Raw genomic sequence first — 142685 nt, 5'->3', positions numbered from 1 at the left:
CCCTCAACATATGCATTCTACTTTGTTTTGATTCTCTGAATTTCCTTTTAATGCATTGAAGTTTTTGAACTGAAATTTTTGGTTTTTAGAGGAAAAATCTGTCAATTTGTTCTTGAGTAGGATTCAACTAATCTCCGAATATCCCTTGAATAGATTCTGGAGATTACTCCATTAGGAGCCCCAACAGAGAGATAATGAGCCTCGAGGTACCAAATCCACTAAGAACAAATTATGTTTTAATTTTTGATTTCTTTTATGTTGATTCCATTTACATATCTATTAAATATTTCTCCCCCTTTTGTCATCGTATCAAAAAGGAAGTGAGTATAACACGCAATCATTTAGAGAGCAAATTGCACAAAATTGAAGAGAATATGTCTACTCATTGTATTGATGTGTATGTAAATACATTTGTGAATACAATAAGTAAAGCAAAAAGAATACATGTCAAAATACAAAAAGATATTTAAGGCTTCCTCGAGGAGGATGCGGCTCCCCGGGGCATGCGCTCTGCAAGTAGTGTGACTGCATTGGTGACGTGCTCGAGCTGTCGGATAATGGCCGAGGTGGCCCTGCTATGTGTCGTATCGAGCTCGGTCACCGACTGCTGAAGTGTGTCAAGCTTGGCGATGAGCACATTCGCCAAGCGCTCGGCCCCCTGGGTAGTGGTGCCCATGTCGTGTCGTATGTCATCGCGCATCTTCCGAGTGGTGCTCGTGATTTCGCTCATGCTGTGGAACTGGGCTTGGATCAGGAACCTTACATTGTAGATCTCTTCCCGCACATGGGCCGTCATCTCAGCCACGGCTGACAGGGAAGGGACCAACGCTGAAGAAGGTGCAGGAGAAGGAGCAGGCACTGAACCCCGGAGCTCCCTAAGTAGGTCATCCCGGAGATCTCTAACTATCTCCTGCCGCAACTCCCGGAGCTGCTCAGGAGCGATCCGGACCTCCATGGGCTGAGTAGGTGGAGCTGAGGAGGAGGGTCCGGCAGAGGTGGTGGGAGCAGAGGTGGAGGGAAAGGTAGGATAGTCTGAGTCTGGGTCAGGACTGGGGGAATGTCTGGTGGTATGTGTGGAGGTGGATGATTTTCTAACCCAGGTTTTCTCGACCTTCCGAAACCCCATCCTGTGTAGGATTTCCGGATGCATGCGATCTGTCCATCGCAATGCGCGAGAGGGTTCCCCCTCAGGAATGGGAATCTCAGCCTCCCTAAATAGAAGAGTGAACATCATGCCATAGGGGAGGGTGAGCCTAGGTCTATCTAGTGGCTCACATAGGTATCTATACATCATCTTGGGAAAGTTGATTGGGGTGTCCTGGAGGATGTAGAACATAAGAGCTAGGTCTCTCTCAGATACAAAATCGAAGCGGCCAGTCTTCGGAAAGAGGGACCTAGAGATGATACTCAAGAGGAGCCGCATCTCAACTGAAAGTGAGCTAGCGGACACCTCATCTAAGGGGGACTGAGGTGGATGACCTAGAATGGCCGTAAGGGCCTCAGTCCTATCCTCGGGGTGTGTGGGAGCCACCCCTACTTGTAGAAGATGGAGGACCTGAGCAATGATATCCTCCGAAATGAACAATGGGACACCGGCTACCGTGCCCTCGATACCCCCATCGCCCCTATGTACAGTACCGTAGAACTCCCTAACTAGGCCAGAATATGTGGGGAGATCTAGGGAACAAAAATACTCTAAGCCCTGGGCCCGCAGTCTCTCTCCTATAGTAAAGCCCTCCCGGGAGAGATAGTCGAAATCGACGTATCTCCCGGTGGAGACCGCCTTCCCGGCGCACGGCCTCGAGGGAACCTCCCTCGGCGGGGAACGAGCCGGAGGTTGTGGCCTCGCGGGATCATTTCGAGCCTTGGAACGCCGCTCGGCACCAGTCGCGGGTTGGGGTCTCTTCCGGACAACGGCTTTACGAGGCATTTTGACCTAGGGAAGAGGAAGGAACCTAAAGAAGCGAGGAAAATGGACGGGAAAAAAACCTTAAGGTCGGCCGGAGACGCTCTAGGAGTCGGCTCTAGGGCTTGTGAACAGTGGCGGCGGTGAATAGAAGTGTTGAGTAAACGATGAAGTTAGGGTTAAAAAATCGGATCCCGACTGCGAGTCGACTCCTCTGAGTCGCGAGTCGACTCGACCTCGAGTCGACTCCAAAGTATGCGCGAGTCGACTCTCCTCATGCGCCTATTGACCTCGAGTCGACTCCCGACTGAATGCGAGTCGACTCCCCCTCTGCTGCCATCGATCTCGAGTCGACTCCCGTAAATGTGCGAGTCGACTCTCCGTTACGAGCCGACTCTGAAACTTGCTCGAGTCATCTCGAACTCTGGCACGCACCTAAAAATCATGCTATGTTCGTGCCGAATGAGGAAAAATCACTAAGTTATGATCTGATTTGATGATCATTGTAAAGAAACTCTAAATTAGCCACAATCTAATCATCAAAATCAATGAACTAGTGGAAAATACCACTAGGATGGATCAATCACTCCCAATCCCCTCCTAAGCACACTAAATCTCTCTTCACTTAAGGGTTTTGTAAAAATGTCAGCTAATTGATCATCAGTGCAAACAAATTGAAGTGTCACATCACCATTCAGTACATGATCTCTTATGAAGTGATGTCTTATCTCAATATGTTTAGTTCTTGAATGCTGAATTGAATTTTTAGTTAGATTAATGGCACTTGTATTATCACAATTAATGGGAATTTTATCTTGTTTAATGCCATAATCTTCCAATTGTTGTTTGATCCACAAGATTTGAGCACAACAACTCCCGGCTGCAACATATTCAGCTTCAGCAGTAGATAATGCAACCGAGTTTTGTTTCTTGCTAAACCATGAGATTAAGTTTTCTCCTAGGAATTGACATGACCCGCTGGTGCTTTTTCTATCAAGTTTACATCCAGCAAAGTCTGAATCTGTGTATCCTATTAAGTTTAGGCTAGATTCTTTAGAATACCATAACCCTATATTCTTTGTTCCTATTAGGTATTTAAAGATTCTCTTGACTGCAATTAGATGAGATTCCTTAGGATTAGACTGATATCTAGCACACATGCAAACACTAATCATGATATCAGGTCTACTTGCAGTAAGATACAATAAAGATCCTATCATACCTCTATATAGTTTCTGATCTACAGATTTATCTGATTCATCTTGGTCTAATTTGCATGATGAGCTCATGGGGGTGCTGATTGACTTGTTCCCCTCCATATCAAACTTCTTAAGCATCTCCTTGATGTATTTAGCTTGATTGATGAAGATGCCTTCTTCAGATTGTTTGATTTGAAGCCCGAGGAAATAATTCAGCTCTCCCATCATGCTCATTTCAAATTCACTCTGCATCAAGTCAGCAAATTCTTCGCAGAGGCGATTGTTAGTAGCACCGAAAATAATATCATCAACATAAATCTGCACTAACAACATATCTTTGTTTTTCTTCTTTAGAAACAATGTTGTATCTACATTACCCCTAGAAAACTCATGTTCTAATAGGAATTTGCTAAGCCTCTCATACCATGCTCTAGGTGCTTGTTTCAAACCATAAAGTGCCTTGTTCAATTTATATACATGATTAGGGTATTGATGATTTTCAAAACCAGGAGGTTGTTCTACATATACCTCCTCATTAATATACCCATTTAAGAATGCACTTTTTACATCCATTTGAAATAATTTGAAGTCCTTAGAGCATGCAAATGCTAGTAAAAGTCTAATTGCCTCAAGTCTAGCTACAGGAGCAAAGGTTTCATCAAAATCTATACCTTCTTCTTGATTATAACCCTTTGCTACTAGTCTAGCCTTATTCCTTATTACAATTCCATTTTCATCAAGTTTATTTTTATAAATCCATTTGGTACCTATAATTGAATATTCAGTAGGTCTTTCAACTAGATTCCATACTTTGTTTCTAGTAAATTGGTTTAATTCTTCTTGCATTGCATTTATCCAATTTACATCTTTTTCAGCTTCTTCTATGTGTTTGGGCTCAAAATGTGAAACGAAAGCTAGATGATTGTTTAAGTTCCTAAGAGATGCTCTAGTCCTAACAGGTTGAGATGGATCATCTAGAATTAATTCCTTAGGATGCTCGTGAGCAAACCTCCAAGCCTTAGTCAGCCCATGATCCATAATAGCCTCTTGGCTTGATGATGCATTTCCAATTAATTTTTGATTATTATCTTGTAATGTCATCTCATCTATCTTCTCTTCAAGAATTTCACCATCATCATCAAAATTAACTCTCTTGCTAGAAGAGATATCACTAAAATCATCAAAAACAACATGTATGGATTCTTCTATAACTAGGGTTCTTTTATTAAAGATTCTATAGGCTTTACTAGTTGTGGAGTACCCCAAGAATATACCCTCATCAGATTTAGAGTCAAATTTTTCTAGATTATCTTTCCCATTATTATGAACAAAACACCTACATCCAAAAATATGAAAATAGTTCACTTTTGGTTTTCTGTTTTTCCAAAGTTCATAAGGTGTTTTCTTTATGATGGGTCTTAATAAAACTCTATTTAATATATGACAAGAAGTATTGACGGCTTCTCCCCAAAAGTACTTAGGGAGGTTACTTTCACACAACATAGTTCTAGCCATTTCCTCTAGAGTTCTATTTTTCCTCTCCACAACTCCATTTTGTTGTGGTGTCCTAGGTGCAGAGAAATTGTGTGTTATCTCCTTTTTACTACAAAACTCATCAAATAAATGATTTTCAAATTCGGTACCATGGTCACTTCTAATAGCTATTACTGAAGTATCTCTAGCATTTGTTACTTCTTTATGAAATTTCTTGAAAATTGAAAATGCTTGATCCTTATGGCCTAAGAACATGACCCAAGTATATCTAGAATAATCATCTATGATAACTAGACCATATTTATTTCCACCTAGACTTGTAGTTCTAGTTGGTCCGAATAGGTCCATGTGTAGTAGTTCTAGAGGTCTAGAGGTAGAGACATAATTTATAGATTTAAAGGAGTTCCTTGATTGTTTGCCAAATTGACATGCTTCACATATTTTATTCTTTTCAAACTTTAATTTTGGCAAACCTATCACAGAATCTCTTTTAACTAGTTTAGATATGGTGTCCATGCTTGCATGACCTAATTTACGGTGCCATAACCAACTAGCATCATTATCCTTAGTTTCATTAACAACTAAACATGGGTTGTGTTTGGCAAGATCCTCAAGGTCTACAACATACACATTTCCACGTCTTATTCCTTTAAAAACTAAACTATTGTCATTTGGGTTTGTTATGATGCATAGTGATGGTTTAAACATAACATTATAACCTCTATCACATAATTGACTAATGCTTAATAAATTATGCTTAAGACCATCAACATATCGAACATTATCAATAAAAGTTGAAGGGATAATTTGTACTTTACCTATACCAATGATGTGACCTTGGTTATTGTCTCCAAAAGTCACAACACCTCCCTTCTTAGCTTCAAGGGTGAAGAATTGATCCTTGTCACCCGTCATGTGTCTTGAGCAGCCACTATCCAAGTACCAACAATTTTTGTCGACCTTGGCTGCAAGACACTCCTACACAAGCAAATCATATAATCTTAGGTACCCAAGTTTTTTTGGGTCCTTCATGGTTAGTAATGTTGGTTCCTTTTGGAACCCAAACTCTCTTAATTTTTCTTTTAGTTTTTCCTTTCCTATAATTACACACATTTGCTTTATGTCCTAAAGTTCCACAACAAAAGCAGGTTATTTTCTTAGTTTTACTTTTCCCTGCTTTAACAAAGAAGTTACTAAGAAGTTTTTGCTTATGTTTAGGTTTATACCCTAAACCCGCTCTATTGAATACTGCTCGTTGACTATTAAGTATCATATTCAATTTTTCAGAACTATATGTAAATTTTTCAACCAAGGGTTTGTATTTTTCAAGTTCTTTAGTTAGTGTTTGTTTTTCTGCTTTTAGATCATTTAGTTCTTTTGTGAGACTCTCATTTATATGTTTATTGTTTTTGGGTTCTAATGTTTCTTTGTTCGGCCTTTCATTTTCTTTAGTTAAGGTATTATTCTTTTGTATCAAGATTTGGTTACTTGTTTTAAGTTCTGCATTTTCTTTGATAAGAACATCTTTATCCTTAACTAATGAATCATACTTACGGAGATGAGTTTGGTTAGTTACTTTTAGTTCTTTGTTTTTAACGTTTATTGTTTTGTATTCATCCATTAATTCATTGAAAGCATCATATAATTCATCGAAAGTAAAATCTAAATGTGATGCGGATGTTACCTCATTTTCATTGGCCATGAAGCAGAAATTGGCCTTTTCTCCTTGTTCCTCATCCGATGATGATGATGATGTGTCGGAGTCCGATAGGGTGGTGACAAGGGCTTTCTTCTTCTTGTACTTGCTCCCCTTCTTCAGTAAAGGACACTCAGCTCTGATGTGTCCCGGCTTCTTGCACTCATAACATCCAATCCCCTCATTTTCCCTTTCCTTACCTTTATCCTTTCGATAGAAATTTGAGGGGCCTCTCCTTTGATGAAAGGACTTCTTTTGGTTGATGAATCTTCTGAACTTACGTACGAGAAGAGCCTCATCATCCTCTCCCTTGTGATCTTCTTCTTCACTGCTGCTACTGCAAGACAAGTCTTTGTTAGATGATGTAGATTTGAGAGCTATTACCTTTTTCTTATGGGAGGACTCTTCTTCGCTGTGTTGCTTCATTGTTAGCTCGTGCGTCATTAGGAATCCAAGAAGCTCCTCAAGTGGTAGCTTGTTCAAGTCCTTGGCTTCTTGGATTGCCGTCACCTTGGCTTCCCATGACCTTGGTAGACAGCGAAGAATCTTCCTGACAAGATCACTGTTAGTATAGTTTTTGCCAAGGCTTTTTAGGCCATTGACAATGTCAGTAAATCTAGTGAACATGCAAGTGATTGTTTCATTAGAATCCATCTTAAATAGTTCATACTTATGAACCAATATGTTTATTTTGGATTCTTTGACTTGATTCGTGCCCTCATGGGTCACTTCAAGTCTATCCCAAATCTCTTTTGCAGAATTACAAGTAGAGACTCTATTGAATTCATTCCTATCTAATGCACGGTAAAGCACATTCATTGCTTTGGAATTGAGTTGTGCCTTTCTCATGTCATGGTCATCCCAATCCTTTTCGAGTTTGGGTACAGTGACACCCTCTACATAGATGGATGGGATGTATGGTCCATTTACTACAATGGTCCACATCTCATAGTCTTGGGCTTGGATAAATATTCTCATCCTAGCCTTCCAATATGAGTAGTCGGATCCATTAAAGAATGGGGGTCTTTGGGTGGACTGACCCTCAATGTGGGAAGATCCAAATGGGGTTGTCATTTTGATCTTTTACTCTTAGTGTAGAAGAGTTTAGGCTCTGATACCACTTGTTGCCCAGATAGACAACCCAAGAGGGGGGGTGAATTGGGTTTTAAAATAATTTTGCAATTAAAACGTTTGAGGATGACTAATTAATACTTTTGCAAGATGATTAATTAGTTGCTATGTGCTGTGAGTGAAATGAGAGTGAGAGAGAGAGACACAAGCAATCACAAACACAATGTTTATAGTGGTTCGGAGCTAACCCTTGCTCCTACGTCCACTCCCCAAGTCTCACTTGGGAATTCACTATAACCCCTTGGATTACAGCCGGTTGTTTTACAAGTTCACAACCCAACTTGTTGTTTTACGAGCTCACAACGAACTCGGTCGGTTTTCCCAGGCTCACCGACTAGAACCACCCCGATTGTTTTTTCGGGATCACAATCGAACCCTTACACGTTGGTTTTACCCTCGGCTCACCAACCAACCTCTACACACTCTTGATTCAATCCCCTGATTGAATCAAGCAAAGACAAGATGGAAAGAACAAGGACAAACAGAAAAACAGAGCTTCTAAAAAGCAGATATACAGCAATATAAACTAGAGAGAAGTTAAGAGTCCTCAAACACTTTTGAGTTGGAATAGAGAAGGGCTTCTTGAACTGTGAGTCTCCTCTTGAATGTCTGGTCGACGTGAAGGCAGGAGGAGACTTCTTTAAATGCTGGGAAGAGGTAGCTGGATGGAGTTAATGGCGCTCTTCCTTCTTTTCTGTTGAAAACCAGTTGGCAGAGATAGGATGCTTGATTTCTTTGAGTGGAATGGTGCTTCTCTGCCTTGCTACAGTCCTCTGTGGCTATTTAAGCCATCCCCCACGGAAACTAGCCGTTAGACACCTTTTTCTGCCCGTTCTGCACACTCTGCACATCCTGACAATATGTCCGTTGGGGTCGGAGTCGACTCGCGCGATCTGGAGTCGACTCGGCTGTAGCGGGAGTCGACTCATGCTTTTCTGGAGTCGGCTCGGCAACTGTTCCGGATTTGAATTAAAGTGACCTCCGCGACTGGGAGTCGACTCGACTTAACCCGGAGTCGACTCGCCAACTTCTGGAGCTGACTTGCCATTTTCGGAGTCGGCTCATCCCATGAAGTCCATGGAGCTAATTTTTCAACTTGGCCCACTCGAGTCGACTCGACAATCCTGGGAGTCGACTCGGCGCTCAGAGCCCGAACTCCCGATCTTCTGTCTTTTGGCTCGTCCAGTCTTGGAGTCGACTCGAACTGTTCCGGAGTCGACTCGGCTCTCAGTTTCCGAAACACAGCCTTCTGCTTTTTTGATGTAGCGCTGCCTTGGAGTCGACTCGAGCTGTCTGGGAGTCGACTCGGCTCCCAGAGACAATAATTCGGTCTTCTGTCTTTTTGGGGTCGCGCTGTCTCGGAGTCGACTCGTGCATTGCGGGAGTCGACTCGGATCTCAGAGTCTGAAAACTGCTCTCTGACTTTTGCCTTGTGTACCACTGAGAGTCGACCTGCTAACCATCGGAGTCGACTCGCGTTCCACAGGAGTCAACTCGAATCTCAGGGTCGAAAATCGCTCTCTGACTTTTCTGTCTGTAACTCCTTGGAGTCGACTCATACTACTCCGGAGTCGACTCGGTAATCATCGGAGTCGACTCGCGCACTTCAGAAGTCGACTCGCTGACAGGTTTTGAGTTGAGTCTTTCTGTTAGTCTGTCAGTTCTCAGTCGGAGTCGACTCGTAATGATCCGGAGTCGACTCGAGCCCGTGCCAGTGATTCTGATACGCTTGGAGTCGACTCGTAATATCCCGGAGTCGACTCGAGTCTCAGACTTTGGTTCAAACTGACTTCTTAACTTATCCAAAATATCTTGAACCAAGTCTAGAAACACTTAGACAAGATTTTCACTGAAACACTCAATTGAATTCATTAGTAAACAAAAGATATACTCAAATGCTTTGAGCTCATCAAAATCAAATAGGGTTTTAATCAATCACTCCACAGAAAATATTACTTGTCATTGCTGCAATAAATTAGGACATAAAGCATATGAATGTAACTATAGAAAGTCCAGTCAAAACAAATTGAGTAATAATCATAAGCTTAAATTCAAGAAAGTTTGGGTTCCAAAAGGAACATCAAGTAATAACCCTAAAGGACCCAACATAGTTTGGGTACCTAAAGCTCTTTCTTGATCTTTATTGCAGGGGTGTCTTGCAGCTAATAAAGTGGAAAAACGATGGTATCTAGATAGCGGCTGTTCAAGACACATGACCGGTGACGTAGATCAATTTGTCACCTTGAAATCTAAGAAGGGTGGAGTAGTAACCTATGGAGACAATGGAAAAGTGTATATCATTGGAAAGGGTAAAATTTTCATTACTCCATCTACTTTCATAGAAAATGTCTTATTAGTTAAGGGTTTAAAACATAACCTACTTAGCATAAGTCAATTTTGTGATAAAGGATTTAAAGTCACATTTGAAGCATCTGTATGCATAATCACAAATCCTAAAGATAATAGCATTGTACTTGTAGGATAAAGGCAAAGAAATATTTACATGCTAGATCTTCATGATTTAGGCAAGAAAAATGGATTATGCTTAATTACTAATGAAGAAAAGAAAAATGAAACAAGTTGGCTTTGGCATCGTAGACTAGGACATGCTAGTATGGAATTAATATTAAAACTAGTCAAGAAGGAATTAATAAAAGATGTGCCAAAATTGATTTTTGAAAAGGACAAAATCTGTGGACCATGCTCATTAGGAAAACAAACTAAATCATCCTTCAAATCGAAGAATATAGTATCAACAACTAGGCCTTTTGAACTCATACACATGGATCTATTTGGACCCACTAGAACTGCGAGTCTAGGAGGAAAGAAGTATGGACTAGTTATTGTAGATGATCTTTCAAGATATACATGGGTTTCATTTTTGGAACATAAGAATGAAGCATTTTCAGAATTCTTGAAACTTTATAATAATATCATAAATGAAAAGAAGCTCACTTTAGTAGCAATTCGAAGTGATCATGGTACTGAATTTGAAAATCAACACTTTGAAGAATTTTGTAATAAAAATGGTATCTCACATCAATTTTCAGCACCTAGAGCGCCTCAACAAAATGGGGTTGTTGAAAAGAAAAACAGGACATTGGCAGAAATGGCACGCACGATGTTGTGCGAGTCAAATCTTCCAAAGTACTTTTAGGCTGAAGCTATAAGCACTGCTTGCCATATTCAAAATCGGGTTTTAATACGACCAATAACCAAGAAAACTCCTTATGAACTTTAGAAGAATAAGAAACCAACTGCTAAATATCTTAGAGTATTTGGATGTAGATGTTTCATTTTAAACAATGGCAAGGAGGATCTAAGTAAATTTGATGCCAAGTCAGATGAAGGTATCTTCTTAAAATACTCCACATCTAGCAGGGCATACAGAGTATTCAATAAAAAAACTTTTGTAGTCGAAGAGTCAGTTAATATCATATTTGATGAGTCTGATAGTGAGTCTGCTAGGAAAGAAAATATCCTTGATGATGATACAGGAATTATTAACTTTGAAAAGTTGAATATTGATGACATGCCAATTCAAGATAAGGGAGATGATTGCGTGCCACCACAATCTCAAAACATGCCAATAGACTTGGGCACTAGGCCGGGCCGCCCACGGCTCGGCACGGCCCGGCACGAAGCGGGCCGTGCCTGGCACGGCCCGCTAGCTACAGTACCGGGCCGTGCCTGGCACGGCCCATTCAAGGGGGCCGTGCTGGGTCACGGATTTCTGGCCCGCGGGCCGAGCCCGGCACAGCCCGCTTCGGGCCTGGGCCGGCACGGCCCGCTCTTGGCCCGCGGGCCAAGCACGGAACGGCCCTCGGGCCAGCCCGGCACGGCCCATAAGGGCCTGGGCCGGGCTGGCCCGCGGGCTAGGCCCGGTCCGGGCCTGGGCCGGGCCAGGCACGGCCCGTCTCCATTAAAATAAATGCTTCATAAATTTTTTTTAATAAATTAATAAATATTGAAAACTAAGGATTTATTAATATAAAGCCACCTTAATGGTGGGGGGTTTGGCATAGACCCCTACCAGTTTATTAATTTAAATCAAAATGGTACATGAAGGGAGGTTTGGACCTTGGTCTGACCTCCAGAATACAATAAGAAAGGAGAAAAAATAGAGATGACTCACTTTAACAATTAAAAAAATAAAAATATACAATTATAAAAAATTAAGAAATCTTACTAATCATCAGTGATTTAGTGAATCAGTATTCACTCTTCAGTAGTGTTTGTATCATCATCATCAGAGGATGTTGTATTATGTCCACCTTTATCTTGAAGTCTTGCCTCAGCATCCAACCAATCTTTGAAGCAGAGAAGCATCTCAACTGTTTCGCCCGTCATGCTACTTCTCTTTTCGTCAAGAACACACCGACCGGCACTAAAAGCGGATTTCGATGCTACCGTGGACATCGGCACAGCTAAAATATTGCGTGCAATTGCAGACATAACAGGATATTGATTTTTAACACTCTTCTACCAAGATAATACATCTAGACTCTCTATTTAATTTTCATCATATGCAGACTGAAGATCATTTCGTAAATAAAATTCTAGTTCACTACTTAAAGATGAAGAAGATGAAGATAAACTTGAAGCATGTGTGTGTTTTCTCTGTGCAATGAATGAAAAAATAGATGACGAACGAGAACTACTAGAAGAAGAAATAGAGCTTTGTACGGAGAATCTAGATCTACGAATTTTTTCATCATATATAATATAAATATTATAAAGAAGTTGTTTTACCTCATTTTTAGCAGGTTCAGGATCTTGAATCATATTTTCATAGTATGCATCAAGTAAAATTAGCACGCCATTCAATTTAACTCTTGGATCAAATACAGCAGCTAAGTTATGCATAGGACATATCTTGTCCCAATACTCATTCCATTTAGATTCCATTTGGTCAATAATAGGCATTAAAACATCATCATATCTATGTTCTGCAAATTTTTGACTAATTATATATGCTTGTTGTAAAAATGAACATGAAGTTGGATAATAAATACCAGAAAGAACATTGGTAGCATTATAAAAACTAAGCAAAAAATCTTCCAAAATTTTTTCTTTATTCCAATCAGTTTCAGTCAATGTAAAGCCTAATCCACGATCATTAATATATGCACTTAATAAGTTTTTATATGGGTATGCATCATGTATCATGCTATATGTTGAGTTCCAACGAGTAATTACATCAAGTTTAAATTTTTTAAAACGTTTACTATGATTTATACATAGTTCCTTAAATTTTTGAAGTCTTGATCTTGAAGCATGAATAAAAGAAACTGCATTTCTAATTTTTGAAATCACATTTTGAATCATGCCCATGCCAGCTTGAACAGAAAGATTTAAGATATGACATGCACATCTAATATACAATAAATTTCCATCTAACATGGGATGCAATGAGTCTTTTAATAATGTAACAGCAGAATTATTATTAGATGCATTATCAAAAGTAATAGACATAATTTTATCATTAATATTATATGAACATGCAGTTTGATAAATAACATTTGAAATTTGTTGCCCAGAATGTGGAAAATCAAAAGCACGAAAAGCAAGAATACGTTTATTTAATTGCCAATCATTATCAATATAATGAGCAGTAATGGCAATAAAACAATTACTACCTACAGATGCTGACCAAAGATCAGAAGTTAATGAAATTTTTACATTTAAAGTAGAAAGTGTTTCAATTAAACTTTGTCTCATTGCTAAAAAGTTAGTCATAGCTACTCTTCTAAATGTACGCCTACTAGTTCTTTTGTAAGCAGGTTGTAGGTTTAATTGAACATATTCTTCAAAATTAAAAGATTCACATAAACTAAAAGGTAATTCATCCTTAACTATCCATTTTACAAGTGCTTTTCTTTGATTTTCTTGATTATATGCAAAATTATCTACAAGTAATCCCCCTTGTATATTAAGGGTACTTTGAGTTTGAGCATGAGAATCATGCATTCTATGACTCTCTTGATGTCTTTTTAAATGCCCTGTTCCCCCACTACTACTACAACTATAAAGTTTGGCACATTTTTTACATTTAGCTTTCCAGACTCCATCAACCATAACTCTATCAAATTCATTCCATACAGCACTAGTCCTCTTACGAGAAGAGGTTTGATCTTCACTCGGTTCACTAGTTCTAGAGGAACTAGGAACATGGGGTTGGGGATTAGTTTCTTCTCCCTCAGAAACAGGAGGAATGCCAAAATGACTTTCCTCAAAAGATGGCATATCTAAATTGATGAATTCAAAAAATAAAAACTAACCACAAGGAGAAATTGAGTAGAGGGTCGGAGGGCAGAGGCAGAGCCGAGATTCTGAGCTTCCTCTTGTACTCTCAACAGGAGTGACCTTCTCTTCTCAACAGAAACCTCCTCTTGTGTAGCACTTGAACACTTGCTAAATGCAAACTAAAAATTAAATTGCTAGAAGAGCACTTTAGAAGAGAGAAATAATAGTAGTAGAGAAGGAGAGAATAGTTGATTTGGTGTGGTGAGAATGAGGGAGGAAAGGGGTATTTATAGAAGCCCAAAAAATTTTTTTCCCAAAATACCCCTCAATTTAGCCGTTTTTGGACTGTTGGGAGGGGCATTTTTGGAAAAATCCCAAAATAGCCGTTGGAAACGGCTATTTTTCTCCCCCCTCTCCAGACGGGCCGTGCCTGGCACGGCCCGTCTCGTGCCGTGCCGGGCCCGGCCCGCCAATAGACGGGCCTGGGGCTGGGCCGGGCTTCGGTTCTCTGCTGAGCGGGCCGTGCCAGGCACGGCCCGTTTAGACCTCTGGCCCGGTGGGCCTGGGCCGGGCCGGGCCGGGCCGGCACGGCCCGATGCCCAAGTCTACTTGCCAAAGGAATGGAGGTATGCATATGGACACCCTAAAGACTTAATCATTGGTGATCCATCTCAAGGGGTAAGAACTCGATCCTCTCTTAAAAATTTAAATGATTATCTTGCTTTTGTTTCACAGTTAGAACCTAAGACTTATGAAGAAGCTGAAAAAGATACCAATTGGATAAATGCCATGCAAGAAGAATTAAATCAATTCAAAAGAAGTAATGTATGGACATTAACTGAAAGACCAAAGCATAACTCTGTAATTGGAACAAAATGGATCTTTAGAAATAAATTAGATGAAAATGGGTTAGTTATAAGAAATAAAGCTAGACTTGTAGCTAAGGGATACAATCAAGAAGAAGGGATAGATTTTGATGAAACATTTGCTCCTGTAGCTAGATTAGAGGCTATTAGATTATTTCTAGCTTTTGCATGTTTCATGGATTTCAAATTGTATCAAATGGATGTAAAAAGTGCATTCTTAAACGGTTTTATAGAGGAAGAAGTATATGTAGAGCAACCTCCTGGTTTTGAGAATCATGAATTGCCAAATCATGTGTTTAGATTACATAAGACATTATATGGATTGAAACAAGGACCTAGGGCTTGGTATGATCGATTAAGCAAATTTCTACTAAAAAATGACTTTAGTAGAGGAAATGTAGATAAAACACTGTTTCTCAAAAGAAAGGACGAAAATCTATTAGTGGTACAAATATATGTAGATGACATAATCTTTGGTGCCACAAATGATACTCTTTGCAAAGAATTTGCTGATTTAATGCACGGAGAAGTCGAAATGAGTTTGATGGGAGAACTAAGTTTCTTTCTAGGATTACAAATCAAACAAACTAAAGAAGGTATCTTCATTCATCAAACTAAGTATACAAAAGAAATACTAAAGAAGTTTGGAAATGAAAATCATAAGGGAGTAGGCACTCCAATGAATCCTACTAGTAAGCTAGACAAAGATGAGAAAGGAAAAAGTATTGATAGTAAGCTTTATAGAGGATTAATTGGATCCTTGCTCTACCTTACTGCTAGTAGACCAGACATCGTGTTTAGTGTAGGAATATGTGCTAGATACCAATCAGATCCTAAGGAGTTACATTTAAGTGCTATTAAAAGAATCCTTAGATATTTAAGAGTAACTACAAACATAGGATTATGGTACTCAAGAGACTCCTGTCTAGATTTGCTTGCATACTCAAATGCTGATTTTGCTGGATGCAAATTAGATAGAAAGAGCACTAGTGGAACATGTCAATTCTTAGAAAACAACTTAGTATCATGGTTTAGCAAAAAGCAGAATTCAGTGGCACTGTCAACAGCTGAAGCTGAATATATAGCTGCTGGCAGTTGTTGTGCTCAAGTACTATAGCTTAAGCAACAACTAGAGGACTATGGAGTTAAGCTAGATAATATTTCTATTAAGTGTGATAATACTAGTGCCATCAACCTTACTAAAAATCCGGTTCAGCATTCTAAAGCCAAACACATAGAAATAAGATATTATTTTATTAGGGATCATGTGCAAAATGGAAACATATGTATTGAGCATATATGTACTGCAAAACAATTAGCTGACATATTCACAAAATCCTTGAGTGAAGATAGATTCTGCACGCTAAGGAGGAAATTAGGCATATGTGATCCTTTTTATTGAAGAGATATAAAAGGGAGCAAGCAGTCTCATGATACATTCCTCCCATTTCTAAAAATCCATAAAACATGAGTCAAACTTGTCATCTATAGATTCCTTACTCATGTATCATTGTCCCAGAAAGAATTTGTAAGGATTGGAAGCAAGAAAAATTTTTAGAAGCGAAAAGAAAGAGAAAGGAAAAAATTTCTGAACTTGGGTCGACCCAACCCAGAATAGGGTCGACCCAACGTTGAGTCGACCCAAGAAAATTCTTGAGTCGACCCAACGTCGGGACCCCACTGTTAAAAGGGACCCGTGAGCTATCTAGGGCACTGTTCATACTTTGTCCTCTTCCGAAAACCCTATTCCCCACTCTCCAATCTCCTCCAATCATCTCCAAACAGTAGATTACTTCAGAATCTTGGAGAAATGGGACCCAAAAGAGCCGTAGCCAAGCGATCCGGGAGAGTCTCACGGATCCAACGTGCGGAAAGAGAAGCTACGGAGCCATCTACAGTGTCTCCACAAGGTGAGACACGTGTAGAGCCACCTCCTCCTCCCTCCCCTTCAGTACAACTTGCAAAGTTTGCGGAGAGACCGGTTACAACGGGGAGAAGGATCCATTTCAAGTTCTTGGATCAAGAAGGGTTCCATTTGGGGGAATGGATCCGAAGGCAAGGATGGGAGTATCTCTGCTCCCTAGATGTGGTGATATACCCGGGACTAGTCCGGGAGTTCTATGCCTTCCTCAAAACTGGGATGGAAGGGCTCATATCGGAAGTTCGAGGAGTTAGGGTTCGAGTTTCCGAAGAGAGTTTGAGTGAGTTGCTTCATCTTCCCTGCGAAGGAGCAACTCCAGAAAAGCCAGAAAACAAGTTGAGAGCCCTGCAGTTAATTCTTGAGAATGAAGACTTCGACTTCTCGGAGCAGGTTATAGCGAGCTCTCTTTCTGCAGAGATGAGGTTGTTGCACAACATCATTGATAGGATTCTATTTTCGAGAGCGGGAGATTTGATCTCATTACAGAGCGAGATCTAGTAGTGATGGAGCATATTATTCAGGGTATTCCCCTGAATCTCCCGACCATGATACTGAGACAGATGAGGAAGGTGATCTGCAACTCCAGAGTATCCATGCCTTATGGTATGATACTCACCTTGATCTTTCGACAGCACGACAGATCTGTCGAGGGAGAGATCTCCAGGCATCTGCTTCATACTGATACATACACTGCACGATCACTTATTCGCATGGGCTATGAGAAAGTGAACGGGCAGTGGGTTCGTACTGGAGCAGGGATTCAGGGTGATGCACCAGAGGGTGATGCACCAGATATTGGAGACCCTACCCCTGAGGATGAGGAGCATATGCTGGACCATCGTCATCTGTTCCTGCGGGAAACACAGATGAGTTCTGGAGTAGGATGACTGAGCTTATGTCAGCTCAGGCGAGGACTATCACTGATGGGCTGACGAGCCGACTAGATATCATGTCTGCTGAGATCAGTGATTTGAGAGAGCAGATAGGAGCTCTACGGAGAGAGAGAGAGACTCATGGACCATCTGTGCCACAGGCTGCTGAGTCAGAGATTTCGGCACAGAGTCATCCAGCTCACCGTGCTCCACGCCAGACTCAGTCTCATCAGGCTCGACTTCCCCTCGCCATTTATACTAGGAGGATGAGGACTAGATCACAGTCATTAGATACTCCCTAGGCTGATAATAGTATTTCTGTTTAGAGCCTAGGATATGTATCTAGTTCTCATATGTATTTTGTGTTGATCATGTATTTTAAACTTTGATTGAGGAACATTGTATTTGTTTTTATTTTTGGCATTAATTGTACTAAAATGTTTCTATTTTGATCAATGAAGTTTAAATGTTTGTTAATTATTGTGTATATTCCCATGCACCTATTTGATGATAACAAAAAGGGGAAGAAGTAAGGAAAGACAAATAAGTTGTGTAAGAAAGAGAAATAAGTTGTCAAACAAGTTGAAAATAATAATAGAAAAACATATACATTTAAGGAGGAGCAATTTGTAACAATGAAAATGATCAAATCTAAAATTTCTATTGAATTTCAGAATTTGGCACATACCTTTCACACCTCGATACATAATCTGAAACTCATGCTTTATCTCAAATTTTTGAAGTTTCATCTTTAATGAAATATAAATGAAAAGGGGAGCAATTCAAAAAGTCAAATTGAAAACATTTGGATGAAATAGGGGGAGACTTCACTCTCATATTTGAAAAGCTGAAATTCAGCAACTTGAGCCCTTTTAAAACTGAATTTAAGATAAGTATCAATAGGCTCATACTCTATATTTTGTAATCATCAAAAAGAGGGAGATTGAGGATGATAGTGTTATTTTGATGATTAACAAGCAATAATCAAGAGTATGTTACAAGTTAATTCGATACTTCATTTATAAGTCTGTTACTCTCAGTATATTCGTATAATTATATAAAGATGCATTTCATTGTTTATATGGATGAATCTAACCTTGAGTTGCAGCAAAGTGTGGTTTGAGTCGACCCCAAGGTTGATTGGGTCGGACCCGGCACATCAAGAAAGCATCTGGCACACTTCTGCAAAAATGGCACGGATGAACAGTCGTTGGGTCGACCTAAGGAAAGCATGAGTCGACCCAAACCTCAAGCCTCTCAAGCCTCAAGAAAACAGTTCTCTGGAAACCCTGAGAGGGTCGACCCAAGTGGAAGTTGAGTCGACCCAACTGAACCTTGAGTCGACCCAAAGAAATGTTGAGTCTACCCAAGTGAAGGAAGGCTGAATTGCAAGTTTCTGTGGTTCTGAGAGGGTCGAGCCAAGGAAAGGTTGAGTCGACCCAAGTGAAAGTTGGGTCGACCCAAGGACAGGTTGAGCCGACCCAAGCACGGGCAGAAGTATAACGGCTAGTTCTGCAGAAGTACTTTTTGTCCTTCCAACAGTGAGTAACGGCTAGTTTTTGAATTCTAACCATTGGGGCTTGTCCAATGGATGAAGAAACTATTTAAAGTGGCACTATTCATCAGAGAGAACATCCTTTTGCAAAATATCAAAGAGTATACAAGAAAGAGAAAGTGCCCTAATCTTCTTCATCCAAGTGCTTCATTCAAGAGTCAAAAAAAAGTGGTTGAGCATATTTCAAGAGTCATTAAGAGCTCCATCCATCCTTGAAGAGTGAAGCATCCTTGATAAAGAAGAGAGAAGTCACATCAAGCGATAATTATTCTCTAAACTCTTTTTTGTAGATTATATTGTTATATTTGCTCATCTAGGAGCTTAAATCTTCTTACTTCGTTTATTAAACTCCTTGTAAAGGTTAGTTGGTAAGCCCGCAAAACCAACGGTGTAGGTTGATTGGTGAACCCGTAAAACCAATTGTAAAGGTTCGTTGGTGAGCCCGGAAAACCAACATAGGTTCGTTGGTGAGCCCGTAAAACCAACATAGGTTTTTGGTGAACCCGGAAAACCAAAGTGTAAAGATTTTTGGATTGTGAGCCTGGAAAATAATCCAACTGTAATCCGCGGGATTATAGTGAATTCCCAAGGGGTCGCTTGGGGAGTGGACGTAGGTGCTTAGGAGAGCACCAAACCACTATACTTCTTGTTGTTTGTATTGTGATTTGTTTTAATTCTACTAACTCATCAATTAATATAAGTAAGATAGTTAAAATTAAGAGAAACCAATTCACCCCCCCCTCTTGGCTTGTCACCTTGGGCAACAACTGAGTTCGATAAATTTCTGGCTAGGTATTTTAAAAAAAGAGTTTTCCATATCTCGAACTGGAAGTCGAATAAATTAAACATATGACAGATGATGGGGTTTGACGAGATATCCATAACCTCCATCATGTCGGGATCCATAATAGAGTGACTGTATCATATGCTAACTGCACCTAGAGGTTCAGATATTCCATTCTACTGGGTTGCCACCATATACTGCTAGGTGTCACTATTGGATTGTGAGATTCAAAGACATTCACTTGGTAATCATTTAACCCTGAGATTAGAACTGAAATTGTTTCAGTCCACTGAAAAGAGTTTCAGTGATATTGAGATGGAGATCTCAATATGTCTCACTACTAGTCAGAATAGAACCTACGGGGTTACACACATAGAGAATTTAATTAGTCAGACTATCATAATTATGATTTCGAATCACAATTCATGTCAATTATCAATGTGATTGGTGATTGAATTAACCCACTAAGTGTTAGTGAGTTAATGGAAGAAGAATTAAGTGAAAATGGATTGCAATTGGGCTGATTTAATGAGACAAATCAAATTGGGTTCGATCCAATTTGATTTGGGTTCATGATTGGGTCAATTTGATTAAACCAGGGTTTGTGCGGATTTTTAAAGTCCACATGTCGTCGTAGGATGAATATGACTTAAGTCGTGTTCACACTATGCGGACTTTAAAGACCATATGGCATCGTAGGATATCAATGCCATAAGTTATATGCGGACTTTAAAGTCCATATATCATCGTAGGATGAATATGACTTAAGTCGTGTTCACACTATGCGGACTTTAAAGTCCACATGGCGACATAGGGTTCAAGCCTAATTAGATTAGGCTTAATTTAGATTCATGGACACTTGTCATGCATTGATTTGATGGCACCATGGGCACATGGATTGGACACTTGGCATTCATCCAAAGAATGCATGGTTATGTAGAGTTTATCTCTTAGTCTAGATAAACTCTTTTGAAAACCCTAGACCCATTTTTTTAAAGGGATGGTGTGTGCATAGGATTCATGCTTCATCCTCTCCACACCTCCTCTCTCCCTCTCTTCTCCCTTCCCATGGCAGCAAGAGAAGAGCTTTCTCCTCTCTCACGGCAGCAAGGTGAAGGTTTATCTTCTTCCTCCTCCAAGCATTGGAAGAAAAGAAGAAGAAGATCCAAAGGAAGAGCACTCCACACGGCAGCAAGGAAGAAGGAGTTCTTCCTCACGCCAAGCCCCCTTCTTCCTTCTTCTCCACGGCAGCAAGAGGGTCCTCTACATCCTCTTCTTCCACAGCATCAAGGCAAGAAAGATCCATGATTAAAGGTACCCCATCTCTTCCTTAATTGCGAGCAAGGTTGAAGAAAAAAGCGTTCTTCTTCAAAGAGGTATGCTGCAGATTTTTATCTTCTAATCGTTATGATAGTCATGAGAGGTCTTTGCAAGGAGCTAGCACTCCGGTAAGACCTTATCTCAGATGATTAGATCCTCGTGTGGATACTTGTAGAGGCCAGACACGTGTGCGGCTTAACCAGGAACCTGGAAAGATTATCAGGCTGCGGTGTTCTACACCTGCAGAATTTTTGAAGATGTGATCTTCAAATTTATAACTTCTGATTTTTGTTTTAGCTTTATAAATCTTAATCAACCGTCCTCAGATCCTATTCTCCCCTCCCTAATAAGTTCAAAGATCTTCTGGATTTGGATCCTAAAAAATTTTTGAATTCTACGATCCGAGGCGCGTTCATGCGATGAACGACATCCCGTTCGAATTCCGCTGCGGACGTCGCATCGAACGGGACGTATCTCAGCATCTTCAGGATACATCGTCTCTCCAAAAAGACTTTTCTCCCTCAACCACAAAGAGGTCTCACCAAAATTCTCTCTACTCTCGTCATATAGGTCTCTTACTCTCTTAATAATTCACACTCTCTTTTCTATTACATAGGCAAAAACATCACCATGTTTCACTAAAAAACAAAAACATCACTATCAGATTTCAAAAATAAAAACAAACAAACAAATTCAAGTAGGTTGAGCCTACGGCTCAATCTAACAAAAGTGGACATTTACTAAAAATAAATTGCAAATAAAATAAGAACTTAGTAATAAATCTTGTTGGGGGAAAAACTCCCTGTTCATACCGCCACGGAGGCGCTCGGCCAAAAAGCGCCGACCGGAAAGGCGCTCGGCCAAAGAGTGCCGACCGGAGAGCACCGACCAGAGAGTACCAGAGGGGTGCTCGGCTAGAGAGCGCCGATCTGAAAAGATGCTCGGCCTAAGAGTGCCGACCAGAGGGAGCGCCAAGAAGAGGCGCTCGGACCAACCAACACAACCAAGTAGGGATGCTCGGCTAGAAAGAGCCGACCAGAGGACGCCGACCAGAAAAGCGCTCGATTAGAAGGCGCTGACCAGAGAGGAAAGAGCGCGAAATAAAGGCGCTCGGCTAGAAGGCGCTCGCCCAAAAGGCGCCGACCAGAAGCATTAGAAGCGACCCCGCCACAGGGCGCCCCATTGGGCGACCAGCTCGGCTCGGCACCCCTGCCGAGCCGATTGCCTTGACCAAATGTTCAACTCCTGCCTAACCCCCTGAGGGACCTGACAACTCCACTACAACCTGCCGCTATCTCCAAGCCATCAAGGCATAAGATCTCCGCAGGTATTCGGCACGATCTGCCATTAATGCATGAGACCCCCTCAAGTCTCCGATGCACTCAGTCATTTAATGAACACGGCTCAAGGCGATCTCCGGATCACTGAACCATCAAAGCGTATGGCTCTCCCTGACCGCCGGTTCACTCGGTAATAAATGCACTTACCATCCACGGACCCCAGGCCCACCGCGATCGGCGGTTCAACCACTCCAACAGGTCCGATCGACCGTGACAACTCCCTGGTTCCGGTCCGATTCGGCCTTATTCTCCACTACGCCATTAATGGGCCAAATCGTGCCCAATTATTACAAAAGAGAACAAACTCCCTGTCACCTCCCAGGCAACATAAAATCCTTCTATAAAAGGGAGCCTGGGAGGAAAGAAGGGGAGGACCGGAACACAAGTAAACAGCACAGACACAATTGAGCACAATATTCTCTTCATCTTCTCCACATATCTCTTCCTTGCTCTCTCCACATATTTGCCCCCTCTGACTTAAGCATCGGAGGGCCGGCGCCGGGGAGCCCGGCCACCGGCTTTTTTGCAGGACAGGACAGGACGCACTCTCCCTCGCTCGCTCACCCTCCAGGAGGACGCAGCCGGCCAGCGCACCGCCGTCCGCCCTCCCTGCGGCGGAGCTCCTCCTCCCCTGGCTCCGTGGCGGCCCCCGGGTCCAATTTCCAGCAACAGTTGGCGCTAGAGGAAGGGCCCGAGTCGCTGCCATGAAGCTAAGAAGCAAAGGGGCTTCCAACGCCTCTCGACGTCCTCCACCCAGTCCTGAACATTCTGTCCAAAACTCACCACCTCCGGCCGAGTCAGCACCTCAAGTTCGGCCGGAGCAGTTTGATGCCCTGGTGCAACAGGTGCAGGCCTTGGCCACCGCTGTCCAAAGCCTGCAACCCAGGGGCATCCCAACGGCGTCACCTCCTCCGGCTCCAGTTCAATCGGAGCCTCCTACAAGCGGACTTCCCCTTCGAGGTCAGGACTCTCAAGTCTAGGCCTCCCTCTGGAGAGGGCACCCAGTCAGAGGCCACGGAGGCTGGCCACAACCTTCAGAAGCTGAGTCGGTTCCGGGGCGACTTGCACCCGAACGAACCGCTGCAATGATTCTCCAGAATGACGAACTCGACAAGAAGGTCGAGAAGCTGGAGCGCCAAATCCAGGCACTCCACGGGAGAAAATCAGGACGTGACGGCGACTTCGAGTTCACTACGAAGTCACCCTTCTCCCCGGAGATCGAAGATGAACCGGTTCCGCTACGGTTCAAGATGCCCCAGGTGGAGCCCTACAACGGCAAGGCTGATCCCCTTGACCACCTGAAAAGCTACCGGGTCTTGATGGCCCTACAAGGAGCCTCGAAGGCCATGATATGCAAGGCTTTTCCGGCGACACTCCGAGGACCAGCCCGGCTGTAATTTACCGGGCTGAAACCGAGTACTGTCTCCTCCTTTGAGCAGCTCGGCAGACAGTTTGCCGGCAACTTTGCCGCCAGCCAGCCCCAGCGACGGACGTCCGACTCCCTCCTAGACATTAAGCAAAAGGAGGGAGAGTCCTTCAAGGAGTATTTGGACCGGTTTACCGCCGCAACATGGGAGGTCTGGGAGCTTGACCAGTCAATCGCCATGTCAGCGCTAAAGACTGGATCCCGGTCTTACAGGTTCCTCTTCTCAATCGAGAAGAGTTTCCCCGCGGACCTCACCGAAATGTTCGCTCGGGCGCGGAAGTACGCCAAGGCGGAAGAAGCCGTGGCAGTTAGGCGGGGCGGGACCGAGCAGAACCCCAAGAAGAGACGCCGCGAGGAGCGCGGCCAGCCCAGAAGCCCGTCTCCGCGACGAGCTAAGAATCCGCCCCGCCCGAAGAGTCCACCCCGATTGAGGGGACCACCACAGCAGAGGTCACCACTCCGCCCGAGGTTCCCACTACAGGCCCGTGCACCCGAGGAGAGGTATGAAAAATACACTCCCCTCAATGCTCCTCGGGCTGAAATCCTCATGGAGATTGAGAGTCGGGATCGCATCCGGCTCCCACCTCCAAAACAAGATACCAGAATCCGGCGTGACTCCCGGAAGTATTGCCGTTTCCACCGAGACAACGGCCATGACACTGAGGATTGTTATCAGCTCCGAAACGAGATTGAAGCACTCATCCGCCGAGGGGTGCTCGATCGGTTCGTGCAAGGCCGGCGTGAAGAGAAGCCAGCCGAAGGAGCTGCACAGCCTGAAGGTTCAAATGCCAACAGGCCTATCGCCGGCATCATCAATACCATCCGAGGTGGGGCCTCAGCTGGGGAAGCTTCAGGGGAAGAAACCTCCTCGAAGCGCCTGCACGCCTCTGAAGCCATCTCCTTTTCAGATGATGATCTAGAGGGAGTCGAAACTCCCCATGATGATGCCGTGGTCATCTCCATGATCATAAATAAATTTGATGTAAAACGCGTCTTGGTTGATAATGGAAGCTCGGCAAATATTTTATATTTTGGTGCCTACTGTAAAATGGGGATGACCAAAGAGCAGCTACGGAGGATGAATGCTAAGAAGTTAGGGTTTTCCCGCTCGTCTCGTCTTTGGTGACAAAACTTTGTTCACGCTACCAGATGAGAAGAAGGAATTCTACCGAACTTTTCACTCAGGAGTTTGTCTTAGGAATAGCGCGTGACCCGGACCTGTTTCAATTCGACGTTTGTAAAGAAGGAGTCGCATGAGCGGCTTCATGTCCCCTTTTTGATTAGGCCATTCTGGACTCGTTAGTTGGATTTACTCGGGATTCAGTCCCAGTAGAGGGCGAGATTGACCTTCTGGTCACAGCTGGGCTCGCCCCCCGTGAAAGTACCGTAGGGATGAGCTTCCTCGTGATATGCCTTCCCTCAGTCTACAATGCCATCCTCGGAAGTCCAGGCCTCAACGCCCTCCGAGCAGTGGTCTCAACTCACCACTTGCTCATGCGGTTCCCCACCGGCCAGGGAGTCGGCGAAGTTCGAGGAGATCAAATGGTGGCAAGGCGATGCTACCTGGCGACCCACAAGGCAAAGCGACCAGCCGAGGTGCCCGTCCCAGCAACCGATCAGCCCTCGACTAAGACTCTGGAGGCACGGGTCAACCCTCAGAAAGAGCGGGTAGAGCCTGGTGAGTTATTAATCCAAGTTCCTTTACGAGAGAACTCTCCCGAGCTAACCGTGCAGGTCGGCTCTGGCCTCAACAAGCATGAGAGGGGCCGCCTCGTTAATTTTCTACGCGACAACATGGACGTCTTCGCATGGTCGCCCGCGGACATGCCAGGAATAGATTCAGAGGTCATGGTCCACCGGCTCCAAGTGAAGCCAACCAGCAAGCCCGTGCGACAAAAGAAGCGAGGCGCCGCCCCTGAACGACAGCGAGCAGCAGCCGAGGAGGTCGGCAAGCTCCTTGAGGCTGGCTTCATCCGGGAAATATCCTACCCGGAGTGGCTCGCCAACGTGGTCCTCGTCAAGAAAGCCAGCGGGAAGTGGCGTATGTGCGTGGACTACACCGACCTGAATAAAGCCTGCCCAAAGGACAGCTTCTCACTTCCCAGCATCGACCAGCTCGTGGACTCCACCTCAGGTCATGAGCTGCTGGCATTTATGGACGCCTTTTCCGGATATAACCAGATCCGCATGGCGCCAGAAGATGAGGTAAAGACAGCCTTCATCACCGACGGAGGAACCTACTGCTACAAAGTGATGCCGTTCGGTTTAAAAAATGCCGGGGCAACTTATCAAAGGCTGGTCAGCCGGATCTTCAAAGAACAGATAGGCCGGAACATGGAGGTCTATGTTGATGATATGTTGGTGAAAAGCAAGGTGGCACAAGACCATATAGCCGACCTCAATGAAGCATTCTCCACACTCCGAAAGTACCAGATGAAGCTCAATCCAGCCAAATGTGCATTCGGAGTCACCTCCGGCAAATTCCTCAGCTTCATCATTACGCAACGGGGAATCGAGGCCAACCCCGAAAAGATCCGAGCCCTCCAAGAGATGACGCCTCCCAGGACGGTCAAGGAGGTACAACGGCTCACAGGCCGAGTTGCAGCTCTCGGGAGATTCATCTCCCGCTCGGCCGAGCGCTGCCTTCCATTCTTCGCAGCCCTCAAGAAGCCGAAGAACTTTTTGTGGTCGGACGAGTGCCAGCAATCTTTCGAAAAGCTCAAGCATCTGCTGGCTTCCCCTCTCCTGCTCACAAAGCCTCAACAGGGTGAACTCCTCTACCTGTATCTAGCTGTTTCCCCTGTAGCAGTAAGCTCGGTCCTGGTCCGAGAGGAGGGTAAACTCCAAAAGCCAGTATATTACACCAGCCGGGTCTTGAGGGACGCCGAGACCCGATACTCCAAGCTGGAGAAGACTGTCTATGCTCTGGTCATCTCAGCTCGGAGGCTCCGACCCTACTTCCAAGCTTATACAGTGGCTGTGCTGACCGACCAGCCAGTCAAGCAAATCCTGCAAAGATCAGACCGTGCGGGCCGGATCACTAAATGGGCCATCGAGCTCGGAGAATTCGACCTCGAGTACCGACCCAGACCGGCGATCAAAGCACAAGCGCTCGCAGACTTTATAGTCGAGTGCATTATACCGGACGAGGCCGAGCCCGAGCCTGAGCCACCAACGGAGCCGACCCCGAGTTTGACATGGACCCTGCATGTCGATGGCTCTTCAAACTCGGGGGGTAGTGGAGCGGGACTTATCCTCACCAGCCCGGAGGGGGTGGTCGCCGAGCAAGCCTTGCGCCTTGAGTTTCCTACTTCCAATAATATGGCGGAGTACGAAGCGCTTGTCGCCGGGCTCAAGCTAACCAAAGAGCTAGGAGTGAAGGACTTAAAGGCCTTCAGTGATTCTCAGCTCGTCGTCAACCAAATTATGGGCGACTTTGAAGCCAGAGACCCGACCATGCAGAAGTATCTTCAGAAGGTACGGGATCTCGCCTCGACCCTGGACTCTTTTCACATTCAACATGTTACCAGGTCGGAGAATCTCAGGGCCGACCAGCTATCAAAGCTGGCGTCCTCTCGCATGAGCGAGCTTCCCAAAGCGGTAGTACTGGAGTATCTCCAAAAGCCCAGTACAGACGAGCCCGAGCATACCCTCTGCACTGAGTTCGAGCCAAGCTGGATGGATGAACTCATCAGCTACCTGCAAGACGAAATCCTCCCCACCGATGAACAAGAGGCTCACCGAATTAAGCGCTCCGCCACCCGGTACATATTGCATGAGGGAAGGCTCTATCGGAGATCTTTCACATCTCCCCTCCTCAGATGCCTTCGCCCAACGGAGGCTGATTACGCCATGCGCGAGGTCCATGAAGGAATTTGTGGAAATCACCTGGGAGGGCGAGCATTGGCCCACAAAATTCTACGCCAAGGATATTATTGGCCGACACTCCAGAAGGATGCTATGGACTTCGTCCAAAGATGTGACCGGTGCCAGAGGAACGCCAATGTTCAACGCCGGCCCTCGGCTCCCTTGACTTCAATCAGTTCCCCTTGGCCTTTTGCCCAGTGGGGAATTGACATTCTAGGGCCATTTCCACTGGCCACCGGGCAAAGAAAGTTCCTGGTCGTCTCCATCGACTATCTCACAAAGTGGGTGGAAGCCGAGCCCCTCGCCCGGATCACCGAGCAGAAGATGCGGGATTTCATCTGGAAGTCCATAATCTGCAGATTCGGGCTTCCCTGCATCCTCATCTCCGACAACGGTCGCCAGTTTGACAACATTCACTTCAGAGAGTTCTGCTCCGAGCTTGGCATTGACCACCGCTTCACCTCGGTCACGCACCCTCAGACAAACGGAGAAACCGAGGTAACAAACCGTACTATTTTGCAGGGTCTCAAAGCCAGGCTCGACAAATCCAAAGGACAATGGGTCGAAGACCTATACAATGTCCTGTGGGCTTACCGGACCACGTTCCGCGTCCCCACCGGCGAGACTCCCTTCAACCTGACATACGGGACGGAGGCTGTCATCCCACTGGAGATTGGGATTCCTTCTCCAAGAGTCGAGCATCACGACGCCAGCTCCAACTCTTTGCAGCTCAGAAGCAACCTTGACCTAGTTGAGGAAACAAGGGAGGCCGCCCGAGTTCGTATGGCAAGGTACCAGCAAAGGACAGCTCAGTACTACAACGCCAGGGTCAAAGTCAAATCTTTCAGACCAGGGGACCTTGTCCTCAGAAGAGCTGAAGCCTCCCGACCAACTGAGCAAGGGAAGCTGGCCCCGAACTGGGAAGGACCATACCGAGTCACGCGCATCCGCCGACCCGGAACTTATAAATTGGAGTCTCTAGATGGAACTCCCATTCCACGGAGCTGGAGCTCTGAAAATCTCCGTGTGTACCACCAGTAGAACCCCAAGGGGTCCCTCATTATTCAACTATTGAATCATTCTATGAATTTCATTTCATAATAAACTTATGGTCTGCATACTCATTTCAAGCTCACCGATTTTTCTGGTTATCTCATGATCCCAGGTTTATTTCTCCTTCCCTGACCACGGTTGGGATGCCCCGATGCCTCGGGATGATGGGGGACTTACGAGGATTCCCTGAAGATGTTTGTGAGTTCGTGATACGCTCTCCATCGGCCAACGAGCTCGGCTCGTTCTCCTACCCTGACCACGGTCAGGATGCCCCGAGACGTCGGGATGCCCCGATCTGTCGGGATGGCTCGAGACGTCGAGATACGGTCTTAAGTGACCGACGAGCTCGGCTCGTTCTCCATCGACTTCTACCGACGAGCTCGGCTCGTGCTCCATCGGCCAACAAGCTCGGCTCGTTCTCCTACCCTGACCACGGTCAGGATGCCCCGAGACGTCGGGATGCCCCGATCCGTCGGGATGGCTCGAGACGTCGAGATACGGTCTTAAGTGACCGACGAGCTCGGCTCGTTCTCCATCGACTTCCACCGACGAGCTCGGCTCGTGCTCCATCGGCCAACGAGCTCGGCTCGTTCTCCTACCCTGACCACGGTCAGGATGCCCCGAGACGTCGGGATGCCCCGATCCGTCGGGATGGCTCGAGACGTCGAGATACGGTCTTAAGTGACCGACGAGCTCGGCTGCGGCCAAACGAGCCTCGGCGGCGCGCACTTCGGACCTTGTTAATGTGTGCGCGCCCTTCTCTTCATCGAGCTCAGCGGTCAGAGCTCGAATTCTTTCCTCGGATGCTCCAATTCTTTCTTGGAGCACCTGACGTTCGGCCTCGGAGGCCTGGTACCTCGCCTCGGCGGCCAGGTACCTCGCTTGGGCCTCCTCGTAACCATGCTGGCACCTCCGGGCCCGCTCCCGGTAGTCTTGGACTATGTGCATCAGCATTTCCGTCTCGTGCAAGTGCTGTAAAAGAGACGAAAAGAAAAACATAAGGCGCTGCGAGTAAAAACTTTTTACAAATTACACAGATGAAAATTTTTACTTACCCGGACGGCGTTGCAGCGGGTAGCGTCCATGAAGGCATTGTAGCTCATGGACTGTATCGTGGCCCGGTCGGCCGGGAGCAGCGCGACCCGAAATACTTCGCGCGCCACTCGAGGGTTTTCGAGGGCTGAATCGCCCTCGAATACCGACCAGGTGAGTGCAAGAGGCACTCGCTCCCCCGAGCCTGATGGGCCCGGAAGGCCAGCATCGGCTGGCCTAGGCGGAGCCGACCCCGAGGCTCCGTGACTGCTCCCTGGCTCGGAGCTAGGGGGCTGGGGTCGGACAAGCGGCCGATCTGACTGCCGCATGACTGAGGCGGGGTGCGCAAGCGCGGGACCCACGGAACTCCTCCCTTGGTCGGCAACTGAAGCATCCTGCCGACCAGGGATTTGTGCCAAGGGCACCGGGCATGGGAGCACCACCGAAGCTCCCCGGGAGCCCGAGCCCCTGGAATCCGCACCCTCCCTCTGACCAGCATCGGGGTGCGCGGGGCGAGAAGGCCCCACCTCGGAGTGCGCAGGGCGAGAAGGACCCGCCTCGGCCACTGCTGTCGCCGGGGTCACTGGGGTCGCCGAGACCTTCTGTTTCTTTCTCGGCTCGGTGGGCTCGCCCGAGAGCTCGGCGGCCCTCTTCTGGAAGCGAGCATAGAGGACTTCGATTTTAGTCACCATCTTTGCGATATCTGCAAAGGCGAACAGGATTAGAACATTAGAACAGTAAGGAAATAAAAAGAGACACTGTAACTATCCTTACCGTGGGGACGTGCCGAGCTCAAGCCCACGTTCACCAGAGCATCCTCACATATGAGGCCGTTCAGCAAAATGCCGTCCCCGAGGCCGCGGATGGTGTCGATGATCCCCTGCTCATGTGGAGAAAGCTGGGAGGGTTTGTTGATGGACCTGAGCTGGGCCGGCCCCCACCTGGGGTCAAACCCCCAGGACCGTTCAGAACCTAGGAAGAAGAATTTCTTCTTCCAGTCATGAATGGACGAGGGGGCACCATGAAAGAGTGGCCGACCCGCCCGAAGGGCGATGTAGAGCCACTCACCGTCTCCCGGATTCGACTTAAAAATAAAAAGTCGCCGGAAAACGTTGACAGAGGTCGGAATCCCGTGCAGTAAGCACAGTGACAGGAAACCGATCACTGTCCTCCAGGCATTCGGAGCGAGTTGCGCCGGAACCAGCCGGCATACCATCAGCAACTCATTCACGAAGCCGTGAAGAGGAAATCGGAGACCGGCCCAGAGTGACTCTAGGTACACTCCAATCCGGCCTACCGGAGGATCGGTTACCCGATTCCCACGCCTGGCGGGTTCCAAACGGAACCCGTGAAGAGGGAAAAACCACTCTTCGGTCATTTCGACCTCCAGGACGCTCATGGTAGATACAACCTCACTGGGAAGAGAACCCATTGAGAGAGAGAGATTAAAAAGAAAAAGGGGGACCTGAGGAAGATGCCGGAGAAAAGAACTTCAGATTGTGAAAAGCTGGGGGAAGAAAAGCTGGAAGCAGAAGGCAATAGGAAGGGGACGGAGGGCCAGGGGAGAGTTTATATAAACCTCCCCAACGGCCCCGATCGGCAAAAAGAAAAGCCGCACCCCGTTGAGATGACCACACGTGTCGGTCCAAAAGACAGAACGATGCATTTAATTAGGGCTAACATTTCGAACGCCGAAGCGCCCCATCGGATCGTGCGGCCCCATCATGAGCCCACGGCGCGAGGACGCTTCGCAAAAGGTGTCCCAATAATAAGGCTTTTCGGGAAAGAAGAGACGCCGCCTATTAAAGGCATCTCGAAGCGTCCGATAATTCAAAATGCGCAATAAATTAAAATTTTCGGAATTCGTAATGACCCAACTAAAGCTACTTCCCGCGCTCCAGCTGGTAGCCAACTGGAACTCGGAAGTCGGGGGGTAGTGTTGGGGGAAAAACTCCCTGTTCATACCGCCACGGAGGCGCTCGGCCAAAAAGCGCCGACCGGAAAGGCGCTCGGCCAAAGAGTGCCGACCAGAGAGCACCAACCAGAGGGGTGCTCGGCTAGAGAGCGCCGATCCGAAAAGATGCTCGGCCCAAGAGTGCCGACCAGAGGGAGCGCCAAGAAGAGGCGCTCGGACCAACCAACACAACCAAGTAGGGATGCTCGGCTAGAAAGAGCCGACCAGAGGACGCCGACCAGAAAAGCGCTCGATTAGAAGGCGCTGACCAGAGAGGAAAGAGCGCGAAATAAAGGCGCTCGGCTAGAAGGCGCTCGCCCAAAGGGCGCCGACCAGAAGCATTAGAAGCGACCCCGCCACAGGGCGCCCCATTGGGCGACCAGCTCGGCTCGGCACCCCTGCCGAGCCGATTGCCTTGACCAAATGTTCGACTCCTGCCTAACCCCCTGAGGGACCTGACAACTCCACTACAACCTGCCGCTATCTCCAAGCCATCAAGGCATAAGATCTCCGCAGGTATTCGGCACGATCTGCCATTAATGCATGAGACCCCCTCAAGTCTCCGATGCACTCAGTCATTTAATGAACACGGCTCAAGGCGATCTCCGGATCACTGAACCATCAAAGCGTATGGCTCTTCCTGACCGCCGGTTCACTCGGTAATAAATGCACTTACCATCCACGGACCCCAGGCCCACCGCGGCCGGCGGTTCAACCACTCCAACAGGTCCGATCGACCGTGACAACTTCCTGGTTCCGGTCCGATTCGGCCTTATTCTCCACTACGCCATTAATGGGCCAAATCGTGCCCAATTATTACAAAAGAGAACAAACTCCCTGTCACCTCCCAGGCAACATAAAATCCTTCTATAAAAGGGAGCCTGGGAGGAAAGAAGGGGAGGACCGGAACACAAGTAAACAGCACAGACACAATTGAGCACAATATTCTCTTCATCTTCTCCACATATCTCTTCCTTGCTCTCTCCACATATTTGCCCCCTCTGACTTAAGCATCGGAGGGCCGGCGCCGGGGAGCCCGGCCACCGGCTTTTTTGCAGGACAGGACAGGACGCACTCTCCCTCGCTCGCTCACCCTCCAGGAGGACGCAGCCGGCCGGCGCACCGCCGTCCGCCCTCCCTGCGGCGGAGCTCCTCCTCCCCTGGCTCCGTGGCGGCCCCCGGGTCCAATTTCCAGCAACAAATCTCAATATCTTTTAAAAGGAGCAATGAATCTCAACATTCTCAACTATTTTATTGCTTCTTCACACTTCAATATATTATCATCTTCAAGACATAAATGTATCCTAGTAGCCATGTTTTAAATTTTAGATGACAACTCTAGATGTCAGTTAATGCTTGTTGAGGCTTATTTGCAGGAGAAATGATACATCTTTGAAGTTATATAACTATAGTTGACAGATAAATACTTTTTTACTAGTCTTTTTGGATGAGGTTCTAAATCGTGAAACAGCACAAGCCCATTGAAACTGACCACGGGCCAATTGTTGTGCTTGTGATTAAATTTAAGTGAAATTGGACCCTTAACCTGGTGAGGACGTCAAGACTTAAATGGAGGAGTATGTGAGGATCGCATGCGGGTGTGTATTTAGTCTCACATCGTCTATGCACTGAGTGGAACTTGGATACTCTTAGAGAGCTAAAGAACCTAAATAATATCTTCCAACTAATCTTTTTCAATGAGATCTTAGGTTGTGACACATGTGATGATCGATCAATATATCTAAATGGCTAAACTGGATTAAACAAGGCAATATGGGGTGGATATTTCAATTAACACTCAAGATTATCAATTCCCTTTGAAATCATAAACTAGGAAAATGATGAAACTCAGAGCAAGTTGGATCTCTATTTGGATGGTCGAGTCATGATAAGATATGTTCGAAAGGAATGTCGAATCTCCATTCTGACGACAAAATAATCGACCTCCACTCCCCAAAAAAGATTTCTCATCAAAAATGGAAGATAGCGGCTCTGCGGTAATTGCAGCAGCAATGGTGCTGTTGGAGTATCAAAGAGACCGATTGTCTGATGCCTTTTCTGATCATTATTTTCTTCATGATCTCGCATCGTTCCATGATTGTCCAACCACCTAGCTGACATGATTATGGTCGAACAAGCAAACCAACCACATACGTGTGTCTGCAACGTGTCCGTGTCAGGATTCTTTCCCGTTTGCTTGGATGGAGACGCCCAATGCTCGATCAGCACTCACTTGTTTGCATATCGTACGATGGTTTGTGATTAAGTGAGACGGAAGACATACATGTCCTGCTTTTTTCTTGGCTTGCTCAATCACAAGCCATGATACAATACACGAATGGCTTATGACTGAGCGCTAGAAGATCTCTCATAGTTCAATGAGAGGATCTAAATTCGACATGTCCTCTTCCAGATGCTTCAGGGAATCATAGGATCATATTTACACCTCCCAAAACTCATCCTCACGCTAACTGTAAGTGAATGCTCGACCTTTTTTTTTTCCTCCATAATTTGTAGATTAATATATTTACTTCGGGTGGTTTTAGTCTTCACGTCTCCAGTTAATCAGGCCATGCTTTGATTTCTTGGAAGTTTACCCGTAAGGCAAACAAAATCAGCTCGAAAAGAAGTTCCATCAGAAGGCCACGGCTCGCGAGTTCATGAAATGAGCTCGCGAATTATGACATTCTCTGCGTTTTTCTTTTCCTATCACCATCTCCACATCCACCTCCATTTCGTCCCCCTGTATCTTATCCCAACGCCTCCCCTTAACCCCCCCCTTCGCATTCCTACCTTGTATTGGTGGAGCTCCACTAGCTTCTACTCTACTCCCGTTGAGCATGATCCAATGCCAGCCACCTGGACTCCTTTTTCCCTGCCCTTAGCGTAGCACCTGCCACCTTTCCTCCGCCTTCACTCTCGCTCACTCCATATGTCTATCCACCGCCCGTCGTCTCCTTTCCAAACCAAACATAATACTATCATAATTGCTAATCTCCATGAAAGCCGTCCGATCAATGCAACTGAATTGTTCGACAACAATAGCTGTACTCGGGAATATCAGTCATAGCATGTGTTGGATGATGCTCCATGACTTTGTCGAAAACAAGTTCTCTCAACATGCCGCCCAGAAGCTGTTCAAAGGAATGCTCTAAAGAAATGTACCACATAAACAGCGCATCACCACCTTCCTCTCAACCTGTAAGGATTTTGGTAGCTCTTTCTCCAACATCTTGGTCGCTGCCGGGGCCGGCTCGAGCCCTAGGCGACTGAGGCGGTCGCCTAAGGCCCCCGGCCCCAAAGAAGCCCCCCGCTGCCGTCGCACCGCGCTGCGTCGCTGCCCAAAGAAGACCCTGCTGCCGCCGCGCCGCGCTGCGTCGCTGCCCAAAGAAGACCCTGCTGCTGCGCTGCACCGCAGTTTTCACAGCAGTGGCACTGTGGCAGTAGCTACTAACCTACCGCCTGGCGCCTAGCTGCCTACGACAATGGATAGCCGACAAGACAAGCAACGGACGACTCCTTCCCCCCTTCTCGTAGAGCCAACGGCTCCCTCGACAAGATGACTGAGGGTGAGTCTTCTGCAGCGACACCATCCCAATCCGGCAATCCCATCGCCATTCGCCCATCGTCCCTTTCTTTAAAATCCTCATGGTCCTCCACTCCTCATTCCTCAATCCTCATCGTCCTTCTCAGCTCCTCTTCTGCAGCTCTGCTTCACCGACCACCCTCTTCTGTCTTCGTCTTCGTCGTGACCAACAAGGGCCGAAGGGCGCCGCCACGCCGGCGAGCCGGCGAGGTCGTCTCCTCTGTCTCCCGCCGTCCCGCGACCTCCTTGCCTCTCTCTCGTCCGCTGAGGCCTAAGTCCCTGGCTCCCATCTTCTTCACGTCAGCCCGCTGCACTTGTAAGTCTCTCTCTCTATATGGACAAGAAAGATGTTTGAGAAAATGCCTATGAAAATTTGTGTGCCTAATTCCGTAGTTTGTTTGTCTTGGCATTAGATGTCTATTGGTTGAGCCGTTGAGGTCAATCCAGTCCATTTACAGCAGTAGTTCGGTCATGCGCCATGAAGTTGATAATCACACTTACATTCTGCATTTATTTGAGTGGCATTACCTTTTGCAAGTTCATGCTGATCTTGAAATCATGCTGCTTCCCCGGTTCCCCCTCCCTCATAGGAACTCACCGAAACATTTGTCCAGCCTTGCTTGAAATTGGTGCTTCCTTGCTTCTAATGTACTTATTGATTTGATCTACAAGCAGCCTTCCTTATCTTTTCTGGGTGAATGTTGGATAGAATGATTCTTTCAGTTTTATTTTTTTATATCTTGCATTGTGCCATTGTCCTTGTGTTGGTGCTCTTAGCATTAGAAGCAGAGCTCAATTCTCAAGTTCCTTTCACTAGCCTTGTCAACAAGTAGAAGTTGAACACCCTTTTTCTGTCTTTTTTTATTGGAGTTTAGAGATTTATTGTCTCTCATGGGGCAAAAATTACTTTCATCCACTAAACATAAGACTAGACTATTTGAATTCACCCAATATTTTCCTGTATATCTTTCCTTTGGAGATAGCATCTCAATTTCTTCCGCACCTCCCCGCCCCGCTCCCCCCCCCCCCCCCAAAAAAAAAGTCTATTGTAGAATTTTTTTAGTATTGAAACACTATTGTTTAAATATGAAAATCACTTATTTCACCTCATTGGTTTGATAGTTTTAGATCCAGTTTCAACTATTTTAATATGTCTGATGGCATCATGCTTAAAGAATTAAACTTTATACTTTTTGAAAACAGAATGTTTGAATAGCCCTATTAGTTTGTTTTACTTGGCAATTCGAAAACAGCACAGGTTTTAGATTGGTTCTAGCTGAAATTTTGACATTTTGCTCTCAGTTTCCATGCCATGGGGAGAAGTCACAAAGTATTATAACAAATTTCTCCTACCATGGTTTACTAATTGGAACATTAAATTTTTTTGTTATCCTTATCTTTCAATATAAAATTATAGATTGATTAGTTTTATCTTATTGTTTTTGAATAGTTTGCATTCTGGGTGTTCTTGAATCTCGACCGTTTTTAAAGTATTTTATATTTATTAAAATATTTTTATCATTTTTTTTAAAAAAAGGTCTCTTTCAGTGAGTTCGCCTTAGGCCCCCAAATATATTGAGCCGCCCCTGGTCGCTGCACTTGTCGATCGCTACCTTGTTCGGGTCCATCTACGAGTTACGACTCCAAGGCTGTTGCTTGCTCCGCCAAATGTTTGGAAATAGCGCCAATGTTCTTTTTGGTCTACTTTGCAGTGCGGTAGCAATTGAGTAGCGGCGGAGCAGCAATAGTGGTCAGGAGATCAGATGCCGGTCTTCGTCCTCTTTCTCAATTGTAATAATAAAAAAGCAGCCCCTCTTCTACATATAAAAGCACTTCTTCTTACTTGCGGAACTTAGACATCTGTACCTAGACTAGAAATTGGTGATGAACAATCAAAAAGCAATTGATCTCGATATTCTTCAGGGAATATAACTGATGCGGGATTTACACCCCCTCACCAGCAGAGCCCACACACCAGCCGAGCAGCAGAAGAGAGAGTGTCCTCCAGAAGGTATTGTCCGCTTTGGATCCGATTCGGGGGTCGAGCGTACCCGGAGCCCTCCTCACGGCGCCTCACGGTTTTGCCCCACAAAAGGCGCCTCCTTAGGGAAGGGTGATTGAGCCCCCCATTATATGGCACAGACCTTCCCGCTACACGGCCGATGTGGGACTAAATTCGGGGAACCCCCCGTAACACAGCCCCCCCAGCGGGGAGGTCCTGTGCCCGGGTCGGCTCCTTGCTGGATAGGCGGAGGGCCGAGGCCCTCCTTCTAGCGCCATCTGATGCGGGATTTACACCCCGTCACCAGCAGAGCCCACACACCAGCCGAGCAGCAGAAGAGAGAGGGTCCCCCAGAAGGTATTGTCCGCTTTGGGTCCGATTCGGGGGTCGAGCGTACCCGAAGCCCTCCTCACGGCGCCTCACGGTTTTGCCCCGCAAAAGGCGCCTCCTTAGGGAAGGGTGATTGAGCCCCCCATTATATGGCACAGACCTTCCCGCTACACGGCCGATGTGGGACTAAATTCGGGGAACCCCCCATAACACAGCCCCCCCAGCGGGGAGGTCCTGAACTCATGAACAGGAAACCGCAAGCCGGCCCAGAGCGTCTCGCGGTGAACCGCGATCCGACCTGGGGGCGGCCGTGTCGCCCTATCTTCCGGTCCCGCCGTTTCAAGATGAAACCCGGGCTGGAAGAAGAACCGGGAGCGGATTAATTCCAACTCCTCCCCTGACAGACTCGACCCAACTTCCTCAGGACTGAGACCCATTCTTACAGAAAAATGAAATGAAACTAAAGATAAGGGAGGGAGGGGGAAAAGGAACCCTAGCTAGTATAGGGTGGGAACCTACGGGACATCGCCGGAAATCGCTCCGGGCACCGTCGGCAAAATTTGGTCGAAGGGTGGAGCAAGGAAGGAGACGGCGAAAAAACAAGGCAACCAAATAGAACTCTTAGGGCAGACTCGTGGGGTTTATATAGACCCCCCTGACGGCCCAGATCGACAGGGTCGGTTCCCATCCCCCGACCGGATTGCGCCACGTGTCGACCTCGAAAGCCGAGGCACCACATTCACTCCGGATCAATAAATCGGGTACGAAATCGAAATGCTGTCCCATCGGATCTCGGGGCCTCATCATGGGTCCGCAGGATCAGATCACCTTGAAGAACGAGCGGACGTCACCCCCGCTCCCCTCATTTAATAAGGCTCTAGGACACGTGGAGCACCGATGTAGCCTCCACCTCCCCAGATCAATGATCCGCTAATACAAGATCGGAAATGTCCGACCTCAGATCATGCCGCGTGTCCATTTTGAAGCACGGAACGGCATACTCATTGATGAGCAGGGAGCCTCGACCACGAGATCGAGGCGCCGCCTTGTCGGGCCCAGGGACCCTCATCATGGGTTCGCCGCACGAAGCGATCTCGGAGATCCAAGAGGTGCCACCCCCATTACAGCTGCTTCGAAAAACGTAAGGATACAAGCCCCATCATAAGTTCGCTGAATAAAGCGACCTCGAAGCACCAAAAGGCGCAGGTTCCGTCATAAAGGCTCCAAGAAGCGTAAGGGTGCGGACGTGATTCCCTCCAACTTTAATGATAGTCTCTACTTCCCACGTCCGAGCCTGCAAGCCGCTCGAACTCGGAAGTCGGGGGGTAGTGTTGGGGGAATAAGGTTTTTTCCCCAGTGACACAAGTACCCCTAAGAAGTCGCACAACCGCCGACCTTGGACAACCGAAGTCAGCGTCCGACCTCAAGACATCCGACCTCAGAACCTCCGACCTAGAAAAATCTTGACACCCGAGGTCTATCCTTGTCAGCCACCTACTACGACCGTACCCCTCCGATGTCTGGCCAAGGGCCATATCCTGCCACTGCCCCAGCATTTATTGCGCATGACCTCTGCAAACCTCCAGTTCACTCCACAATTAATGCGGATCTCCGGCTTACTCCACAATTAATGCGGATCTCCGGCTTACTTCACAATTAATGCGCATGGCTCCTGTCATCTACGGACCCTCAGCTCTCCACGGCAAGTCAGCCAGCGGAGTCCAATCGACTATGATAAGTCTCTAATCTCGGCCTTACCTCCGACACCAATGCAATAATTCGCCCGATCGCGTGTCAGCTCGGGTAGTACGACGACCTCACCTCCGACATCAGCACAATGATTCACCCGATCGTGCGCCGATCTGAACAACATGCCAAGCCGTACTATGGCCTCGCCCCATCACATCACAGGTAAACCGACCCCCCTATAAAAGGGAGCCTTTGCTTCTCAGATGGGGGGTTGGGAGATTCCGCACTCTACAAACACTGTTCTTCCTCTTCTCATACATTTGGCCCCCCCTTCTGACTTGAGCGTCGGAGGGCCGGCGCCGGAAAACCCGGCCACCGGTCTATCTGCAGGCACCCGGACGGAGGACGCCGCCCGCCGACGGATCGCCGCTCCCCTGTGAGAACCTGCTACTCCCTCTCTTCGACCGAAGATCGCCCCCGGGTCCAATTTCCAGTAACAGCTGTGTTACGGGGGGTTCCCCGAATTTAGTCCCACATCGGCCGTGTAGCGGGAAGGTCTGTGCCATATAATGGGGGGCTCAATCACCCTTCCCTAAGGAGGCGCCTTTTGTGGGGCAAAATCGTGAGGCGCCGTGAGGAGGGCTTCGGGTACGCTCGACCCCCGAATCGGACCCAAAGCGGACAATACCTTCTGGGGGACACTCTCTCTTCTGCTGCTCGGCTGGTGTGTGGGCTCTGCTGGTGACGGGGTGTAAATCCCGCATCAGATGGTGCTAGAAGGAGGGCCTCGGCCCTCCGCCTATCCAGCAAGGAGCCGACCCGGGCACAGGACCTCCCCGCTGGGGGGGCTGTGTTACGGGGGGTTCCCCGAATTTAGTCCCACATCGGCCGTGTAGCGGGAAGGTCTGTGCCATATAATGGGGGGCTCAATCACCCTTCCCTAAGGAGGCGCCTTTTGTGGGGCAAAACCGTGAGGCGCCGTGAGGAGGGCTTCGGGTACGCTCGACCCCCGAATCGGACCCAAAGCGGACAATAGCTTCTGGGGGACACTCTCTCTTCTGCTGCTCGGCTAGTGTGTGGGCTCTGCTGGTGACGGGGTGTAAATCCCGCATCAATAACAAATGACAGTATCAAAGCACCACCACGGAATATTGGTTTGAACGGTAGAAAATATCACTGTACCTATGATTGCCAGGGTTCAAATCCGCTGCGCAATCACCGAGGTTTTCCGCCTCCATCATTTTGCCAGTCCTAGGATCTTGCCCAGCGTGGACGGGGTGGACAGTAGAGGTGGGCATTGCTTGCTACAGTAATGGGCCGTGCTAGGCACGGCTCATAAAAAGAGGTCGGGCTGGGTTAAGGATTTCGGGCCCGCGGGCCGAGCCCGACACGGCCCATAAGGGCCTGGGCTGGCACGATTCGTGGGCCAAGCACGGCACGGCCCACCATCCTACTCTTCCCAAACCCCAACAACGTTATCTTCTTCACTCCTCCATCCTTGGCCCTCCCCATCATATTCCTCCTCATGATCCTCTCCCCATTTAATCCATCCTCGCGGCTCCTCGTCGACGGCCCCATCAACACCTCCGTCCACATCTCCACCTCCCCTCCCCTGCTGCAGAACACCTGCCTCCCGTGGCTCTCGGTTCGGCACCCGCTCTCTTCCTTCCTCCCCGTCGCCGCCTTCCTCGCATCGCCGAGGCAAACCCACGGCTCCTCCGCGCTAAGTTTCCTCAAATCCGCCATGAACACCTCGCCGGAGTTTACTCCAACCTTGAACATCGCCGAGAGGCTGTCAGAGGCGGCGAGGGAGGGGGAGAGGGCGAGGAGGGAGTCGACGGCGGGGAAGTGGGTGAGGACGGTGGCGCGGCGGCGGAGCGCGGGGTCGAAGGCGGTGATCTTGCTTCCGTAGGCGACGAGGAGGGAGCCGGAGGAGGCGGCGGAGAGGGCGGAGGGGGGGTCGTGGTCGGGGAGGGGGAGGGCGAGGGAGCGGCGGAGGGTTCTAGAAACAGAAGCTATTTTTTTTTTTGGACAGACGGACCGTGCCTGGCACGGCCCGTCTCATGCCGGGCCCGGCATGGCCCGCCACCCCACGGGCCTAGGGTCGTGCCGGGCTTAGCCTTTAGGTTAAGCGGGCCGTGCCAGGCACGGCCCGTTTAGTAACAGGCCGGGTCAGGCACGGCCCGTTTGGTCTGTGGCCCGGTGGGCCTGGATCGGGCCGGGTCCGGCATGGCCCGATGCCCATCTCTAGTGGACAGAGGGGACGAGGGTGCATCGTTCGCGCAAAGAAAGAATTCACCTTCTTTGGAATAGTCGTTGGATCCATACAAGCTGCTTCAAGATCTATGTAGATAGTTGAATGATAAAATTTGGAGCGCTTTGTGATCTATAGATCACTCCAATGGTCGATGATGTGAAAAAAAAAAATAATCATTCATCCACACACGAAGGATACAGCCTGAACACGAATAAAAAGGATAGGGTAGCCCAAAGCTCTCTCTAGCTCAAACAAAAGAACAACAACTAATAATAATGTCAAAGCTCAAAAAAATTAGTATAGAATCTAGAAGGTGCCATAACAAAGCCCTAACTTAATCAAAACTTCTTGCAAACATTATTGTAAACACATCTCAAATATAAATTTTGAACGATTGAAATTTAATAACACAATGCTAACCCAATTTAGTTACATCAGGGATACAACCCTAGATTTGCTTCAGCAAATGCAGGGCAATATAAAATCCAAGATAGCCATTATCAAAATGACAAAAGCGCACAAATTTTGAATGATAAAAATCTAATAACACAAAGCTAACCTGATCAACATACAGGATTGGTGAGCTAACTCTAGGTTTGCTCCAATGTATGAAGGGTAATGTAAAATCTAGGATGACCATAATCAAAACGACAGAAGTGCACAAATTTGAATCATAAAAAATTAATAGTACAAAGCTAGCCCAATCAATTTACATGATTGCTGTTCTAAGTTTGCTCCAACGTCCGGAGGGCAATATAAAATCCAGGGTAAACAAAATCAAAATGACAGAAGGGTATAAATTTGGTATGATTAAAATTCAATAACACAAAGCTAACCCAATCAATTTACATGATTGGCAATCCAACTCCAAGTATGCCAACCTATGAAGGGCAATATAAAATTTAGGATGGCCATAATTAAAATGATAAAAGTGCGAAAGAGCTGGATAATACCTCTAAATGAAACACTTCCTTAATGAAACAAGATTGTTCCCATCCATAGATGCAGCCGGCCAGAATGAAGCAAGCAAGTTACGTTAAACAAAACGAGATATTTCAATCAAGAAGACAAAATGAGACATTGATGAAAGGGACTTGTTAGGATAATCAGGTTCGTGGCTGCCATTCATTTTCTCTTTTATTTCTACCCTAGCTTGATGTGATCATTCTAGGTCGTCTTATCTGAGTATGCCCATTTTTTAGGGTTATACTTGCATGCAGCTATATTGCGGTTCCAATTGTTCCGGAGCTTGATCCGCACCACCGACTGCACGTTGTGGGGCAATAAATAGGTTATTTTTTAAGCCTGAAATTATATTTTGCACTTGTATTTTGGATCAGGCACGGAATTTTGGAGGCAAATTTCTGTTATTGATGAAAAAATGCATCTTATTGTGGTTGAAAATTGGTTCGAATAAGATGCCATGCTAGTTGAGCTGCTAAAGTGCGCGAACGATCAACTGCTCAAATCATGAAGATTAGCTGAAATTGGTCCGACTAAGATGCAGCGACTGTTGTGCTTGGATGATGGCAGTTTCGATACTGGTCGCTCCCGATATGATGCTGGACGGATGAGATCATTCTTAGACTTTTGCTCGGATATCAAATTTGATCTGAAACAGCAAAGATTAAAAAGCTCCCTTGTCAAAGAGTGTATGGTAAAAAATCATTTGACGCCTAAAATGGATTTTTAGAACATAATGAAAATGTTGCAATAGTGGCGTAGTAGCAATACAAGGAAGTAAAAGGGCTCAAAAATGCTTACACGAAGAATCTTCCTAAAATGGTTATTTATATAGATTATGTTGCTGGAAATTGGACCCGGGGGCAGTTTTCGGTCGAGGAGAGGGAGCGGCGGTGAGTTCTCACGGCGGGGCGGCGGTCCGTCGGCGAGCGGCGTCCTCCGTCTAGGGCGGTCGGAGAGAAGGGGCGGCAGGTCCTCGTGGCGAAGCGGCGGTCCGTCAGTTGGCGGTGCCCTCCGTCCGGGTGCCTGCACACGAACCGGTGGCCGGGTTTTCCGGCGCCGGCCCTCCGACGCTCAAGTCAGGGAGGGGGCAAATAGTGTCGAAAAGGAGATAAATAATGTCTGTAGAGTATATCAATCTTCCAACCCCCTCCTGAGAGGCCAAGGCTCCCTTTTATAGGCGGGGGTTGGTTTACCTGCGATGTAACAGGGCGAGGCCGTAGTACGGCTCGGCATGTTGTTCAGGTCGGCGCATGGTCAGGCGAATCATTGCCCTGATGTCGGCGGTGAGGGCGTCGTATAACCCGAACTAGCACGCTGTCAGACGAATTATTGCATTGGTGTCGGAGGTATGGCCGAGATCGGAGACTTATCATAGTTGACTAGACTCTGCTGGGCTGATTTGCCGTGGAGAGCTGAGAGTCCGTAGATGACAGGAGCCATGCGCATTTATAGTGGAGTAAGCTGGAGATCCGCATTTATTGTGGAGTAAGCCGGAGATCCGCATTTATTGTGGAGTAAGCTGGAGATCCGCATTTATTGTGGAGTAAGCCAGAGATCCGCATTTATTGTGGAGTAAGCCGGAGATCCGCATTTATTGTGGAGTAAGCCGGAGAGTTACAGCGACCATGCGTAATAAATGCCAGAGGGGCGTCAGGGTATGGTCCTCGGCCAGACCTCTGAGGCGCGCGGCCGTAGTAGGTAGATGACAAGAGTAGACCTCGAACATCGGGGTTTTTCTTAGGTCGGAGGTCTCGAGGTCGGGCGTTCCGAAGTCGGACGCCGACTTCGGCCGTCCGGGGTCGGAAGTTGTACGGCTTCTTAGGGGCATTTATGTCATTTGGGAAAAAATCTTATTCCCCCCAACACTACCCCCCGACTTCCGAGTTCGAACGACTTGTGGGCTCGGACGTGGGAAGTAAAGTCTGTCACTGAGGTTGGGGGGCGAGTCTCGTCCGCCCCCTTGCGCTTCTCGGAGCTTTCATGGTGAAACCTGCGCCCTTTGGCGTCTCGAGGCTGCTTTATTCAGTGAGCTTATGATGAAGCTCGTATCATTACGCTTCTTGAAGTGGAGGTGGCGTCTCTTGAATCGCCAGGATCGCCTTACGGCGGATTAATGATGGGGGTCCTCGAGCTCGTCGAGGCGGTGCCTCAATCCCGTAATTGAGGCTTCTCGCTCATTAATGAGCGTGCCGTTACGGAGTTTAAAACGGACACGCGGCGTGACCCAAGGTCGGACGCTTCCGATTTCGTATTACTGGATCACAATTCCGGAGAGGTGGAGGCCACATCGAGGCTCCACGTGTCCCAGATCTTATTAAATGAGGGGGCGGGGCAGCGTCCGCTCGTTCCTCAAGACGATTTGATTTTGCAGACCCATGATGAGGCCCCGAGACCCGATGGGACAACGCTTCGATTTCGTACCCGATTTATTAATCCGGAGTGAATACGGTGCCTCGGCTTCCGAGGTCGACACGTGGCGCAACCCGATCTGGGGATGGGAACCGACCCCATCGATCTGGGCCGTCAGGGGGGTCTATATAAACCCCTCGAGGTTGCCCTAAAGGTCTTATTTGGCTGCTTCTTATTTTCGTTGCCTTTCTCCCTTGCTTCCTTTCTCCACCGAACCTTGCCGTCGGTGCCCGGAGCGATTTCCGGCGATGTCCAGTAGGTTTTCACCCTGTTTTCACTAGGGTTTCCTCTTTTCTTCTCCTCCCCAACTTCCATTTTCCGCTCTTTTTAACTTTTATTTCGTTCTTCTGTGGGAATGGGTTTGGGTCCTGAGGAAGTGGGATCGAGCCTGTCGAGGGAGGAGTTGGAGCTGATCCGCTCCCGGTTCTTCTTCCAGCCCGGGTTTCGTCTTGAAACTGCGGGGCCGGAGGACAGGGTGACGCAGCCGCCCCCAGGTCGGATCGCGGTCTACCGCGAGACACTTTGGGCTGGCCTGCGCTTTCCCGCCCACGAGTTCGTGAGCCAGCTGCTGGCCGAGTACCAGCTCGTCCCGGCGCAGTTGGCTCCGAACTCGTGGAGGACCATAATCGGGTTCTTGTCCCTGTGCCTCGGGCACGGGATCCCGATCTCGGTAGGCCTCTTCCGCCGGTGTTTTCTGTTAAAGAAGAACTCGGCGGATGCAGGGTGGCTATACTTCGCCTTTCGGGGCGGTATGTCACTCTTCCAGGGTGCCCCTTCCTCGATTCATGAGTGGAAGGGGAAGTTTTTCTTCCTGGCGTCTGAGGCGCCTTGGGGGTTCGACCCGAGGTGGGGGAACCCTCGGTTGAAGACCCTCAATAAGCTCTCCGAGCCCTCGAGGAGGGAGCTGAGGACCCTGGACTCCGTGCGAGCCCTCGGGAGGGGCAACGACCTGACCGAGCTCCTGCGGGAGGACGCCCTGGCGAGCGTAGGTCTGAGCTCGGCGCGCCCCGAGGGTAAGGGTGGTTACATTATTTTATTTTTTCTTCGTTCTTTGCTTTTACTGTCACTGGTCTGACACTTGACGAAATTTTGATTTCAGATATTCCCCGCCTGCCGACCAGCAACACATCACTTTTCTCTCGCCTGAGGAGGTGAGAGGCCGAGGCCGGGGGAGCTAGGCCCCAGCCCCGGAAGAGGGCGAGGTCGGACGGCGCCTCCAGTTCAGCCGGCACGAGTGGCCCCGAGGCGGGGGCCCCTGCAGCCGACCCGAGGTGGGAGCGGGTCGTTAGTGATGCAGGCCCGTCGGCCCCTCCCTGCCCTGCCCCCCTTGCCCAGCGGGGGGAGTCGTCCATGGCCCCGCAGCAGCCAGAACCCGGGCTTGCTCGAGGCCCCGAAGCGAGCGGCTCCGGGACCTCGGGCCCGGTCGTGCCAAGCTCTTCCCGGGCTTTCCGAGAGGAGTCGGTCGAGCCGGACTCCCCTATTCCCGAGGGGAGCTCGGCCTTTCAGGATGCCGAGGTCGCGCGCTTCATGTTGCGGCGTGCGGTACTTCCAGCGGACCGGGCCGTGTTCCGGAATGTTTCGCTGGAGGAGGTCGTTGGCAGCGCTTACTGCAACACCGCCCGGGTAAGCTTCCTTCTTAATTTCCTTGAGTTACTAGCGTACTTGTGTGCTTTTCAACTCACAATACCCTCGCTTCTTTCTTTTCAGCATATTCTCGAGCTCGACACCTTGGCGTTCATTGCCCACGGGTGTCGGGAAGAAGTCCGACAGCTCGGCCGACAGCTGGAGCTGGCCAAGAAAAGAGTCGCCGAGCTGGAGGCGGCGTTGGCCGCGGCCGAGGCTCGGTGGGCGGCCACCGAGGCTGAGCGCCTCGCTATGGCGGAGGGGCTCGAGGAGGAGAAGGCCGCCCACGCCCTAACCAGGTCGGCCTTGCGCGGCACGGAGGCGCGCTTAGGGGAGGTCCAGGCCGAGGTCGCGGCCCTCAGGTATGAGGACGGGGTCTCCCGCCTCCGAATCGAGCAACTTGAGGCCCGGGAGAGGAGGGCACTCGAGCGAGCCGAACATGCCGTCGAGCTCTTCAAGGAGTCGCAAGAGTTCCGCGACATGTTGGAGGAGGAGACAGTGGACGGGTTCCTCCGAGGTTTCGAGAACTTCCGGGCTCAGATGCGCCGGTACTGCCCTCAATACGACCTCTCGACGATCCGTCCGAGGGAGAACCTGGGCCTGGGGTCCGACGTGGAAGCCCTCCCCGCCATTTTGACATCCGAGGCGGGGATATACGAAGAAGACCCCACCGAGCCTTCGACGGGGGTGGCCGAGGCGGTTGGCACCATAGAGGCGGCTCCGGCGGCCGAGACGGACGCCGTCCCGGAGGTGGTACCCGAGGCCCCTGCCCCCGACCCCGAGCCTGTGCCGGCTGAAAACCTCGAGATCATCAACGTGCCGGACGACCCCCCGGACGTTGCTCCCGCCGCTTAGGACTTAGCGTATTTTTCCTTTCTTTTTCATTGTATCCGAGGTCGGCTCTTAAATGGTCGACCTCCAATTTTGTAATCGGCCTTCGGCCTTCTGTTAATGAAAAACACTTTCATCATTATGTGTTTGTCTTTCTTTTTTGTTGCGAACGAGGCTAGAGCCTTAGCTAACTGCCTCGACGACCTCTAACTTCACATCTTAGTTTTTGGGTTGCTTAACGAAGTTGTCCCCTTTCCCCGGGCTATGTCTTAGCCTTCTCGGGTTCCAGTCATTCCGACCAAAAGGAGCTCCGAGTCTTAGGTTTTTTAGAAAATTCCTCTAAGTCCCATAGCTCGGATCTAAGAATCGTGGAAGTCATCACGTTTAGCCTTTAGAGAAATCCCAAGGCCTCTAGGTCGGGCCTTAGCCCTTCAAGTAAGACCGGACTAGGTCTATGCCTGCTGCTATTCGGAGATTTTAGTCGGGTTTCCGAACTTAACTCCGAACCCCTCGTAGGGAGCGCGGGCTAATAAGTAAGTCATCGTCGAAGGCTTTCATAGTTATCGTTCTCGGACTCTGCCGAGATCTCGGTGAGCAAGGCTGGGATTTCCAAAAATTGCCTTGGTATCCATGTTTGGCTGACACACTCGTGGTCGAGACCACTTTCTCAGCTAGATGTCGGAGTTTACGTAGAAGAGCCGAGTTGGGCCCTAATTTATGAAGCCTTTGTACAGATTGCGTAGATTTGACGAACGGAGCCTGCATAATGTAGTTAGGGGGTCGATCTTAAGCCGACCCATTGGAGAGGGCCGACTTTGGGGCGAGATAAGACTCCAACGTTGGGATTCCGCTCAGCAGTATGTAGATAAAATTTAACAAGGAGGGCGTCTAGTTAGACGTACCTCTTGCATTCTCGGAGTTATGCTTCGCATGGTGGAGTAGGTTGCCTCCTTTCCTCGTCGACCTCCGGAGCCATTTTGACTTAAAGGGGGGCTCGGGTTTCTCACGGACCCAACAGCTCCCACCGAGGTTGAGAGGATTTGGCGAGGCTTTATTGAATCGTAGCTCTCTGCGAGGTCGAGGGAGTTTCCGACCCCATGGTAGGACCTCGGGCGCCTCAACCTTGGTCGAGGGATCTTGCGTCAGGTCGGCGAGTCCGTGGACGCTTCGCTGACCTGTGGTGCCTCCCGAGGTCGAGGGAGTTTGGGACTCTACGGTCGGCCCTCGGGGCATCCCGGCCTTAGTCGAGGGATAGTTCGTCAGGTCGGCGGGTCTGGGCACGCTCTACCGACCTGCGACGCTTCCCGAGGTCGAGGGAGTCTGGTTCTCTACGGTCGACCCTCGGAGCATCCCGACCTTAGTCGGGGAATAGCTCGCTTCGGGGATCGGGGATCGTCGACCGCTCCCGGGGGTCCACTTCGTGGCGCCCCGGGTGGAACCACCCTTTCCACCCCTTACGGCTTCTTCCCGAGGTCGAGGGAGTCTGGTTCTCTACGGTCGACCCTCGGGGCATCCCGGCCTTAGTCGAGGGATAGTTCGTCAGGTCGGCAGGTCTGGGCACGCTCTACCGACCTGCGACGCTTCCCGAGGTCGAGGGAGTCTGGTTCTCTACGGTCGACCCTCGGGGCATCCCGACCTTAGTCGAGGGATCGCTCGTTTCGGGGATCGGGGATCGTCGACCGCTCCCGGAGGTCCACTTCGTGGCGCCCCGGGTGGAGCCACCCTTTCCACCCCTCACGGCGCCTTTTCGAGGTCGAGGGAGTCTGGTTCTCTACGGTCGACCCTCGGGGCATCCCGACCTTAGTCGAGGGATCGTTCGTCAAGTCGGCGGGTCTGGGCACGCTCTACCGACCTGCGACGCTTTCCGAGGTCGAGGGAGTCTGGTTCTCTACGGTCGACCCTCGGGGCATCCCGACCTTAGTCGAGGGATCGCTCGTTTCGGGGATCGGGGATCGTCGACCGCTCCCGGGGATCCACTTCGTGGCGCCCCGGGTGGAGCCACCCTTTCCACCCCTCACGGCGCCTTCCCGAGGTCGAGGGAGTCTGGTTCTCTACGATCGACCCTCGGGGCATCCCGACCTTAGTCGAGGGATCGTTCGTCAAGTCGGCGGGTCTGGGCACGCTCTACCGACCTGCGACGCTTTCCGAGGTCGAGGGAGTCTGGTTCTCTACGGTCGACCCTCGGGGCATCCCGACCTTAGTCGAGGGATCGCTCGTTTCGGGGATCGGGGATCGTCGACCGCTCCCGGGGGTCCACTTCGTGGCGCCCCGGGTGGAGCCACCCTTTCCACCCCTCACGGCGCCTTCCCGAGGTCGAGGGAGTCTGGTTCTCTACGGTCGACCCTTGGGGCATCCCGACCTTAGTCGAGGTAGGAGAACGAGCCGAGCTCGTCTGGTCAGAGAGGACCGTGCTCATAGGGGGAAGTTGATGGAGAACGAGCCGAGCTCGTCTGGTCAGAGAGGACCGTGCTCATAGATGGATGTTGATGGAGAACGAGCCGAGCTCGTCTGGTCAGAGAGGACCGTGCTCATAGATGGATGTTGATGGAGAACGAGCCGAGCTCGTCTGGTCAGAGAGGATCGTGCTCATATCTTGACGTCTCGAGCATCCCTATAGCCGGGGCATCCCGACGAACCGGGGCATTCTGACCTTAGTCGAGGAAATTTCGCGCCAAGTCGATATTTCATCATCCTGCGATTCTTTCCGAGGTCGAGGGAGTTTGGGACTCTACGGTCGAGCCTCGAGGCATCCCAATTTTGGCCGGGGAATCTGAGGATCACAGACGACCCAATATTAGAAGAGAATTACAGCCATCAAGATAAGAGAATTATTTGTGAAAAGGAAGCTGAGTCCATTGTCCTGATTGTCTTGAACCCCTAGGGGTTTTACTGGTAGTACATTCGTAGATTCTCGGAGTTCCAGCTTCGCGGGATCAGGGTCCCCTCTAGGAACTTTAATTTATACGCCCCTGGTCGTTGTACCCGGGCGATCTGATACGGCCCCTCCCAATTTGGGGCGAGCTTTCCTTGCTCAGTCGGTTGAGAAGCCTCGGCTCTCCTGAGGACGAGGTCCCCCCCTTTGAAGAGCTTGGGCTTGACTCTAGAGTTGTAGTATTGGGCCGTTCGCTGTTGGTATCTCGCCATGCGGACCCGGGCAACCTCTTTTGTCTCTTCGACGAGGTCCAAGTTGCTCCTGAGCTGGAAAGAATTGGTGTCGGGGTCGTAATGCTCCACCCTTGAAGAAGGCAGGCCGATCTCCAACGGGATGACGGCCTCGGTGCCGTATGCTAGGTTGAAGGGGGTCTCTCCCGTGGGCAGTCGGAACGTGGTCCGGTATGCCCAAAGGACATTGTACAAGTCCTCGACCCACTGTCCTTTGGACCGATCAAGCCTAGCCTTGAGCCCCTGCAAAATAGTGCGGTTAGTTACCTCAGTTTCCTCGTTTGTCTGGGGGTGAGCGACTGAGGTGAAACGGTGATCAATGCCGAGCTCAGAGCAAAATTCTCTGAAACGAACATTGTCAAATTGTCGACCATTGTCAGATACAAGGATACGGGGTAGTCCGAATCTGCAAATTATGGACTTCCACACGAAGTCCCGCATCTTTTGCTCGGTGATCCGGGCGACGGGTTCGGCCTCGACCCATTTGGTGAAGTAGTCAATGGAGACGACCAGGAACTTTCTCTGTCCGGTGGCCAGGAGAAAGGGCCCTAGGATGTCGATCCCCCATTGGGCGAACGACCAGGGGGCGATGATGGAGGTCAGCAGAGCTGAGGGTCGGCGCTGGACATTGGCGTTTCGTTGGCACCGATCGCACTTCCGGACGAAATCCGTTGCATCCTTCTGGAGTGTGGGCCAATAATATCCTTGTCGCAGGACTTTATGGGCTAGTGCCCGACCCCCCAGGTGATTTCCGCAGATCCCTTCATGGACCTCTCAGAGGGCAAAGTCCGCCTCGGAGGGGCGGAGGCATCTGAGAAGGGGAGAAGTAAATGATCGTCGATAGAGTTTATTCTCGTACAAGACATACCGGGGAGCCTGACGCTTGATTCGGCGAGCCTCCATCTCGTCGTGAGGCAGGATTCCGTCCTGAAGGTGGCAGACGAGCCCATCGATCCAGCTTGGCTCGGAGTCGATGCACATGGTGGGCTCGGGTTCCTCCGTGCTGGGGATCTGAAGATATTCGAGCGCTGTTCCCTTGGGAAGCTCGCTCATGCGGGAGGTTGCCAATTTGGATAGCTGGTCTGCCCTGAGGTTCTCCGCTCTGGGAATGTACTGAATATTGAAGGAACTCAGGGTAGATATGAGTTCCCGCACCTTTTGGAGATACTTTTGCATGGATGGCTCTTTAGCTTCGAAGTCTCCTTGGATCTGGTTCACTACCAGCTGGGAGTCGCTGAAGGCCGTCAGGTCTTCCACTTTTAGTTCTTTCGCCAGCTTAAGCCCGGCGATGAGAGCCTCATACTCGGCCTCATTGTTCGAGGCCGGGAATTCGAGGCGCAAAGCTTGCTCTGCCACCACTCCGTCTGGACTGGTGAGGATGAGTCCGGCCCCGCTACCCTCCGAGGTCGAAGACCCGTCCGAGTGCAGGACCCATGGCTGCCTCGGGGCCTCCTCTACGGATTCGGGTGGCCTCTCGGGGTCGTCCGGAAGGGTGCATTCCACGATGAAGTCGGCGAGTATCTGAGCTTTGATAGCCGGCCTGGGCCGATATTCGAGGTCGAATTCCCCGAGCTCGACCGCCCATTTGGCGATCCTCCCCGCACGATCCGACCTCTGCAATATTTGCTTCATAGGCTGGTCGGTCAATATGGCTATCGTGTGGGCTTGGAAGTAAGGCCTGAGTCTCCGAGCCGAGATGATGAGAGCGAAGATGGTCTTCTCAAGTTTAGAATATCGGGTCTCAGGATCCCTGAGAACCCGGCTGGTGTAATAGACCGGCTTTTGGAGCTTGTCCTCTTCCCGGACGAGGACTGAGCTTACTGCAGCTGGGGAGACGGCCAGATATAAGTAAAGGACCTCGCCTTTCTGGGGCTTGGTGAGCAGCGGGGGAGAGGCCAGAAGGCTCCGAAGCTCTTCAAAGGCCTGCTGGCATTCTTCTGTCCACCGAAAGTCTTTCGGCCGTTTAAGGCTCTTGAAGAAGGGGAGGCATCGCTCGGCTGACCGAGAGACGAACCTTCCCAGGGCGGCAACCCGCCCCGCGAGCCGTTGCACCTCCTTAACTGTCTTTGGAGGCGACATCTCTTGCAGTGCCCGGATCTTCTCCGGGTTGGCTTCAATTCCGCGCTGGGTCACTATGAAACCCAGGAACTTGCCCGAGGTGACCCCGAACGCGCACTTCGCCGGGTTGAGTTTTATTTGATATCTTCTGAGCTTGGCGAATGTCTTGTTGAGATCGGCTATGTGGCGTTCCGCCGCCCGGCTCTTTACCAACATGTCGTCCACATAGACCTCCATGTTCCGGCCGATCTGGTCTTTAAAAATTTGGCTGACCAGTCTCTGATAGGTGGCCCCAGCGTTCTTCAGGCCAAAGGGCATCACCTTGTAGCAGTAGGTGCCCTTGTCGGTGATGAAGGCCGTCTTCTCCTCGTCTTCTGGCGCCATTCGGATTTGATTGTATCCTGAAAAGGCGTCCATAAAAGTTAGCAGTTGGTGTCCTGAAGTGGAGTCGACGAGCTGGTCGATGCTCGGAAGGGGGAAGCTGTCTTTTGGGCAGGCCTTGTTCAAGTCGGTGTAGTCCACGCACATACGCCATTTTCCGTTGGCCTTCTTTACGAGGACTATGTTGGCGAGCCAGTCCGGGTAGGAGACCTCCCGGATGAAACCGGCTCCGAGGAGCTTGTCCACCTCTTCAGCTGCCGCCCGTTGTCGTTCCGGAGCAGAGCCTCTTTTCTTCTGCTTTACAGGCCTGCTGGTCGGCCTTACCTGGAGTCGGTGGACCATGACTCCAGGGTCAATTTCCGGCACGTCCGCAGGCGACCAGGCGAAGACGTCAGCGTTGTCCCGCAGGAAGCTGACAAGGCAATCCCTCTCGCGAGCGCCGAGGCCGGAGCCGACCTGCACAGTTAGCTCAGGAAAATTTTCTTGTAGTGGGATTTGAATAAGGAGCTCACCGGGCTCGACTTGCTTCTTCCAGAGGGTGTCCCTCGCATCGAGGGTTTCTATGGGCAGCGAAGGGCCCATCGGGTGGTCCGGCGCCTCGGCTGGTTGCTTTACTGTGTGGGCCGCCATGTAGCATTGCTTGGCGACCAGCTGGTCTCCGCGGACCTCGCCTACTCCTTGGTCGGTGGGGAACCGCATGAGCAAATGGCGAGTTGAAACCACGGCTCGAAGGGCATTTAGCCCTGGGCGCCCAAGGATGGCGTTGTAGACCGAGGGCAGACGGACCACCAGGAGGTCCATCCTCACAGTGCTCTCCCGGGGGGCGAGGCCGACTGTGACAAGGAAGCTGGCCTCACCCTCAACCGGGGCTGCATCTCTGGTAAACCCAACCAACGGGGCATTGACTCTCCGGAGATGCCCTTCTGTCAATCCCATTTTCTGGTAGGCATGGTGGATTCATACAAAATGTTGGCTGAGCTTCCATTGTCAACTAGGACACGCTTTACATCAAACCTATTTACAATCATAGAGATGACCACAGCATCATCATGGGGGGTTTCGACCCCTTCTAAGTCCTCGTCCGAGAATGAGATGGCTTCACCAGTACGTGGGCGCTTCGGGGGTGCTCCCTGGGCGGCCGTTCCTGCCGAGGCCCACCCGATCATGTTGATGGTGCCGGCGATGGGCCTGTTGTCGCCCGGATTTCCGGTTGGTGCGACATTCTCCGCCGGCCTCCTTTCCTCAGGTCGGTTCCTCACGAACCGATTGAGTACTCCCCGTCGAATGAGCGCTTCTATCTCATCCCGGAGTTGGTAGCAGTCCTCCGTGTCGTGCCCACGATCTCGGTGGAAGCGGCAATACTTCCTGGGATTCCGGGGGAATCCCGTGTCTCGCATAGGAGGCGGGGGTCGGAAGAAGTCCCGACCCTCGATTTCCATCAGGATCTCGGCCCGGGGAGCGTTGACGGGTGTGTAGTTCTCGTACTTTCCCGGGTACGTCCGAGGCCGTGGTGGGGACCTCGGCCGAGGAGGGGTCCTTTGCTGAGATCGCCTCTGCTGTCGGGGCGGACTTCTCAGTCTGGGGAGGTTCTTCTCTCGGCGGGGGGATCGGCTCCTTTGTCGGCCGTGCTCCTCGCGGCGTTTCTTCTGCTTCTTGGAGGCGGGCTCAATTGCCCCCCGCCTAGATGCAACTGCCTCCTCGGCCTTGGCATACTTCTGGGCTCGGGCCAACATTTCAGTGAAGTCGGCCGGGAAGCTCTTCTCGATGGAAAAGAGGAATCGGTAGGAGCGAACCCCAGTCTTCAGAGCCGACATAGCTATCGACTGGTCTAGCTCGCGAACCTCCCATGTGGCGGCGGTGAAGCGGTCCAGGTACTCCTTGAGGGACTCCCCCTCTTTCTGTTTGATGTCGAGGAGGGAGTCCGACGTCCGTCGCTGGCGCCGGCTGGCAGCGAAGTTGGTGGCGAACTGCCTGCCGAGCTGCTCAAAAGAGGACACCGTATTCGGCTTCAGTCCAGAAAACCAAAGCCGAGCGGTCCCTCGGAGGGTCGCTGGGAAGGCCTTGCAGAGTATGGCCTCCGAGGACCCTTGTAGGGCCATGAGGGCCCGATAGCTCTCCAGGTGGTCGAGAGGGTCGGTCGTCCCGTTGTAGGGTTCCACCTGAGGCATTTTGAACCTCGCGGGAACCGGCTCATCCTCGATCTGGCGGGAGAAGGGGGACTTGGTGGTGAACTCAAAGTCTCCCTCTTGTCTTGCCTTCTTGCTGTGGAGCGCCGCAATCTGACGCTCCAGATGCTCAACTTTCCGGTCGAGCTCCCCCGCCCGTGGGATTGTCGCCGTGGTTTGCGCCGGCTCACGGTGATCTGGGGCTGACTCTGCCTCAGAAAGTTGGGGTCTCCGATCGAAACCTTCTCCCGGTAACTCCCTCCGGGGAGAAGCTCGTTCTCCGTTGTTGGCTCTAGAAGAGCCATGCAAGTTTTGGCTTGGGAAAACCGGGCCGTTGGGGAGACACTCCGGCGGGGCCTGAGCCCGTGGGGGGAGCGTAGGTAAGGCTTCCTCGCGCCGCAAACTCTGAACGGCGGCGGCCAAGGCCTGGACTTGCTGTACCAGGGCGTCGAACTGTTCCGGCTGGACCAGAGGAACTGGGTCAGCAGGAGTTGGAGAGTTCTGGATAGAGTGTCCAGGGCTTTGCGGGGGACGCCGGGAGATGTTAGAGGCTCCCTTACTTCTCAACTTCATGACTGCTACTCGGGCCCTTCCTCTAGCGCCAACTGTTGCTGGAAATTGGACCCGGGGGCAGTTTTCGGTCGAGGAGAGGGAGCGGCGGTGAGTTCTCACGGCGGGGCGGCGGTCCGTCGGCGAGCGGCGTCCTCCGTCTGGGGCGGTCAGAGAGAAGGGGCGGCAGGTCCTCGTGGCGAAGCGGCGGTCCGTCAGTTGGCGGTGCCCTCCGTCCGGGTGCCTGCACACGAACCGGTGGCCGGGTTTTCCGGCGCCGGCCCTCCGACGGTCAAGTCAGGGAGGGGGCAAATAGTGTCGAAAAGGAGATAAATAATGTCTGTAGAGTATATCAATCTTCCAACCCCCTCCTGAGAGGCCAAGGCTCCCTTTTATAGGCGGGGGTTGGTTTACCTGCGATGTAACAGGGCGAGGCCGTAGTACGGCTCGACATGTTGTTCAGGTCGGCACATGGTCAGGCGAATCATTGCCCTGATGTCGGCGGTGAAGGCGTCGTATAACCCGAACTAGCACGCTGTCAGACGAATTATTGCATTGGTGTCGGAGGTATGGCCGAGATCGGAGACTTATCATAGTTGACTAGACTCTGCTGGGCTGATTTGCCGTGGAGAGCTGAGAGTCCGTAGATGACAGGAGCCATGCGCATTTATGGTGGAGTAAGCTGGAGATCCGCATTTATTGTGGAGTAAGCCGGAGATCCGCATTTATTGTGGAGTAAGCCGGAGATCCGCATTTATTGTGGAGTAAGCCGGAGAGTTACAGCGACCATGCGTAATAAATGCCAGAGGGGCGTCAGGGTATGGTCCTCGGCCAGACCTCTGAGGCGCGCGGCCGTAGTAGGTGGCTGACAAGAGTAGACCTCGAACATCGGGGTTTTTCTTAGGTCGGAGGTCTCGAGGTCGGGCGTTCCGAAGTCGGACGCCGACTTCGGCCGTCCGGGGTCGGAAGTTGTACGGCTTCTTAGGAGCATTTATGTCATTTGGGAAAAAATCTTATTCCCCCCAACAGATTAGAATCGGCCGAAGGGTTCAGATGTGCGGATAAATTTTCATACATTTATGGTATTGCTGCGAAAATCATTTATAGAGCCGAGCTGTTATCAGCAGAGAAAAAAGTTTAAAATTTGATTTTGATTGATCGGCCGGAGGTTTTAGCTAATCGGTCTGCCATGTTGGTCATGACCGATTCTGAAAATACATGGATGTATGACGAATGATAAACGATAAAAGCCGCCGGCAGCATTTTAATTCCGAGCTACACACAAGCCGTTTTGTAGGGTCAGGTTCCGTAAACACCCATGCTGATGTTATTATCGTCCCACTGCGCATCGGTATATGCGTTGCACCGAGACCGAGAGGGGGGATAAGGACCCGGGCAGCATCGAAAGCTGGAGGAATATACCCCCTCTTCCCTTTCAACCCCCGGGCCCCAACCCCCGCGGCGGCCCCAACGACTTTCCCCCCCCTCCCCTGATCAACGACGCAGCAAGCAAGCAAGCAGAACTTATTATTGGCAGAGGCCAGGACTAACCTAGCCTCACTGATTTGTGTTCTCGGAGGGAAGGGAGCCCGGCATCTCCGTCCGTGAGGAAATTCACTGTTTCTCTTCACGGAAGAATCAATTAGGGCTAGCTTCTGGAAAGAAAAGAGAACGATAACGAAGGCAGGGAAGGAAGAAAGGGAGAGGGCTTTAAGAGAGAGGAGTGAGCGAGAAATGAAATTCGGCAAGGATTTCCGGAACCACCTGGAGGAGACGCTGCCGGAATGGAGGGACAAGTTCCTGTGCTACAAGCCCCTCAAGAAGCTCATCAAGCACCTCCCTCCCGACCCCAACCCCCATCCCGTCGACGCCGGCGCCCCCCGCCCCTGGGTCGGCCTCGAGGAGTGGTTCGTCCGAATCCTCAACGAGGAGCTTGACAAATTCAACGACTTCTACGTCGACAAGGAGGAGGAATTCGTCATCCGCTTGCAGGTGAGCCAGGTCTCACAACCCTTCCTGCGATCTTATTATCTTGTCCGTCCACCCTCTCTCCTTCCCTGCTCCTCTGCGCTAGCGGATCTCATCTAGCATCAGGGTTGATAACGAAGATGATATGACGGTCTTAATTCGCATGTTGCGTCGTGCTTCCTTTTCATTCTTCTGAGAAGAAAAAGGAAAGAAACTTGCTTAGTTTATTTGATTTTATCATCATCGTCGTCATCAATTCATCATCGAGGGATAGATAGGTTGTATCGTTGATTACTGTTTCCGTGATATCATTTTTTTGGATTGGGTCAAGGGGAAATCCAGAGGTTTAGATATAGGGGGGAATATTCAATGATGAGTCCGAGAGGGGGTGGGGATTCCTGTTAAAGAAGATAAAAAAGAGTCTAGGGGAGATATGTCGATGGGACCGATTTATTTCAGAGTGGTGGAGGATCATCTGGTGCTTGTGAGAGCTCAGCGCACGGGAATAAAAGAAGTTGCTCGCTGGAGAGATCTAAACCCGGCATTATCTGCCTTAAAGAGTTATGTTGGAACCTTCTCTCACTGATTCTGAGGGCTCCAAGCATCCTAGCTTTAGAGTGAAGTTGCGGATGAGCCGATGAATCTCCAGTCCCTCGTCTTTAATGTGGTTTTAGTGCTATCTGCCTTACCTGGGGATGAGAACAATCAGCAACTGAATATATATCTACGTGATTTCTCCAAACCTGAGCGGAACAATGAGTTAATTGGTATTCCACTAGAGGATGATAGTTGGTCTTTATGCCAAGGGATGCTTCCGATGGTAGAGAATAGAGAGGCTTCTGATCTTTACATAAACAGGCTTCCAGCACCTAGTTCTGACCATAAATTTGGATTTGGTTGATCTAAATAGAGTTGTTCTGGTTATGAATGTAATCAGAATTACATGGGGCATAGATGCATGGTTGGGTGAAGGGGAACTGTCTTTTTCTACCCTTCTCAGTGTTCTCCTCTCTATTAATGCCGGTCACCGATAAGTTTGAGATCTCAGTTTATCCTTCAAGACAATTATTTCCTTTTGTCTCTTTTAAGCTACAACAGTTTCTATGTTGAAATGATCCCATCTTTTCTTTTCTTTTTTTCTTTGTCCTTGTTTCTTTGCCCCAAAAGATGCCTTGATTTGGATGGCAATGACAACTAGAGAATTTTAGATTCTCTCTGTGGCAGGAGCTAGTTAAAAATCATTATTTGTCGTATGTTACAATTGCCATGACGTTGTTTTAAATAATCTTTCAATCAAATATATTGATGAAGTATCATGCACCATGGGCACTATTTAGTTGCCTTTCTTTTAAGGCTGCTTGTCTGCTTGATGTTCTCTTGGTGGCATATTGGCACTGTTGCAGATGCATAGTCTGTTTTTTTAGCGTGTTGCTTCACTGTAGTGGATATAGTGCTGATCAAGGTCTGTCGTATGGACTGTATCGTATCATACCAGTAATGTACTAGTATAATATTAAGGTTCGATTTGGTATATCAGTCGAACCAGTCCGTACTGGTCCAAACACCAAGCAGATCACATACTTCTCGGTACTGCTCGAAATCAGTATGTCTACCATACCGTACCGACCTGTGCCACTCAGTTTTAGGCTATACCATGATAAAGATGAAAAAAGGGATGGGGTGTGTACCGTACCATATGGTACCGATTCTATCATACCGAATCAATAACGTATTGATGCGATATCTGGTAACGAAATTTTTGACCTTGGTGGTGTTAAGAAAAAAGGAGTACGATAAGTTGCTGAGTAGCATGTTGAGTTACTTAAAGATAATTCAAATGGTACAAGAAATGGCTTTGGAGAGAAGAGATAGAATGGAGACAAATTTCCTAGTTAGGTTTCCTTGTTTCTTAGGCAATTGGTAGGAGAGGAAGTAGTTCAAAGATGATTAGGGATGGTGGTATTGGATGTGACAAAATAAAGGTGAAGCGAGGAGAAGGTTTGATGAAGATCATCATGATTTGTTAGCAAGATGTTGTCAAGACTTGAGCTAAATTATAGACAGTTGGAAACGAATCTATGTTATCCAGACCCTTGGGCTTATGCTAAAGTTCTTGTTTCTGACAGTCAGAAATCCATACCTGTATGACACCTGCATATGGATCAAGAAGAAGATATTTTTAAAGATTAAAAGGATTGACACTTAGACATGTACATGAACCCAACACTCGTTCTCAAGCCTATGTAACATAAAAAGACCTACACTGGGAAGTGAAAATTGCATTCTCATTTATGCAAAGAGGAAATACGATAGTACTTTATTCTTACATACATTCTTTACCATTTTATGGATAAGATGTTGGGATCTTTTTAACTGTAGTGTGATGGCACTGTCTTTTAGAAGAATCTGATTGTTATCTTCATTTCCCTTGCCCAAGAATGATGATGCATGTGATTCTTTAGAGCTTTATGAGTCGCTGGTTTATTAATAGAGCTTATGGAATAATCTTGGAAGTCCTAGCTGATGTTGGAAAATACTTAGCATGCTAATTTAAAGTAACTGATGTTCATTTATTATTGCTCTGTCATCAATAATATCTTTATAGCCTATATATTACTGCACAAGAAGTAGATTTAAAAATAAAAATGGCCATATATTAAGAAGGGTCTGCTCTTTTAGTGCCAAATGATATATTGGCACCGATGCAAAAATGATGATGCATGTGATTTCTTACAGATTTATGAGTCGCTGGTCTATTAATGGAGCTTATGGAATAATCTTGGAAGTCCTAGCTGATGTTGGAAAAGACTTGGCATGCTAATGTAAAGTAATTGATGTTCATCTATTAATGCTCTGTCATCAGTAATATCTTTATAGCCTATGTATTACTGCACAAGAAGTAGAATTAAAAATAAAAATGGCCATATATTAAAAAGTGTCTGCTCTTTTGGTGCCAAATGGTATATTGGCACCGACGCTGCACCACAAATACTACGTCACCCTCGTCAAAAAAAAAAGGTTGATACTCTTAACCTGCAACATATGCGTTGCTTTCCTCTCCAATATGGGAGCATGGAATGGGAGGTCCAGATAGTATACATTTCTAATATCTTGTCTAATTTGGTGCCAAATCAAATGCACTTCGAATAAGGAGTGCAAGTTAAGATACAATGGAAACTGGGATAGATATTGATTGCTTGCCACCTTCTTATCCTCATTCCTGCTGCTAGTTAGGGCAAATCATAATCTTCTAGAAGCAAAAGCAATGAAGTAATTCCTTGACTTGCTCGAACTGAGATCCCTACACAGAGTAGGAAACTGGTTGCTTCATCTTCCTTTGCATGTAAATTGTTGTTTTTGGAAGCAATTAAGAAATGTTCAGGAGAGCAACCTTATTGGAAGCTGGGCTGCACCAAAGAATCTGAGTTGACTGCTTAACTCACCTTAAAATCTAATCCCATTTCGAAAGTTCTGTAATTTCTGGGGACCACCTTTTAAGGAGGACAAATAGTTCTGACTGAATAAACACATCCCTTCTTATCCTTCAACATTGTTTCCCTTGAAACGATTCTAATTAAATAGTTCTTATCCTATCCACATTATGACCTTCCATTTAGGAGCATAGCCACTTCGCTGCCCACTTTGCCAAATATTCTGCCTTAGCTTTGATTTTATGACTTCCTAACAAAAACCTTTCTGGATTTTCTCTTATTTGGACCATAAAAGTGGTTAAAGAATAGATTAGGAGATTGGGGAAAAGGTAGAAGGGTAAAGATAGCCTGCACTCAGAGGCAAAAAGTTTCCTCATCTGGAAAGCCGCTCATTGAACCCTTGAAGTTAAGACGCGAAGATTCAAATCACAATATTTTAAGCTCATACTCATGGAGGAGCCTAAGGCCTTAGTACTGTAACACAACCTTCATAGATAAAGTTAGTATTAGCTACAAGTCTACAATTTTTCTTTGCATTTACAAATCTATGCTTTCTATTCTTATCCACTGGCAATTCTAGTTTCCACCAGCAATTCTAGTTTGATGCCTACTATTTTAACCTAATAGGTTTTGAGTATTGCCATTTACTCATTTATTAACTTGATATTGGATTTAGGGTTGCTCCGTAGCCAGTCAATAGTATATATGTATATCAATTGCATTGATGTTTCACTATTTATCTGTTGTTACAGACATCGATGTCAATGCCAGCTGAAATTCTTTTGATATTCATCCTTTTGACAAGGTTATTTTGCAATTGCAAAATTGTCAACTTGGGTAAAAATTTCAGAGCCAATAAACATTATTTGCTCCAGTTTATCTCTGTGATGGACATGCATTTTCATCTTGACTCTTGCTTAAGGAACAAGACACCCCTTCCCCCCTCCTCTCCTTTTATCTCTAGACATAATTCCTTTTTGTTTTCTGATGCTTTCTTGTAGGAGCTTAAGGAAAGGATTGAGAGGGTGAGGGCTAGCAAAAATGGAGCTTTTACATCTGAAAGTAAATTCAGTGAGGAGATGTTGGAGATCCGTAAAGCCTTTGTGACTATCCATGGGGAGATGGTGCTTTTGAAGAACTATAGCTCGCTTAATTTTGCAGGTACATCTTAGTATTCCATATTCCTGACCAGCTCGTCATGTATTAAGAAAAGCCAAAAGATTCTCAAAGCTCCATTCTTTTAACAGGACTAGTGAAGATACTAAAAAAGTATGACAAGAGAACTGGGGGATTGCTGAGTCTGCGTTTCACTCAACGTGCACTTCATCAGCCCTTCTTCACAACAGAACCCCTCACACGGTTAGTCCGTGAGTGTGAAGCCAATCTTGAACTTCTCTTTCCGTTGGAAGCAGAGGTCATTGAATCAGGTTCAGCGGAAAAGAGGGAGACATCTGATGGTATGCGTAACCCAGAGGCTTCATCAGTTCAAGAGGATACCATGGATGTGTATCGAAGCACCCTAGCTGCAATGAAAGCAATACAAGGCCTTCGCAAAGCAAGCTCCACCTATAATCCTTTATCTCTTGCACAGTTCTTCCATGGCCAAGATGGTGATGATGGTTCTGGAGCTATTACAGCTGAAAACTCGGCTTCCAACTCTCTGACAACCTCGCAGAATCAAGATGTTGATCAAGAGAGTGTACATTCTGGTGACTAGTAGTTAGGAAGTTGTTACGCTTTGACATTGTACAATCTAAACACTTTCAGTTTTATGCTTCTGATAACTCAACGAGAGTCAGGTGTCCGGGATGAACTAATAATTCCATGTGGACATCAACTGTTGATGAAGGTGCACGTTTATTTCTGTCAGCCTTTTTTTCCGTATTATTTGTGCTTTTGCAAATGTTGCCAGAACGCATTTCCCTAACGTTCCCAAGTGACTTGGGTGGAATCAGGCCTTGGTAAGTCTCACTATCAAATATATGGGTTCCATTTGTTTTTGCCCCTACGCCTTAATTGGGATCCTTGCAAACAGAAATAACGCGTCTTTTTGTGGATTTGGTTGCTGAGACCTCGAGCTCTCCTTCACTCTCATAGTCAGTTGTCTGGGTTTCTCCTGGTGTTTCTCTAATGTGTTCAGATCGTGCAATATCTTCCTCCTACTGTGCTCAGCTTCTTATTACCAAGAACCAACCTCTTAGTATCCTCCTTTTGATGTTGGAATCTCTATTTTTGGCTGCTTGATCTTGTGCCACAGGCAACTTCTTGTAGATTCCTTTCGTCTTGGCCTCCTAATTTCGCTATGCAGGCTCGGGGGGCTCCGGTCTAGCCCTCCTTCCCGGGTTCAAAGTAGGATATATGGTAGAGCTCAATGTCATCACCTTGGCACCTAAAAGTTTGGACTCACGCGGACCAGGGCCGTTCCTCACAACTCTTCGGCTCATCCAATGGTAGCGATCAGCGAAGCGAAAGAAGCGGGTTAAGGCGTCCCCATCAAGCAGCATTCATTTCCTCTTTCGGCGGTGGCGAAAATCGCCGATGTGGTAATGCTAATGCTGCTGCAGGAGGTATGCGAGCAGCAGGAGCCGCCCTCTTCACTCGCCTCCTTTTCGTTCGCTGCCGCTCCTCTATCCTCGTCCCCCCTCCTACTCCTCCTACTCCTATTAGCGGCGGCGGCGGTGGATCCGTTGGCCCTATCTTCCTCCTCTCCACCGGCGGCGCCCCTTGTTTTTCCCCTTCCTCCTCTTTTTATTTCTCCTCCGTCGCTTCCTCCAACCCGGCTGATGCTGGTGAAGGCGTCGATCCTGAAACCCTAAACAACGGCCTCGGCCTGCCTTCCCCGTCCCAAGATGAAGGAGGAGGACCCTCCTCCACGGACGCCGCCGATGTGTTCCGGCGGTGGGGATGCACCGAGTCCGAGGTGTTCCAGATCCTGGACCGCCGCCCCGCCCTCCGCCGCGTGAGCCTCCCGGCCCTCCAGTCCAATCTCCAGGTACTGCGCGGCCTCGGCGTCCTCGGCCCGGACCTCGTCCGTATCATCACCTGCCGCCCCCGCTTCCTCTTTGGCAGCCTCGCCCTCGGCCTCGATGGCCGCCTCGACTTCCTCCGCACCCTCTTCCCCTACGATGCCGCCCTCCGCCGCGCCGTCGTCCGCAACCCCTCCCTCCTCACCTACGACGTCGATCGCACCATGCGCCCCTGCGTCCAGCTGTACGAGGCCCTCGGCGTCGCCCGCCGCGACCTTGGCCGCCTCCTCGTCTCCCGCCCCACCATCATCCCCCGCTCCTCCCTCAACGACGAGAAGCTCGACCTCGTCCGCCGCACCTGCCTCCCCGCCACCGCCGCCATGTACAAGTACGCCCTCTCTATCGTCGCCGTCTCCCGCCTCGAGACCCTCCGCGCCAAGCTGGCCAACCTCGAGAAGTTCGGCTTCTCGCCCGACGAGGTGATGGGGCTCTTCGCCCGCACCCCCAACGTTCTCACCCTCTCCATCGACAAGGTCCAGCGGAACATGACGTACATCGTGGGGACCATGAAGCTCCCGGCCCGCATCGTCCTCGACGAGCCCCTCCTCCTCTACTGCAACCTCGACAAGGTGCTCAGGCCCCGGTACCTGCTCGGCCTCAAGCTGCAGGAGATGGGCCTCGAGCCCCGCATCAAGGGGCCCGCACTCGTCACGGCGATGAGGATGCAGGAACCGCGCTTCCTCAAGGTATTCGTGCGGTGCCACCTGGAGGACGTCGCCGGGGCCCTCATGGAGTATTACGCCAGCGTCAAGGGGTCGGGACGGTTGGCAGAGTCGTCACGCTCGGTCAAGCACAAGGGCTTCCCCTTCTAATTATAAGGATATAAACTTCGCTCCGGCAGGCCAAGCTGCTCCGATCAGTTGCAGTAAGCATCTTATCAGTTCTTCGTTTTCATTCTTTTAGTTAGCTTGATGGCTGAATCAAGCAGACCATGCTTCTAAAACAATTAGGTATTCAAAATTCTTTCACTGCAGTAGAGCTGGAAGAGTGGTCTTCGACTCTCTTGCTCTGCGCTTCTGTCAGTGCAGCAGGAAGAAGCTGGTGATAGAGACATACACAGCTGGCTATTTCCTGTCATAATCCGAGAACTGCAAAGAGCATGCATTGTAATCATTGCTATGCATATGACCTATTAGCTGACATCAAGCAAACTCTATTACTTAAACTTTGTGTCAGTATGAGGAGCATATCATAAGGCAAATTGCTTACATGTTCACTATCATAATTTAAAACATGATAGGCAACAGATATGAGTGACAAATCTTAGTTCTCTCTCTCGTCTCTTCTTTTTTTAAATTTCACTGTAGCCTTGCTTCTTTAATTCGTCAAGCAGACCTTATCAGGGTTTGTTCTGCTGTAAACTGGCAACTTGTTTGAAAATTAAGAATGTAAGCTGGTTCCAAGAGGTCCTGTTGAATTTATCCTAGCAACCCTAGTATCTGGCCAGATTTTTTTGATTTTTCAATATATGTTTGTCAAATTATTGTCTCTATTGCCAAATTCTATATGTGCATGTTAGATATGCTCTCGAGTTATCATGCATCTTGAGAAGGGTCAGCATAGAACTGTGTTGTAGACCCAAGATACGCTAGTTTTATACATATTGAAAAATATACACCAGAACGTGTATCACCAACTATATGAAACTATGCAATGTGGAATTTTGAATGCACTACATTTCGGCATTTAAATAATAGTGTATCAAGAGACACTTCTTTTTAACAAGTACACAAGTCTTAGGCTGCATTTGATTGCAAAAGAGTTTAAGATAGGATTGCTATTTATATTCCCATGTTGAATTGTCATTCCTAGAATAAGGAACAAGCCTGAGAAGAAAATATATTGTGAGATCAAATTCCCTCATTTCGTAGGAATGACCAGTACTTTCTACACTTGCCCAAGGGGAAAATGGTTAAATCATGGATTTGTTTATCCCATTTTTTCGACACTCACTAGGGTGGGTCATGATCAAGTCAGTATTGCACATAACAATTGTGGCAGATAGCTAAGCGCATCTGCCTAATATGACTGGGTACATGTTGATGTAGATCATATAGGCTGCAGGCCTTACATGTATTAATAGATGATATTGTATGATACGCTATATAACGCTATTTAAATTATACTGTAAAATATAACTAGGACATAATATATCTAGGACATAATATAAATACATGATGCCCATATGATTTTAGATTGTAATAAGGATAGTCAGCCACTTACTATTGGCACTTCTACCTTTTGGCCTTTAATAGGTGGTACCCTATTACCAATACTAGGAGCCACATAGTGATGAGCAAATTGTGGCATTACATTTCTGATGCTGGACCTTGGAGAAGTAGAGGAGATGATACAAGGGCAATCGCAAAATATAGGCTTGCCACCCATGAGGACTCCTCCACGGGAATAAGAATAAGAAAACCTTAGAAGATCACGCTTCTTAACTCTAAGATGATAATTTAGTTCCAAACAACTTGTCCCTTTCATTTTGATAGTACCACCATATATGGGCACAAGCATTAGATATATCCACGGTTCTAATGCAATTAATAAGACAATTAATTCATCCTTGACTTGAAAGGGATGAATGTACAACATACCAAAAGGCATAAAAAAACTAATAAAAGACAACATATAAGACATTTATTATACACTTAATTACTTGTAATAAAGGTTTTCTAGATCAGTACTGGAGCTTGTACCAGCTGGCAATTAGTTTAGTATGGTATGGTCCGTACCGTACCTTACTGGAGCATATTGAAACAAGGAGAGAGAGGGGGAGAGGGAGGGGGAAAGGGAGGAGGGAGAGGGAGGGTGAGAGGAGGAGGGAGAGGAAGAGGGAGAGAGTAGGGGGGGGGGGGGCGGCTCACTTGGCTAGACTTCGACAGATTTGGACGGGCTTCAAGGGCTTTGCAACGAGGGAGAGAGGTCGGAGAGAAGCCGAATCTGGAGGAGGGCTTTGACGGGCTTCGTGGGCTTTGCAGCGAGAGAGAGAGAGAGAGAGAGAGAGAGAGAGAGAGAGAGAGAGGCTAGATCTAGAGGAGGAGGGCTTCATTGGACTTCGAGAGCTTTGCGACGAAGAAAGAAGGTCAGATTCGATGATGAGGGCTTTGAGCGAACCCTAACAATGAGTGGGGCCACGGGAGGAGGTGGGAGAGGGAGAGAGGGGAGGCTAGGGTTCGAAGTGTTAGGAGAGCTAGATGAGAGAGGGAGGGTGATCATCTCGCTTCGAACCTTTGAATCTTACTAGTAACCGAGCAGTCTAGTTTAGTATGCCCTAGAGCAGGTAGTTCGGCATGACTTTCCAGACCTTGCTTTAATTAACAGCATGATTAATGCATGGGTTTAATAATTTAGAGAAGTACAAAATCCAGCTTAAGGGACACACTTTCTTATTTGTTCTTCTATGTTCTACTTTTTCTTTTTTGCACATATATATTTTTATGAGTGGTTGCTGCTGCTTAAATATCTGCTCTTTAAATGGCTTTGAGTGCTGAATCAAGGCTTTTTATTCAATGTTTGTAAATTGGAGTCTTGATATTGTATCAGAATGAGTCTAAAACTTTGAACTCATATCCAATCATCAACCTTACTTTTTATTGTTCCCCTTCCATGTTGATTCTCTTACCTTTCTTCTTCTCTTTTTAGTTGCAAATGTAGAAACTTTTATGGTGACATCAATCTCGAGGTTGTGTTCTTACACTATATATGTCACCTTTAAGGCACGAAAATGAGTAGGATCCTTGTCAGCTCATGTTCATCCAAAATTTTGAAGACCAAATGTTGTTGTCCTATGATATTGCGGAACCTATCTTGGATAATCAAAACCTATAAAGGTTATCTGAAATTTAAAATGTTCTGCAGCCATATTAAAGGGAGGAGGATAAGAAAGGAAAAGGACAAAAACTTTTCTCTAAGACATGGGCTTAACTTTCTCCTACAGGCATATTTGATAATTACTTGAACTGAAGAAACCCAAACATATATTCATCCTACCTTTTGTACTGAACTTATGAACAAAGGAACAATGTTGTCAAAGGAACTCTAGGTGCTTGCCTTGGTGCTTGGGCTTGCCAAGGCAACACCTAAGCACCTCAACAATCCCCGAGAGAGGCGAATTTGCTAAGGAGATGCCTAGGCGAGCGCTTAGGAGAAAACAGGGGGTGATCGGCGAGCACCTCTTCGATGTCCAACAATATTCTTCCTGTCCTCTTTAATCATTCTTTAAAGCTTTCTTAGCTTTATTTTGACATTGATTTTGGTCTATTGGAGCCCTAATTAAAGGCTACTCTAGGATGTTCAGTGACTTATTTTTGTTGACTTTTGTTTATAACATGTTATAGAAAGTGGTATTTTTTATACGATGTTTCAAAAGATGTAAAATACGATATCTAATGTTCAAGATGATTATGACTTAGAATGCTGAGGCCTGAACAGTTAATCTTATAATATTTGCTTTCTTCAAATCTTGTTACCTAGAAACTTCATTTTTAAGCTGTCTGGAAGTGCCGACACTTTTGGACACTTGAATATGGCAAGACAAGACATGACATAGTTGGACATTCCACTTTGAAGTGTCCTACCGATGTCAGCAAAAAGTGTCCAACACTTAGATTTTTTTTTGGTTTTTTTGGACTGTCATGCAGAAAAATCTTTGTTTTCAATGTTGGCCCCTTTCAATGAAGTGTCATTAAGTTTTTCTAGACACTTCAAGAAATGTCCTTATGTTTTTCTAGACACCTCAAGAAAAGGTTCTTATGTTTGTAATATAAAGTTGTCAATGTTATATGGATGTCTAAAACAAATTATCATTGAATTTTTAATATAAAGCTATCATAATTATATGAACATTTTAAGCGAAACGTCATATATTTTAAATTAGATATATCACAAGTAGTTATCGTTTTATGTATCTTAACACATCATAGATGAATTTAGAAAATAAATTAAAAAACTTGCAAAGCCATGGGTATTCTATTAATTTATTTGTTAAATAGCATCTAAAATTTTAAGTTTCTTTTTTTTTGAATAATAGTCAAAAGACACGAGCACATGACAAAAATACGTACATACATACATACACAAAAAGACTCAAACTACACGCACACATATATGTATGTGTGTGTGTATATAGAGAGAGAGAGGGAATTTGCACGTCTTAAGAGAAGAATGTATCTACTCTTCTCGATTCCAAAATCAATAACGAGACATCCAAATCAAATATCTATGTTGATCATAATCTATACCACTAAAAATGCCTAGAAACAAAATTAATGTATTTTGGTGGTTTTTTAGACACTGCATTATATGGACACAAAATTGAACAATTAAAATAATATGAGACTATGTTTTGCTATGTTCTAAATGTCAAAATCGGTTGACTTGTATATATGTATGTATGTAATTTTTCTTATCTTCTCCAAATGATAAGGAGAAAAATAAATTGAGTCAAAAGAAAATGCTATTTTGGAGTTTTATCAACAATTTGCTTGTGTAGGTGGAAATCCGGTATTTTCTGAGTCCTTATGTAAGAAATTACAAAAGAATTTTTTTCAATAAAGATGTGAATTAGGAAGGATTGGTCAACGAAGTATGAACCGAAAATTGAATCTTGATATACCTCAAAACAATACATTTTTGTTACTATTGCATACGTGCATGCATGCATACATACATATTTGTATGCATCAAAATCGGTCGACTAATATGTATCAAAATTGGTTGACTTGTATGTATACATGCTCTAGACCCAAAATTTAGAGAACAACGCGAGGTGGCATTTGTTGATTCTAGCATACATACATACATACGTACATCCATGCATACATCTATATGTAGCATACATGCATGCATGCATGCTGTGTATCTATGTATGCGTGGATGTATGTTTATCATGTGTAGATCATGATCAATAATATATATTCTCAATTTAAATACTTTTTCATGTATTTTAGCATGCTACCATAATGAAAACCATTCTTTTTTGTGTCATGCATAGGTTCAAGAACACCAAAACACGTCATTTTTTGATTTCTAGACATTTTTAGCAGCATAAATCATGATCGACGATATGGATTTTTGATTTGATTCCCCATTATTGATTTTGGAGTTGATATTCCTTTGCTCTTGAGGGGAGCGGGGCCTATCTCAGAGTGTGTATATACATATATAAGATATGCCTTGTACTTATGCATAGATTTTTGGAGGTTGCTGTGTCAGACACTTGGGGACACTTACACACTTGGCATCTGTGCCAAGTTCTAGGTAACGCTGGTTAAGACGGTTGCCTTTTGGTGTCTAGTGCCTCAGGCAATGTGTTAAAGGCGGCTTTTCCTTTTGACAACCTTGCAAAGAAATTTGAATTAAAAAAAAAGAAGATGTGCCTCATCCCATCCTAACATCTTCAGACTTGTTAACTTGGTGAAAACAAGCTTGTTTAATACATATAAGATGATTAAATCTTATGCTTAGATCTTTAAGTTATGCTGCTAAAAACTATGATTGTAATATAATATAAACATAGGACAGACAATCTAAATTCAAGTTATGAACCCTAAAACTCAAATTATTAAACTAGATAACCAGAGTTTTGATTGTGATAAGGACAGAATTGTCCTTGGTTGGGCTCAAAATTGATCCTTGCTTTTGTTAGTGGTATAAATATAACTAAAGGACCAAGCCTAGAAGGCTTTTTTTTAATTAAAAAAAAAATTCTTTTTGCAACATAACAAATGTTGCCAAATTTAGCGACAGAAACCTGGCAGGGGATAAAGTTTTATCGCTAAATTGGATTATAAGTGAGGTCAGGATTATACTCTCGAACTTATGCATAGGATAAAGTTTCATGTTCCATAATTATCTTACTGAATATATCTCGGGTAAGTTCCTATTTTGCATGCCATAATTGCATATTTTCTGTATTAATGGTTTCATCTTATCGTAGTTGGCTAGTTTATACGAATCTATTACTCCAATTCCACCTGAATACAGGATCCATCCTCCTGCTTAGCATTCTATATTTACATTCATATTTTTCTTTGCCAGTGTTTCTTTTTCCTTATATACAATGGAGACTAGTAAAGATACTCTTTTTTTTTCCTTTTTTTCCTTTATCTATCTATGATAGGGAGGAGTTATCTAATTGAATCATATATAAAGCCCAATGTTTGGTGTATGAAATCTTGACTGCTCGCCCTAAATTTATTTATCATTTTTTGCATGTGATGGGATCATGGGCCCCTTACGTGATTATGGTTTCCGCAACCCAGGGTCCTGTGAGGGGTGGACTGGGACAGACCTAACCTTGATTGTTTCTTTCCCCACAAAGTGGCTGCCCTAGGACTTACAGTATCATGATTGTCAGCGGATGCTTTTTTCCAATCCTTGTGTGTTCGCATTGCATGTGAAGGAATCATGGTCATCCATAGACCAGTGACCTGAATAACACATGTCAAGTGCTAGTTTACTTAAAGGCAGTAGTTACCTAATAGTCTTTTTAGTTTATTTTTGCAAAATCAGCTTCAGTTTGCACAAAGAAGATTGTTCATTGATGCTGCATTTATCAATATCATCGAAAGAAGCACTAGCAAGACTTGAAGCTTTTTGTTCCAATAGTTGAGCTGAGATGATGATCTACAGCTGACCTGAACTTCTCTGTGGCTAGAGTGTCAAGCTTCTGTTGTTCATTTTTATGTCATGTTGACCATTACTGGATGCAGAGCATGCTTACTACTTCATAGGTGGTCCAGTCATGGTAACCTAGAGTAATGTGATTTATGAATTGGTTCTTCTTGCTAGATGACTTGGAGAAGTCTCCAGTCAAAACTATCATATCTTGAGGATAAGATTCTGCCATTGACCCCCTAGTTTAATTTGCAGCTCAACCTTGTGCTCACTGCTTGATAAAGCATGACTAAATTACTTAATCATTCCTTTTTGTTTGTGTAATCTAAATAATTGTAGATAATGAAGTTGTGATGGTGCATTTGGCAGCAGTGCCCTGTTTCTCTCTTCCTCATCTATTTAAGAGAAGTTTAGGCACCCATGGTTGAATTAATTAGCCATATCCTTGCCATTATCAATGTTGGTGGCAGGTAATTGCTTACTAATATCACGATCTTTTTAAGAGCATATATTGTTTTAGAGGTGGAGAATGAGGTAGCGCTTATTTGATGTTCTTGTGCAGGTGTGGGAGAGCAAGATTTTGTCAGATATGCATATTCTCGAGGTGCTCTATCCTCCAAGGGATCATCCCAGTCATGCGCAACCAGTTATCATACCACTTTATGCATCTCCAGCTCATCTTCTTCTCCAGTTAGTGGCAAAACTGTAATCAGCATCAGAAACAAAGAGTGAGGTTCTTGTAGTCTAAGGCAGGAGTAATGGAAAAGGTATCAGTTGTAGGCTGATTGAAGTTCTCAGATGATCTGATAAGAGAGATCAAAAACCTTTTTCTCCTTTCTGTTTTTTTTTTTGTTTAATCTTTCAAATGAAGGCATTGCCCGGAATACTTGCTTCAATAGAAGGGTTTCATGTAGAAGCTGGCTGTATTCGTTCATGATGATGTTGGAGTAATCGAAGCTTCCAGTTACTGCATGCAATCCAATGTGTTTTTAGTCTCTACATTATACATGATATCATTGTTCTGCCGTGCATGGAAACAAGATATATTATACTACTAAAGCAGGTCATGATTAATGGGCACAGGAATGGGGTACTTGGGTAAATTGCTTCAGAGTATGCATGGCTATGGAAAGGTAGACACACAAGGTCCGCGAAGTGCACGGTCCAAACAAGACCGGATCCAGCTTAGCCTAGGAATGGGGTCATAACAACTCTTTTGAGTTCCAAAGTGAAGGAACTGGAGCAAACCATGCAGGCATCGAGTGGAGGGAGCTACTTTTAGTCGTGGCTGCAGCAAGCGCTTATGCCGCCCCATGGCCCTCTCTGTGCCTGCGATTGGGAGGATGCGACGCCTAGTAAGTTGCGGTCCAGAGACATGGTCCCACCACTCGTGTTGATCTCCATGCCTGCGATTGGCAGGATGCAACGTTGAGTGGCAATTGAGCCTGGAGCTCAAAACGTTTTGGACGGTTCTGGATCTGATTTGTAAGCCCGACAGACCGGATCGGCCTGAAATTTGAGCCCGTCCATTAGACTGGCTGGGCTCGAATTTACATCGGCTCAGCCCAAGCCCAACCTCAGCTCAGGATTATAGGATACATATACGTTGCCCACGACCCGCCCGGTGCCCTATTCACTTGATTCAGGAGGCAGCGGCTAGAGCTTCGTCCTCCGAAAGGCGACATTCTGGTGCTGTCCTTCAATCTCCTCGATCGCAGCCACCTTCTCCGACCTAACTAGTCCTTGATGCAAAAGTCCAAGTTCTTGCTGGCGTCGTTCACAAAGCTGGTGATAAGGTTCATAACGCGGTTGTAAACGACCTGGGTGAAGGACAGAGCCCCCTTTAGCAAAAAAAAAAAAAAAAAAGGACAGAACCCCGTGGCTGTCGTCGTCATAGTCGCCGTCAACCTGGAAGCATCCGATGGGAAGACGGCTAGGAGAATGATAACGGTGATGACGCCGGCGAAGGGATTGTGGGATCCATCCCGCCGGCATTTGAACCAAGCGGAAGAGGTGGTGATCTTAGCTGACGAGCGGTGTCGATCGATCTGGTTGGGCGTGTGAGGAGAAAATAGGGAAGGGGGAGGGGAGAAGGCGAGAATGGTGGAGATCAAGTTGCTCGGAGACGGCTCCAGCCCCTTCCACTGCAGCTGCTTCACCGACGAGATCCGCCCGTTCGTCATCTCCCCATGCACTCCGAGGCCTTTTCTCATTTAGTCCACTTGGTCCAGAAAGTTCGAGATCTGGGCCAAAGTCCCAAGCTGCCGGGCTTATATCCAGGAAGTAGCCCGAAGGCCTGACCGGGCTCGAGTCTGTCTAATATTAGTTTACCTGAAGCTGAGGCCGGCCGCCCAATAAGTGACAGCCTAGTCCACTGCTGGCGTCAATCTAAGTGCCTGCTATTGGCAGGATGCGGCTCCGAGCGGCAGCTCCTCCGACTGCTCGAGGACCAACGTCGCAAGTAGCATAAGCCATGGGGTTCGCACTGGTTGTGAAAACAGCAGCAGCAGCAGCAGAGGCAGCCACAGTCCCTTTACCACCACTCGTCGCCCCCAGGCAGCACCACTTCCAGCTCCATCTCCACCTCCTTCCGTCCAACAACAGCACCGTGGCTACCCCGACAGCCGCAACATCGTCAACAGCAACAACAACAACATCGAGGTGGCAGCGGTGGAGGCAATCACCAACGCAACCTTCCGCCCAAGCTCTGCCGCCGCTGCTGCAACGCCCCCAAAAGCTATCCACCACGAATGGACAACAGCCCCACCTTCCTATCTCCAACACCCCCGAAAAGAACCAACCCGCCCCTGATACCAGCAGCATTAGCAGTGATGCGGAGGATGCAGGAAGAGGTGTCGTCCCAGAGACCTGTACGGCCACCGACGTCCTGCACCTCATGGACAGCCTTCAACTCCCCATCGAGGCGGACCTGTACCTGTCCCTCGTCAGGGAGTGCACCCACTCCGGGGACGCGTTCCAAGGCGCCCAAGTCCACGCCCACATCCAGCGGAGCCGCCCCCGCCTCCTGCGCCGCGCGGCCGGCCTTCCCCTCGCCAACCGCCTGCTGCTGATGTACGCCGCCTGCGGCCAACCGGACAGCGCCCGCCAGATGTTCGACCGAATGCCCTTCCGCGACGCCATGTCGTGGGCCGCCATGCTCGCCGCCCTCGCCCACAACGGCGGCCACCGGGAAGCACTGCAGCTGTTCACGGAGATGCGCGAGTCCGCGGTGGAGCCCGGCGATCGCTACTCGGACGCCCTCGTCCTTGTCACGACGCTCAGGTCATGCGTCAGAGCGAGGGAGCCGGGAGTCGCCCGGCAGGTGCATGGGCTAGCCCTCAAGGTGCTGGGAGAAAGCGGTGCTATTGGGTGCGGAGGGATAGGCAGCTCCCTGCTTCAGTGCTACAGCATGCTCGGATGCCATCAAAGCGCCCGGAGGGTCTTTGAAAGGATAAGAGTTCGTTCTCGGGGTGCCGCGGCGTGGACGTGCATGATCACGGGATGCTGCAGAGAGGGGCGGTTCCAGGAGGCCTTGTACGTCTTCAGGGAGATGGGAAGAGCGGGGCACAGGAGGAACTGTCACGTCGTCTCGAGCATTCTCGCGGCATGTGCGAGGATCGGGGATGGTGGCTGGGGTGGGAGGCAGGTCCACGCCGGCGCCGTCAAGCTCGGGGTGGACGAGGATCGGTTTGTGGGGAGCAGCCTGGTGGATATGTATGCCAAGCATGGGCTCTTGAAAGACGCGAGGAGGGCATTCGAAATGATCGCTGGCTCCAGAGACTGCGTGTGCTGGAATGCGATGCTTGCCGGCTACGCACGCGGCGGATGCTGCTCGGAGGCGATCAGGTTGCTGTACGAGATGCGGGCGGCTGGAGTCAGGCCTCAGGAATTGATAGTCAGCGAAGTAAGGATCGCCTGTAGCAGCCGATTTTTGCAACGTCCAGAAAACCGTACAAATTAAACAAAGAGGGTGCGATATAAGTTTCCCTTCTCAAAACCATGGAAGCATTTGCATGTTACAAGGCCTACTTTCCATCAGTTTTCAGTCCTGTGCTAATATGGAGAGCCCTGCTGTACAGAGCTACAGACTACAGAGAAGACACCAGGAATTTGGATCATCATCTGGTCCCCAAGAAGGTCTTCGTTTAGCGGCAAGAAACAAAGAAACAATCTCAAAGTATTTGCTCGTTGGCCGATAGGCCCCCGAAGTGAGGATCTGAACACAACTTGGACAGATAGCTGTAAAAAATTTCACCAACCCAACCTAGCAATAAACTGATGGATATTATGACAAGTATATTAATGGGGAGCTTGCATCGATTTGACACAATCAGCAGGGACATGTTTCAGCATGTTATATGAAAAAAATCACTCCCACTCAAGCACAACACACAACTTCCTTGTTTGATTGCTAAAAATGTCTGTTTTGCTGAAGCATTCACAAAACATTAGAGATCATCTTTTGTTCGAGTCATCAACTGCAGGAACCTTGGCAGGGTAATTACAAAGATCCGTGTCAACCAACACTGAGAGATCATATGGCTGTGAAGCAGAAGCAGCACTTTCTTTGAGCAATGAAGATTTGATTGCTTCAAGGTCCATCTGGTTGTGTGATGTGCTCGATATCACAGGGCTATTGGAGCCAGATGTGGAGACGCTGGGCAGCTGTATCTCGTCTAATCTGCCCCCATACATGTGTTTGTTCCTTCTAACAGCATCCATCTCCTGCCCGGTTGGCACAAAGGTGCGTGATCGATACTTCCGTGCTCCCTCATCACCATCATTACTGTTGTAAAGCACATAGTCATGATAGGTTGGGGCAAACTGCATCAAGATAAAAAATCATGCTGAGACAACAACAAAAGCTGCGTATCTCTATACAATTCAAACTCTCAACACTTCCGCCAAAGTGAAAAAAACAAGGGAAAAAAAAATCCATCAGCGACACAAAGTAATAGTTTTCTAGAGAGATCACCTGGTGAACGGTGTCATGGTAAAAGTCGTTGAATTTCAAAGCATGAGCAAGGCTTCCACTCAGACCACCGGATCCACCAATATTGGCACCCGCATATTCCTTGTAGGGGAAGGCATATAAGTGGCCCACAGCTGCTGCAAGCATCTCGACACATATAATGAAGTTTTGAAAATCAGCAGCTTCTTCTGCATTTTCTATAAACCCAGACTTGGCAGCAAGAAAAACCAAGACACCCTGCATCGAAGATAGATCAATATCTTTCATATAAAGGTACAGTTATGTTTGCTAGAGACGTGAGAAGGGAAAAAATCACATATCTATCCTCCCCACAAGTAACCTGCACACCACCATTCACTTTTCCCTCAACTATCTGAACAGACAATATGACTGTCTGAACCAGTCAACAAGAGGGCCTCACACTACCTAAACAAGAACAGAATTAATCTAAGAACAAATACCTGCCAATATGTGAGGAAAACAACAGATTTGATTATGATAAACTTTGGGACTGGGTTGAATGGCCGAAGCAGATCTCTGCATGCCACATAGAACAAGGCAAGAGCATACAATGCCATTGAATATGATATAGTGTACATAATTGTGATATAAAGATAGGCTTGGTCCACGCTAAAATTTCCATCTTCGTATTTTCCTTTTGCATAGAGTATGAAGGTAATCACGACTAAAACAGGCTTCAGGATCACAAACTGCAAACCACCTTGCTTGCATCTCCGTATAAAACGTCTGTTGGACCACAATCAGTAATGCATGATTCAGAAAAAAATAGATGCAACTAAATTCATCCCACCCAAGTATTTTAACAAATTAAACACAGGGAATTATTCGATAAATAGAATGAATAATCACAGAAAAAAAGATGGATCTATCAATGAGTCACGCACCCATCAAGAGGAATAGCAGGAAAACAGCATGTCATCAGGCACCATGATGGCTTCAGAACTCGACCACTTAAGCTCAACACTACAGCACCTGGACCTCCCACCCATGCCAAGCAGAGTGAAAGGAAATTATAAATGACCCAAGCTTCATAGCTGAAACAGTTCATGAATTTTCACATCAGTTTTCTGCACAATATCCTAAAAGAGTAAGATTCCTCACATTGCAGTCACAATTACTGCTTTTTCAGAGAAAAAAAAAAGGAAAGGTTCCCTTCTTTAGAACTGTACTTGAGAGTTTCCTATCTCATACGGCTCAGAACAAAAAAACTACAAGTAAAGAATAAATGGGTGCAAAATGCAAGTGAAACTCCAGAAAGTAAAGCCACAAAAGACGAAACGTTGGCCCTTTTTATGAGAAACAAAGGATAAAAAAGGTTGGATGGCCAATGTGTAAGATGTTTTTTTTCAATATCACTAAAGAAGTATTGGGCAACAATATGAACTCAGATATACAAATGACAGCAATATGCATTCCTTTTACATCAGAGCATCTGAAACCAGAAGTTTATCGCAATAGATTGTGATGGCAAGACACAGACCCAATGTGTACTCAGCAGAGCCCAGCCATAAGAAAGTTGACGAAAGTATATGTTTGTTGAAGTTGCACTTTTGATAATATAATAAATAAAAAGTGTTAACATCCATGTGCTTTAATATGATGAACACATAAGTCAACATGGAATTCTCCATGTGCCTCAAAAAGTGCACCAATTAGCTTGCATGACAAGACCTGAAGAAAAGGCAGCATTCACTAATTGAGCTGAGAACATGCCATAATAAGGCTTGAAAAGATAACTAGCATCTTGTGACTATGACTAAGACACTACAAACACAGGAGACATCATCAAGTTTATACCTAATGTCCACTAATAATAAAAAAATATGCAACACCGGTTAATATTAAAACAACGAACAGAAAGATGTTCCAAGGTTACTCGAACTGTGCTAAACCAGCCAGTTTGAAACGTACCAAACCAGACCAGTCAATTACAGCATTATTCAAGCCATCGATTTGGTATAATGCTCTTTCCCCTCCCCCATTCAAATCATCTCCCCTCAGCTTCACTAGATTTCGAAACCCTAACCCCCCATCCTTGTAAAGTCGACAACAATGGCATATGATGACGACGACGAGGCAAGGCCGGCTCAACCCTTAGGCGATTGAGGCGGTCGCCTAAGGCCCCGACCTAAAGAAGGCCCCTACTTAATTTTCCATTTTTTTTATAAGCAATGAATGCTAGAAATTAATGTAAGTTTATTTTTTCAACTTCCATCCACATGATAGGGAAGGCTTCAAAGAAATAAATTACGTAATAAATTGTCCTCTATTCCCAGTTTCCACACATGGAAGGCCTCAAAAGTTGTTTAGTTTCTCTATTTCCGATGCTAGAAGGCCTCAGAAATTGATTAGATTCTCTTTTCCCACGCCAAGAAGGCCCCAAAATCCAAATCCCTATATTTTAGATGCTACTCCAATTTATTAGGATTCTACTACCCTTTTAACATTTATGGAATTTCAATACTAGGGAATATGTTTAAATAAAAAAGAAGTCAAAAATAGCCGTTGGGATATTGTTAACAATACCTGTAACAGTTACTTCTGCTGGAAGAAGTTTTTCAAAATTAAAGTTGATAAAATCTTATTTGCGGTCAACTATATCATAAGAAAGATTAAATGGATTAGCTATATTATCGATTGAAAATAGTATTTTTATGAATCTTGAGTACAAAAGTTTGATTAGTAATGTTGCATCTCAAAAAGCTAGAAGAATTATTTTTAAATAAATATTTTAAAGTATTTTGCACTTATTAAAATTTTTTCATCATTTTTTTTAAAAAAAGACCTCTCTTAGTGACTTGGACTTAGGCCCCCAAATGCCTTGAGCCACCCCTGCGACGAGGTCCCTAGCCAAGTCTCTCTCTCCCTCTTCTCCCCCCGCCCTCTCTCTCTCTCTCTCTCTCTCTCTCTCTCTCTCTCTCGGGGTCCCCTGGAGCTCTCAAAGCTCTCGTGTGACAGCTCAAACCCCCCCTCTCTCTCTCTCTCGCTCTCGCTCTCTTTACCTCTCTCTCTTCCTCTCTCTCTCTCCTCCCTCTCCCTCTCCTCCCTCTCCCTCTCTCTAGCTCTATGCCCCAGAACGGCATGGTACGGATCTGTACAACACCAAACCAGCCACCGGCCGATACAATCTTTGATACCAATTCAACGAATCTTGAAGATGCCAATATGGAAATATCTTTGTGCCATCCAATAGTCTGCCTAATAACTTGCATGAAAAGCCATGAAAATCGGCAGCACCCATATTAGTTGGATGATCCATGTCTAATATCTACTCTGTGCTAGATATTAGACAACGGTATGTTTAATTTGGCTTCAAAAACTAAATTTCTTTACATAAAATTCCTAATTGCATGTAAAGATGATTTGAAATTCTTATTTAAATGTTCATAACATGTCCATTTTCCACCGTAAATCAACCAAAGTACTCTAAGAGAAAATTATACAGGTAACCCCAACATATTCCCATTTCATGCACAACTTTGCACAATGTTAGGATCTTTCCATGCTTAAGCATGCCAAAGCCAACAGAGAACAGCAGAGCACAGCAGAGCACATTCATGATTCTGCAAACCTTTTTTTTAGTGATTAATAAATCTCCTCAAATAACAATCCTGTAACTCCTCAGAATACCCAAGTATTTTCACAACCTTAATTAACAAATAAGCCCTTCAAAGAATCAGAAAGACGAGGCATTAAACCAAGGTTCCATGTGACCAAGGGAGCAGCGACAAAAATGAACATCATGTAATTGACTTTCAAAAAGGCCTGGTTTCTCTCAAATTATGTTCCCCACGATTCATCAAAAATTAGCATATTGATGTAGATGACCCAACGTTCAAGTGAATTGCATAACCCAATAAAGTAGGACCACAGATGAGTAACAGTCAATCTTGAAGAATAGAAAACTATGGATTTGGTACAAGATATTAGCTTAATGTCTAGTTCCAAAAAATATGACAAAGGTATTAAAAAAAATCCAAGGATTGAAGGAATCAGGATGCAAGAGAAACAAAGGGTGTCATGTGGGTGTGAGAGATGATCTATCAGAAGGTGAGTTGCCATGCCTAGAAAACTTAATTTTGCAGTAAAAGATGATGGACAGCAACCAATCAATCAGCAGAAACTTTAGAACTAATGTCAAATAATTTTAGATCGACAGCAGTTAGTACAAATTTGGGCAATGAGGTGAAATTACAGATATTTTTAATATCTCTCCAAGTTTTAGGAACAAAAACTAGTTGCATTGCAATCAGCAGTAATAAAAAGAGATAACAGCTGGATTACAGAAGAATTGAAACAAAAAGAGAGAGGACAAAAGAAAAACACACGCACACAGAGAAGAGTTGGCCAAAATTGGCTGGTTTCCTCTTCTTATTCCTCTTCAGGAAAAAAACAAAAGAAAAGAAAAAAAAGAAAACCGAGATAAATCGCCCTTACGCTTGATCAGAAGTCTTTAAAACATTTTTTCACTCTTTAGATGCTCTACTTACAAAAGAAAAGAAACAAGAAAGTTGCAAGGGCATGTTACTCCAGCATGGACAGTAAAGGTTATGCGATGCAAACAGAAACAATAAGCCTCTTTCTTGGGCCAACTCTATATCATTTGATGCGTTCGATGCCCATATATGTCCCATTAGTGCTAGCAGCTAACTAATGTAAGCCCTGGGATACCTCAGTTGTTGCCTATCTGATATCCTAATTTGAGCATCATTCAAACAACGATCTGGATGATGCCAGAGCTGATTATCGCACTTGGTCCATCCCCCATAAATCTTAACAAGTGATCTTCAACAATGACATCAAAAAATTCTCCAAGCCTAATCCTGTTGGTAGCTTCTCTCCGTGCTGCACATGCGTGGAAACAAAAATACAGAATTTACTCGCTCTCAGACACAAACTTCATATAATTGGATGTTGTTTGCTTTCTTCCTCAAAGCAAAAACTATATGACAGGCATGATCCACTCCAAGAGGTCAGCAAACGCTCATAGAAATAAATGTTAAATTGTTGACCAAAGATAAATTATGTTTTGCCCATCCCAACACATTGGCATCAAATCTCTTTTTTTTAATAGAAAAAGGTGAATAGCAATAAGGATTTATTAGACAAATCATTTTGCCACATCTCAACAGAATGGGCACTAAAGCCTTGCATCCCAAAGCCTTTACTTGTATCCTCTTGTACCACCAGTATCTATGTTCCCACAATCCCAACTTAGGTCTCCATATATAAGCCCTCCCTTCCCTCACCTCCCACCCCCAACTAGTCCAACCTCAAGGGAAGAAAAAAGGAACAAAATAATGACAAGACAATGTTGACCATGTTGGCTCCATATTACTGCACCCAATTATTCCTAAAATTGGTTGTTAATTGTGGAAGCATGTAAACTATTTCTCCTTACAATAGATTTATTTCTATTAGTCTATCACACTTCCTCCTTTAGTCTAAAATTTTACTTGTCATTACTTCATTCACCACCAATCCTCACTAACTTTAACTACCAACTTTACCCACATGTAACGAGTTCTAACCATCACAGTTCTTGCAGACATTATAATTACTTGGCAATTCCGATCGTGCTCATATTAAAAAAGAAAATTCTGTTTGCCCACAGATTCTATATATTAATAACCCTACAGATCAATTACTATAATTCCCAATAAACTTGGTCAAATGCATATATACATACATACATATATGTATACATACAAACATATATAAATATATATATATATATATATATATATATATATATAAAACAAACCGTATGCACTACTTTTCAGGTAAACAAATTCCCTCTTTGCAATCTAAGATAAATGATATCAAGCCTTCATCAAAAATGAGAATAAATGGGTGGTTTTCCATGCCACTAGGCCTGATATAGTCTAATGTGGTCCAGATGCTTAAAAAAAGGAGAAATGAGAAACAACGTTCCTCGGAGGAACACCAATTAGGCAAAAACAGAACTAAAAAGTAAAAAAGTTTATTAATAGTCAGCAAGATTACTACCAGGGCCTAACTTTATACAATGCAATGTCTTCTGTAGTGCACAACCAACAATCCTTCAGTTGTGGAATCACCATGATGTATAACAGTATCTAGTGTTCAGTCCATGTGGATATCATTTCTCAATTCCCCTTATGAGGTCAAGAAGCATTCTCTCAGAAGAAAATTAACTGTCAGCAGGTATTACTCAGAGGCCCTAAATTCTACAAAGTCATTGAGCAATGGACCACAAGCAATTTCCTGTTACGGTCTTACCATGATGTATAACTATTTATTTTGTCATCCCATTTAGCCAATCTAACTTCTAAGAAACCTCAATGGATGAGAATTAAGTGCTAAAAACTTAATTTGAATAAAGAAAAACTTAAAATAAGAAGATAAAATGAAAAATGACTTGTTCGTAAATTTGTGTATGATAAGCTTGCAATAAATTTTCAGCATGAACCTGGATAATCAAGTCACTTACACTTCACGGATCGAATTAAAGTAAATTGAGCTCTTATTTAGGACAAGGGACAGGAAAGACATCAACGCATAAACCTGCCAAAAGAGATAATATGATCAACCATATAAGCAGTATAGTGAAAAAAATACATAGAATCTACTAGTCTCTAATGCATAAGCATATGAATAAGCAGTAAATATTTCCCATTTATTTGAATTCAACTATATGAATCAAGTGTTTCAATCTCAATATCCAGCTCCATCTCGGTTTGATCTAAGGGCATTACAGAATCAAACAGGATGGTCAAATTGAGATGGATTGAACAGTCACTAACAACAAGAATGAACAAAAAAGAGTAAAAAAATTGTGTCCAGGTCCATCCTAATCATCCCCATTCATCCCAAGTGTCGAGCCACAATTGTGATATTCAAGATGAACTAAGACAGTCAGGGCTTCCCAATTCAATAGAGAATTGGTGTCCCACACCCATCTCGTGTATAATTTACTTGGGAGGTTAAAGAACCACCAAGATGCGTAACTACCATCAGGAACAATAGTACAGTACTGGCAGGACATATCATACTGTCGAAACATGAAGCCTTCTTCATAGGTTGTCCTTGTCAAGGGAATAACCTTTCTACCATCTCCATCCAAGTCTTCTTAGACCCCACACCCTTCACTTCCAATCCTTCCACTTAAAACCAAGCCACTCTAATTGATGGATGCCCAAACCAAATGAAGTGGACAAGAAACCCCGAGAGGGTGGGGGAAGAGAGAGAGAGAGAAAGAGAGCACATTAAACAGAGATCCAAGCAACTTATTGCAAAACAACAAGTCATAGGCTATTTTATATGTGAGCTTGCAACGGAAAAAGGTGTTTATAAAGTAGAGACATCGTTGTGCAAAGCAAATGAAAACACGCAAGGAAATCATGTGCAGGGGAACAAGAGCATGCATGCATGCATAGGCGCGCGTGCACACACACATATATATATAATAGTCAAATGCATGCCCACATCTTGGAGGAAAAACATACAGGCACACAAAACTAAATCCATTTGCAAATTATGCACATGGATGGAAAACCATAAATTTTAATTTCTGCTAACCATAAGTGTGAGAAGGGCACTAAAAGGCCAATAAAAAAGCAAAAAATTGTTTTTTGCACATGAAACTGTATAGTTCCTTCATAAGTGTTGCATATGGAAAAAAACATATATTTTGAATGTATAAGTACCATAAAAGCATTAAAAAGTGCTCGTGCGGCCAATAAGTTAACAAAAATGGTTTTAACATGTATACCTCTTTGAATATGGTTTTTAGAATAGCCATCTAAAAGTTATAAGTTGTAACTTTGCTGAAATGTAACCCAATAAACCCAAAAATGTAAGACTATACCCTTACCATCAAGTTTCATATAACTGTATAGTTCCTTCATAAGTGTTGCATATGGAAAAAAGATATATTTTGAATGTATAAGTACCATAAAAGCATTAAAAAGTGCTCGTGCAGCCAATAAGTTAACAAAAATGGTTTTAACATGTATACCTCTTTGAATATGGTTTTTAGAATAGCCATCTAAAAGTCATAAGTTGTAACTTTCTTGAAATATAACCCAATAAACCGAAAAATGTAAGACTATACTCTTACCATCAAGTTTCATATGCCACTATAGATTTAACACAAAATTATCTTCAAAGGAAAATTGACTTAAGAATTGATCAGTTATGCCCTTTCATATTGTATATTGGATGGTTATAGCTGCAATGGTGTTCAAGTATTTTTACATATTAACAGACAAGTTGTAATGGTTTAATACAACCCTAAAACCTAAGGATAAAAGTATAAGCTTCTAGCCTTATGGAGGAGGGTCTACATGCAAATTGCAAGTCAAGAAATAAATATACTAAAAGCCATATTTGTAGGAGATGATACGCGGTAAACAACACTTTAGTTTCAAAGTCAAAGGCATCAATATAAATCACATAAACAAGAACAACATGGAATAATGATCCAATACATTTACAATGGACCAAACCCAGACTCGGTCTCTAACTTGTCAAATAAAAAGTGGGTTATTCCCAAGTCCCAATCATAGACATAGCCAATTTGGTTTGCATCTAAACCAAGCTGGATGCAAACCCAACCACCTGCTCACACCTCAAGCTTAAAGTCATCATGATAGTGAAATGACAATGTAGAGGAGAATCACTAATTGACCCAAGGATCAAAGTTCTCAAGATATTAGACAATCATGGTAAAACTCAATCAGAAAAGGGTGGGGGTAAAACCATAAAAGCATTTACCTAGTGACAAAAAATAGACAAGCAACTCCATACAACATTCATGTAACCAATAGACACAAAATCATAGACTTATCATGTTTTTCTTCAGGTGATGCTTATGTATTTAATCTTCTGAATGAAAAGCCCACATTATTAAATCTATCCCACTGATCATACTCCAACAATAGAAAGCATGAAGATTGGGCGGTCAATGGATTGAAGAAAATAATTGTTATGAAAGAGAAAGAAACACGTCAAAGATGCAATGACAAGAACTTGTGGAAGGAAATAGGGGAAAAAATCTAATATTCTACGTGTGTTCTTACAACAAAGGATTAAAGTGCCAGTCATGTCATTCATGCCACTTGGCACAAACCATGCCAAGCCTAGACCAGCACATGGCATGGTTGCATGTGATGCATTTTGATGTATGGCAAACACTACATACTGTCTCAATGCCACAATGGAACTTAAAATCTTGCCTATCATTATCAAGGTGTACATGATGTGCTCTTCGAAGACAGAAGTTGAGGCCATTTTGCACTCTGAGATCAAGAGTTCATTGCAACGAAGATGGAGGACTACGAAAAATTTTATGATTTCTAGTTGACCAAAATATGGCAGATTTTCTATTTATATTACAAGAGTTATTGTATTTTCAAAGGCTGTTGTTTTACGCTAATTGGGGGGTAGTAGAGGAAGCTATACCAAGGGAAAGATTATTGTGAGTCTTCTGCCATACAACATAGAAGATTACTGTGAGTACTCTGTCATACCAGATATTCATTAGTTTTAGCCGGATATAGAAGATGTTCAACCTCATGTACCTAAGGATCAAGAACCCACTCTAAGATCACTGCTTAACTCGTGTCAATACTAAGATAGAGGAACTTGGCAAACCGAAAAGGAATGCAAAATGATGGTGGTTATATGAAGGCCTATGATCAGGTCATCCCCTTAATTATCCAAAATAAAGCCTATTTGGAGAATAACCGTGAATCGGTATGAGAAAATGCTGTCCATGCTAAAGAGGAAGTGATACTTGGCAAAAGGATATTGACAACGATGAGGGTCCAATAGCACCAAAGCAAAGGAGTGGAAGAAGTTAGACGTACTGCACTAACAAACACATAAGTATAGCAGTTAGGAGGAAGAACATTTAAGAAAATAAACTAGACTTCATCTGGAAGGAGAATGGTCAGAATAGCAGGCATTTTAATTATGAGGAAGACCAAGATAACTACCATATGAGCATGATGATAATGAAGACAACTATGAAGATGATGATCATGGTTATTAGGGTAATGACCATGCAATGGTCAGAATAATAATGCTACTAGTATTGATGGTGCTCGTGTTCATCTGATCTCGAGATTGCTGATTCTTCTTAAACAAAGTAGAAATTTGCAGGTCCCTGCCTCTAAAGAGATCCTAAACTTGGAAATAAATCATAAGTACTAAATAAACAACTATTTGTTAAGTTATAAAAAAGACACAAATTTACAAAAGATCGTGATTTCTCCCGTACACATATGCGCACATCATAATTACTTTCTTATATCATTAAAAAAAAATGATATCAAATCAAATGAGACTAGGACTAACAAAATCAGAAGGAATCAGATCTTTGATGCATAAACTCCCTCCCTCGCTCCCTCTCCCTCTCCTTTTAGTTCCAATCTAGAACCCATACTCACACCTAGGTATATGTGACAAAAATAGCAAGCAAACACATCTTGGTATATTGGAGACTTAAGAACAAGCTGCCTAGAAATATAGCAAAATTAAAGGTTGAACTTCGCAAAGAAGACAAAGAAACAAGATGGTAGATGTCATAAAAGCAAAATGTGGCTGAACATGCAGAACTACAAGAAGAGTGATTTCTCGATTTCCTCTACTATAGAATGCATCAACATACCAATTACGAAAGAATGCTAGTTAAGCACACATCTCCTCAAAGCGGTCAGCCATACAACAACAACAACAACTAGAAACAAGTTAGGGCCCGTTTCTCTTCCTTCTTTCTGATGACAAAATAAAAATGCCAAGATCAGTAACCAGCATACCGGGACCATGAAGATGATGCGAACTATGTAGCGCTGATAAGTAGGCTCCGTGTAGTTCAATAGGTGCCTGTATATGTGGAGCATCGCCAGCACTATGGCTCCGACTGTGCATGGGAATGCGACGATGACAAAAAGAATAGGCGCCATCATCGAAAGAAACCAAAACCAGTGTGCCTCCTAACATGTTCGTGAATCCAAAGGAAAAATAAATACATAAATAATCCAAAGCATTCAAGAAGATCAAACTGAAAAATATAACAAAAGTTATGAGGCGAAAAAAGGTGGAGAGAGCGAGAGAGATAACAGGGTCCGAACTCGTAACGAACCTTGGGAGAAAGCTTCTTCTTTTAAATCCGACTCATCTCGTCTTCGCCTTGGCCTGCCCCATGGATTAATCCGACCCTTAGGGCAAAGTTCTCGAGTCCCGCAATTGGGGGGGGGGGGAGGGGCGGAAGAGGAACAGCGAAGTAAACCCTAGCGGCTCCTGACCCGCCGCCCCTCTCTTTCAAGAAAAGGGGAATCGCGGATAATTTGGAGGAAAAAGTTGGCAGCGGAAAGCGAATCTTGGAACTGGAAGAGGAAAAGGGCGAAGGAAAGGCTCGAAGGGGAATCTCGGAATGGGAATTCCAGAGGAAGAGTAGCAGAGGAGGGGAATTGGGTTTGAGGGGAGGGGGAGGGGAGGGAGGAATCTAGGGTCGAGGGGCAGGAGGGGGAGGAAGAGTTGTCGGCTCTCTTCTTCTTTTCTCCTCGCTTGTGGAGACCAACAAGAGTAGGTGGAGGAGGATGAGGAGGAGAGAACGATGACGGCAGGCAGTGGCGGCGTTGGTGACGGTGTATTGTCGTAAAGGATGGTCGTCGTCCGGGTAGACGTAGAGTGGAGAGGGAGGGTTGAGGGAAGAGTCAGGACTCAACTCACTCGGGCGAAGGAACCGAAAATCTGTAGGCCGGGATAAGTCCCCCGACAACTCGTCTCCGATTAAAGGCCCCAAGCCACCGCTGATCGAGAATCCACCGCCGCGACAGCTTGGACGCGTCTAAACGAAATCTCGCCCAACGTCGCGCATTTTATAACGGCCTTTAAAAAAAATATATTATTATTATCATTATTAGTTTTTGATACAAATGGCGACTCAAACTAAACTCGTATGAGTTGAGCCAATAATATTAGAAAAAAAAGTCAGCCAAAAAAAAACATTAAATTTTTTTAAAGAATCTCTCCATAATGATGAGCCACGAAGGAACGCCTAATTAGTATCACTGTTCGTCTCTTAATAGACATGAGTGGCCCAGAAAGAGCCACACTCTTTCAATGGCTTATATATGTTACGAAGCGGTGAGTGCCTGTCATCATAGCTGAACTAGTCTTGAATTCACTTAATCACCATAGTCGAATCTTCTTCAAAGTAAATGTTGATTGTTACGGTCTTGAAAAATAATTTTGTATGACATCCAAACAACTTTGTATTTTTTATCCTCCATCAGACTCCCTGGGTTTCTCTTTGATTTATACAAAATATAAAATTGTCATACCAGTAGCTTCTTCTCTCCTCCTAGCACATCCTATGTGTTGCACTTGCTCCTTTTATATGCATCTCGTTTCACGCATTGCAGTTACCATTAGTAACGGTATCAATCCGTTCACTTGTATTTAGAGGTGGCTTGCTTTTACTTAATTGGACCAATGTTTATTTAAAGTTTAAAATTTTAAGAAAAGGTTAAATTCATGCCTAGATATTTATAAGACCCTGTGTAACTTTTATCTTATTAACATAATCATTTTAGAGATTCCTGACTATCTACTAATTTATATTAAAGATGAAAACTAAGATACAATAGCCACAATGGAAAATTTTATCATGCGCTTTTCATTTTTCCCTTCCTTATTGTGTTGATCATTTAATCATCCACCTTCTCCTCTCCCTCCCAACTCTCTAATCATTGATTTTCTCCTTTTTCATATGTATTTATCTGGATCTATTTAGGTAGAAGATCAAAACCATGGTCGATAATAGTTTCGAAATCATTGATAGATTCAATATTATTGATAGATTCATTATCAATAGCTAAACCAAAGGTGATCTTATTTGTTATTATATCAATGCTTAGTCCATATTATGATTATGATTTGATCAACAAAGGAGTTTCAATCTTGTGCTATCACGTGCAATTTATATTGATAATTATATTTTTAGCCCCTTGTTGTTAGAATTTTCAATTTAGATTATTGTGGTAGATTTCAAGAATATATTCATGATCTTTTTTTCTTTTGATGAATCAAATGATTGGATCAAATTAATAAAAGTTGTACCTATCCTTAGATATTGGATACAAACACCATCAGTATATGTTTCCAAACAAGCATAATAGCAGGTTAGCAAGTCTAGCATGCTATGAACTTCTTAAAATTAGTGGTTCTTAAAAGATTTTGAAATATCTGCTCATTTCTTGTCGACCATGTTGACCAACGATTTTTTTCGAAAGGCTCCAAAATGGAGCTTATCACGAAAGGCTGTTTTAGTTTTTTTAAAAAATTAAAATAATTTTTCAAAATTTTTACTAAATATCCAACGAAAAATATTTTTGCAGAAAGTATTTTTTGACTTTCCAAAAGCTTTCCCAAACAGACCTAAGTAAGAGTAAGGGAAGACAATTTAGCAGGGTTTCGGGAGAGACCACCAACTTCCAGTTTCATGCAAATTTGGAATTATCACAAGTTTCTGATCGTCGAGAGGCTAGAGGAAATTCATGGTAGATGGCAAGAGGAACACGGAGAGTTTCTATCTCGGCCAGCTGCGGCCAGGGTAAGCGGGTTCGACCGGTCAATTTCCCTCGGGGTGCACTGCGGGAAACCGAAAAACTATCTCATTCCAAGATATCCATCCCCGAAATCCTCCTCCCCCTCGTATTTATAAATTGGGCAAGTGGGCACGCAGGCTAGGGCGGTGGAGGCTTGTAAGACCATACGTTTGGAAGCCCGCCTTATCGAGTCCCACCCCGAAGCCTTCCTCCCTCATCGTGTGTTTCTTCTCCCGACCGTATACCCTCCTCTTTCCTCGTGCATTTCTTCTCCCCGCTCCCCCTCCGGAGCGACAGCTACTCATCGAGCAGAGGCGGCCATGGCCTCCATCATCGGCGTCTCGTCTCTCTACCGGAGTTCCAAGAGGGCCCTCCCGTTCATGTTTCCCTCCTCCGAGAAGCCCCACTTCTGTGGCCTCAGGGCTTCAGCCACGGCCACGCCCAGGGGCTGCTGCTGTTCCCTGCGGAGCTCGAGGCCCGCCGTGGCTCCTCCCCATCTGTTCGTCCCCTCGGCCGTGGCCTCGCCTAACTCGGTCCTGAGCGAGGACGCGCTCAAGGGGCTCGGCGATCTCTCCAAAATACCTCTGGAAGGAGAGGAGGACGAGGAGGAGTACTACGGCTCGGACAAGGAGGCGGCGGAAGGCCCTGCCGTTGGGGGAGAGGAAGACCTCGCCGTTGCCAATCTAGGGTTGCCCGAGCAGCTCGTGAGTGCTCTCGAGAAGCGTGGGATTACTCACCTCTTCCCTATTCAGGTAACGCGAGGGGTGCAAATCCTGTAGGGGGCAAAATATTACTTCTTGTTTAACCTCGCTTGCGTGATTTCTAAACCTGATAGGGGAGATTAACAAATAGCCCATCGTTGGAGATGACCGAACGGCAGTGAAACTCATGCACTATTCTATAACCGCCGTTTGACATCTGCATCATCTCTTGATACTCTCTTTTTTGATGCAATCCAATATTATGATAGACGACCAATCCGTTAGTTCGAATGCCCGTTGAAATCGACAATTTATCCTCTTTTGTAGTTAAGTTTTTGTCTAATACTGGTAGTGGTAAGCCATTGAAACATATCCTTTGGTCGTCATCGTTTGAGGGTTAGTATATTATTCGCCTTGCACTGCAAGATGGTATTGAGAACTGCTATTATCCTTTCCTGTTTTGATTTATCTACTTCAGGATTGACTGACGCACTCTCTTAGCTAGATGGGCGGATGCTCGGATAGTTGCATCTGCCACTATTATTCCTTACATGTTTTAGTTGTTTCTCTTAGAGGGCTGTACTGCTTCCTGCTCTTGAAGGCAGAGACCTCATCGCACGGGCAAAGACTGGGACAGGGAAGACGCTGGCTTTTGGAATTCCCATCATTAAACGACTTGCAGAGGATAATGAACGCCAAAGCGTCTCAAGGTTTTTATTTTTTTCTCCCTTGCTTTGTACGTTATCTTGCATCAAGGACTCGCTTTTCTTCTTATTTACTTTTTTGCTTATTTGCGTTGTCTGCTCTTGGTAGGCGAGGTCGTCTTCCCCGGGTTCTGGTTCTAGCACCAACAAGGGAGTTGGCCAAGCAAGTGGAGAAGGAAATTAAAGAGTCGGCACCATATCTTGGCACTGTCTGTGTCTATGGAGGGGTTTCTTATAATATCCAGCAAAATGCACTGGCTCATGGCGTTGATGTGGTAGTGGGAACTCCTGGTCGAATTATTGACCTGATTAATAGCAGCAGTCTTCGCTTGGGAGAAGTTCAGTATTTGGTTCTTGATGAGGCTGATCAGATGCTTGCTGTTGGATTTGAGGAAGATGTGGAAGTGATATTAGAAAAGCTGCCGTCAGAACGTCAAAACATGCTATTTTCTGCAACAATGCCTAGTTGGGTAAAAAAATTGGCCAGGAGATATCTGAATGATCCCCTGACAATTGACCTGGTAACTACTATGGTGCTGTTTCATTTATTTTGTAATGATTTTTATACCCACTGCTTGTTTTTATTCCTGCTGATTTTCTTCCATCCTCACTGTCAGAGATGTGAATCAGGTTTGGGCACAGATAAATTTTTTGTAATTTAAGCTTCACATGAACCCTGCCAAAACAGATACTATACAAAATTCTTTATCATCGTCTAATGACAACATAATTCATTTATTAGATGCCCACTTATGCACGATAAGAAGAATGGTAAAAAACTTTTGTGTTCGTATTGGATAATTTCAGTTATAAAAAAGGATAGATTTATAATGCTTCCTTACCATGGTGTTGGTGAGCTTTTGTGCCAAAATGCATGGCATGTTGTTTAAGAGATATAGCTATTAGACAGATGGATATTTCTGATGCAGCATAAAATTGTCGTTATAAAAATAAAAGATTTCTTGAGTATGCGTTATTTGTATCGACCAAGCATGTTTTCTTGTTATAAATTTAATATTTTCTTCCCTCTCAAGCAAGGAATGCGGAATCATCCCGAATCGGACTGTTCCACCCATTTCGAGCTGTACCGGTGGCTCCGACGTAGAAAACGGTTCACCGCTGGAGACGGAGAAGAAGAAGAGAAAGAGAGAGTGAGCAGGGGAGGGAGAGAGGAGCGGCGACGGACGCCGGCTGAGGCCGCAAGGGGGGTGGCAGAGGCCTGCTCCTTCTCCCTCCCTTCCCCTCTCTCTCTCTATTTTTCTCTTCTCCTTCTTCGGCTCCGGCAGGTTTCCTCTCTCATTACGGGCTTGGCACGGCCCGTGCCGACTCATGCCGCTGGGCAACCGATATGGTGCCAGGTACCGGCATGGTGGACCTTGCTCTCAAGGAACATTTTTGGATCTGAGAATACTTGAATGATCATAAACATGCTAGTTTGCTGCAAAATGCATCTCTTGACAGTCAGATTCTCTTTGGAAATTAGGTTATGGTGTAAAAAGCTTTGGCAACTAAACATGTTAGTTTTTCTCTTGTGAATGCTCGTTGGCAACCCTAGGCTGCTAAATGTAAAATGTAAAGCATGCACTCATGGACTCAGGTACAGGGAAGAGAAAATGGAGAAATCTGCACAAAAGGAATAAGTTCCATTGACAGGTCGATTTAGCCTAGAGCTGCTATAGCTTATTAGGTAATCAATAATATCTTATTCTAAACAACTTGTTCTGATTGGCTCGTTCAGCGAAGAAAGGACTATTGCATGTTTCTTTCTTTTTTCTAAGCTTGTCTTGTAAACCTTTTTTTTTTAAGAAAAAGTTTCCTATCATTTTGTGTTATTTTAGTTACAAAATATTATTCAAACAAGCTAAGACATGGTCATCATAACACTCATATAATGATTTGTCATACTGTATTTGTAAAATAATATGTAATTTGAATTTGGTAGTTTATAACTTTGTATTGCATGGTGGCTTAGCTTATATTTCACTTACTGAATGCAGTTAAAATTTATTGGGATTGAAATATATGAAATTCCAGAACCCGAAATTCCTTCTCTTAGATTTTGAATTTGATCAAATGGTTCAATTGAGAGTTGACGGTTGTCTATTCCTTGACATCTTATACCTCCAAAATACTGATTTGAACAACCTATTGTCCTTCGTATGTCATATGACTTCCAGAGCTGGCTAGCAATTTCTTAGTATTGCCATATATGGCAAGAGCTCAAATCATGCTAATATATAGTTGAAACAAATTTGGATGACTAATTTAGTAATTTCTTGCAAGCATGCGATTGCATGAGGATATTGAAGATTCTTGGATACAGGATTAAAGTTTGAAGGAATATGCATCATTTGAAAGTAAAAGCTCTGCTGTTTTCCATATCCATATACCGTTTCTAGGGCATATGTATTCTGGCATTGTAATTGCATAATATGTGCCCTGTTATGCAATAGTGACCTGGTGCTACTTTTACATGCATTCATGCATAAAAAAGTCAATATGTGAATACGTGTGCATCTTTCTCTATCTTTGTTTAGTTGTGCTCCATAAAATATTCTTAATTCTTTTCATGTTTCTATATTTTTCATTTAGGTTGGTGATCAAGATGAAAAACTACCAGAAGGAATTAAACTTTATGCCATTCCAACAACTTCAACTTCAAAGCGCATGATCCTTAGTGACCTAATCATGGTATGTTTAGAATAGCTAAGATTGACAGTGTGCTTATCTTGTTCATTGTTGGCGTACCTGTATGGTTCAGCTTTATCAGATGCTAGATAAGATGGTGATCATAGTTCTGTTTTAATCATCAGATAAGAATATTCAACTTTTCTTCTTTTTCTGATCCAAATAAATAATCAACTTATTATGATCTTACTGGGAGATGTGCAGGTTCTGTATTTTTCCAGTTTAATTTTGTGCGATGCACTGGGCAGTTGTTTCTTGATAGCCCTCTTGTAAACAGTATTTGGAATTGTTTGGTGATTTAGTTATCATACTATTTACAGAACATATTACATTATTAAACTGTGCTAGGTCCTCTCATCTAGGTCTTTCTTATTCATTCATGAATAGTATGATTTAGTTCTGTGCTAATTCCCTTTCTTATTCATTCATGAATAGTATGATTTAGTTCTGTGCTAATTCCCTTGCTTTATCAACCTCTGTGAAGACTCCTTATGAATCTGTCATGTTTTATTTTAATTTTACCTGCCCAATCAGATTACGACGTTGTTAGGCTTGTCAGAAAGTGTCCACTTGTTGATTGAATCCTTCATGGGGGCAAGAGTTCCTGGAGAATACATTGTCAAAGCAGTCTCTCTCTCATCTAAGTCTTATTCATTCATGAATAGTATGATTTAGCTTCTGTGCTAATTCCCTTGCTTCATCAACCTCTGCAAAGACTCCTTATGAATATGTCATGTTTTATTTTAATTTTACCGGCCCAATCAGCTTATGACGTTGTTAGGCTTGTTAGAAAGTGTCCACTTGTTGAGTGAATCCTTCATGGAGGCAAGAGTTCCTGGAGAATACATTGTCAAAGCAGTCTCTTTCTCTCTTCTCTTCTCTCTCTCTCTCTCTCTCTCACACACACACACACACACACACACGCATACACCCACACTCCGACATGCACTTTTGCTGATAGCTAGTACAGATCAAGGTTCGCAGTCGGTATCGAATGCTGTACCGGTACCATCCTATTACAATGTTGATATGCAGTACGATACGAGACAACATGACATACCGAATGTCGGTACGGGATGGTATGTCCGGTATTGTAGGGTATCGACTAGTACAACGAACCTTGGTAAAGGTACCGATTTGCTTCCTTGAACCATTTTTGCACAGTTTTCTGTGTGATACTCAGTCACCATGAGAAGTCTTGAACTTTATTCTCTTACAAGAAGAATCTATTTTCTTTCTTTATTTCTTTTTTATCTAACAGTATAATAAACTGCTTACTTTTTACTTTTTCAGGTATATGCAAAGGCTGGTAAGACCATTGTTTTCACTCAAACAAAACGGGATGCTGATGAGGTATCCATGGCTTTGACCAATAATATAGCATCTGAGGCACTGCATGGAGATATATCTCAACATCAGAGGGAGAGAACATTGAACGGTTTTCGTCAAGGAAAGTTTACTGTGCTTGTTGCAACTGATGTTGCTGCTCGTGGTCTTGACATACCAAATGTTGATCTGGTAGGTTTGGTGCAATAGCCTCACTTTGTGTGACTGCTATAGCATATTTGTAGAATTAATTATATTCTAATGATGCTGATGAAGGTCTATTATTTTTTCCATACTGACATATAATTCCATGGGTTGCATCCACGTCTCTCAAAAAACATGCAAGCTAACCAATTCAACATTTTATGGATTGTTTCATTGCTTTTATTGTACTGGCGGTATGAAAACCTCCATTAACTGGTCCAGGTTAGTTATGTTATGCAAGCAACTTTCAAGGTTATGCGCGTCAAGTTTTCAGCATTTGGCTGTAAATTTTCTTTCCATTCACTTTTTTACTAGCAGGCTAATTAATTATAGGAGGACCAAGATCAATCAACTTTTAATACCCTCAAGTTTTTTTGTCAACCAATCATTACTTTGACATTTTAACATTAAGTCACATGTTTTGTTTAATAAATTCAATGCTTTAAGAACATAAGCTGCAAGCATTTAATTAATTTGTTAAAAGAGCCATGGTCAGCCAACATATAGTAAGTCTCCGTTCGCATTTGGCCACCTTATTTTTGCTCTATAAAAGTATACAATGAAATGTTTTGAAAATTTGTCTTCTCCTTTCACAGATCATTCATTATGAACTGCCAAATGACCCAGAAACCTTTGTCCATCGTTCTGGTCGTACTGGACGTGCTGGAAAGGAAGGCACAGCGATCTTGATGTTTAGTAGCAGCCAGAGGAGAACTGTTAAATCACTGGAGCGTGATGTCGGATGCAAGTTTGAATTTATAAGCCCACCACAGATGCAGGAGGTGTTGGAGTCATCAGCAGAGCAAGTTGTTGCTACTCTGCAGGGTGTACATCCAGAGTCCATACAGCACTTCCTTCCAACGGCTCAAAGATTGACAGAAGAACTAGGAACAAATGCTCTTGCTTCTGCATTGGCACATTTGAGTGGATTTTCTCAACCACCTTCATCTCGTTCTCTTATCAATCATGAGCAGGTAAAAAAAATGGGTTTGGTTTTTGATAATTTCTCAGGCTTATTTGTATAGCATTTAACAGAAAAGATACATGATCTTTGTCATGATGCAGCATGTTTGAATCCAACCTGATCCAATTACTACTAAGTAGACATTTTTAATTTAGTTGTGTATTTTTAACCGGTAAAGTATGAGTTAGAACTGCTTGACTTGATCCAACTATTCGTTCTTAGTGAATGATCCAGTTGCAAACTGAATTGATAAGGCTATGGAGTATAGTTTGCGCTATCCCATCCTATATGAGCATAATGTTCGTGGTGCCTATATGCCATGAAAAGTAGCAGTCTATATGCTAAACAAGCTTTTGTTAAATTTAGTTACGTCTTCATGTTTCCTCCGATTCATCTGCCCTATCATTTGCAGGGATGGGTGACATTACAGTTAACACGTGAACAAGAATATACAAGAGGGTTCTTTTCTCCAAGATCTGTTACTGGGTTTCTTTCTGATGTCTATCCTGCTGCTGCTGATGAAGTTGGCAAAATATACTTGATTGCAGATGAAAGGGTTTGTGTTATACCAGAGAGCAATTTTCTCCTAGTTTTGCCTTTTCCTCTTTCTGTTATCTACTGCTGGCTTTTGTCTTCCTCAGTTCTCTGCTATATAATTGATAATGCAGATCAAAGTTGTTAATTTTTATCATTTTTTAATTTTTAATACATAAACTTTCGCTTGTTCAACAAAATTCAAATTTGGGCTTCAAATCTGCATAGGCTTGCATTTGGATGCACTGGCCCGTTTTGCCGGCAAAGATATCAGCACTTTAGCAGCAATTCTTGTGAAATATTTATTTTAGTGCAAGTCATTCCAGTACCCCCTTACTGTGATATCCTTCATCACTGCATATAGTTGAATCATTTCAATATTGACATTGGTGCTATAATCCCTCACCGTTATGCAATGTATAATGAAATAGAAGCCATCTCTTTTTACCTTTATCATCTAAGCTTACAACATGGACATGTTAATATCTTAAAATCTTATTAATATATTATTTGCTTTCAAATTTTTTATCGGTCCCATATTACTGCACTTTTTATTTGTTTAAGCAAATCTCTGTTGCCTGTTTATTATATCAGGTTCAGGGAGCGGTTTTTGATTTACCTGAGGAAATTGCAAAAGAATTACTGAAGAAGCAGCTACCTCCAGGAAATACCATATCCAAGATCATGAAGGTAGTCTTTGAGCTTTATTCTCTTGTAAGCAGCTTTGCTGATATCTGTGTTCAAATTTTTACACCAAAGGAGTGTGTGTGAAGGGTTCATTAGTGTGCATGTCCCTTGACATCTGAAAATGTTATTTTTGCAGTAAAGCCTTTAACTGGAATTCATTTAGAATGGATTAATAGCTATTATAATGAAACCAATAATTGGTCAATAGCTATTACAAGGGAAAATGATGTCTTTATTTGATTCTCTCTCGACTTACAGAATAAGATATTGTTTATGAACTGACATAGAGTTCTGAAATCAAAAGATATTTTAATCAGATGAAGATACGATGTAAGATTGAAAAAGATGGTATGCAATAAATCTAAGTTTGTTGTTGATTAGGATCAAGGTTTTAAATGCCATGGGACGGAGGTTGTCCCGGTTTCCCCATGGAATAACAGTCATTATATGTATATTCTGATGTCTTAATTCTGAAGAGAGGAGTTTAATCCTTCATGAAGGCCTCATTATTTGCTCTTTTCCTGGCTTGCCGTGTAGGTCTTAGGAGACTTTAATCACCCATAATATCTTACTAGGGATGAATTTGACATCCTGATTTCTTTAGCTTGAATAAGAGAGCCTAATACTTTTTATATCACTCTTTCTTTGTTGTTTTCTTGGTTTGTTGTTTCGGTCTTGTCATGCTACCGTAAGGATGGACTGGGTCCGTCATTTGAGTGCTGACATAACTGACATGCTTTCGTCTTCTGTGTGCCTTTTTGCAGTTGCCAGCCCTGCAAGATGATGGTCCTCCAACAGATAATTATGGCAGGTTTTCAAACAGGGACCGCGGTTCCAGAGGTAGTTCTAGAGACCGAGGTCGCAGGGGTTCCAGAAACGGGGGTGGGAGTTCCAGAAACTGGGGTGGCCGAGACAATGATAGTGGTGATGGATTTCGGCGTGGTGGCAGGAGTTACAGAACCGATAATAGCTGGTCTAGGTCATCCAGAGGGAGTGGTGATGATTGGTTGATAAGTGGTAGAAGATCTGGTCGGTCGTCATCATTTGGAAGCAGGGACAGGTAAACTACCAATTTTCCAGATAGTGATAATTTTCTAAAATTTAAGGTTAGTTTACTTAATTTCTTTGAATTCAGGAGCAAAGTTCTCTAATTTAGAAACTGCAGACTATGACTTGTTTGATGAGCCTGCTGAGAAGTTGTGTTTATAAAAAAACTTTCTTTAAGAATCAGATGGCTTTATGCATAGTTATGGTGGCTCTGAGTAATTCAGCAGTTCAATCTATTTGAACCATACATGACCAGTTAAATGTTGCAAAACTGGACTAGCAGTTTTATACTGAAATATAGGTAAATTTTCTTTTTTTCTTTTTAATGAATCTTTATGATTGTTTAAAATTCTCTGTAATACATTCCAGATTATATATCTCCACATTCTCAATGTAGCCTACTTTTTAACCTATAATAACAGGTTTCTATCAATTTCCTGGTTCTTGGCCACTGTTGTTATTGGATACCCTCCAATCTCATACATGCGATAACCTGTTTTCACGGGTGTGAACAACTGGCAGTATTAACTCTCAACAATTAACCATTGTTTCCTGATTTTCTCTTAATGAGAATTTCGAAGCTGTCCTGGGTCTTATATATACACTTCCAAGAATTGGACATGTGGAAACAACAAAGTCTAGGTTAATTAAAAGAAGGTTGTGAAACTAAAGATATTAAGATATAAAAGGAAACATCTAAGCCTCTGACTGGTAGATGGCACTTGCTTGATATGTTCTGATTGCAAACCTGTATCAGGTGGACTTTTGGTGTGTCTGGCCTGGACCTTTTTTGAAAGAAAATCGTGTTCCAGAATTACTGCTAGTATAAATGCATTTCAATTTTTTGGTTTTCGGACAGTGTACAATCGAACAGCCGACTCTTGCTGAGATGTTGCTTCTGTAACCTGAATGTTGTTTTTCTAGCTTCTCTATGTTTATACCTTGACCTCACTATCCTACTTTAGACACAGTCATTAATTTAACTTCAATCCTGTGATGGTTACTTTTGCAAATTTCTGAGATTGCATCTTTATAATGCAACAGAAACTTTGGAGGTGCATGCTACAATTGTGGCAGAAGTGGGCATCGAGCATCAGAATGTCCAACTAAGTAGTTACTTAGAAGACGGAAGCTCTTGAATTTTGATTGCACCATGCAATCCTGTCCTGATCTCACAAGAGTTGTATAAGACTACATGGTGGGCAAATCAGCATGTCCAGTTGCTCCATAAAATTGCAATATACCGTGCAAGATCTGACTGGTGGCCAATGGGTTGGGAGGAGGTCGTTATCGTGTGTTTATTAAGTACTTTGTGGTTTTGTCAGTGGGGTTTTTTCCCCTGGGGGTTGAGGTTGATCGAAGGGGCTTCAGGATATTGAGTACTTGTTATTCACCTTCATACACGAAGGTATTTATCAGAGGAGTGCTAAAACAAAGACCAAATGCATCATCTAGATGAAAGGATTGCTGATGACTTGTCGATCATATATATATGTATCCGCTAATGCCTTTTTAGCAGTTTGTGTTTATTAATCTCGCTGCTGATATTGTTGTCCTGTTACTGATAATCTTTGGTATATCAGAGCTGGCCAAGTGCACAGGTTTTCTTTGTTCGGTCGCATGTATCATGCTTAAGGATTCAAGTAGTATAATTTGCATTGGATGTGTAATCCTTACAATTAAAAACTATCTATGAACTTCAAAAATCAACAGGCATTTATGCTGCAAAGGCCGTCAGTGAGGTGAACTTAAAATACAGACTGCCGTGCATAGATTTACAGTAAACCGAAAGGAAGACCTAAAGCTATTTTGAAGTGGTATATATTTACTGTGCCACTGGTTGGGTGGCATTGTATGGAGCTTTTCTGTGGCACGCCATTTCTCTTGCTGCTTGGTTATTGGAAATTTTGTTGGACATATGCATACAAGAAATGTATAGTAGATCATTCCCATCAAAAAAGGATGGCCTAGTTTTTTATTTAGAAAGCACAAGATATTGCTGCAACTTTATATTCCTACTCAATTATTCATGTGCATTGGATGTGAGTGCAACTTTTAATCAAAGTTCTGAAAAGATGCACGGCTAATGCTAGGTTGACGCTTGATAAAACTGAGAAAGAAGAAAGTGGGGGGAGTTGGAAATGGTATAACTTGGAAAAAGGGGGAAAAGCTATGAACAGCTGGAAGACATTTTGTCAGAAGGGTTAATAATAGCAACCTAACTAGTCCTAGAAAGGAATGCCAAAGTGACTGGAAATCACGAAATTTATTAATCACCTCGCTGGGAGATGATGCGGACTGATCCCCACCAAAGTTGGCGCCCCACCGAAGTTGGTTCTTTTTAGTAATTTAAGCCGATGATGTTCTGATTATAAAAAAATGCAATTAGCGGTTAGTACTAGGATGGCGCGAAGCAACGCACAAGAATTGCCAGATCTGCTTCGAAGATTATTGTGTACACTAGACTGAAATAGTGAGCTCGCTTCATGTTGAGTTTGGAAGGTTCCATTCCCATATGTGCTTTTGTGGGATTGATGATCCTTAAGGAGCGGCGATTACTAAATTACGGTGGAGAACATCTGCACCAACCGTGACCGCACTCTTTCACATCCATGTTTGATGTATTATTTGCTTTGAACTGTGAACAAGAAGAAATTGGTATTCCTTCGACAGTCTTCTTTTCTGCCTTCGCTTCTCTTCGTACTTCTGGATGGCATCAAGGTGATAGCTAGGTAGAAATTGGGTCTACTTCAGAAACCCACTAGTCGAATCTCATGGCCGGTTCGGGTCCCAGCAATCGGTACTGGGTTGATGGGCGACCCAGTCCATTTGCAGCCCTAGGGACAGGCTCCCTGTGTTTTAATTATTTTTATGCATTCTATGAAGCTTTTTTTTGTAGGGCGGAATGCTATGATTTTTATATTCTACTAAGTTTATTGCACGCGCACCGATTTTGTTACTTGACAATGAGCACAACCAACAACTTGCAGCCTCTGGATGTACAGGCAACATATAGAGTTCAGCCGATTCCAGAGGCTTGACATGAAACTTTTGTTTCTTATCGAAACATTAGAAGCATGCATGCATATCTGAGGGGAAAAATATATGATATCTTGACCTCGGCGTGAACCGGTCCTTTTGACTTTAATCTGAACCGAGGGGAATGACCTCAGTAAAACCGAGGTCACCTTGATCGAAAGCAATAACGACCGACAGATAAATCAAGGTTGCGGTTAAGGTGCGATCAACGTTATTATTGCCGCGTGCTGCTCGCATGGGACAATTATCATGTTGTCAACGTATGGCTGATCATTACTACATAGTTAAGGCATGTAGCACTAAGTCAGATAACAAGGTAACAGATGTATATTTTACCCTATATAAAGGGACAATCCGGGGATCCTCAAATAAGTTCATTTGGAGACTTCTATTTATAAACTTTTTTTTCCTTCCACATTGTTGCTCTATTATTCTGGCTTAAGCATTGGAAGTCCTCCGCCAGAAATTTTTCAGTAAGCGGACTTCTCATAGGTTGGTCTCGGCGGTAATCAATTCTTACCCACCTCGGTCTCACCCGATCTTATTTCTCTTAGGTTCTCACCGACTTAGCGCACGCCGAGCGGCGAACAATTTCGGCTCGGAATTTAGCAGCAACAATATCCATATCTTTGTCATTTCTACAATTAAATGTTTCAGTTTAACCAAGTGTTTCATGTATTAGTCTATCTTTGACAAAATTAACAATCCCATTCGACCGCAAGTGGGATACTGGGATGTGCTCGCGGAAGAAACACGCGGTACGTATCACTATCCCATTCCATCACTCATTCCTCAAGACACAATTTCTGACATGGGCCAATGCGGCCAGGGCCGGCCTAACTCTTAGGCGATTGTGGCGGTTGCCTAAGGCCCTGGCCCAAAGAAGACCTACCGCAGGAAAGACCTCAAAGACAAAATAAAAGAAAAAAAAAAGACCCTCCTGTGAGTTGGACTTAGGCCGGTCCACTGTAGAAAAGGCCTCAAAGACAAAATAGCCTTAGGCTCCAAAGACAAAACTGCTACTGCTCGCGGTTTTAGGAGTCGTAGAGCCTTGGGTTCTATAGGTGCTGGAACGACCCTTGGTCGTGTGTACGAGGGTAAAAAAAAACATGCCTGGAAGGGTGGGAGTTGAAGATTGTGAAGATAGAGAGAAGATAGAGAGTGAACTACGAGTCGTTACGATAAAAGGGGCAGTACCTGGAAATATACTCCGCATTACACCTGCCAAGGTTGTTGGCAAAAACGTACCCAAGAAATCTCTCCTACATGCTAATCTGCAGGCTGTGACCTTTCGCTTCTTCTTTCCTCAGTCTTTGAGGAAGAAGAGGGTCCTGCCCATCCTTCTGTTGGAGTTTTAATTAAAAATAAAAATTTTTATTTTTATTTTCTAATTGTTAGTTATTTTAAATACTTTAAAATAATTTTTTATGAGTCAGAAGAGTTGTGATTTTTTGAAAAAGAATGTTAGTTTCTGAAAAGATACGGTATTTCCGCAATGTTACATATCTTCGGAACCATCATGTCTCTTCGGTTTTTCGGATAGAATCTATAAATAGATTCCTCAGGATTAATCAAAAAATAATCCAGTCTCTCTCTCACTCATACTCTGTCTCTCGAGAATTTCTCCTATGGATAAGGAGTTCTTTTACTCTTCAACTTTCTGCTTTCTATCTTTTTATCTTTTCTGTGCATCTAAATGAGTCGATCGGATCAAGCCTCTACAGCGATTGTGCTCGTCAGAGAATGATTGGGCTGAGCTGGGTTATTGTACCTTGGAGACAAGATTGTCGCAGACCTACACGTAAGGGCGAATCACGTTCTTAGGGCAGTGTATATCATATGCCTCGATTCAGGCAAGCTTTTTTTAATTTTCTGATTTTATTTTAGTAGACTATTCCTTTATAATACTTCTATAAAATAAACATATAGTAATTTTTAGACAAAATATTTCCAACAGCCTAAGAACGTGAACTTGATTGTACTATATATATATATATATATATATATATATATATATATATATATATATATATATATATATATATATATATATATATATATGTTTATCAAAATTTAACTTGCAAGCACAAAATTAGATTTAGTTTAATTTTATAGAAATTTAAAAGCCTTAACTTCATTCAGAATGTTGTTTTTTTCACAAAAATAGTCTTTTAAGAAAGTTATATTGCTCTAAAAATTATGTAAATAATTAGATTTAGAATCTAACTCAAAACCTTATGACTCAAAAGAGTATTAATAAAAAGATGAACCGACACATCCAGAACCGTCATAAATTTGTAAGACAACTCAAAAAGAGTAATGTTGTTTTCTTAAAATTTGTCAAGTCTAAGAAAAACTTGACAAATCATTTAATCAAGTGTTTGTCTAGGAGTGGAGTCCTAGATTCATCGAGGGGGATGGTGCTTAAGCCCATTATTTGGTCACTAACAATGGATACCTAACCTCTGTGATTGAAGATTCTATGAAGGAGGTTCAATATCGTAGAAACGAAACTGATTGAGCGATCGTATCAGAACATATTTTTTGGAGTATATCTTCTCCCATCTCTATGATGAGTGCTCTTATTAGTAACAAAAATATTTACTGAAAGGTTGAGTTATACTCTTAATAAATCCAAGATAAAAAATTTGCTAGGAATTAGGTCACAAATATCCTTGGAGAACTTACCTATGTGAGAATTATTGTATAGGCTACGACTAGGGATTTGGGCTAATCCTAATGAAAAATCAAGGTACTAAGTGCAAGGCCTTTAAATAGTGCTGACCGTATAAAGATCCAATTGATCCATTCTGTGAGTGTGATAAATAGAAGGTTTAAGGTCTAATCTACTATGGTTCCTTTAGATAGATACTATTAACACTAAGTGAGGTTCAAGTCCATGGGACACCTTACCTATTATACGTATAAGTTGCTCAGATATTCTACTTTATGATTTTAAAAAAAATATTTTGTGAGGGATTGTTGGAGTTTTAATTAAAAAAATTAAATTTTCCTATCCCCAATCTTTAGTTGTTTTAAATGCTTTAAAATACTCTTTTATAAGATACCTTTTTTAGAAGAGTTGTGACTCTTCGAAGGAGAACATTGATTTTCAAAGAGATAGGGTGTTTCCAAAATATAACTTATCTTCAGAGCCATTGCATCTCTTCAGTCTTCCGGATAGAGTCTATAAATAGACTCCTCCAGGATTAATCAAAAAATAATCCAATCTTTCTCTCACGCGTACTCAATCTTCCGAAAGTTTTTCCCACAAATAAAGAGTTCTTTCACTCTTCAACTTTCCGCTTTCTATCTTTTTATCTTTTCTGGGCATCTAAAGGAGTCGGTCGGGTCAAGTCTCTACAGTGGTCGTGCTCATTAGAGAAGGAACGGGCTGAGCTGGGTTATTGTGCCTTGAAGATGAGATTGCCGTACGTAGGGGGCGAATCAGACTTCAAATTTAACCTATGCGAAAGAATGGACATGAACAGGGGAATGTGCAGGTTCATAAGCCTTATTGTTCCAATATTAGTATGTGCATCTGCTGGTGCCAATCATTGAGTAAAGCTTCACTTACAATTTCTTTGATGCATCAACGACCTTGCAGACTTGCAGTCTTTTCTTGGGCAAAAATGGACTGATCAAAATTGTTAAAGGGAGGTGGTGCTAAATGGTTATCATTGGAATTTCGTTTTTTAACAGTCAATCATTTTTCTTTTTTGACGAAACCTGTTTGAAAAAAATTATTGTATATATTTGTGTCATGCCCAAGTGGCCACAAAAATTAGCACCATTTATAGAGAAAATTTTTACAAAATTATAATTTCATCCTCTAAGATTTTTATGATTCTTAGAGGCGCTTCTTATTTTTAAAAATGTTCAAATATTCTTTTCAATTTTCTAAATCATTCTAAAATAATTTAGCTATTATTATTATTTGATGTATTATCATAAATTTACTATTTCACCAAAACTCTAGCGGCGGGCTAAGGCCATGGCTGCGATCACCTGGGCTGCTGCCGTCGAGAGGTGCCGCCATGTGATGCTTACCAAGGGTTTCCCCTTCCTGCACCACCTCGCATGCGCCCTCAAGTCTAAAGGCGGCAGCGGCAGTAGCGGCGGCACAGCCTGAGAGCAGGACCTCGCAGCCAAATCTTCCCTTCCTTCTCGAGCAGCAACTCCTCACCACCAACCTTAATTTCCTGCTTAGTCTCTATCCTCGGTCGCCGATGTTGATCGCGTCCAGGGAAGGACCTCCTCCATTTTTCTTTGAAAAAAGGAGAGCCGGTCCCCCATTTCCGAATCCACTGTCGTCTAACCTCGCCATTCGAGATCACCACTAATCTTCGCCTTCTTCTTTCGCTAAACCCAGCCAAATCGAGACCTTGCTGGACCAAGTACAAGCGAGATATCTTCTGCTCTATTTTTCTTTGTTTTATTTTTCGACCCTCGGCCGGGTCTGGTCCCTGATGCAGTCAGGGAGAACGTGGAAGAATAGATAAAGAGAGGAGGAGAAGAGAAGAAGAAGAGGGAAAAGAGAGGAGAGGAGAACGTGCGGGAGAAATTTCAATTCACTTCATTAAAATCCTAATCATAAAGATAATCCCCTATATATATAGGGCCCAAATAAACATAATTAATATAAAACCTCCTTACATAGAAATAACTCCAAATAAGTCCAAAAATAACACAAATAAGCCCTAAAAATGCAAACAAGCCCAGAAATAAAAATAAAATAAATATGCAAATAAGATGGTGGACTAGGCGGGTTAATAATCAGCTCCGATGTCCCCATCAACTCCTTCCAGATGGGAAAAACTCGACCCCATCGAGTACAGGTCTGGCCGGCTGTCGTACTGCTCCAGAAGGTCAGGGTCAAGGCGCTGCAACTCGGCTCGCGAAATCCATGTCACATCCGATTCGGGTCGACCTTTCCACCGAATAAGGTAACATTGGTAACTTCCTCTCCTGGTAGATATAACATGCTCATCTAATATATGTTCTATGTGTTCTCTGCGTGCATGAAACTTTGGAGGTGGAGGCTTAATAGCAGGTGATGGGTCAAGGTGATCAACAAAGGCAGGTGTATCAACAAAAGAGTCAGAAAGAATGAATGTTGACTTTTTGTATGGGACTAAATCTTCAATATCAAATGTCGCACTAATCCCATAGTCTTCAGGAAGATCTACAACATAAGCATTCGAACTGATTTTCTTTAGAACTTGGAACGGTCCCGCGCTACGAGATTGCAACTTTTTGAACGTTTCCGAAGAAAGTCGTTCAGGTCTAATTCTCACCATGACATAATCTCCTACATTCAATTCTTTATAACGTCTGTGCAAATCAGCAAGGGATTTATATTTTAAGTTATTAGAGTGAATACGCTTGCTGATTTTCTAATGCAATGAATGCATGTGTGATGCAAATGAATGTGCAGACTCAGAGATTTTATGTTGATGAGATATGGAAATCAAGTCTATGGGCTGCTTAGGTTTATAACAATTCACCACTTCGAAGAGACTTATGCCTAAAGACCTATTGACCGAACTATTATATGCAAACTCGACTGTCGGTAACACTAAATCCCAGGTCCTAACACGCTTATCTTTTAGATATTTTACCAGGTTTCTAAGGCTATGGTTGACAACTTCAGTCTGGCTGTCGGTTTGGGATTGATAGGCGGAAGAAACTTTTAGTTTGGTGCCTATAATATGCCAAAGAATTTTATTAGAGTAGCTCACGAATTTAACATTCCTATCAGATATAATAGATTTTGGAAGGTCAGGAGGTCTAACGACTTCATTGAAATAAAGTTTGGCAACTTTAGAAGCATCAGAAGTCTTAGAACAGAGGAGAAAGTGAGTCATATTTGAGAAACAGCCCACAACCACAAAATTGGAATCGTGCTTGATAGAGGTACGAAGAAGTCCTAACACGAAGTCAATACTGACATCTTGCCATGGACATTCGAGACAAATCCGAATCTGGTGGTATCTACTCTTCAGGTCGATCTTGGAGAAAACCGTAGCACCAGACATAAAATCAAAAAAGTCGTCTAGCCTAGGGATGGAAAAACGATACTTTAACCGTGATTTTATTGATGGCACGGCTATCAACACACATCCTCCAAGACCCATCTTTCTTGAAAGTGAGGAGTGCGGGTACAGCACGGGGGCTCAGGCTCTCACGAACATGCCCTCGGGTGAAGAGTTCGTCAACTTGACGTTTCAGTTCAGTGTGCTCGTTTGGGTTGAGCCTATGATGAGGAAGATTTGGTAAGGATGATCCAGGAACGAGATCAATTGCGTGCTGGATATCACGCATCGGAGGAAGTGTATTTGGAGGATCCTCATGGAAGATAGAGTGAAACTCCTCTAGCAAGGAAAATACTGCCGGTGGGTGCTCAGGGTTCGACTCCACACTGATGGCTCTAGCCACAAGGGAAAACACAGGTGATTGGCTTTCGATATCCTTCATTACCTCTTTCGAAGTAATGATGTGAGGTGATTCATCTTTTTGTAGAGTGGTACTCTTCTTTTCAAGAGCGGGCTTTCTAGGAGGCAATGAGTTCAGTATAATTTTTCGACCCTGAAACATAAAGCTACACGAATTCGAACATTCCTGAAGTGTGACGTCCATATTGTACAGCCAAGGTCTCCCTAGAATGACATGACCTACGTCCATCGGAATGCAGTTATACCAGATTTCGTCTTTATAAGATAGGAATTGAATCGGGACGAAACATCTTTCCGACACTGAGATGGACGTCTTATCTACCCAAACTACATTATATGGGTTGGGATGAGGGGTAGATTTCAGGCCGAGGCGGGATACAACTTCGGAAGCAATGGCGTTGATGCAACTCCCGCTATCAAGTAGGATTTTGCACGTTTTACCATTGATCTTAATGAGCGTGTAAAACAGGGAGGTCCTACGCCAATCTTGTTCGGTCTTAGTCTGAGCTAGAGTACACCTAACCACATGAAGCCTAGGGTTTGGGTCATTCTGATCAGTGGGCTCCTTTTGGGGTTCAGCCTGGATAAACTCTAACCCGATCTGTTCGTCTACAAAGTCTTCTACAAAATCCTTAATGTTTGGTTCATAGACTTCTTCGACACATTCAGTCTCCTGGGTCCCATCTTCAAGTTTAGTCATTAAATAGGTCTTAGCATTACATTGGGACGCTATATGACCAAATTTTTGGCACCTGAAACATTGGGTTTGGCTTCTAGAAGGAGGGTTGGAACTAGTATGCCTTTTTCTTTATTATTTAACGGGTTCTGGGCAGGCATCAGGGATGTCCTAGTCGGTGCTTGGCTAGAACCGGGCTAGTTAGGAGGATTGGAAAGTGGTCTAAATTGCGGGAGATAATTTTGACTAGGTCGGGCTCCTGGGACTATGGGTCGAGAGTCGGTACGCCTCACTACAGGGATCCGTAAGAAACTATCCATATCTTGAGCCAACTGGTATGCTTGGCCAAGGGTGGTAATCTTTCGGAGGATTAATTCTTTCTGGATCTCCTCGCGGAGTCCTACCCGAAACCTAGAGAGGGTAACAGTCTTCTCTTCGATTACACCGCATCTCATATGAAACTTCTCAAATCGTCCAATGTAATCGGCAACGGTTAATGTCCTTTGAGTTAGTTTCTGCCACCTATCCATAAGGCATTGTCGGTAAAAGAATGGTAGATACTTCTCATTCAGCTTTTCTTTCATATCCTCCCAAGTGGTGATACAAGGAAGCCTTTGGGTCTCACGCATATGTTCAACATTATGCCAGTACCAGTAAGCTTGCCCAATAAGCTTCATTTTAGCGAATCATACTTTTCTATCATTAGTCATTTCGTACCACTCAAAATAATTATCCATGGCTGCTCTCCAATCAAGATACATGCTTGGCTCTAGTTGACCAGCAAATGTGGGGGCATCTACTCTTACGGTACGAAGTAGTCGTTCGTCAAGATCACACTGGTGATCAGGAGGATGTTGGTTCCTAGGAGGATGGGGAAGACCTGCAGGTGCCGTGGCCAAACCAAACTCAGGATAAGCTACGATTGGGGTTGACGGTTCAGGAGTCCTAGGGTGTTGCACTAGAGCACGGATCTCTCGCTTGAATTCTTCATGGTCAGCTTGTAAGGCAGCAATTTGTTCCACGAGATCTTGCAGAACCTTAGGATCTATGGTGGTTAAAGGGGTCTTAGAATGAGTGAGGAGGTACTCCCTGCCACTACGGGTTGGCATGCAAGGACTACACTAGTTGGTGATATGACATGCAATGCTACTAATGAATCCTAACTGACTAAATGGGATGCAGGACAACCTACTAATGCAACCTACTATGAATTCGAAAATCAGCAAATTTTCACAAAAGTAACTTAAAATTAAATGTTACCAATTTGTACTTTGGTTATTTCAGAATTAAAGTATGAAATTAATCGCTATAAGAAGTTAGGTTGCAAGCACGTATCATGGTCATTCTAATCCTAAAGTAATTTGATCGATGGATTGTTGAGAAATATCCTGCCGCTAGGGTGTGCTAATTTAATATCTAGATTTAAATGGTGAGTAGGATGGGTGTGGTAGTAGATGTTCTAGGTTTTGAAGTTTGATAGGAAAGTAAGCTTTCAAAATAGGATTGTCATGCAAGAGAACTAGAACATAATTAGATAAACAAGCCCAAAAGAAAGAAGAACCTGTTACCTGTGGTGGATGCAGTCAACCAGAAGCATCCGTTTTAGAGTCTCGAGCACAAAGTTGGCGTCGGGCGAAGCTAGCTGGAGCTGTGGACCTGGATCTGCAGCACAAGGGGCTCCTGGGCTTCTGAAATGGACTAAAGAATGGCTGGATCGGGCCTGAGACAGGACCTGCAGCCGCTTGGGCCGGGGCCGCGCTCAAATGAGGGTGCGCTGGCCTGGGTCAATATGGGTGCAAGAACGCATGGGGTGGGCAACGCGCTGATTCAGTGGGGTTGGACCTGCTGGCCTGTGATTCATGTAGGAAGGATGGAGGGACAAGGGGGAAAGGCAGAGTGGGAGAGGAGATGAGGGAGGCGATGGTGGGAATGGCGGACGAAGTCGGGAAGGTGCTGCGGTGGTGCTCGGGGTGGCGATGGCGAGGATGGCGTGGGTTCTGGTGTCGTTCACAGGAGACGGCGGCGGGTCACTGTGAAGGCGGACATGGCAGCGTCGGTGGATGAGGCTCGATGGAGGCGGAGCCGGGCGGAGGTGGTGCAAAAGCGGTGGAGCGGCAGCAGCGGCGACGCTCGAAAGAGAAGGCAAAGCACGGCTTCGGTGACGGCGCGGCGAGTCATGCGTAGGCGGCGCGGATCGGCGGGGAGGGCACGGGGGCAGCGATGGCGCGTGGCAGTGGAGATGGCGAGGTGGCAGCGGCATAGGCGGTGGCGGGGAAGCGACAACGGAGGCAGTGATGCGGCGAAACGGCTGCGGAAGAAGATGAACAGAGGCAGGGTTTTTTTTTCCCTTTTTTTCCTTTTTTTTTTCCTTTTTTTTTTGGCAAGCACGTGTAACTCACGTGCACGGGTTTTGTGGCAAGCACGTGTGACTCACGTGCAAGAAAAGCATGCGCAGATAACGTGCGGCTCTCTCTCCCTCTTTTTTTTTCTTTTTTCTTTTTTAATGGAGCCGGGCTAGCAGGTTAACGGGTTTGGATCTTACCCATTAATGAAGTCCGCCTTCAACCGCCAACGGACTCGGTGTAACGCTGCGGTCTCCACGGCGGTGGTTGCGGGACGGAGGCAGAGGCCCGGTTGCAGCTCCGTGGACGGTGGCACCGGGGTAGTCGACCTTGGGTTTTCAACGGGCGGCGACTTCTTCCGCGATCGGTCACGGGACCGATGGTGGCAGAACCGTGGAACTCATGGCACGGTGGGTTTCCGTGGGGCGCGATGATCTCCGGTGGCGTCGTGAGGTGGAGACGGCGGTGGGTGTGGGCACAGCGACAGGGAAGGGCCAACCACGAAGGGGCTGTTCCTTTTTTTTTCTGGTGGGGTCCAAGAGAGGGGATCTTCCCCTTCTGGCGTGAACCGAGAGAGAAAGAGCTAGCCTGTGGCTTTGGCTGGGAGCCTGTTCTGATTGTTGGTGGGAACCGAGGAAGAGAAGAGAACCTGGATCGTGGCTTTGGCAGGGGCAAAGCCGAAGCTCTGATACCAAGTTGATGTAGCATAAGTAAAGGAAAAGAGGAGGAGGAAGAACAAGGGACGGAGAAAGAAGAAGATGTTATGAAGACGCAGGAAGAATAGATAAAGAGAGGAGGAGAAGAGAAGAAGAGGAGGGAAAAGAGAGAAGAGAGGAGAACGTGGAGGAGAAATTTTAATTCACTTCATTAAAACCCTAAACATGAAGATAGTCTCCTATATATAGGGCTCAAATAAATACAATTAATATAAAACCCCCTTACACAGAAATAACTCTAAATAAGCCCGAAAATAACACAAATAAGCCCTAAAAATGCAAACAAGCCCAAAAATAAAAATAAAATAAATATGCAAATAAGATGGTGGACTAGGCGGGTAAATAATCAGCTCCGATATCTCCCTCAGACTTGGAATCAAGCAATCAAGAACTCTGGCTGCAAATTAAAATCAGAACCCAACTTTTAATTCTTTTCCACAGAAAATGACCATCACATACATCAAAATGTATACGACACATTTCATACACTCAAGATCTGTCTTCACAACAATGGAATGCTTATATTAAATAACATAATTTCCCAGTAAATAAAGGCCCTTAAAATTAACCTTCAATTTTTTCAACAGAATGACTATTTGAGTGTGCATTTCCGGCTAGAGTCTGTGGTGCTGATTCAGGCTCAACCATGCTTGACTCTGAAACTAGCCTCTCCACAGGAGTCTTGACAACATCCCTGCGAACTCCAATATCAGATACATACCGGCCAACGCAGTACATACCACTAACTACCAATGTCAGCCCACTAACGCTGGTAGTCAAGAAACGAAGAGGGGAAGATGCTATCGCCGAGAACGCAGCTGTCAAAGATGTCAACTGTCCACTTCGTCCCACGCTGAAAGAGGTCACTATGAGCAGACCTGTCTTGCAGTATATTGCAAAGTCCTCACAGTTGTTCTTGAATATACTATACATGCCAAATCCATTATCTAGTAGATATTTGGCACGATGAAGAACAGCATCAGGTGGATCTGAAGCTGCCAGCGTGCAGGTCCCACCCCGAGCTTTGGCAATGAAGAAAGCTGGGGAGACAGAGTAGTGGAAAAGGTAGAGATTGCCTTCAGCAAGGAAGCAATCAAGGCAGGACATTATTACACCATGCAGCTTGCTCTGATCGCCGCATCTCTCACAGACGGTTCCCAAATGAGATGGAGAAGAGCTGAAAAGAATTCTGTCTAACACAGTTCCTGTGCCAATCTCCTCGCCTGCTGCTCTGGTGAAGTGGATGACCATGCCATCTCCCACATATATCCCTAGGAGAAGACAAAGAAGTGGCACTTAATATCATGTAGTTACAGAAAGACAAATGACATTCAGCACAAAAACAACATGCAGTATCATGTCCTGTTTAGTCATAAATGGTCCCAACATGAATTCTAACATACTCTGGCAGTCACGATAACAAAAAATATACCATTGTTGTTGCTAACATGCAATGAGGAAGCAAGGATGATTCTCATGATTATGAGCACATACTGTGATGTTATTTGGAAGCCACAAACATACAGCAATCTTAAGAAGTTCTAAACTTTTTAAGAAGTAAAACAATTAAGAGAGCATATCTGTCCAAAATTAGGCGGGGAAAAACTGAAATAACATGTGGCATTGGTTGTCTGATCTAATGAGTATGTCATGGAAAAATATGTAAGATATTCATTTCTTGAAAAGGCCCCGCTGTAGGCAACCAAGAAAGGCTCTCCAAACAGGAAGCCTGATCATAACAGATGGGATGTTGAACCAGGGTTTTGAGTCCATGCCAGCTGGCACATACTCTGCAAGGCCGATACTGGGAAGCACTGGGTCGGCATGACATCCATCATATCATTTTTTACAATTCTAACATAACTTTCTCATCACGGCAAAATTGACCTGAATAGAAAGCCTTACCCTACCTGATTCTATTTGGACTGCATTTTTGTCAAGGGCATTTTCAGTTAGGGTCAGGTATGGGTAAAAAAATTTTCTGACCTGAACTTTAAATATGTTGGGTATAGGACAGAGCTTTAACTTGACTTGGATCATTGTAGCAGAATTCTGTTTGGGTTGAAATGATTTAGGTCGGGTTGTTATGACCTTGAATTGAATTTATTGAGTGGTCGGTATTTTTCTCAATACTAGTTATTTAAATTATTTTGGAAATTATCCAATAACAATTATAAAGATTAGATATGATGGGTTAGGTTAAGTTTATTAGGGACTGGGTCTTGCAAAGTGGATTCAATTAGGGAAAAATGGGTGATCTGGAATATCCCATGGGTGGGTATGGTCAAGAGGTCGTGACCTGATCTCGGATCATTGTAGCAGAATTCTATTGGGTTGAAATGATTTAGGTCGGGTTGTTATGGCCTTGAATAAGAATTTTTTGAGTGGTTGGTATTTTTCTCAATACTAGTTATTTAAATTATTTTGGAAATTATCCAATAACAATTATAAAGATTAGATATGATGGGTTAGGTTAAGTTTATTAGGGACTGGGTCTTGCAAAGTGGATTCGATTAGGGAAAAATGGGTGATCTGGAATATCCCATGGGTGGGTATGGTCAAGAGGTCTTGACCTGATCTCGGATCATCGTAGCAGAATTCTGTTGGGTTGAAACGATTTAGATCGGGTTGTTATGGCCTTGAATAAGAATTTTTTGAGTGGTTGGTATTTTTCTCAATACTAGTTATTTAAATTATTTTGGAAATTATCCAATAACAATTATAAAGATTAGATGGGTTAGGTTAAGTTTATTACGGACTGGGTCTTGCATAAGTGGATTCGATTAGGGTAAAATGGATGATCTGGAATATCCCATGGGTGGGTATGGTCAAGAGGTCTTGACGTGCTCTTGGAAGGGGCCAGGTATGGGGTTGCTCTAGATTGCTATCCTTACTTGACCTAACCAGACCCAATCAACTGCCACCCTTATGACATACCTTGTGCTACTGGTACTTGAATCCCTGTATTGAATAGCTTGGTTGCAGAACTTATATAAGTCGGCTCCTCTTCTAGTGTATTTAGGGTTCTACTCTCTTGAAAAGGTTGAGATGTTCATTGAAAAAATAACCATTAAAAAGAATTTTTTGAGTAAAACCATTAAAAAGAATTATCTATAAATGTTCTCAAGCATGAAAAGATGATTTATAGATAAATTTCTAAATTTTGGATGAGGTAGCGCCTTAATGTCATGAACCATTTAGATGTTTTCTGTTAAGGTTTTAATCTATAAGGTGTCACACAAAATTAAAACCAGGAATTCTTAAAGAACAAAATACAACAACCAGAATATATCCATAAATAAATCAAAAACTTATATTCATAAGTCAAACACATTCCATATGAACTGTATTATAGTGAATCTTTGGTTGAAGATGCTACAAATTGGCATGACAGTTAGGTAAAGAAACTAGATGAACTGATTTTTAGTGTCACAAATTTTCTTCTTTTTTTTTTGAAGCAAAAAATACTCAGTAAAGTAACAGTTAATCATACACATAATGTAGTTGAAAGCATTTTGTCAAATAGGCAATGATAACTAATAAAATCCTTATTTTCTTCTAAAAAATTTTATTTTATTCGTAGATGAGGGTAAGTTTATCAAGAAATAAGATAAAAGATGAAAAGAGGAGAAACTGAGGTAAGAAGGCAACTCGCCCTGGAATAAACAATAATTAATTAGCAGCAGATTGACAAAGATGCACTTCTAGCAATATGTTTTACTTCATCCTTCATGAGAATTGGACACAATGAAACCTTCAGAACTTTTACAAAACAATGGATAAGCTTGGCCGCCAACCATCCATCACAAATATGCTCTCGTTTCTTCAACTAGTTTCTGCAAGCCCTTATTTCTCATTCCATTAGTCTACTTCAAGACAGAGCAGAATACAGCCAAGAGCAACTTAAAATCTCAAACAGCTCCCAAAATCTATTACTTGACAAGACAATCTATCAGTCGCTACATTTCCAAGTGTATATTCTACTATTTGCCACTTCTACAAGTCAAAACCTGTTAAATGATTCAGGAATGAGGTTTACATGCTACAGATTCAGAATCGAAAATGAGTTCAGGAAAAATATAGTGACGTAGAAAGATAATGCCGCACACCTACAGCTATTGTGCATAACTCATAATTTTAAAAGAACACCCGCCAGTATTAATTCTTGTTGTGTTATGCCAGAGAAGGGAGTAAAGCACATGGTGAATATGCAACTCATTTTAGTCTATTAGAATAGGAAAGCTCAAATAGACGAGCAGGAGTAACAGATTAAATTTAACAAAATTAATACTGATGAGAAAAAAGCAATCCAGAATACTTTCAGTATTCTGGCTATAACTAATTAAAGATGAAGAACAGTAGTTGGAAGGCTTGGAAATTCTAAATTATATGATAAGCGGCTATCTCGAGCCTCAACCATGCAATTTTGACAAGAGCATTCATAGGAATTTACATGTAAGCAAGATAAAATGGAAAGCAATATATTATGCACCAGCACTTGATAGAGATATCTTTTTTGGAAGAAGAACTAATATAACAATTAGAAAGCTAATCCACACTAGCAAACAAAAAGAGTAACATGATAGCAAATTCACAACTGGTAACAGGGGACAGTGCTTATATAGAAAGGAACTAGATTATGCAAGCCGGCAGCTCCTGTTACTGGAACAGCAGAAATAGACCATTGTGACATCAGATATTCCAATAAATGGTTGGAAATAAGCTTTGGTACAGGGATTAACCAATGCTAAAAGCATAAGTTCAGAACGAAATTTATGGCCTTCAAATTGTGGGAATGGACTGCTTCAAAGAAATTGCTAATTCAATTTGAAAGTTGAAATGTTCTTTCTCCTTCAAAAAGCTGCAAGGCAGGTTATGCTTCCAATTGAATTTGATTGCCCATTAGATCCAAGCAATGACTTAAACATTTGTTGTGAAGGGAATTCTCAAAGAGATGGCCTTACCAAGGCAGATGTCAATGCAAAAAGGTTCCATGATCTCAATCATGCCCTCAATATATCATTGTACCTTCATCTAGAGCAATTGGTGGTTCCCTCGTAAGTTGGCCAACATCTATGACCCAAGTGTGGACTCCTGTCTACTAAAGAGATCGAAAACTATGGCATCTAAAGAGATTGAGCAAGGACCTCATTTTGATGGGATGCATTTTCTTTTTTCCCCCTTTTTTGAAGAAGATAAACAGAGGTATTTCAAAGGATGGGCCTTGGCGACTCCATAGAGACATGGTGTCACAGGTTCAAAATATGGAACAGCCTCTCCATGAGCAGGGCTAAGGCTACGTCCATCTGAACCTCCCTAGATCCCATAGTAGCAGGAGCCTCGTCCATTGGAACACAATTTTAATAAACATAAAACTTTCTAGACTGAATTTGGAAGTAGAATGCGATTGGAACAAGGCAAGCTAGCATTACTTCTTAAATCGTGAAGACAAATAGGGTCATTGAGTGATTTTGTATTTGCTGTTATCCTCACTTTGTCTTGATTCCTCCTAAATTTGGTGCAATATATGTCTTGATTCCTACATGTGTCGGAAAGAAGGGGGAAAACTATGGAGCAGCAGAAATCTAATCAACGAATGTTGGAGCCAAAAGGGAATCCCAATCCTGAAAATTGCAATATATGGTTGGTTCCCTTTCAAAGGCTCGTTGTTCAACCACCCCCGACAATGTTGCCCACTTTCCTACCTTCTCCTTAAAGAATCGGCAAGCAGACATCTAGATCCGTGTAGCCGAACCCAAAATTCGGATATGGGAGCACCTAATCTAAGAACGAGATCAAGAAGATCTTTGAAGGGAGAACCTCACCCAAACCGACGCTGCCCTACCCTACCAACCTCTCCTCTCCTCTTCTCTCCTCTATTTAAGAAGATGATGTGTAATAATGCGAAGGAGGAGGAGGAGGAGAAGAAAGAAGCAAGGGGAGAGAGAATCACCGTGGTGGGCATAGATGTAGGCCTTCCTCCAGGAGTAGATGTGATCCCCGGGCTTCAGCTCCTCCCTCTCGATCCGGTTCGACAGCACCGTCATCACCTCCGATCGTCTCATCTCTTCCCGTCGCTCGGAGAGACAAGAGAATGGGGTCGGTCTCCCGCCTCCTCTCTCTCCCCCTCCCGCAACGCGGCACCCCTCTCCCCAAGTGGAGTTTTAGAGAGGTCCTGCTTCCTTTAGGGCGAAGAAGCCTCGGCCTTCCTTCCGTGCAAGGCGCACCCCGACCTGACGGAACCGAAACTTGGATTCGTTTCGTTGGGCGCTCGCGCTGGTTTTCTTTAACACGGCTTGGCTGGCACCGCAAAGGCAGCAGCCGGCCCGACGGTTCTTAACGATGGGCCAAAATTATCTGATCTTGATCTTGATCTAAAATAACAACGATCGTTTTCACGATCTAAAGGCCATGTCGGAGAGCATCGTATTCATGCCCGGGTTATCCTTCGCTTCCTTTGTCGCGGATCGCAGTACGTATAAACCGCGTGGGAAAAGGTTAAGACGGATTTCCACGTGATTTTGTGGGGATGTGTTTGCTTCTCTGATCAACCAACATGCGAGAGACTTGTCCTTCTCTGATCAACTGCCTTCCAAACACTAGCCGTCCAAACTATCCGCGTACAAAAAAGTAGTACAAATAGATGTGAGAACTACAAGTTCCAATAAGATTTATTTTTCCTCAAAATATAAATTATGCATCAACAAGAATTACCAGAATTTAGCTACACATGGCTTTATGGCTAGGGTTTGTGCTCACTTGACTGGAAAATAATAAAGTACAAGTATTCTCTAGTTTAATCTAAAATAGTAATAATACGACAAAAATAAAAAATATCAGCTATATAAAAATTATTGCTAAATGTTAAAATTACTATCTAATATTTTGGGTTTATTTGTCTTCCTAAAAGATTAAAAAATATAAAATAGATATATTTTAGAATATTACTCAAAAAGTAAAACCACTTGTCTACGTTTCTCTACAGGCTGATATAGCACTGTTTGTGTCGGCCATTTTCCCGAGGACAAGGCCAATCGCTAGCAACCCACATATAACAAAAGATCCCTGAAATGAAAATCGGTACTTCTGACTCCGTTCTACCATATTTAAGTAAAAGTCATAAACTATGTAGGTATGCTATGAGGACCTAGGTATGGATGTGTTCAATCCTATATCAGTTATTGATAAAGATCTTTAATATTTATACATAACCAAAAAACTTAAATAACATCTTTTAGTTAATGTTTTTTTTTTAGATTATATCCTGAGTCCTACAAATGACATCAGACCAGAACTTACTCATGGTCTATGTGAACCAAGGAATATTGCACCACAGACTCATTGAAACTGACTATAAATTTATCAATTATGCTTGTGATTGAATTTGATTAAACTTGGATCATTAGTTAGGATTTAAAATGAATGAAGCATGCGAAAACCCATGTAGGCTTACGTTTAATGTTACATAAGTTATTCCCCAGAAAAAATTTGAGTAGTTATACAAGGTTAAGAAACTCACATGATACCTCCTTTTTTTTTTTTTTTTTTTGGTTAGATCCTGAGCCATTACACCTTCATGCATCAAATAAAAATAAAATTAATAATTTATCATGTTTTGGTTTGATTCGTATATACATTTTAAAATATCTTACATTAAAATAAAAAATTGAAAATTGTAAATGATACACTTTTTGCCGTATTTTTGCTCGCTAGTTGTATCTGCGGTCTATATTTTGCTGATTTGATCCATAAGCAAAAGAGTTCCAAATTAGTGAATTTTGGTTTGTAATTAATTTAAATATTGCAAATCGTCATCAATGATCCTAATCTGATATTTTAAGAGCCGGATATTTTCAAAAACATCCCAGTTGAAGAATTGGTACCAATGTTGGTTGGTTTCAGGCTACTTTTCTGCCACGATGGCGTCGGTGGAAGAGATAAGGTTTGACAACCGAGCACCTCGGCTGGGACCCATCAGCGCTTCAGCTTGCGGGATCCTCCGAGAATATGATGAGCCATGGGCTTTGGGCACTCCGCTCCTTCCAGTGATGGCCATGGTTTAGTTGGCCGGTTCCATGTCTCATGCTATATGCCTCTGTCCCTCGATCATCCGATTCGATCTCTTTTTCCCTATTATAAGCACAAGTATATTGATCTTTCCCAAAACAGCAAATTAAGATTTCCGACCGTCGCCGGAACCCGATAACACCATGTCACGGCCAAGGTAAGCAATGATGTGTACTTCACACTCTCTCTGTCTCTCATCCACGGCCAGCTCCGTCGACCGTTAAACTGCTAGTTTGATCGGTTCGCTCACAGGTTGGAAGGCAAGGTGGCCATCATCACCGGAGGGGCCAGCGGCATCGGCGAGGCCACCGCGAGGCTCTTCGCCTCCGAGGGCGCCCTCGTCATCATCGCCGATATCCAGGACGAGCTCGGCCGCGCCATCGCCGCCTCCATCGGCCTCGACCGCTGCGCCTACCGCCACTGCGACGTCCGCGACGAGAAGCAGCTGGAGGCGGCGGTGGACTTCGCCGTCCGGACCCACGGCCGGCTGGACGTCCTCTTCAGCAACGCGGGGAAGGTAGGCCCCGTGGGACCCATCCTGGAGGCGAGCCTGGAGGTGTGGGACGACGTCATGGCCGTCAACGCGCGGGGAGCGGCTGCGGCCGTCAAGCACGCGGCGCGCGCGATGGTGGCGCGCGGGACGCGGGGGTCCATCGTCTGCACCGCGAGCGTGGCGGCGAGCCGTGGGGGAGCCGGGGTGGCGGCCTACGTGGCGTCGAAGCACGCCGTGCTGGGGCTGGTGCGCGCGGCCGCGGTGGAGCTCGGGGAGCACGGCATCCGGGTGAACTGCGTGTCCCCCTCGGCCGTGGCCACGCCCCTCGCGTGCGAGCACCTCGGTGGGAGCCCGAGCAAGGTGGAGGAGTACGGCGAGGCCCTGTCCAGGCTGAAGGGGGTGGTGCTCAAGACGAGCCACATCGCGGAGGCCGCGCTGTTCCTGGCGTCGGATGAGTCGGAATTCATCACCGGGCACGATTTGGTGGTGGACGGAGGGCGGACAGTCGTCGGTCAGAACACGCGCACCTTCCTCAAGAAATAGTCGTCTTGCTGTAAGGTGGCCAAGCTTTCTCGTCTGGTTGGAGATCCGGCTTTCGGGTCCTAGTGCTATGTCTGCAGTGTGAAGCCTAACCCTTGCTATCCAGCTGAATAACACCTGTTTGTTTCTTTCACCCATTCAAATCAGAGAGATGCTCACATTTGGCCGTGTGTGCTGCTGTTGGATCTGTACAAAAGCCATGAACGATGATAACTAACAACGTAATTTCTGCTGATTATGACATTTAAAATTCAACTTTTGAAAAATAATCTTTTTTGATACCTGTATCGATAAAAAAAAAAAAGATTATATAGATAAGATGCTACTCGCAGGATATATACCCCTTACCGGCGTACACAGAAATGGCCCAACGAGCTTGACATTGGAGAAGATGTCAGATGTCTTCTTAAGTTCTGAAAGATTTAGGTGCTGTTTGAATGATAAAAAATGTCGATAAGATCTTCCAGCAGCAATCTTGCTTGCAACTAAATCTGGCCATGAGTCTAGTGCTGTAAATGCTATGACGTAAGGATTAATTCCTGTAAGAGAAATTCCATAAGCTGGCAATAATCAGTTACACTTTCACATAAAAATGAATAGGAAATTTTGTTTCAGGAAAGATGTGATGGGAACCTGCAACGGAGTTTATCTGATCTGTACGCTGAGTAACCACATAAACTATCCCACTAATGAAAATTAGAGAGCAAATAAAAGATATCCAACCATGAGCAATTTGATATGGAGGCACAAAAGCAAATAGCAATCTCCATGGTGCAAGGCTTAACTGCCAAAGTACTCTTGCCAACCGTAAGCAGAAACCATCCCCTTTTTTCTTTGATTCAGTGCTCTCCAACTGTTAACAGGAAACAAAACTCCGGAAAAACAAAAACTAGCTTATTGGCGTTCCCAGTTGAGGAAGCAGACGGAAGAGACTGAGGATTTTGTGGTTACCCAATTGGCATGAGCTCATGGCTCTCCACTCAATTCATTTGGAATGATTGGGTGGGTCCCAACCGCCTGATGCTTACTGTAATGGCATCTTAAGTGGGAAAATGTAAGAATGTAACCCCTGACATGAGTGACCCCCAATGCTCATGGATTTTGGAGGTACTTCGCATTTACTCCTTCCATTCGATTCTTCATTGTGGTACGTATCAATTGATCCTACTATGCAATCAGCTACCTTTTAATCAATAAACTTGGGGGTAGTATCTTACTTCCTCCTTATTATCTCAAAAAAAAAAAAAAAATCTTCCAGCAGGAGGCTTCTTTTAGAAGCATGCACATAAAGCATGGTCTCCAAAGGTGGTGACCACAGGCAGCAACCAATCTCCATTTCTTTGAAGATAATCGATTGCTTATGCAAGATGATTTACCCTATGGCTAAAAGTTACTGATTCCTCATGCAAGGTGATTTATTGCTAAAAGGTAGGAACAAGTTACCATGTAGCTTTTCTAATCTCTCTGGACTATCCATCCTCCATATCTTTAAAAAAACAAAATCACTTAACAATAGATAGTTCTCCAACATCCGAACAATGCCTTAGTTTATAGGTTTATACAAACAGGCATGCCCTATCTTGTGGTTGCTAAGTTGCAGAAACTTTCAAACAGAACCATATCCCTTGCATCATTAATTTTATGGATGGTGCTTCTCATCCGTCTCCGTCCTACTGGATGGAATTGCACAAGTGCTTTCAAGTTTCAACTTGTAAGAGCCAAGAAAATTAATTTGATGCTCTGAGAAACGTTATTTGAAAATTATTCATATGCATATAAGTAAACTAAAGAGGACTTGTTTGGAAGCTTTCCTCGAATCACAACTCACCTTACAAGCATGCATCGAACCTGTCAATCTTTGCCAGGGTTTGTCGAAGCCTGTCACTCCATCTCAAGACACATCACCATTGGTTGGACAAGAAGCTACAAGAGACTTCTCCTAAATCTCCACACAACCAAACCTGAAAATCTTGGGCACTGGGTGGAACCCCAAAGAGAGCAAATAAAAGGGGAAAGAGAAGTGGAGGAAAAGAGAGGGAGCTGCTGCTGATTTACCATATGCATGATTAGGGCTACTTCTAGAGCATCTATTTATAGGATGGAATCCTACCTAGTGTAGGATTTAAACACACCTTGAATACAACCCAAATTTCTCTCTTACTCTTGGAAGATGAAGTTCATCAACTCAGTTCGAGTCCAACTTCAACACTCAATCTAAAAATAGATATATACAGAAACACAGAGAGAGAATTAAGCTAGGATACCTTGTTGTATTGTCTCATAAAAAGATCCAGATTTGATTGGAGAAGGATTGGGCTATGAAAATAGTTTGAATATAATGATTGGGCTAGGTCAGGTCAAGCAAGACCACACCTGAGTCAACTCTAGATGCCCCTTGGATGAGATCCAAGTAGGGGCACCAACCAGGGAAATTAAGGTGGCTGGTGCCGCTACCTATATTTGTGCCAACTATGGAATGCACTCCTTATAGGAGTGCGTGCATCTAGAAGGGGTCGGTGCCATTTGCTCTCCCTCTTGGAGTCCTAACAGCACTCTAGTGGTAGTCAAGTAAGGCCAGCCTCTTATCCTTATCCTCTCTCTTAGGAGTAGAGTCTAGTGACGACTTTGGGATGCTTTACATAGAAACCATGATGCCTCCCCTCCTCTACAAAAAGAGGAGTCTCTCTAGGATTTCCATCCATCCTCATATCCACATGCCATGACCACCATCTTCTCATGCTATCCAAGAGAGAGAGAGAGAGAGAGAGAGAGAGAGGCACAAAAAGACTAATGGTCTTCCTCCAAGGAAAAAAAAGAAAGAAAGAAGACTTATGAGCTAAGCTTTTCTAGCAGAGTATCCCCTTGACCTGCGACTGCTGGAGATTTAAAGCTAGGCAAAATTCTAAAAGATAGACACGTGGACTAAAACAACTGAGTATAGTAATTCTCAGAAGGTCATGTGCTTTTGCAGTCCCAGACTCTCCCGGGAAAGCAACTGTCAACTTCAAAATCACTAATATGGGAAGGTATATATTTTTTTTAACCTATATGCATACATCTTTATCCGAAAATATCATAGACAAAGATCTTAAAATTCCACGAACAAGTGCTCTGATAATCCTGAGAATTCCATCAGTGAAGACTCAAATCACAGAACTCAACTCCATTTTTAGGAGCTGTTACTTGGTTTGGAGTTAATATCTCAAGAAATTTGAGGTGGTCTAATTTCTTATGAGGTTCCAATAAAGAGAGAGATCCTTCCCGGGAAAGAAATGAAGTGCCAGATCAACATCAATTGGCACAACACTTTGCAAAGCCTAGACTAGCATGTGGAATGGCTATGTGATAGTGCATGCCCATGCATGGGAAGCAATGGCACAGCACAGCACGTAGACATGCACTGTGCCAGTGACAGAAACCTCATTCAAAAATTAAACTTAGGTAATAGATGTGTTTGTAAATTTTAGTGGTCAAAACTTACAGTAATTAAAAGCATCATAAATTGTTCACAAAATAATACTTGTATACACATGGACATTAGAAGGCGATCTAAGGAACCGTATCATGATTTGGATTCTAAATATACTCATGGTTAATTCTAATCAAATTTTCCAGCCTATGAAGACATCCTTCTTGGATTTGGATTCAAATGCAAACTCATAGATAATTTAGTTAACCCTAAAAGCATTAAGGCTTGTTCAAACTACCAGCAAAAAGCAGGGACAACATAGAAATAACATGTGCAACCAATTAAGATAGCATGATGTTCCTAGTCATAGACCAACTTTTAGATGGGCAAGTGAAGGAATTTAATGTCCTTATTAACTGAAGTGGAAAATTACAGTAGACTCAAAAATTATCATTGATCAATAAAACACAGCAGAGTGGGACATAAAATGAGATCATAATAAAAACAAAACAGAAAATCTAGTAGCCGGCATCACTCAAAACAAGAAAAACCAATGTTGCTTATTTTCCATTAATCATTTGAATAAAGGGCGGGGGTTGAGGGATTTACTGCAAGTTCTGAACAATTTTGAATTAGACCTCCTCAAAAACAATTTGATATTTTTTTTTCCTTGAATAAAGTATATAATGATTGGAATTTGCTAATTGAGAACCAATTTTTTGTAGTTTCTCCAATTATACAATATCACACCTGCTCCAAAGGCAAATGGATGCATCAGTGAAGTTGAGAATACTAGAAAGATTGATCTTGTTTCAAAAGCATAGCAGAAATCAACTTACATTCCTAAAACATATTCTGTCCAGATTGGAAACCTACTTCAGTATGATGGTCTAGTCAGTTGTCCGTCAAAGCCCACAAGTTGATACAAAAGATAACAATACTGACAATGTAGTAATAAAATTGAATATTGGTATGCCAATCTTATATAACCTAGACTATATTATAAATGTCATATTGCTACAGTTAAGGTTAAAATTAGGCATGTAAAATTACAGCAAAGCTTAAGTGTTGCAAGTTGGTGCCGTGGTTTCAGAAAAGCAATCGGCACATCAGATGCTAAGCAATGTAAGCTATACTATTTGAGGTTCATCCCGTAGACAAAATGCTAAACAGCCAGCAGATCTATTTGAGTTATAAAATGATATCTTCAGACATGACTAACCAAATCTTGCAGAGAAGCTTGTTGCATCAGGACATTGTGAGGCATTGGTAATCAGTGCACACTACTTGACAAACAAATTGGTGAGAGCTAATGAGTACCAAACTGAAGGTAGCTTCGACTCGACTTCAGTATAAAACCTTGGGTGATTGTACTGGAAATCTGAAAGCCTATCTTCTCCTCAATCTCATGCTCTTCTTCTTCTGGCTTATGGCAAAACGTCTGGCCATCGCAACATTGTAGAACCTCCTCATATGCTCTGATAGACGATGGATGGCATGAAGATTTCCAATTGCTGATAGCCGCATCAGAATGGCATCGAATTTCTGATATGGTAATTTCATCCCGTGGTTTATTACCTCTTCCAGAAGTAAACATGCATCATCTGTTCTCCTGCAATTGAACAACCCGTCAATCATTATACCATAAGTATCCACGACACGTGCACATCCTCTTCGATCCATCTCATCCCACATGCTAAGAGCCCTATCCGGTTCGCACATCTCAAAAAACATTGTAATCAACATGTTATAAGTATGGACGCTAGGCTCACAACCTGATTCTATCATTCTTTCGCAAAGCACTAGAGCTTCTTCAGCCTTCCTAAGTTTGCAAAGCACCTTGAGAAAGCAGTTATATGTGAGGATATCAGGTGGAAAACCTGTCTTGCTCATCTCTTCCAGTATCTTATAGGCAGCATCGACCTTTCCAGCCAAACACATCCCTTCAATCATGTCTATATACGTCGACACATCAGGAAGGCAGCCGCTGCTTCTCATATCAGCTAGCAGTCTAAAGCACTCCTCCATCAGATCGGACTTCGCCAGGGCCACAATCATGATACTATAAGTCCTGGCAGTTGGTGAAGATATGGCGGAGCCTTTAGTTCTCATGAACTCGAAAAGCTCTCTGGCTTCTGAAACCATCCCTGCACCGCAGAAGGATTCGATTGCAGCATTGTATGTGAAATTCTCCGGGGCGTGACCCATCTGCATCATTTCCTCGAGCACCTTCATTGCTTTTTTAGGGTCTCTCATTCTGCACCACCCATAAAACAAAATATCGAAAGTCTCCGCATTCGGGACAACCTTATTCTTCACCCGGTGGAACATAAGTTCTGCCTCCCTGACCAAGCTGCACTTGCAGAGAGAATCCAGCAGCAAGTTAAATGCATCTACTTCTGGCGGGGTCTTTTGCCGTATTCTTTTCTTCTTCGCGAATTTTCGGAGATGGGTGAGATGCTTGTCGGTGTACGTTCTCAAGATTGCTAGGAGAGCATCAATGGGCACCGTGTTCTTGTTCCTTCTCTTCATGCAATCCAGAATATCGCAAACCACCCCAAACTGCCGTGCCTTGTATCTCGTACTGGACAATATATCGATCATATCGTCATACACGGGAGGCTCGTGGTTGTACCCTTCTTGATGGCCTGCCCAGGTGAAGAACCTGAAAGCTAATTTTTCCTCGTAGCGAAGCCTTCGGATGACATCATTCACGAGCTCGGTGGTCGGCTGTATTCCGAGCGAATCAAGAATGCTCTCCAGAAGCTGATCGGCACCAGAGCAGGACATGATGGCTGCATACACCTTCTCAGGAACGGCGGCCAAGTGCTCGCCTGCTGCATCCGCATCACCTGAAGCGTCGAGACCCTGTGAAGAAGAGAAGCAAGAAAAGGTCCTGATCGAGAAATTTGTGGCGGAAGCACGGAAACAATTACGGCGACCGCGATGAAGAGCCCCCTCTGCGGGGATAAAAATAGGTACCGCCGATGGTTCTTCAAGGCCAGATTTTGTATGTAAACTTGAAGAAACAATCCGTGGCGATAAATTCAAGAGACAAAAGGCCAAGAAATTCCGGGCAGAAGAGATCCCGATCGATGAGTTTGGTGATGCACCCAAATTCCGACGGAAGTTCAAGGATCTGCCCAGAACCGAAACAAATGTATGGCGGCACATCTGTTTCAAAATTATTACTTAAAAAAAAAAAAAAAATCAATATTTCAAAATAACGAAGGAAAGAAAGAAAAAGTCAGGGGCGCCCAAATTTTATCGCAGAAGCAGGGACCCGAAATGATCTAGGTAAGAGGTTCTCGGGTGTTATTACTTGGATCTGGATAAAAAACCTGGAATCGGCATCAAACTTTCAAACAAATAGCAGAGAATGAAAACAAGTTTCGTTTATCACTTTTCCTTTTTGTTATTTATATAATGCATGCATATAAGACCAACTCTGGATTCTTCTTGTTCTTTTTTTTTCCCCCCAATATCTTCAGCAAGGGACTGCTAAATAGACTCTCTCAAGTATATCATGCATAAGACTTGTCTTGGCCAGTCTAATGATTGGTGCCTTTAAACAAAAAGAAGTTCTTTGACAACTCAAAAGTTCATGTTGAAGTCTTTTCATTTGCGGTGTGTTGTGGAAATAAAGAGTCCGCACTTAGTTTCACATCGACTAGATAGCAGAGAGGTCTGTTCCTTAAATAGAAGGGGACTACCCCTTTCTCTTCATAGGCGCCTTTTGTGAGGCAAAACCGTGCATTGGGAAGAGACTATAAAACCCTCTCAAAGCGGATAATACCTCTGAGAAGAAACAGTCGCTTCCGCAGTCTGAGACCGGTGAGGACTGAGCTCTGGGGCTCCGGGGAATACCCTTTGACCTCATCAATGGTGCTTTCGTTGAGAGCCCTTGACCCCGGCACAGACCCCTCCACTGGGGGAGCTACGTTGTGGAAATAAAAGGTCCGAACTTAGTCCCACATCGACTAGATAGCGGAGAGGTCTGTTCCTTAAATGGAGGGGGGCTACCCCTTTCTATTCAGAGGCGCTTTTTGTGAAGCAAAACCGTGCGTTGGGAAGAGATTATGAAACCCCCTTCAAAACGGACAATATCTCTAAGGAAAAGCAGTCGCTTCCGCTATCTGAAACCAGTGGGGACTAAGCTCTGGGGCTCGGGGGGATGCCCTCCGATCTCATCAATGGTGTTTTCGTCGAGAGCCCTTGACCCCAGCATAGACCCCTCTACTGGGGGGACTATGTTGTGGGAATAAAGAGTCCGAACTTAGTCCCACATCGACTAGATAGTGGACAGGTCTGTTCTTTAAATGGAGGGGGGCTACCCCTTTCTCTTCAGAGGCACCTTTTGTGGGGCAAAACCATGCATTAGGAAGAGAATATGAAACCCCCTTCAAAGCGGACAATACCTCTGAGGAGAAGCAGTCGCTTCCACTGTCTGAGACCGGTGGGGACTGAGCTTTGGGGCTCGGGGGATACCCTCCGACCTCATTAATGTTGCTTTCGTTGAGAGCCCTTAATCCCGGCACAGACCTCTCTGCTGGGAGGGTTATGTTGTGGGAATAAAGGCTTCGAACTTAGTCCCACATCAACTAGATGGCGGAGAAGTCTGTTCCTTAAATGGACGGGGGCTATCCTTTTCTCTTCAGAGGCGCCTTTTGTGGGGCAAAACCGTGCATTGGGAAGAGACTATGAGACCCCCTTCAAAGCGGACAATACCTCTGAGGAGAAGCAATCGCTTCTGTTGTCTAAGACTGGTGGGAACTGAGCTCTGGGGCTCGGGGGATACCCTCCGACCTCATCATACGAAGTTACCATTCAAATTGGAAATTGTTTGCTCTGTATTTATAGATTGCAGAGTTAGCTGATTTTTTATTTGTTATACAAAGGAGTTAGAATTTAGGATAGTAAAATAAATAAAGCACATGTAGAGACGAGGATTTACGTAGTTCGACCTATGTTCATAGACCGAGATGATTAGGAAAGCTCATTAATCGTGACCAATACAAAGGTATAAAGTATCTCGCTAACTATCGGAAATTCTTGATATCATGGAATGATACAATAAAATATTAGAAAAAAATAAATATATCAAACAATACTTGATAATTAAATATGAAATTACTAAAAAAATGAATAAAATTAACGAGTCCAACTTAAATATTTATTTTCATTCAAAATATTTTAACTTGATCCATGAAAATGACCATTAGGTCATAAGTTTGCAAACTATAATTCTAAATATAATTACGAAGCTAAAATTGATACGATAATTCAGATAAATAGAGTTTAGTTTAAATAAGGAATCATTTGATAAATTTAGAAGGATATTTAGGGTGACAGAGGAGAGTTTTCTATGATCTGGATTTTCAGGCCAAGTTGGAATAAATTGGGGTTAGGCCACTCCATTTTTCTCTTAATCCAAATTAGCTTTTATCCTGAGCATCCATGGGGCTTGAAATATGGATCTAGTCGGGTCTAATCGGGTCAAGACCGGTTTGGTTAATAAGTCAACTCCTCGTTCGAAACCCTAGATGAGCCTTGGAGGGCATGAGGAGAGATTCCTTTCATTGGTGTACCTTCTGAACGTGAGATACAGTGTAACATCTTTATTATAGAATAGTAATTAGGCATAAGGTCCTAATGCTGAAGAATAAAATAATGCTTCCTCTTGATATAGTCTTGTCTTTGACATGTATTAAAATTACTGCACGGATGTAGATATTATGCTCAAATATTTGTCGACCTAACTATTACCAGACGACAGCTTTTAAATATCTACAATTTGACTTTACCATTAAAAGGTTTTTTTTTTTTTTGAGCTTTACATCTAAAGGGTGGAGTAGATGCCGATGTGATTCCTACCTAATGAGGTGGCTGTGGAATGAAGCAGAATATGTTGGCAACTTGGCATGAAGCAGTCACCACCTCATAAAGGCTTCTGATCCAAGATTGTCCACCACTTACAGGAATCCACAAATAAATGAATGTGTCGGTCACAATATTCAGTAAATTTTATAATTGGCAAATTACTCATTAGTGCACAAGAAAGCTAGATCATTCTATGATTAATTCGCCAATCCATAAGTGGCTTGTGAAAAGTTTGCAATTTTTCAAATCATGAATAAAATGCATAGTAATGAATTATTTGAAATAGATAACTGCGATGCTTCCAAGTCTCCTCCCTCTTTGATAGCTGAGGCACCAGAAAAAGCCCTCCCTCTTGGCCCGGAAGATTGGGGCCTGAAACTTTCTATGAACAGTCTCCTACTACTCAGCCCTTCAAGGCCTAGCTGGCTCTCAACTTTCTCCCCTACCCTCCCACTTTGTAGTTTGCCCTGTTCAAAGTCCTTGCTGATGTTTTTGGTTTCATGCAGTCATATACCTATCCCAAAATCCTATCAGTTGATTGTTGTCAATTAGTTTCTCAAATTCCGGATCCCCATGGTCTCCAACAAGTGGAGAATAAAAGAAAGACGTTTCTATTGTCTTATTGATTTCAAGCAATGGACCTTGATTTGTCGCTCAGAAGAGCGGAAGAACAGCCATGAGGTAACGATCGATGCTATTCATATAGCTCATTCTAGCCGCCAAAAGGGTCTCTTAGACGAGAGACTACATTCCAAGTTGTTGTACTTTTGCTTGCTATTACTCTCGAAAAATAAGGCTCGCTAACAGTAGGGCTTGGTTAAATCGATCAACATACGCGAAGAGGTAAAACTTCATTATCATCTTTCCCTTTAGTTGTTGGAGGCATCAAGTGGTTAGAACTTTGCTTTTGTACAAGTGCTACCCCTCAATTCATTTGACTATGGGAAGCAGATATAGTCTAGTAATCAAAAAAACCCAAACTACTCTTGTCTACCCTTGCCTATTTGTGTAGAATTCTCTTTTGCTGGCGAATTATATAATGGGTCGTCGCCCATAAAATATCGGCTTGGACCAAATGCCCCATCAACTAGTAGATTAGCCATAGGCATTGGATACCCATCCTTGGATGCGGTTAAGATTCTGTAACTTCTATGCAAACTAGAAAGTACATCCGGCCAATAGTTGTTGATCAGGCAATTTCATAATTAATGAGCTCCAATGTTTGGTTACAAATCCCATGAGCCACATCGAAGGATGACAATTTATAACATGAACCCGCTTTAAGTAGATTTGGATTTGACATAAATAAATTTAGATCGTAAATGGATCGATCCATTTAAACCCGTTCATTAAATGGGTTGGGTTTAGGTTTAAACCCATTTAACTCGTTTAATAATTGGATCGAATTATGATTTGACCCGTTTAACCTGTTTAAAATCTTTTTAACCAATTTAAAATATATTTACCCAGTTTAAAATTAGTTTAACCCATTTAAAATCTACTTAACCTGTTTCTGACCTGTTCAACCGAATCCTCTTAAACTGTTTAACCTATTTAAATCCATTTAACATATTAAAAATATGTCTAACCCATTTAACCTGTTTAATAAATGGATTATATACGTCGGGTCGGATTATCTGTTTAATAAACAGATAACCCGGTAACAGATAACCCGACCGGCATCCAACTCGATCGGTATTTGGCCGGATCTATCCGATTCCCAGCCCTAGCTACATGAATCCTCTCTTGCCGCGTGATGCAGAATTGTTCCCAAACGTAATAGGAGCCTGGTGACATTACTCTTTTGGACCTTGGGAGATGGAGCACTTTCCTATCAAGATGATGCCATGATTCTGGGGAAGCATGCATTTGCCAAATCAAGTTGTGTCTGGTGTCGATCCCATGCTCCAGATACTTACGTTTTCTCCTCTCCTTTTTTATCAGATTTCATATTTCAAGTAATTCTTATTCTTAGTATTCTTGCTGATCAGATGATAGAAAAATTACTTTCCTACTTTCGGGATATGGTATAACTCCAAAGTCAGAAGTTCCCATAAGTTTTACATACTCAAAACTTGAAAATCCAGTTACTGATTTTCCTCAACAAGGTTACTGATCAGGCAGGCACCTGGTTTAACATGGATTCGAATGATTAGAAATCTTCTTGAATTCTTCTCATCATAAATTGGATCAAACTAGATGTTATTTCTATGCAGGTTGAAACGATCTCTATTTCTTTCCCTCATTCAGTTTAGCATGAGAATTTCGACCTTTTATGGGGATATCACAAGCAAGGTAGCCTTCATATATATTGTGGATTGGAAGAAAGCATTTAGTTTGATAATTCTTTGTCCTGCTGAAGATAAGTAAATCAGTTTAGATTTTTTATATGGTTCAGTCCTTGGAACGTTATTGGTACAAAAAACTTTATCCGAACTGAGAGCTGCGCCCGAGCATCACTTATCCTCAGAATCTTAATTTATAAAGTAGAAAATATTGATGCCTGAAAAACTTGATCATGGGTACCTGTTAATTACACGCCTTTCCAAATTGCTTGCCACCTGTATATTAAATTTCCGTTGGTGCATTTTAATATTAAAGTTTAATATTTATATCATTTATGAGGCTCGTGTATTTAATGATTCATGGATGGTTCATGTATTTGGAGAGATGAAAGGTGCATGTATTTGGAGAGATAAAGGGTTCATGGGGAAATAAATGAAAATAATTCATAAACTGTTTTAAAAAATGTATTTGGTGGGGGAGTTAGTGCATTTATGTTTTTATTACTCTCATAAATTCAAAGTTCCAAACTTTCTATATAAACCATTCTCCTTCTTCATTCCAAATATATATAATATCACTTCATTTTACTCAAAAAAAAATACTTTGAGAAAGCTCTTGGCAAAAAAGGGTGTTTCTACCACCAAGGTGGTAGCTTGCTGGTAAGGGGGCTTGGATTCTATCCGAGTTGTTTGGATTCGAAATGCGTGGGCATCGATTAAATCAGGGGACCGCATGCCCCACGCCTGGATGGCTTTATGTGGATATGCTTTCCTTCCATTAGTACTGAGGTGGCACTGGAGTGACGTACTCACACGTGGATGGCCTAGTGGGATTTTTCACGGGTTGGGAAGGGCATGCGGAAATTTACGACCCATATCGAACATTCTTTGGTGGAATGGGGGCCCAGTGGGGGTTGCTACGCAGGTGGGGTTCTGCCCCTCCCCCTCGCCTCCTATTGTACACCAAAAAAAAGAAGGGTGCTTCTTTGGTGGAGCTTTGGGCTTGACTATTTATGCAGAGTTGGTCCTTGCCGTATGACAATCGTCGGACTATTGTATCCTAGAGGAGACAAGTCATAGTATTTTCTATTGCACTGGTTTCTAGGCTTTACCAACCGCAGAGGGCTTGAATCTCCTTAAAGAGAGTGAGATTTCCGTGCCTCAGTCTGATTGGTTTCGTCCTCTTATTGTATTTCCCCCAACAATTTTAAAGAGAACCAATGGAAATGGAGCCAATTCCTATAAAGCATGATGGTAATGTTGGAGATCTTAACAAGCCCATCCGTTTCAAGGAAGCCCACTTCAAAAGATGGAAAAGCAAGGTGTTGTTCTATTTGAGTCTTCTCAATATTTTCTACATTCTCACTGAGAAAAATCCAACCAAGATCTCAACCGAGAAGATGACAGATGAAAAGTATCAAGCTCATCAAGAGAAAGTTGACAAATATACTAGAGATGAGTATAATTGTCGATGTTATCTCTTAAATTGCCTTGTCGATAATTTCTATGTGTTGCCCAGATAGACAACCCAAGGGGGGGGGGGGGGGGGGTGAATTGGGTTTTAAAATAATTTAGATAATTTAAGACGTTATGGATGATTAATTAAAAACTATTGCAAGTTATTTAATTAATTACTATGTGCTGTGAGTAATATGAAATGAGAAGAAGGAGAGACAATCAATCACAAACACAAGTTTTATAGTGGTTCGGAGCTAACCCTTGCTCCTACGTCCACTCCCCAAGTCTCACTTGGGAATTCACTATAATCCCCTTGGATTACAGCCGGTTGTTTTCCAAGCTCACAACCAAACTTGTTGTTTTACGAGCTCACAACGAACTCGGTCGGTTTTCCCAGGCTCACCGACTAGAACCACCCCCGATTGTTTTTCCGGGATCACAATCGAACCCTTACACACGTTGGTTTTAACTCGGCACACCAACCAACCTCAATCCCCTTGATTCAATCTCCGATTGAACCAAGTAAATACAAGTTGTAAAAAGAAAACAGAAAATGAGCTTCTCAAAAAGCAGATGAAAACAATATGAACAATAAATGAAGTTAAGAAGCCTCAAACGCTTTTAGATTGGAGATAAGGAATGGCTTCTTAAACTTCTGGTCTCCTCTTGAAAGAGTAGTCGACTTGAATGCAGGAGAAGGAGGCTTTAATTGCTGGGAAGATGTAGTTGGAAGCAGTAAATGCAGATCTTCCTCTTTTTCGTTGAAGAGCACGTTGCGGAGCTTGAATGCTTGATTAGTTGGAGTGAAATAGTTGTTCTCTCCCTTGCTACAGTCCTCTATGGCTATTTAAGCCAACCCCCACGGAAACTAGCCGTTAGAGTGCTTTTTCTGCCCGTTCTGAACACTCTGCGCAGCCTGACAATATGACCGTTGGTGGGTTGGAGTCGACTCGCGCGATCAGGAGTCGACTCGGCTGTAGCGGAAGTCGACTCAAGCTTTTCCGGAGTCGACTCGGCAACTGTTCCAAATTTGAATTAAAGTTGCCTTTACGACTGGAAGTCGACTCGTCTTGACCTGGAGTCGACTCGTCAACTTCTGGAGCTGACTTGGCAATTTTGGAGTCGGCTCATCCACTGAAGTCCGTGGATCCAATTTTGAATTTTGTCCACTCGAGTCGACTCGACTGTCCTGGGAGTCGACTCGAATCTCAGAGTCCGAACTCCCGATCCTCTGTCTTTTGGCTCGTCCAGTCTTGGAGTCGACTCGAACTTCCTTGGAGTCGACTCGGCTCTCAGTTTCCGAAAGATGGTCTTCTGCCTTTTGACGTGAAGCTGTCTTGGAGTCGACTCGAGCTGTCTGGGAGTCGACTCGAATCTCAGAGGCAGTAACTTGGTTTTCTGTCTGTCTTGGGGTCGCGGTGTCTTGGAGTCGACTCGCGTATTGCGGGAGTCGACTCGAATCTCAGAGTCCATAAAATGGTCTCTGACTTTCTTTGTGTACCGCTGAGAGTCGACTCTTGCTTTCTTTGGAGTCGACCTGTCAACCATCGGAGTCGACTCGCGTTCCACTGGAGTCGACTCGAATCTCAGACCCGAAAACTGCTCTCTAACTTTTCTGCCTGTGACTGCTTGGAGTCGACTCTTACTTCCCTGGAGTCGACTTGGTGAACATTGGAGTCGACTCGCGCACTTCAGGAGTCGACTCGTTGACAGGTTCTGAGTTGATCCTTTCTGTTCTTCTGTCTGTTCTCAGTCGGAGTCGACTCGTACTCATCTGGAGTCGACTCGAGCTCGTGCCAGTGAACTTGATACGCTTGGAGTCGACTCGTGATACTCGGGAGTCGACTCGAGTCTCAGACATTGGTTCAAACAGACTCCTTAACTTATCCAACAATTATGAACCAAGTCTTGGGACACTTAGACAGGATTTTCACTGAAACACTCAATTGAATTCATTAGTAATTAAAAGATATACTCAAATGCTTTGAGCTCATCAAAATCAAATGGAGTTTTAATCAATCACTCCACAATCTCCCCCTTTTTGATGATGACAAAACATTGAGTATATGTAAAATGAATTGCTCAATAAATAATGAAATAAAATCCATAAATGAATTCAAATGTCTGGTAATTCAATTTATCCAAGCTTGAAAGGAGTGAAACATTAAATTTCGGAGTTAAAGCTCCCCCTTTCATTTGGAATTATATAAGCCTTCATATTATGCAATCAATTGTTTGGCTTATATGTCATTAATGATTTAGTTTGATTAAAATTCAGATTCTCCCCCTCAACATATGCATTCAACTATGTTTTGATTCTCTGAATTTTCTTTTAATGCTTTGAAGTTTTTGAACTGAATTTTTTGGTTTTTAGAGGGAAAAATCTGTCAATTTGTTCATGAGTAAGATTTAGCTAATCTCCGAATATCCCTTGAATAGATTCTGGAGATTACTCCATTAGGAGCCCCAAAAGAGAGATAATGAGCCTCGAGGTACCGAATCCACTTAGAACAAATTTGTGTGTGTTTTTAAGAGTTTATCTTTTTATTGATTTCTTTTACATATTTTATCCATGTTTCTCCCCTTTTACATATTTTATACATATTTCTCCCCCTTTTTGTCATCATATCAAAAAGGAGGTAATCACACACAATCAATGGCACAAATGGCACAACCAATCATCAAATGGCACAGAAATGAAGATAAGACGTCTACTCATTGTATTGATATGAATGTGAATACATTTGAGCATACAATAAGTAAAGCAAAACAATACAAAACAAAACAAAAAGACCATCTATGGTCTCCTCGAGGATGAAGATCCCCCCCTCGAGGATGTATCTCCCCCTCTCGATGAGGTGGCTCCTCCTCTCGAGGATGTGGCTCCTCCTCTCGAGGATGGTGCTCCTCCTCTCAATCGGCTCTGCTCCATGAGGAGGGTGACTGCATCTGTAACATGTCCGAGCTGCGTGATAATAGACGTAGTGGCTCTGCTATGTGTAGTGGAGAGCTCAGTCACCGACGTCTGAAGCCCAGTCACTGACGTCTGAAGTGCGTCCAGCTTGTCGATGAGTACATTCGACAAGCGCTCGGCCCCCTCGGTGGTGGTGTGCATGTCACGACCTATGTCCTCTCGCATCTGTCGAGTGGTGCTCGTGACCTCACTCATGCTCTGGAACTGGGCCTGGACCAAACTCCGGACATTGTAGATCTCTTCCCGTACATGAGCCGTCATGTCAGTCACGGCTGTCAAGGAAGGGACCAACTGAGAAGATACGGGTGCAGGAGTGGGAGCAGGCACCGCACCTCGGAGCTCCCGAAGCAGCTCATCCCTCACCTCTCTGACTATCTCCTGTCGCAGCTCCCGGAGCTGCTCAGGATCAATCCGGACCGCCATAGAGGGTGGTGCCGAGGAGGAAGGTCCGGCGGAGGTGGTAGGAGCAGGAGGAGTGGATGGAAGGTCTGGATGGTCTGGAAGGTCTGGGTAGTCTGAATCGGGCTCAGGACTGGGTGAAGGTCTGGTGGTCTGAGCGGTGAGGGTAGACTTCCTAACCCATACCCCCTCTCTCTTCCGAAATCCCATCCTGTGTAGGGTCCCCGCACACGTGCGATCAGTCCATCGCAAAGCGTGAAAGGGCTCCCCGTCAGGAATGGGAACCTCGTACTCCCTAAACAGAAGGGTGAATATCATGCCATATGGGAGGGTGAGCCTAGGTCTATCTAGGGGCTCACACATGTATCGTTATATGAGTTTAGGGAAGTTGATTGGGGTGTCGTGAAGCATATAGAACATAAGAGCTAGGTCCCTCTCATTTACAAAATCAAATCTCCCTGTCTTAGGGAAGATGGACCTAGACAGTATACTCAAGAGGATCCGCATCTCAATCGGTAGTGAGCTGGCGGATACCTCGTCTACGGGTGACTGGGGTGGATGCCCGAGAACGGCCGTAAGGGCCTCAACTCTGTCCTCGGGATGTGTGGGAGCCACCCCTACTAGTGGAAGGTGGAGGATGTGGCCAATAAGATCCTCCGTGACAAACACAGGGACACCGGCTACTGTGCCCTCGATACCCCCATCTCCCCGATGGACGGTACCGTAAAACTCTCTAACGAGCCCTGGATATGTGGGGAGGTCCAATGTAAGGAAGAACTCTAAGCCCTGGACCCTAAGTCTTTCACCTATGGTGAAACCTTCCCAGGAGAGGAAGTCGAAATCGACATACCTCCCGGTGGAGACGACCTTCCCGGCCAATGGCCTCGCGGGAACCGCCCTAGGCGGGGAACGAGCCGGAGGTGGTTGCCTCGCGGGATCGTGCCGCGCCTTGGAGCGCCGCTCGGGACCGGCCTCGGGATGGGACCTCTTCCTAACCACGGTCTTACGTGGCATTTTGACCTAAAATGGAATGAAGAACCTAAAGGACGGAGAAGGGTCGACGGAGGAAGCTTGGGACGGACCGGAAACGACCTAGGAACGGACGAAAGCCCTAAGAACCGGTGAAAAATCGACGGAAAAAGGGTTGGAGACGATCGGGGACGACCTAGGAGTCGGCTCTAGGGCTTTTTGAACAGTGGCGGCTTGAGAGAAAAGTGTTTTCGAAACGACAAATCTAGGGTTAAAAAGTCGGATCCCGACTGCGAGTCGACTCCACTGAGTCGCGAGTCGACTCGACCTCGAGTCGACTCCAGAATATGCGCGAGTCGACTCTCCTTATGCGCCTGTAGGCCTCGAGTCGACTCCCGACAATATGCGAGTCGACTCCCCCTCTGCTGCCATCTTTGCGAGTCGACTCCCGCCAATGCGCGAGTCGACTCCCCCTTAGGAGCCGGCTTTGTAACTTACTCGAGTCGTCTCTAACCTTGGCACGCACCTAAAAATCATGCTATAATCGTGCCAAATGAGGGAAAATCACCTAATTAAGATCTGATTTGATGATCATTGAAAAGGAACTCTATTTTAACCATATTGTAATCATCAAAATCAATGAATCTAGTGGAAACTACCACTAGGATGGATCAATCACTCCTAATCCCCTCCTAAGCACACTAAACCTCTCTTCACTTAGGGGTTTTGTAAAAATATCTGCTAATTGATTATCAGTACAAACAAATTGGAGTGTCACATCACCATTCAATACATGATCTCTTATGAAGTGATGTCTTATCTCAATGTGTTTAGTTCTTGAATGTTGAATTGGATTTTTAGTTAGATTTATGGCACTTGTATTATCACAATTAATGGGAATTTTATCTTGTTTAATGCCATAATCTTCTAACTGTTGTTTAATCCATAAGATTTGAGCACAACAACTCCCGGCTGCAACATATTCAGCTTCTGCAGTGGATAATGCAACCGAGTTTTGTTTCTTGCTAAACCATGAGATAAGGTTTTCTCCTAGAAATTGACACGACCCGCTGGTACTTTTTCTATCAAGCTTACATCAAGCGAAGTCTGAATCTGTGTATCCTATTAAGTTTAGGCTAGATTCTTTAGAGTACCATAGCCCTATGTTCTTAGTTCCTATTAAGTATTTAAAAATTCTCTTAACTGCAGCTAGGTGTGTTTCTTTAGGATTAGCCTGATATCTAGCACACATGCACACACTAAACATAATATCAGGTCTACTTGCAGTAAGATACAGTAAAGATCCTATCATACCTCTATAAAGTTTTTGATCTACAGATTTACCTGATTCATCTTGGTCTAATTTGCATGATGAGCTCATGGGGGTGCTGATTGATTTGTTTCCCTCCATATCAAACTTCTTGAGCATCTCCTTGATATATTTAGCTTGATTGATGAAGATGCCTCCTTCAGACTGTTTGATTTGAAGCCCGAGGAAGTAGTTCAGCTCTCCCATCATGCTCATCTCAAACTCACTCTGCATCAAATCAGCAAACTCTTCGCAGAGGCGATTGTTAGTAGCACCGAAAATGATATCATCAACATAAATCTGTACTAATAACATATCCTTATTTTGCTTTTTTAGAAATAATGTTGTATCTACATTTCCCCTAGAGAATTCATGTTCTAATAGGAATTTGCTAAGCCTCTCATACCATGCTCTAGGTGCTTGTTTTAAACCATAAAGTGCTTTGTTTAGTTTATATACATGATTGGGATATTGATGATTTTCAAAACCAGGAGGTTGTTCTACATATACCTCCTCATTAATATACCCATTTAAAAAAGCACTTTTTACATCCATTTGATATAGTTTGAAGTCCTTAGAGCATGCATATGCTAATAATAATCTAATAGCCTCAAGTCTAGCTACGGGAGCAAAGGTTTCATCAAAATCTATGCCTTCTTCTTGATTATAACCCTTTGCTACTAGTCTAGCCTTATTCCTTATAACAATTCCATTTTCATCTAGCTTATTTTTATATATCCATTTAGTACCTATAATTGGATATTCAGAAGGTCTCTCTACTAGATTCCACACTTTGTTTCTAGTAAATTGGTTTAGTTCTTCTTGCATTGCATTTATCCAATTTACATCATTTTCGGCTTCTTCTATATGTTTGGGCTCAAAGTGTGAAACAAAAGCTAGATGGTTATTCAAATTCCTAAGGGATGCTCTAGTCCTAACGGGTTGAGATGGATCATCTAGAATTAGTTCCTTAGGATGCCCATGAGCATACCTCCAAGCTTTAGTTAGCCCATGATCCACAATACCCTCTTGGCTTGATGATTCTCCTTCAATCAACTTTTGATTATTATCTTGAAATCCCATCTCATCTATCTTTTCTTCAAGTATTTCAACATCATCATCAAAATTAATCTTCTTACTAGACGAGATGTCACTAGAGTCATCAAAAACAACATGTATAGATTCTTCTATAACTAAGGTTCTTTTATTAAAGACTCTATAGGCTTTACTAGTTGTAGAATAACCTAAGAATATTCCTTCATCCGATTTAGAGTCAAATTTACCTAGATTATCTTTTCCATTATTATGAACAAAACACCTACATCCAAAAACATGAAAGTAATTAACTTTTGGTTTTCTGTTTTTCCAAAGTTCATAAGGTGTTTTCTTTATAATGGGTCTTAACAAAACTCTATTTAATATATGGCAAGAAGTATTAATGGCTTCTCCCCAAAAGTACTTAGGGAGGTTACTTTCACATAACATAGTTCTAGCCATTTCTTCTAGTGTTCTATTTTTTCTTTCCACAACTCCATTTTGTTGTGGTGTCCTAGGTGCTGAAAAATTATGGGTTATCCCCTTTTTACTACAAAACTCCTCAAATGACTGATTTTCGAATTCGGTACCATGGTCACTTCTAATAGCTATTACTGAGTTATCTCTAGCATTGGTTACTTCTTTATGGAATTTCTTAAAGACAGAAAATGCTTGATCCTTATGTGCTAGGAACATGACCCATGTGTACCTAGAATAATCATCTACAATGACTAGACCATATTTATTTCCACCTAGGCTTGTTGTTCTAGTTGGACCGAATAGATCCATGTGTAATAATTCTAGAGGTCTAGAAGTAGAGACACATTTTATGGATTTAAATGAGTTCCTAGATTGTTTGCCAAATTGACATGCTTCACATATTTTGTTCTTTTCAAATTTTAATTTTGGCAAACCTATCACGGAGTCTCTTTTAACTAGTTTAGTTATTGTGTCCATGCTTGCATGACCTAACTTACGGTGCCATAACCAACTAGCATCATTTTCTTTAGTTTCATTAACAACTAAACATTGGTTATGTTTTGCAAGATCTTCTAGGTCTACAACATATACATTTCCACGCCTAATCCCTTTAAAAACTAAACTGTTATCATTAGGATTTGTTATAATGCATAGTGATGGTTTAAACATAACATCATATCCTTTATCACATAATTGACTAATGCTTAACAAGTTATGCTTAAGACCATCAACATATCTAACATTATCTATAAAAGTAGAAGGGGTGATTTGAACTTTACCAATACCAATGATGTGACCTTGGTTGTTGTCTCCAAAAGTCACAGCACCTCCCTTCTTAGCTTCGAGGGTGAAGAATTGATCTTTATCACCCGTCATGTGCCTTGAGCAGCCACTATCCAAATACCAGCAGTTTTTATTGACCTTGGCTGCAAGACACTCCTACACAAGCAAATCATGTCATCTTAGGTACCCAAGTTTTCTTGGGTCCTACATGG

At 44.4% G+C, this 142685-nt stretch overlaps 9 protein-coding genes across 12 annotated transcripts; 6 read left to right on the top strand and 3 right to left on the bottom strand.

Annotated features, from left to right (window-relative positions):
* The first annotated feature begins 34007 nt into the window (after positions 1-34007).
* Positions 34008-46420, top strand: LOC113463128 (uncharacterized). Of its 3 annotated transcripts, XM_089929305.1 has the most exons (3): positions 34009-35564; positions 36786-45914; positions 46001-46420. In XM_089929305.1, exons 2-3 carry the CDS (start codon positions 45257-45259, stop codon positions 46054-46056), a joined length of 714 nt encoding a protein of 237 aa, XP_089785431.1. In that variant the 5' UTR covers positions 34009-35564; positions 36786-45256; the 3' UTR covers positions 46057-46420. The 3 variants fall into 3 exon arrangements, 1 of the variants encoding a protein (XP_089785431.1); XR_016399670.1 differs by lacking the exon at positions 46001-46420 and having other exon boundaries at positions 34008-35564; positions 36797-42427; XR_016399671.1 differs by lacking the exons at positions 36786-45914; positions 46001-46420 and adding an exon at positions 35662-36744 and having other exon boundaries at positions 34008-35564.
* Positions 46421-57015: 10595 nt separating this feature from the next.
* On the top strand, positions 57016-62938 carry SPX4 (SPX domain-containing protein 4). The gene is made up of 3 exons (XM_008800412.6): positions 57016-57662; positions 62071-62230; positions 62317-62938. Exons 1-3 carry the CDS (start codon positions 57405-57407, stop codon positions 62784-62786), a joined length of 888 nt encoding a protein of 295 aa, XP_008798634.1. The 5' UTR covers positions 57016-57404; the 3' UTR covers positions 62787-62938.
* A 700-nt stretch (positions 62939-63638) lies between these two features.
* On the top strand, positions 63639-64907 carry LOC103713470 (Mitochondrial transcription termination factor family protein). Its single transcript, XM_089928565.1, has one exon. The coding sequence runs from the start codon at positions 63639-63641 to the stop codon at positions 64905-64907; it is 1269 nt and encodes a 422-aa protein (XP_089784691.1).
* Positions 64908-72847: 7940 nt separating this feature from the next.
* On the top strand, positions 72848-76015 carry LOC148714983 (Tetratricopeptide repeat (TPR)-like superfamily protein). The gene has a single exon (XM_088717186.2). The coding sequence runs from the start codon at positions 74192-74194 to the stop codon at positions 75677-75679; it is 1488 nt and encodes a 495-aa protein (XP_088573312.2). The 5' UTR covers positions 72848-74191; the 3' UTR covers positions 75680-76015.
* LOC103713468 (uncharacterized) lies at positions 75984-88601 on the bottom strand. The gene is made up of 7 exons (XM_008800409.6): positions 87840-88601; positions 87514-87690; positions 83184-83257; positions 77596-77745; positions 77152-77437; positions 76694-76927; positions 75984-76542 (listed from the first exon to the last, which is right to left on the bottom strand). The coding sequence occupies exons 2-7, from the start codon at positions 87661-87663 to the stop codon at positions 76174-76176; spliced, it is 1263 nt and encodes a 420-aa protein (XP_008798631.1). The 5' UTR covers positions 87664-87690; positions 87840-88601; the 3' UTR covers positions 75984-76173.
* Positions 88602-90441: 1840 nt separating this feature from the next.
* On the top strand, positions 90442-100682 carry LOC103713467 (DEAD-box ATP-dependent RNA helicase 3B, chloroplastic). The gene is made up of 10 exons (XM_008800408.6): positions 90442-91061; positions 91584-91720; positions 91824-92235; positions 94307-94405; positions 95696-95920; positions 96529-96906; positions 97309-97452; positions 98025-98120; positions 98882-99177; positions 100209-100682. The coding sequence occupies exons 1-10, from the start codon at positions 90630-90632 to the stop codon at positions 100276-100278; spliced, it is 2289 nt and encodes a 762-aa protein (XP_008798630.4). The 5' UTR covers positions 90442-90629; the 3' UTR covers positions 100279-100682.
* Positions 100683-112796: 12114 nt separating this feature from the next.
* Positions 112797-118821, bottom strand: LOC103713466 (protein LEAD-SENSITIVE 1-like). The gene is made up of 2 exons (XM_008800407.6): positions 118346-118821; positions 112797-113663 (listed from the first exon to the last, which is right to left on the bottom strand). The coding sequence occupies exons 1-2, from the start codon at positions 118455-118457 to the stop codon at positions 112957-112959; spliced, it is 819 nt and encodes a 272-aa protein (XP_008798629.4). The 5' UTR covers positions 118458-118821; the 3' UTR covers positions 112797-112956.
* Positions 118822-120176: 1355 nt separating this feature from the next.
* LOC103713465 (short-chain dehydrogenase reductase 4-like) lies at positions 120177-121773 on the top strand. The gene is made up of 2 exons (XM_008800406.6): positions 120177-120616; positions 120712-121773. The coding sequence occupies exons 1-2, from the start codon at positions 120603-120605 to the stop codon at positions 121493-121495; spliced, it is 798 nt and encodes a 265-aa protein (XP_008798628.2). The 5' UTR covers positions 120177-120602; the 3' UTR covers positions 121496-121773.
* Positions 121774-121843: 70 nt separating this feature from the next.
* On the bottom strand, positions 121844-128441 carry LOC103713464 (pentatricopeptide repeat-containing protein At1g73400, mitochondrial-like). Of its 2 annotated transcripts, none has more exons than XR_003386854.4 (2): positions 126124-128441; positions 121844-122031 (listed from the first exon to the last, which is right to left on the bottom strand). XR_003386854.4 is itself a non-coding variant. In XM_039119665.3 (2 exons), the coding sequence occupies exons 1-2, from the start codon at positions 128073-128075 to the stop codon at positions 126291-126293; spliced, it is 1671 nt and encodes a 556-aa protein (XP_038975593.3). In that variant the 5' UTR covers positions 128076-128441; the 3' UTR covers positions 125857-126290. The 2 variants fall into 2 exon arrangements, 1 of the variants encoding a protein (XP_038975593.3); XM_039119665.3 differs by lacking the exon at positions 121844-122031 and having other exon boundaries at positions 125857-127769; positions 127884-128441.
* Positions 128442-142685: the final 14244 nt, after the last annotated feature.

This window comes from Phoenix dactylifera, chromosome 2 (genome assembly GCF_051530095.1).
Source record: "Phoenix dactylifera cultivar Ajwa chromosome 2, Ajwa_hap1_PhDact_Kaust_v1.1, whole genome shotgun sequence".
Lineage (NCBI taxonomy): Eukaryota > Viridiplantae > Streptophyta > Magnoliopsida > Arecales > Arecaceae > Phoenix > Phoenix dactylifera.
The sequence above is the reverse complement of the archived record's forward strand: the minus strand, read 5'-3'. Positions and strand labels throughout refer to the sequence as shown.

Excerpts from the sequence above, each read along its gene's own strand:
- LOC113463128 (XM_089929305.1), top strand. The coding sequence starts at position 45,257 with ATGGGTTTGGGTCCTGAGGAAGTGGGATCGAGCCTGTCGAGGGAGGAG. Across the intron at positions 45,915-46,000 it reads GAGCTCGGCGCGCCCCGAGG|ATATTCCCCGCCTGCCGACC; the intron begins GTAAGGGTGGTT and ends TTTTGATTTCAG.
- SPX4 (XM_008800412.6), top strand. The coding sequence starts at position 57,405 with ATGAAATTCGGCAAGGATTTCCGGAACCACCTGGAGGAGACGCTGCCG. Across the intron at positions 57,663-62,070 it reads AATTCGTCATCCGCTTGCAG|GAGCTTAAGGAAAGGATTGA; the intron begins GTGAGCCAGGTC and ends GCTTTCTTGTAG. Across the intron at positions 62,231-62,316 it reads TAGCTCGCTTAATTTTGCAG|GACTAGTGAAGATACTAAAA; the intron begins GTACATCTTAGT and ends TTCTTTTAACAG.
- LOC103713470 (XM_089928565.1), top strand. The coding sequence starts at position 63,639 with ATGCGAGCAGCAGGAGCCGCCCTCTTCACTCGCCTCCTTTTCGTTCGC.
- LOC148714983 (XM_088717186.2), top strand. The coding sequence starts at position 74,192 with ATGGGGTTCGCACTGGTTGTGAAAACAGCAGCAGCAGCAGCAGAGGCA.
- LOC103713468 (XM_008800409.6), bottom strand. The coding sequence starts at position 87,663 with ATGATGGCGCCTATTCTTTTTGTCATCGTCGCATTCCCATGCACAGTC. Across the intron at positions 76,928-77,151 it reads TTTTCCTCACATATTGGCAG|GGTGTCTTGGTTTTTCTTGC; the intron begins GTATTTGTTCTT and ends TCTTCGATGCAG. Across the intron at positions 76,543-76,693 it reads ACCATGACACCGTTCACCAG|TTTGCCCCAACCTATCATGA; the intron begins GTGATCTCTCTA and ends ATCTTGATGCAG.
- LOC103713467 (XM_008800408.6), top strand. The coding sequence starts at position 90,630 with ATGGCCTCCATCATCGGCGTCTCGTCTCTCTACCGGAGTTCCAAGAGG. Across the intron at positions 95,921-96,528 it reads ACATACCAAATGTTGATCTG|ATCATTCATTATGAACTGCC; the intron begins GTAGGTTTGGTG and ends CTCCTTTCACAG. Across the intron at positions 99,178-100,208 it reads TCATTTGGAAGCAGGGACAG|AAACTTTGGAGGTGCATGCT; the intron begins GTAAACTACCAA and ends ATAATGCAACAG.
- LOC103713466 (XM_008800407.6), bottom strand. The coding sequence starts at position 118,457 with ATGAGACGATCGGAGGTGATGACGGTGCTGTCGAACCGGATCGAGAGG. Across the intron at positions 113,664-118,345 it reads CTACATCTATGCCCACCACG|GGATATATGTGGGAGATGGC; the intron begins GTGATTCTCTCT and ends GTCTTCTCCTAG.
- LOC103713464 (XM_039119665.3), bottom strand. The coding sequence starts at position 128,075 with ATGTGCCGCCATACATTTGTTTCGGTTCTGGGCAGATCCTTGAACTTC. Across the intron at positions 127,770-127,883 it reads GCCTTGAAGAACCATCGGCG|GGTCTCGACGCTTCAGGTGA; the intron begins GTACCTATTTTT and ends TCTTCTTCACAG.